Here is a 118553-nt window from a genome sequence, read left to right as displayed (position 1 = left end):
CTTCCCAGACCGGGGCACGAACCCGTATCCCCTGCATCGGCAGGCGGACTCTCAACCACTGCGCCACCAGGGAAGTCTGCAGCATGTCTAATACTTAAAATTCATTTTTGAGACCTCATTTCCCGAATAGACTTGAGCTCAAAAGGCTAATTCTTCAGAGGTTGTTTCCCCAAAATGAGTATTTTGCAATTTTGCCTGCTGCCCAAGTAAACACTGGTGTTGGGCTTGGAGTCACGTGGGAGTGGAAAAAAAAAAAAACAAAAAACACTTAACACATTTCACTCTTATTTTTTCTATAAAAATATAACTCTTTATTAAATAACATGCACAAATATCTAGTCATTTATTAAACAGATATGATTTAGAACAAGATTTAAAGAAATACAAATCCTCAGGTACAATTTAGTATCTTGTTCATGATATTTGAATAGTTAAAAAAAAAAAAATCACTGATTAAACTAACCATCCTTTATTTCTCTTTCAGAATCCTATATCTTTTTAGGCATATACCCCATTCCAAGTTTTTTTTCTAGCATTTTAGAGCTTCAGAATAATCTTTAATATCAAGAGCCCTTAACTTACTTACTTAAGTATAAATTCCCAAGGAGAAGGCATTCACTTCTTTTTTTTTTTTTAAGCTATCCGATTAGCTTCGAATGAGTCACTTTACAAAGGGAATCTGCAGAAGCAGCATCATGGCAGACAGGCTCCAGCAACTTGAGGTACCACTGAACAGGGTGAGAACTGTGGTTAGTACTAAAAAGCTGGGATGACTAAAATATGCCAGATTTCTGCTTGCTTGGTTTTTCTCTTCTGCAGCTTGTTCTGTTTGGCCAAACAGTGATTTTTTTTCCGCACCCCCTTCTCTGGTTGAACCATCAGAACAAACTGCTGTATAAACTTACCCTTCTCTTATTTTCTATGATTTCAATGCTCAATAATCTGTTTTTTTTTTATTTTTAGGCAAAAGTATAAACAAAATTTGCATTAAGTTTTTCATATTAAAAAGTATTGCTTTTATAAATTAGTTTTTAATGTTCCCAGCCTTAATAAACTTAACTTCAACAAAACCAGTGCTTCAAAATCTACCCTGCCTTTCTTGGCCCCATTTATCCAATAAAAAAGGCCAAAATCTTTCATCTAAATTTCTAAAGACTACTACATCCAATCTTTATAATAAAGTCCTTGCACTGTGTAGTTTTCACACGTGCTGCTTTATTGCGCATGCCAAGTACAGTATCAATTAAAATATAAACTGATGTAAAAATTCAAAAATCCCTAAGCTTAACATATACCTTTGCACTCAAAAACTTCAATTTTACATTCTTTCCCACTAGCTGGGATTTCCAACTTGCAAGCTGAATTTAAATAACTTTATTCCTCATATATTCTTTTCACTTTTCTCAATCAGAATAAAAAACACCCAGTATTATTTTATAATTCAAGAAAGTATTGTGGAAAGTTCTGTAAGTCTTATCTCATATACTTATGATCAATTTTACACATAACCTATCTTCTTTCCAAAAATGTTTAGTGAGTTTAACAGCAGGTTTCAGATCTGAAATATTCCTGAATATTTAATTTACATCATGTTACAGGAGAAACTGGACTTTTTCTAAGTATACTGCTAATTATTTTATTAAAAACAGCATACCAAATCTTATTTTAATTATAAAATTTTGAAAATTATATGTTTTGCATCTTGATACAAGGAAGAAATACAACATATTAATCAGTATTTCATAAACACTGCAGAGATCGATCAGAATATGCCCATTTCTTTTACCTATTTTGACTACCAAATATCTCTTTTTTGAGTACTCAGTTGTTATTTTAAAAGTGCAAAGGTTATTAAGCTTAGAACATTATATTTAAGCAATGTAAAAAAGTTTTACAATGATTTAACATGACCAATAAAATTTATTAAACATATTTACATATATTCACAGATTCTTTCATATTTGAGTATTAAAATAGACATTTACAATTTCAGAATTTTCATTCAAAGGCATTTTTGGGGGGAAGAGGAGAATAGGCTCTATCGTGAGATGAAAAAAGAGCTGTTTCTTTGCATGACTAATTCTAAATAAAATGTCCAACATAGTAAGTCATAGGTACTATCCTGGGAGACTGGTATGAAACACCTTACACTACCGTCAGGCATCGCTATGGAGAGAATTAAATTATAGGAAGCATGCAGTATGGCTAAGTCACAGTCTCTACAGTTCTGTGATGGAAACAAGCTAACTCAGACACGCATGCCTTATTTAAAAGTCCTGCTACCTCAACACACTATCACTACACTCCATACCATACAAACTACAACTTTGGTCCTTAAACATTAGACAAAACAGTTTTACAATTATTTCTTTGTATATGTTTTGACTACCGATCCCTTTGTATACATTTTGACCATTAATTACAAGATTTACATCTGCACAATATGTATAAAATAAGTTATTAAAAAGGAAGACAACATTAAAACTTTCAAAAAGAAAGCTGTACAATTAACTTACAGATAAAATAAACTGAAGAAATTTTGTGCCAAGTTTTCCTTCCACATTAGAAACTATTTGGTAGGAATTGAGCCTTTTAGTTTGCTGATCTGTTTTAGTAGAACTTGACAGAACCTCAACACCCGTGGTCACCTCGTACGTAGAGCACTAACAGCTTCCAGCGCCATTAGCAGATCCTCAGCTCCCTAAACATCTACCTCGTCTGCCAACGTGCTCCAACGCGATAGTCACCTTTCACCAATATAAATAATAGTTTTCAGTTAGAAACTGCTTGGATCTAAGATCCAAAATAATTCTTTTCATTTTTAATAAAATGACAGTGTTTACTACATCACCAACTTTAGTCGAACTTTACTAATAGCTGTGAAGGCGTAATACCATATTTTTGTCAAAAGGCAGTATTCCATAGTATAATACTCTTAAGCCTCACTCATTTAAAACACCACCACCAGGAAGTCACGGCTGCTATATAGGAGTCAATTCAAAGTCATCATTCACATCAACAAGGGGCACGTAAAACTCCTGGATTTCATAAATGCTGATAGATTTATAGGTGGCAGGATCGAGTTCCTGGAGTTTGAGCTGCCATTCTAACCTCTGGACGGCATTTAAAGCTGCAGCTTCATGTTGTTGCCTCATTAAAAGACAGGTCTATTTAAAAGAAGAGAAGAATTCAGTGATTATTTATTACAATTGCTTTGTTTAAAAATTAATCTCATGCATCGTTTCTTTAGGGTGTAAGATGGATATACTAGGGTATGTGAAGCTTCTGAGTTACACGTCCATTTCTGGTTTACCCTGTCTGTATCCATACACCAAATACTTATGGACCCACAACTTCACACTCATCTAACAGACTTTAATTTGAAACTGCTCTTTCAAGCAATAAAATTTCAAATTATCAGAAGAATCAAGAAAATCTAAGGAAAAGTGATTTTTGAAATGATTCAAACCAAATAATTTTCTTTACAGATTACTTGCAAAATACATTTCTTCTCTTCTTGTTCTCCCCTCTTTCACATGCTGGAACTATAACCAGACTCATACACTGGATAACAAATATGAAGATCTCCATTAGAAACTGCTTTTTCTCTGGTAGCTGCACCATGTATATGAAATTGGACCCGAAAAATGGGGGGGTCTTTATCTTCCTTTATCTTCCAAAGTGCTACCTCATGAGGATTCACCACTAACTGGTCTTTCCTTTCCTAACCATTCCTCTCTAACACAGCTACAGTTTCTGTTTATGAAGGGGAAGTATCCAGTTAAAGTGAACTTCTAAACATACATACCTTTAATTTGTCAAATTTATCGTCCACATCTTGTAACCAAGACATGAATTGTCTTGCATTAAAACGATCCCTCACAGAAGTTTTACTGTCATCAGACTGAAAGAAAACATTAAAATTGTTGGATATTATAAAATAAAATAACCTACTTTAAAATCTGTATGCCATTTTATCTTTTTATGGTATATTCTACTTTTAAAGGAATGATGAAAAGTATACTTCAAAGAAAGATAACATAATCTGAATATTTTGAAAATCTGATAAAGTATTTCCATACTGAGATTAGTTATTAGAATTATTAGGGTGCTAGGTTTAGTTATTAATTAAATAGAATCCTACCGATCTGTGTGTCAAAAGTGTCTCAGAAAGGCATGTCATATGAAGTGACATGCCTGTGACTTCTTATTAAAGCACAATTGATTAAGAAATTAATTTTAATGTTATCGTTTACCACATGTGGGGAGAAAAAAATGTTAAGGTGGGAGACAGGCCTTTGGGGCTGACATTTCTTCCAGGACCAGTCCTTTGGAGTGCTCACAAAGAAATTCTATACCAACTCTTAAGAATACCAGTTTTGGTATTCTTTTAAGATAGGCTATATTCAAACACCAGCTTTGTATCTTACTGTGTAATCTCAAACTAATTACATACTCTTTCAATTTTCTATTCTGTGAAATCGGGTAACAGCACCTCTTTTAATCTTGTTTGAGAATTGAGAGTCACTAAGCCCTTGTTCTAACGCTTGGGCAATGGGAAGCACTGGGTCTGATAAACAACCGCTGCTGTTACTGCCGCCAAAGCTCTGACCACCAACCAGCACCATCGAGGTGGCATCCAGGCAACGCAGTCACACTACTCACATTCTCGGCTGTTACCACCTCCTCCTTGGTCTTCAGGTAAGACCTTTGGACTGTTTTCAATTTTATTATTGAACCTTTTTTATTATTACAAGTTTATTTTGAAAAGGAAGAGGTCTGATATGAGAATGGCTAAAGGATGGCCCAAGCCCCTACCCAAGGAAGCGGACTTGTTCCTTAGTCCCTCAGCAGCTATGCTCACCTGAACAAGCCTGCTCCTCAGTGGAGAGACCGTTTACCAACTGTAAAGCCAGCCATACAAGGGTGGGTAACAGGCCCACAGTCATCCTCAAGACGATGACTAAGTTCTTCTGCCCTTCAACTATTAGGTGGCTTGTGGCCTGATCCTTTTTAGTCTCTGATTTGGGGATCATTCTGAGGGTTTACTAGGAAAATTCACTTCTTTTCAGAAATTCTGTTTATAACCCATCTGGGACTCCTGTTTTTTTTTTTTTTTCAGGTGAGAAAAGTAAAGTCCAGAGAGAACTAAGTAACTTTCTCTGTAATATACTGCATATACTTTGTACCTCTATAGTTTGTCTGATTTAAAACAGTATTTTCTAGTCTTTTTTGGTGATAATCCTTCACTGTCTGTGTTTATACTTTTATATTCTGTCTTATGACCAAAGAATTTCATTCTGGTTTATGAAGCACAAAAAAATTCTGAACAACTGATGTCTAGCTCTGAATTCACGTAATTTACATGTGGCAGTAAACTCTTTTCAAGCCGTAGCTACAGTTTTCCACAGTTGTGTTAATTTGTCCCAACAACATCCAAGATCCAAACAAAGCCTGGCCCTCTCTCAGCACTAGCACGACCTGAGCTCCACCTGTCGCCCTTTCTAGCTTCCAGCAGCTTCCACTTTAGAAGCAACTTACAAGTTATCTGTAAAAAGCACTTTAGTGTGCAAGAGTTGTTTTCTCCTTTGAGCTTTACTGATTGTTGAATTCACGTTTCTTCTGAGGACCCAGATTACCAAAGGTGCCTGCTATCCTAAGAGCACTAAAGGCCATGGCTAGTCCTTTACCTGGGCATCCAGGGGCACGCTGTACACTTCTGCATCCAGGAGAACAGTGCATGCGCTGAACGGCAGCGTCTGATTTGCCAGTGTTCTTGCAGCTCTGTAATGAACCCGAAGAACTTCCTGTTCATTGGATACAATGAGTTTTTCCTAGTTGAACAAAGAATTAAAAAAACAACAATTCTTCAACCACTTGTCCTCAAATAAAAATAAAATCACTTAGGGCTTCCCTGGTGGTGCAGTGGTTAGGAATCCGCCTGCCAACTCAGGGGACACAGGTTCGAGCCCTGCTCCGGGAGGATCCCACATGCTGTGGAGCAACCAAGCCCATGCGCCACAACTGCTGAGCCTGTGCTCTGGAGCCTGCGAGCCACAAATGCTGAGCCCGAGTGCCACAACTACTGAAGCCCATGCGCCTGGAGCCCGTGCTCTGCAGCAAGAGAGGCCACCCTCACACTGCAACGAAGAGTAGTCCCCGCTCGCCGCAACTAGAGAGAAGCCCGCGCACAGCAACAAAGGCCCAACACAGCCAAAAATAAAAATAAATAAATAAATTTAAGAAAATAAATAAATAAAATCACTTAAAGTGCTAAAGAACTTCAATCTCAGAGCAGTTTTTCTTTCACAGTAAGCTTGAGAAATTTGAGAACTCCAAGGGTTCCAAAAGTATAAGCAAATTTCCTTTCCAAAATCAGCAGTCTCTTTTTAAAAATCATCTTAAAATGTACAATGATGGCTTTTAGTATACAGTTGTCCCTTGGTATCTGCGGGGGATTGGTTCCAGGACCCCCACAGATACCAAAATCCATGGATGCTCAAGTCCCTTATATAAAATGGCATAATATATGCATATAAGCTACACACATACTCCCGTATACTTTAAATCATCTCTAGGTTACTTATGATACCTAATACAAGGTAAATGCTGTGTAAATTTGCCAGTGTGTGGCAAATTCAAGTTTCGCTTTTTGGAACTTTCTGGAATATTTTTTCTTGAGTATTCTGATCTGCGGTTAGTTGAAACCATGGATGCAGAACCTGCAGATATGGAGGGCCAACTGAATTCACCAAGATGTTCAACCATCATCACTAATTCCAGAACTTTTTCATCACCCCAAGAAGAAACCCCATGCCCATCAGCAGTCACTCTGCATTCCCCTACTTCCCCTGACAACAGCGACTCTACTTTCTGTTTCTATGGATTTACTTATGAACACGTCACACAGATGGAATCACATGGTAACCTGGTCTTTTGTGACTGGCTTCTTTCACATCACATGTTTTCAAGGTTCATCTGTGTTGCAGCATGTATCAGTACCTCATTCCTTTTTTTTTTTTTTTCCCCTCATTCCTTTTTACCACATTTTTTTTATCCATTCATCAGTTGATGGTCTTTTGGGCTGTTTCTTCCTTTGGGCTATCATGAATGAAGCTGCTACGAACACTCATGCTCAATTTTTGTTTGAATGTATATGTTTATTTCTCCTGGGTAAATAACTAGGAGTGGGACTGCTGGGTTATAATGGTAGTTTTATGCTTCACTTGCTGACAAACTGCCAAAATGTTTTCGACAGCAACTGTATCATTTTATGTTCTCCCCAGCAATGTACAGGGTTCCAGTGTTTTCACACCCTTGCCCATATATGTTTTTGTCTGTCTTTCTTATTATATCCATTCTAACTGTTCTGACGTGATACACCATTGTGGTGGCAGCTTCTCTTTTATAATGAATATTTCATAGCAACAAACACACTGTACTCTAATGCTAACTACAGTTGACCCTTGAACAACGTGGGTTTGAACCGAGCAGGTCCACTTATACATGAGTATTTTTCAATAAATACGTACGACAGTCCTACACAATCCATGGCTGGTTGAATCCATGGATGCAGAAATGTGGATACGGAGGGCTGACTCTAAAGTTATAAGTTAATTTTTGACTATGCGAAGGGTTGGTGCCCCTAACCCTCATGCTGTGCAAGAGTCAACTGTACTTGTAAACCTCTGACAATCACAGTACAATCCTGCCTTAATGTGTTAAGTGGGATCCAAAACTTCCACTTATGTAATACACAGTCACTCTTTTGTAAGGTTAATGCCAATATAGGCAATCCTCTGCATTTAGCAGATGGGAATTCCTGAGGGCCTGCTGCAGACCTTAGCCTGTCCGGAAGGCTGGGCTGGGAGAAGACTAAACACGTGGCTGGTCTTGTCCCCACCATGTTGCCTATTCACCCCTCAACTGACAAGAAATTTATCCTTCCCCCATTCTTAACCACTGTGCCACCAGGGAAGCCCTGACAGTCCTATTTAATCTGTTATAAATTGTTATGTGATAAATTACACTCAAAAGAGAAGAGTTAAGTCCAATACTTATAATTTATGAATTTAAGTGCAAGTTTAAGGTGGGATTTTAAGTGATAAATATCCAAACACGTGGTCAGATACTAAGAAAAAATAGCTAGAAGAAAAAATACTTTCTAAAAAGTTGGCTGGGGACTTCCCTGGTGGCACAGTGGTTAAGAATCGCCTGCCAATGCAGGGGACACAGGTTCGAGCCCTGGTCCAGGAATATCCCACATGCCGTGGACCAACTAAGCCTGGGTGCCACAACTACTGAGCCTGCATGCCACAACTACTGAGCCCACGTGCCACAACTACTGAAGCCTGCGCACCTGCGTGCCTAGAGCCCGTGCTCCACAACAAGAGAAGCCACCATAATGAGAAGCCTGTGCACCGCAAGGAAGAGTAGCCCCTGCTCGCTGCAACTAGAGAAAGCCTGCACGCAGCAACAAAGACCCAACACAGCCCCCCCCCAAAAAAAAAAAAAAAAAATGTTGGTTGTAGTCCTGCAGCGATAAAGAGCAATAACCAAAAATCTTTTTCACCATACAAGAAAGAAATACATTAAAAAAAATCCATTTAGTTTATTTATTTTTGGCTGCGCTGGGTCTTTTTTGCTGTGCGCGGGCTTTCTCTAGTTACGGTGAGCGGAGGCTACTCTTCGTTGCATTGCATGGGCTTCTCACTGCGGTGGCTTCTCTTGTTGAGGAGCACAGGCTCTAGGAGCACGGGCTTCAGTAGTTGTGGCACACGGGCTCAGTAGTTGTGGCTCGCAGGCTCTGGAGTGCAGGCTCAGTAGTTGTGGCACATGGGCTAGCTGCTCTGAGGCATGTGGGATCTTCCCAGACCAGGGATCAAACCCGTGTCCCCTGCATTAGCAGGTGGATTCTTAACCACTGTGCCACCAGGGAAGTCCCAGATACATTCGTTAAGTCAGACCCCCTCCCCTAAGATAATTAACAGAGATATGTGGCTTAACTGATAGCCTACATATTCCACTTTAGATCATCACTCTTAATGCTGTGTCTTTGAACTTCTAGAGCAGAGCCTCTCAAACAATGTCTTCTGAGAATGGGCTATGCCTCTCCCAAAGTACTGCCTTCCTCTTAGTTCCTGGGGAGGCAGGTAGGATGCGAGGTGGCTCTGAAGTCAGGGACTCTTGGGGAGGCAGGTAAGGGGCCAGGGGCTCTGGCTGCAAGATGTGTTCATTCATTTAGCACAGTATTCAAATGTTATCATATTCTATGGGAAAAATGCCCTCAGAACAGAGGTTCTTAAGCCTTCGGTCCTCATACTCCTAAGAAGCCTCTGGACAGAATGAGGGGAAGGTCATCTGTGAACCTGAATGGGAAAAATTACGTCTTTATCTTTGCTCACCTCCAACTGGCATTTCTTTCAATTATCAATGTAGGCCACAAACCACAGTGATTCCAGAAGTATTTGCAACTTTGTCATCCATAGAAATCACAACTATTTTCAATTCCTGTTATAGCTGTTGCAAGTATTGCCCCCAAGTTTTTATACTAATTTCTTCTTTGAAATTCCAATAGTCATTAGACCTGCTACGGTATGACATGTGATGGCAGCTCTTCCATGTAGAGACACCTGTGCTACACTACACAGCTGGCCAACTACCAACCAGCTCTTCCCACTGTAGAACCAAATGGCAGAGCTGTTTGTTCTCACACTGGTCAGACTTCTAAGCTGCTTTCTAGTTTTCTGTAATTCTAAATTGTTTGCTGGTGGATAAGTGGAAGGATGTGAGTCATTTTCACTATTAAAGTTCTGCAAATTACACAGTTCAAACGAGAATTCTAAACTGTCTGTAAGGCAGCACAGCTTTTGAAACATGGTTAGATGCATAGATGAATACATACCAGGTGACTTCACACATGCCTGATGGCTGAAACAGCTATTGATGTGGGTTATATGACCTAACTTCTTACTGCTAACAAATCGCACTGACGTGGGCCAGGCACAATGTTGTAAGTTCTGTTTCAGTGCTTCTTTTTTTTTTTATTGCTTTTCTCTCTGTAATGCTATAAATTAATTTTCTTCATTTAAAAAGATTATTCTGAGGAAAGGTTTTATATTTACCAGATTGTTACAGGAATCCATGGCACAAAAAAGGTTAAGAACCTCTACCCTAGGAAATCAATCATGTATGAAGGAATTGCATACAAGGTTTTGCTTGTATACGAATATGTGGGTATGTCTGTAAAGAAAGATCATAGCTTACATCACATTTGCAGAAAGTCCCTAACTCTCCCACAAAAAATTAAGGTGTTATTATTTTTGACAATCCAAGTTACTTTGATGATTTCTATAAATAATTAGATAGGTTTCTCCCCCTGTCATTTCATGCCAAAACTAACCACCAGAAACTGGAATACTAAAGCAGAACCTAAAAGGACCAATGAGCACAACCTTGGTAAGAGTCTGCACTACAGTAGCTGGTACCAAGCAACAATTCCAAAGCTTGGAAATCCAAATGTCCAAATAGGAATTCACTGCTACAGTTCTGCAAATTTGGCAAATGATAAGGAATTATTAGAGATTCTTATATCAATGTATCAAATATATACTGAACATGAATTGTAACATGGGAGCAGCTATCCTAAATCAGGCTTAAAAATTCTCCATCTTATTGCATGAGCACAAGATAAAATCAAACCATTTCCCAAAATGGCTTTAAATAAGGAAGAGTCACTAATAAAAAACTGTAGGCAATTATAATCTATTGTTAAAATACAGTTATCTTTGACATAAATGTAAATTTAAATATTTCTTACCCTTTCAATACTGTGTTGCAAACGAAGTTTCATCCTTACAACTTCCTGTTGTCGAAAAAGCTCTTTAAGCGGATCTGACAGGGAAGGCGGTGGTGTAATCTAAATAAAAAAAAAAAAAGTTGAAAACATTAGATTTTATTTACAATAATCAGCTATTCCTATAAAATTAAAACTTTTTAGTGTATAACTTAATGAAAACATAAATTCGAATGTTCTTTGAATTAAATAATATAGTAACAATTACACAACTGGTTGTTACTTCTCAATTTCAACTCTTTGAAACAAAGCAGAGCATTCCAGAAAACTTAGATGTTTTAATTCTGAGGCCACAGCGAATTCCAAAGAGCACATTAGGACTAAGGCAGTTATTTACCATACAGAGACACATTTTAGAGCATCAGTAAGTGATAGTTCAAAGACAGGGAGGAAGGAGTAACAAAAACACACAAAACACCAAGCAAACAGTCCTAAAGATGACAGCAGTCTGAGGGTATAGGAAGTGAAATCTCTCTGTAGACATGAAAAACTCCGAACACTAAAGTGCTGCATTTTACATTTAGTGAATTAACTCTTTTATAAAAATACATGAAATTGTCTTTAATACAGTTGTCATTTTCAAACTTTATTATGTGTGGTAACTCACTCTGTCTATCCATGCTCCAAAAAGCTTATGCTTAGTTCATCTCTAAACTGATCATTATAGTGAACTGTGCTTTCTGGTAGATGCTGGAGGTTAAGAAAGCTGACTCAGGGACTCCTCTGGTGGTCCAGTGGTAAAGAATCCGCCTTCCAATGTGGGTTCGATCCCTGGTCGGGGAACTAAGATCCCACATGCCACGGGGGCAACTAAGCCCGTGCACCGCAAACTACAGAGCCCACGTGCTCTGGAACCTGCGTGCCACAACTAGAAGCCCGTGCACCGCAACGAAAGATCCCGCATGCCTCTGCAAAGATCCTGCGTGCTGCAACTGAAACTCAATGCAACCAAAAACAAAAAAAACAAAAAACAAAAAAAAAGAAAGCTGACTCAGTCTATGCATACACTCAAGCGTTAATATAAAGAGACATCCAAGTATGGCAGTAACTGTCTGTGATGCCTGAATATTCTCCCTTTACCTCTTGGAGTATCTATATTCCCCCCCCCCGCAAGGTTTTAATTACTGCCAGCATATTAGAGTGAAGTCACAAAGGTTATCTCAGCACATTCTGGCACAGTTTAATAACTCTGGGGACTCTTCTGAAGGGGGAACAAGCAGATACTGTGTGCTTCCTGATGTGGTGCTACAGGGATTATGCAGTACTATACAGGAAATACTCTTGCCAAAGACACAAACCTGGATCCAATCAAGACTCTATTTATAAACAGTAAACGGTTTATAGGAATCATGGGGAATTAAAAACATGTCAAATAACGAGCAGTTGAATCAATGCAGAAAATTCTACAATACCAATAACTTACTGGGGCTGATCATTTTTCAGTTCTCTAATTGCAGTAATGCATTTGATTTCTGTGTCTGTAAACTTCTTTAAATTTCATAAGAAGAGGCAAGAGTAGAGTTTGGTGCTATTATTTTAGTTTTGCGAAGTCCTACGGGCATCCTTCAAGCAGCTCAGAGGACAAATATCTACTCCTTTGAGACCGGAGTGTCAAGAGAAAGCTTCTTTGAGAGGGTTATGCCTGAGCTCTATCTTAAAGGAAGAGCCAGAGCAAAGAGTTAAGAGAAATGAGTTGTGGGGAAGAAAGAAAGGGAAAGAAGGGAGGGAGATAATTCACACACGAGAGGACAGTACAATCACCTGCATGAGAACACTCTGGTATCAGGAGGCAACTGCAGGCTGTCCTGAGTTCCTGGGACATCAATGTGAGGGCAGGAAGGGTGGGATACAAGGGTGGAGAGGGCAGCAGGGCCCAGTAATAAAGCTTGTAGTCTGTTATGGAAACAGCGTTTCTTCAAGCATGACCCACAGAACACTGGGTGCATAGAGATGATTTACTGGAAACGGTTCCAAGAACAAGTAAGTCTGGGAAACACTGTATATATGTACTTATTTAGGTATCTTGTAATTAGCAAATTAAAGTTTAATAGTTCTCAGAAGTCCTACAGTGAAGAAATCTATTTATTTTTAGATAAATGGTGTTTCCCAAACTTATTTGATCATGGAAAACACCCCGCTCTCCCTACTGGAGAAGGTATTTAATTAACATACTGTGGAACACATATTATTTGTAACACATTAGGGTAAATTTTGTATGTAATAGGGAACCAGTGGAAGGTCTTAATAGCTCACTGCTATATTTGGAGAACAGATATTAGGGGGACAACACTGTAGGCAAGGAATTAAGGAAACACATCACTGTTACACTGGTGTTAGATGAGGAGGGAGTGGAAGAGATGGGGGTCTAAAACTGCGGGTAACTGACTGATTTAGGATAAAAAAGAGGGAGCAGGGCTTCCCTGGTGGCGCAGTGGTTCAGAGTCCGCCTGCCGATGCAGGGGACACGGGTTCATGCCCCGGTCCAGGAAGATCCCACATGCCGCGGAGCAGCTGGGCCCGTGAGCCATGGTCGCTGAGCCTGCACGTCCGGAGCCTGTGCTCCGCAACGGGAGAGGCCACAACAGTGAGAGGCCCGCGTACCACAAAAAAAAAAAAAAAAAGGGAGCAGCTGAGGACCTGTAGGTCCTTAGCACAAGGACTGGATGGCTAGTAATAGAGACCACAGGAGGGGACACAAGGAAAGAGAAGCAGGTTTGGGGGCAAGTTTAGTGCTGAAATGTTGAGTCTGTGGAGCTATCCAGTTAGCAAAAAAGAAGCCGAGGAGAGAGGTTTGGGCAAAATATATAAATTTGGGAATTCTCAACATATATCAATCTATAGAGAAGTCTCTATATGGAGACTTTTGAGAAAACTTTCCTTTTGCTGTTTTCCTCATCTACCTGTAAGTAAATCAGGCATGGAGATTTTGTCTTTTTTAGCATCTGTGAGTCCCAGGAGTCTCTAGAACAGAAGCTCTCTTGACAGCTTCCTCGGGACACCCTTTCTTCTCATCCCCCACACCTCCACCCCTCTGTAGGGTTTCTGTGTATACCAGCTTGTGACAAGCCTTTTTCTTTTTTTCCTCCCCCTGTTCATTTGAGTTTTGGGAACCTGACCTAAAGTTTTATTTTTCTTCCCTTTATTTCCTCCTCTGGAAAAACAGCAGCATTCTGGCTAAATTTTAAGAAAAGCATGTGATAGAAGAATGAACATGTAAGTGGACTCTGGAGACAACGTACCACGTTTATTAACAGGTTCTATAATCAGATTACATAGACAAAGTGAAGAAACCACTTTGACAAAAAGGCAATTAGCAGACTGAAAGGAAACAAATGGATAAAATATTAGTAAATACGAAAAGTAATGTAAAAAAACAATTTTTGTTATTCTGGTCTTTATTATTTTCCAAAAACTAAGTTTCAAATAAACTAGTTTTAGTCCAATAAACTCAAAAGTACAGCTTTTTACGAGCAAAAGGTGGCGGGTTCGCATATTAGCTCTAGTAAATGTGACCCTTAAAGTAATTTTGAGCTGGGTAAAATAATGGCAACCTCTTAAATATGTACAATGTTTTAAAGTTTTCAGTGGGCTGTGGCATATATTATTTCAACCTGCTTTGAGGTAGGGTAGACATTATTGTTTTACAGATATCAAAACTAAGGATCAGAGAAGTGAAGCTAATTCTTCAAGATCACACAGGTGGTTTGCAGCAAAATCTAGACAAATTCATGCATGCTACTTGAAAATCTACTAGTTTTTCTACTACATTGTACTGTGTGTTTCTCTACTTTAGTAATTCTCACTAAAAACAAAGAAAAAATTCCCTACTACATCCAGAAATAATTCTAAGTTCTGTTTATAACCCCTTTTGAAACAACACTTGATTATGACTAAATTCTAATTTAATTAAAGTTATATCCCCAGAACTGCTGCAAGGGGATTAAACTTGTATCACATCACCTTTGCAGGAATAAGCAAAGCTGATAGTAAACACAGGCATGCATAACATATACACAAATATGCATCACGCTATATACACGTGTATACATACATATACGTATCAGCAGGCAGACAGTGCTAAAAGGGCAACCTAACACGGTTTATTAGAAATTGTTTTTAGTGAAACAGTTTGTAAAAATTTCTAATTTAAATGTGTTCTTCATAGCTTTACCTATATTTCAACCCTATGATACAAACATAGTTCAGTTCAAAGTTCTTATCCTTTAAGGAGAAATAAAGGAAAAAGGAAATTATTAGCTTTATATTTTTTGAATAATTAACAAATTACCTTGCTGACAATTTGAAAGAATGACAAATTTATTTACAACTCTATTCTTTTAAATCTACTACTGTTTACTATTAGTAGAGTAATATCAAAATCTCTGTCCAAGATTTAAAAGGCACTAGCATCAGGTATATTCTGTGAAAGCGGGAATAAAGAATCACCATTCCTCTAACTGTCTGATCTCCTCTGAGCTGGGCTTTGAAAGACGGAACATGTGCAAAGGCAGGCTGTGAACCGGCAGGGAATGGCCTGGGGACCACCGAGTACAGCAGGGTAGTAGCCACAGCCAAGCCTGCATGGGAGGACCACGTATGCAGGAGTGGGGACTTAGCTTATAGAAAATTGAGTCTTCTTTAGAAGATGTTTAACCAGGTAGTCATGAATCAGATCTGAGTTTCAAATAAGGAATCCAGACAATAAGTAGACTGACTAGCCTAGAAGAGACTGGACTAGAACCTACGGCAGCTGCTCAGAACGTCTGTTTTGCTCATTTCTGATATCCAGTTAGCACTAACTATGCTTAGCACAGTTATGAATTATATGCATATGCAATTTTTGAATATCTGATTACGCTATATTCACATGTGTGATAATGCAGTAGTCTAAGGAGGTCATGAGGTCCCTGCATGACAGTGGTAAGAAAGAAGAGGGGAAAGGAAGTGAGATGAATCAATAGGACTTAGTGACTGATGTGACAGGAAGGAAGAGGGGAGGGTTGAGTTTTGGGTTCCCAGCCTGGGAAGTGAGATAACAGATAATGATGGTAACTGAAGCAGATGAAGCAAAAAGAGCACTTCTGAGATAAGATAAGCGTGTTTGGTATCGGACATAATGATTTTAAGGATATTGTGGGACATTCAGGAGACGTCCAGAAGCAGCTAGACACATGGTTATGGAAATCAGTAGTGTATTTGGGGCTGAAGATAGATGTAAGACTCATTCTACAAGAGATCGAAAGTGTTGTAACCCTTAATCGGATTATAGCTCAGAGGGAGAGGCAGACACGTAAACAGTTAACTGCAACGTAACAGGGGAGGTATAAGGAAGACACAAGCAATTCTGCTTTGACAAGACCTTGCATAGAGGTGATATCATAGTGGGTACAACCGATGGAAGAGGAGACAAAAGCGGGCCCGGCGAAAACAACATTTCGCATAGAAGGAAGAGCACTGCCAAAGAACCCAAGTAGTGAAACAAGAGATTACAAAGAAGAGTGAGTTCAGTTTGGCTGAAACACTAGGTGATTTGGATGAGTGGTGAGAAGATGAAGCAGGAGGGGAAGACTGGGGTCAGACTGTGAATGAATGATTGTGCTGGGCTTAGATATGGGTTTTATGTTGTGGGCAATGGGAAGCCAGCTAATCACAGCTGAGATACTTCAATAGGGAAACAGCTTTTTATTGCTTTTGAAGGGACATAAATTTAACAAGAGAGAATGCTCCAATAGAAAGAAACTAGGAGAAAAAAGAAGTGAAAAACTTGCTGCGACGTTGAGAGTGAGATAAAATGACGAGGGCCCTAAACGAAGGCAGTGGCAGAAGGTACAGATTCTGGAAGGTAGAATGGTCAGAATTTGGTTTCTGCTGTGGGTGTCCTCACTAATAAATACAAATTTGTTTTTAAGGGAGCGGGTCGTAACTCATTCCCTTTTGGTCTGTGTGAGGTCTGAAGTGGGAGTGGGCGCGTGGTTAGACCCGCCCCCAAAGAACGCGGGGAGCCCAAGGTCACATTCCTTCCCTGAGGGTAGACTCCCCGTTAGCAGCTCCCGCAGGTGCCCTGAGTCACTGTTGCACCTGCATTTATTTCAGTTCACCCGCTTGCTCTACCCGCTTCCGATTCCCTCACACACAGACAGGGATTGCTCAGAGTCTCAGAGTCAGCTTCCTGGGGAAGCAAGCCCATTACAGGTGCCTCAGGTCGTTTAGGTGATGATGCCCAGGACACACCTATATTTGAGTCTAGAGATCAACAGAGATGATATGGCTCAACAGAATTTTTTGGGACTAACTGGTGTGTGGAGACTGCTGAAACCACAGAAAGAGACAGGACCTCACTGAATGAAAGGCGACTGAAAATTTAATTCCTGGAGAACTCTGATGTTTAAGGAGTGGGTAGAGGAGCCATAAAAAGATAGAAAAAGATTAGTGAGGCGAGAGGACCAGAAGAGTGCACCATCATGAAGGACCGGGGAGTGGGGGCAGTTTTATGAACAAGATGGTCACGATATCAAATATGACAGAGATCAAGTAGAAAGAAAAAGGGAGAGGCCAAACAATCAGGCCATTACAAGCTCACTGGTGAGCTTTGTCAGTGCACATAACGGTGATGGGAGGAGCAGGAAGTGACAGAGAGGAGACGTCAGGCACACACCACTCTCCAAGCTGTGGCAGTGAGAGAGGCTGAGCTAGACAAACTGTGACAGGCAAGGGGCAACTTTTTTCTCCCTGGGATGAAGGAGACCCAAATATGTTCACAGTGGGTGGATAAAGGTCAGTGGAGAGAGAAAATTTTTAAATATATTAGCAAGAAGTGTTTTCATAGAGGAAGGTTCCAGAGAAGACTGGAGGGAATGGGATCAAAAGCACAGAGAAATAAAAGTATAACTCCTTAGGGTTGAAAGAAAAAGCAGGTAAGGAATAAAATACCATGGACCAGTGCTGTTCAATAAGGTAGCACAGCCTACACACGGCTACTGAGCACTGACTGACACGTGGATGGTCTGAACTGCGACATACTGCTAGCCCACTGGATTCCAAATACTCAGCACCAAAAAAAAAAAAAAAAAAAGATTACAGACTATCTCCATAACTTTTCTATATTGATTCTATTTTGACACTGAAATAGTAAAACTAATTTTGCCTGTTCCCTTTTACTTTTTAAAATGTGGCTACTAGAAAATTTAAAACTATACATGACTTTTGTCACATTCCTAGTGAACGGGTTGCAGGTGTGTATCAAGTGAGGTTACTTACTGTGGGGATGCAGATCTTGCTTAAAGGGTTTCCATCCAGGAGATACGATCCGTTAAATGTCACATATTCATCGTAATACTGAGGTGCTTGAGGGATAACACTACACAACAGTTTGCGTTTTTCTTCGATTTTTTTCCTTATGTGCAAGTATTCAAAATACGGATTTGCTCTCTCTGAACTGTACGGCTGGATCTCGTCTAGTTTCAGAGAGTCCACAATGGCTGCCAGAGACTGCTGAGTTTTCTCTTTTGCTTGCAGTAAAGAGGGACTTGCTTGCACAGGCTGAGGCACACGTGACACTTTCCTTTTCCGTGGGTGGTGAATCTGAGGATCATCCTCCTCAGTTAATCTTATTCTTCCTCTAGGAGATGAAGACTCAGTATCTTTGTCTGCTAATAGTGTACAGGTGGCAAGAATCTGTTTGCTTTGATTTGCTATTGTATTTGCTTTGTTTCTAGTCATCCTTTGAGGAATTTGGTTTTCAGTTTTATCATCTTCAGCACTTTCTTCTAATTCTACTTTAACTAAGTGTCCATATCTGTGCATTTCTGGTTGACCTGGTTGCTGTGAATGGTTTTCCAAACTCGATAAAGTACTCTGTTGTGATTCTTCATCTTCTATGGAAAGCAAACACTTTTCACTTTCAGGACAATGTTTTGGATTATCCTGTTCATTCAGGTTTCCTTTTGGCATCCCTGCATTCATTTCACATAAATCAGAATCACACTTATCATTCAAATGAGTCAAAACCAAACTCTCCAGTTTGTTTTCTTTTTCATGTGAAATAAGCTGAATATCAGAAGTGCTACTTTCAGCCTCATGGCCACTGGAAGACTTATACATCAGTTTGCTAAATGCATAATGTGTATTTGGCTGGGAAGAGGCATCACTTCCATTAAAGTCCTTTTCTGATGGTAATACAGGCAAAGTATTAGCTTTCTCAAAATTCGGTGCTGTTTCTTGAACAGTGCTTTCAGAGAACACTGGGACAAAGGCATCTGTCTTCTGAACATCTGTTAGGATAAAAGTATTCTCCATATCTTTTGGAGATTCATTATCAGTATCTAAAACAGAATTGATAATTTGAATTGCATTTTTCTGTTGTAAAATACCTGGCTCTTGATTGGCAACATATGACAAAGATCTATGCTTAGAAATAGATTCAGCATCTGAAAGTGATTGGCTGTGAAAAGAGCAAGGTTGCTGTGAAGGGAGAAAGGATGCTGGATCCTGAGCACAAGTGTTTCCTGGCAATTCAGTCTGGTGCAAGGATACAAAATCAATATTCTGTTCTTTCAATATTTTGTGTTCAGAGTTACAAAAACCCTGAACAGAGGAATCTTGATCAGATGTAGTAGAATTTGGGCAGATGAAGTCACTGGCGCTTAATGACTCCCGTCTATCAACAGGTATTTCCCATGATTTACTTTGGATCACACCAACCTGATTAGACGGCTCTAGATACACAGGACTGTCCATCAAAGTGCCCACTGCAGCAGTGCTCTTGATACCATTTGTATCAGCAGAAGTGTATTTGCTGTTTACAGATCTAGTTGGAGAGGCTGCAAAACTGGAATGTGTGTTAGATGCACTTGAAAGTTCTCTTTCAGGCACATCCGAGGGTACCTCAGGTTTGGGAGAAGGACAAGCATCTCTTGGCACAACTAAGCCATCTTGACTGCTTTCTTCTGATATTGTTTGGAAGTGTTTTGTATGTTCGCAAATGACAGATGGCATGCTACATCTTCGAACTTCTGCAGTTGGTCTCCCCTCATTTATAACTAGTTTAGCATCTTCTACCGAGGACGACCGGAGATGGGCTGTTGGAAGTCTGCTTGTATACGATGCTTTAATCCGCTCTGGTAGTTCAGTCAGGCTATCCGACTCCCTTTCATGAAGGGCAGGAGATTTGGCAATTGACAAAAACGGTGACTGGGAAAAGGACATTTGGGAATCTGAACCCTCTAACATAAAGTCTGAGTCATACTCCACTGGAAGCCTTGGGGTCGTCACTGTAGTATGGCAAGAATCTTCTGAGCTAGCCACCGAAATCATGGATACGGACCTGGAGCTGAGACCTGGCTTTTCACTTTCTGATCTAGGAGATCTGTTTAAGCTATTATCTGAAACAAAGGATGACTTGCCTAAATTCACTGTATTTTTGGTGTCGACAGATTGTGACCTGTTACTTACAGCATCTTTGCAACGTTTCTCCTTGGTATAAGCATCAGTCAACTCTGAACTCTTCGACCTAGTAAGTTCTTTATTTTTGGACTCAGCTGGTACATGCTTTGTTTTTTCTTTATCTTTTACTTTAAGTTCTAAACAATTACGATTTCTCAACCGTTCCTTTTCTTTTTGCTTAATCTTTTCCTTGTGTTTTCTGTGCCACTGCTCTATTTCTAGGTCTTTAAGGCTTAGCATCCGCTCAAAGCTGGTCTGCATTAAGTCATCATTCACTAGCCTCTTTTCTTTGGGTCGAGTATCTTTTGATGCTGGTGATGACTTAGGTTTAGGCTTATCTGCTTCGGGTTTTACTTTGAGTGAACTACTTAGTTGAACTTTATCCTTGTGTTTGTCTCGTTCTTTGTATCTGTCTATATCTTTATCTTTTTTGTCTTTTTCTTTTCCATCAGGAGTTCTCAAAGGCTCATCTTTTGTTTTTTCTTTAAGAGAGAAAGTTTTTTCATGTTGTGCTTTATTGCTATCTGCTATACTTGACCTCCTCTCTTCCTGGAACTGTTTGGAGTTAGTTATATTTACATTATCTCTAGATTTTTCCTTTTTATCTACCTCCCTATCTTTTTCTTTATTTTTGCTTTTTTCTGATTTAGTATACTCAGTATTATCTGATTGTTTTTTTTTTTCCATCAAGTGCTTCTCTTTGCTCTCTGCAGGATGTCTCTCTTTTTCAAGTTTTTCTTTGTCATGTTTCCTATCTATCTTTTCTCTACTTTTCTCTCTGTCATCAGTTTTTTTAATGGTAGTAATGCTTTTTATCTTCTCACCCTCTTTATGGCATTTTTCTGTGTGATGTGAATATAGCTTGTCTTTTTCTTTTATTCTGTCAACACATTCACTAGGATCTAACCTGTCTTTCTCTGACTTATGCTCATGTTTTATCTTCTTCTCTTTTTCAGAATTTTTTCTTTCAGCCTTCTCAACGTCCTTTTCTTTACTCTGAAACCGTTTCTCAGATTTTTCCTTACTTTCTTTCATATGCTTTTCTTGTTTTTCAATTTCTATTTCCTTTTCCACTGAATGTAACCCTACAGACTCTTCACTGGCACTTATACCTAAAGAACTGAATTCTGTTTCTTTATCAGTTGGTACATTCTCTCTCTCATCTTTCAAATCTCTTATTTTTTCCTCCCTAAAAGATTTCTCGCTTTCCTTTTTAATCTTTTCTCGTTCTTCTTTAAAGTTCCTCTCTTTGGAGACATGCTTTTCCTTGGTTGATTTATCATCTTTTATGTTTTTCTCCAACTTTGATTTTTTTTCTAATGTTAGGGACTCATGTTCCATACTTAAAAATAGATCTTCAGTTTCATCACTTTTAAAAAAATTCTCTTTCCAAAATTCTCTATCAAATTCCACACTCCGCTGAAGCTCTTTAGCACCATCCCTATTTTTGTATTTTTCCTTTTCACCTTCAATTTCTTTTTTATGCTTTTCTTTTTCCCTTTCTTTATGTTTTAATTTATGCTTTTTTAATGTTTTACCCTCTTTATCCATTTTTTTCAGCGTGCAATCTGAGTTTTCAAATGTTGGACTGTGATCTTCATCCTTTATTTTGGCATTTGACTTTTCACCAAATTCTAAGTGGAAATCTTTCTGATGTTTGTTTTTTTCTTTATGCTTACAAGATTTTACACTTGAACTTTCTGGCAAGAATTCAGATTCTATATTATCATACCGAACAAGATCAGGCTGTAATGACATTTCAGAACTTCCTGGTGATAAACATGTCTTAGAATGTTCTTGTTTTAGTGGTGTTGACTGCTTTTCACTGAGTCCACAAGAATGTTTGGGAGATTTACCAGTGGAAATATGAAATAAATGTAATGAAGTATCATCTTTTGGGCTAAAAGATTTCCTAAAATTCCCCTCCTCTCTGGTCTTTTCTGAACAATCTAGTGCAGTATTAACTGTCAAGTTTGTTACTCTGGTATTTTCTTTCCCCTCTTTTTCTTGCTTCAGCTCTTGGTTCTCTTTATTTTTGTTCTGGTTCTTTAATTTTCTTTTAACTTTGCCTTTCTGTTTGTGTTCATTTGAAACTCCATATTCCTTTCTGGTCTGTATATCAGAATTTGATGTTTCAGGGACAGAACATGGAGCAGAACACTTTTTGTTCTGAAGAATTTCTTCATCTGAACTTTCAGAACTTGAATACAAAACCCTAGATGGCTTTTGTTTTTTACTTTTAAATGATTTAGGATAGAAAGCTTTCTCCTGTTTTGCAAATAAGCTACTCTTTTCTACTTGAGTCTCGTTCTCTCTTCTCAGCTCTTTCCTAAGAATGCGCCTGCCATCGATCATCTTGTTTACTGCTTCCTCCTCGTCATCTTTGAACTCATACTCATCAAGGGCACATGGAAGAGCTGCTTTACTGGGAACTATTTGTTTACTTTCACAGATGAGAGAGTCTTTCTCTGTCTCAGAGTCAATATTTTCATCAACACTGGAAGGATTTACAGACCGAGCCTCTTCAGAATCTAGAATAAGAAAGGAAAATCTGCTGTCAGTCAAGAGACAACTGTCAGAAAAGTAAGACTGAGAGAAAAATATAGCATATACATCAAATATTTCAAACAATTCAGAGAAAAAAAATCATATTTATATGTAAATAATACAATAGCAATATGTAAGAACTCTGCTACAGTTTTGTGGAAAAGGCTTATAGAGAATCTGCTTCAGGGTGACACCCCGTGACACTTCTAAAAGCACACAATACACTGGATTTACAACACAGATACCAAAAAGATGTATCCAATATTAAAATGTATGTATAATATAATGAAGAGGCTCATAACTCAGGGGACTGGATTCAGGAAAACACTGGCTACTAATATAAAAAAAAAATTTTTTTTGGCTGTGCCATGCGGCATGTGGGATCTTAGTTCCCTGACCAGGGATGGAACCTGCCCGCGTCCCCTGAAGTGGAAGCACGGAGTCTTAATCACTGGACCACCAGGGAAGTCCCCTATAAAATTTTACATATATGTACATTTTCTTTTTTCCTGGAGAGAGAATATTTAAGTAGAATTCTTTGATGCAAAAAAGATTAACAATCACTAACTTAAAGGGTTTATAATTAAGTAAACATCACAGATGGTTTTATATGCTTCAGAATTTTATTAGTAAAAGCATAAGAGCAAATGATTCCCATAAAGGATAGAACTTGAATAAAGGTGAATGGTTTTAACTATACAAGATACATGACTATCTGCTTTACTATCCGTTAAAAAAAAAAAAAGAAGAAATATATCCCCCAATTACACAGTCAAGATTATAACAGATAAATTGAATAGATACATAATTAGAAAAAAACTATCTTATTCTTTAGTTTTTTTATTTATAGTTTATTTTCTTCCTAGTTGGGCATCTTTTCTTAGCTGAAATGTACATTGCATACATGGGGCCTCCAACTGAAAAGAAAACCCAGAGCTCTAATTAAAAGAAAACTGAGGCCTCTGACCAAAAGAGGAAAAAACCAAACTCATAAAAAGTAACTAGGGCTTCCCTGGTGGCGCAGTGGTTGAGAGTCCGCCTGCCGATGCAGGGGACGCGGGTTTGTGCCCCGGTCCGGGAAGATCCCACATGCCGCAGAGCGGCTGGGCCCGTGAGCCATGGCCGCTGAGCCTGCGCGTCCGGAGCCTGTGCTCCGCAAGGGGAGAGGCCACAACAGTGAGAGGCCCGCGTATGGCAAAAAACTAAAAAAAAAAAAAAAAAAAAAGTAACTAAACACTTTTTTGGCTAAGTATTTAATAATATTAAAGTTATAAATTTATTTTAATACATCAAGATTCCTCTAAAGTGATCTAGCTCCCAAATATTCTCTTTACATGGAAATTCAAATTCCAGAAGCATTTTAGAGTGTCTATAAGGTTTTGAGCACTGGATAGGAGCTATGGAGAGATCACAATCTTATTTTTGCAGAAGATGTGGTAATATTCTAAGACAATACTATTATTAAGTACCAATGAGTGACACGGTTATATTGACATGTGGTATAAAAAGGAACATTTTTGGAATTACAACTGCTTGTAAGCGTAACTCCATTCCCAGTTATCAATACTGCAATACAGAGTATCAAGCCATAGAACTTTTTGCTGCAAAAAAGGAACAGCTGTTTTGGAAGTAGTATTTATTCTGCTCCTTGATTAAATGAATACAAGAATAGGTACTGATATGACAGGTGTTATTTTGTCTTATTGGTGCCTTGTTTACAATTTGTTCTTGAGGACTGTTCTCCCCTTGCTGTTTTTAGGAACTTGACTTTTTAGGGTTTATATGTAAGTATTCTATTTATATTATTTCTCATTAGGTAAGTTTTACTGGAAATTGGGAATGGTTTTTTCCTTTGTATATCCCACAAAACCTTAATTCGACACTTAGAATCAATCTTAAGTAAATATTTATTATGCTCCTCCAGGCACAGAGTGCTAGGTGCTACGGGTGACATGATGAAAAGAACACAGTCCTGCGCTGTAACAGTTACACAACCTGATAGTTGCTAAAATGGCAGTGGGCACTAGGTCCAAAGGGTGCACTTGGGAAAGAGTCAGTATACTGGGAGAAGTGTAGGGAAGCAGGCTTCTCAAAGCAACAGCACTGAACTGAGGCAGGAAGGATGTATAGGAAGCTCAGGTAGGCTTTAACGGCATGAAAACAACTATTATGAAAATAAGGAGCTCAAACCACAGTATGTCCCATTTAATATATGGCTTTTTTTCATTGAACAGTTTTAGATATTTTCTTTTGAAGTTGCATTTTCTTTATTACTGTTTTTAAGGGCTGCATATTACATGGAGTTAATGTGTAATTATTTAAATGGATTCTCCTGAGGGGACATTCAGGTTGTCCTAATTATTTGATATTATACTTAATAATTTAGAAAAAACTTTTGTATAGCTTATCAGTTGAAAATAGCAGTATATAAATTTGTCTGTGTGTGTTTATGTAGGGAAAAAGAAATGAGAGAAATACATCAAAATAGTATCCATATTAAACTCTGGCCAGAGGAATTATGCCTTTTTATTTTTTTTCAAGTTTTGCTGTACTTTCCAAATTCCTAGCCTAACACATGTATTAGTTTTAACATCAGAAAAAATATTTTTAAAAACTACACTAATAGGTATAAAATGGTACCACTATTTGTTCGATTTTTTGATTACAGGTGTGGCTCATTTTTCCATGTGTTTGTATTTCTCCTGTGTTAACATCACTTTATAATTTCTTCATCCTATTTTCTTCTGGTCTTCTTCGCCTATGCATATTAATATATTACTTAAATTATACTACACACATACTCCTGTGTATGTTTCAATCACTATATCATAGTGCTTACCATTCTGAATATACATATTAAAGGTCAAATGCACATTCTCTGAGTTACACACATACGTGTACCTGAGAGATGTAAGGTTGTCATCTGTGCTCCTGATTCATCAACTGAAGGTAACTAAGCAATGCTCTCCAACACAGATATGTTTTTTTCCCCATAGTTCTTTTAAAGAGACTCCTACTTTTTTAAAAGGGAAAAATATAAGTTCTAAAGTGAATAAGTTAGCCTCATGGTACATGATATGTCCGTGATGAAGAGTGTGGAATTACCCCAGGGAAGGATAGCAGCCTGGCTCTGGTCACTGAGTTGCACCTGCCCAACAGGCTCACTCCTCTCTGCACGTGATTCTCAGCACCAGCAGCAACGACCCTGCATGGTTCTCATGAAGCTGGCTTAGTCTGTGACCCCAGCAAAGATACTACAATTCTGTGATGCCATTTCACTGTCAGACCAGGCTGAAACCCTTTTCTTCCCTAAGCAGTCCAAACCTTTTTGATGTACTTTACCCAGGACTATAGATCAAGCTGGTCTTGGAATTCTAGTGCAGTAGTAGCTTAAAAAAAAAAAGTTTGCTCTGCCTCCCTTAGGAGATGATTGCTTAGAGTAAGAAATTCACCTAGAATCCAAATCCTCAAATCCTTGTTCTCAAAATGGCCATGGTTATCATTATACTGCATTATTTTCTAATCTGTTGCAATCTTTTTAGTCTTTACTATCTATTTAGTCACTAAATTTGAACTCGTATTTAAAACATTTTACCAAATTATTTCTGATAAAAAGCTCCTTTAAAAAATGTTTATGTTTAGCCTCTCAACAATTTTATTTGGGAAACTAGGAAGAAAAGAGAAATAAGCAATCATTAAAACATTAAATTTTTCATTAAAACATTTTTCTTCTCCATGCGAAAATGCTAAATGAAACTTAATTGTTAAAAAACAAACACATTTGAAAGTTGCTCTGTACCTCTCAAGGCACTCTAAGATATTTGCAACTAACACTAGTGACATTTAAAGAATAGTTAAATGTTACTTGAGATCACAATTATCCTTAGGCTTGACTTTTCCCCTACTGAGGCTACCATAAATTTCCATCTTATCTTGTATGGAATCCAAAAGGAACAGATGTGACCAATGCAGGAAGATGACAGTATATAAAGTAAATCGCTTCTCCTTCAAAATCTCTCCAAAATAACCAGCATGCATTTGACGAAGCAATTATATTTCACATGCCTGACTAATAAGAAAATCAACAGATTCTGGGCTTTTAAAATAGTCTGATTATATTAATGATTACACATCTTCAGGAAACATAACTATATTCTACTAATGTCACATATACTTCGGGAGTGGGTGATGACAAAACAAAACTAAATACACCATGACCCTAAACTTAAAGAACTTATAGGCAAGTCCAAGTCTCTACTTTTCCTCTGAGATTCAACTGCCTAACCTGGAACTTCTTGGACTCCTTTCAACCACCCTAATTCAAGACTGAAAACATTCAACTCATTACTTTCTCTCCCACAACTGCTTCCTCTTGCTGCTAAAAGCCAATGTTTTCCCACCTGTGGCATGACAACAACCCACTTATGCAAAATAAAAACCTCAGAGTCTTTTGCAACTCTCTCAATTCCTCAGCTTCCAAATTCAACCATTCAAGTGTCACTCTCTGGACTATCTCTTACATCCATCTTCTCTCAATCCCCATGGCCACTGTCCCAGCTCAGGTCCTCACCAGTGCTTGCCTAGATCAGTTATCACCTGAAACCACAATGTGGCCAGCATTACAGATCATATCATGTTTCTTCCCATCTGAGGGTTCCTGCCTCTAGGATAAAAGACTTCCCCAAATCTGAAGCACTATCTCTTCTACTACTACCATCAACTATTAATACCATCAATTATCATCCCCATTTAAGAGACATGTAAACAGAGTAAGAGCTAATAAGTAGCTTGTCCAAGGTCACCTCACCATGAAGGGATATACCCTGGGGTGTCTTCATCCACCTTCAGAGCATGTTCTACACATAATCTCCCATCTTTCATTCCTTCTTGCTATACACATTTGCCATACCAGTGTATTACTTCCTATTCCCCAAACTTCTATGCACGTTTATGTAGATTCTCATCAGTTACTTTTTTAAAAAAACTGAAGTATAGTTGATTTACAATATTGTGTTAGTTTCAGGTAACTCAGTTTTATATATATATGTGTATATTTTTTTCCATCTTTTCCATTATAGGTAATTATAAGATACTGAATATAGTTCTGTGTGTAAATCCTTGTTGTTTATCTATTTTGAATATAGTAGTGTGTATCTGTTAATCTCAACCTCTAATCTACCCCACCCCCACTTTCCCCTTTGGTAACCATAAATTTGTGTTCTCTGTCTGTGAGTCTGTTTCTGTGTTGTAAATAAGCTCATTTGTATCATTTATTTTAGATTCCAAAGATTAAATATATTTGTCTTTACTCAGTTACTCTTTATTATTTTCCAACTACTTCACTAGAAGATATTTTAGATTATCGGTCAAGGAGAGGTGCAGTTCAAGAATTTATATTTTAGGAAGGGCATAGGGGTAGGAATCTGTTGTGGGGAGAAGGTTGGGTAGGAGACTTGTCTTGAGGCTACGTATTTACTTATGTTTATTTGGATTGATCTGGAAGGAGGTAAAGTTAACTTCTCACTTACCCTTGGGAACATCACTGGTTTGAAACCATTCCAAAAGATGTGTATATTTTATTGCTGCTGTTCTGATCACTGGGATTTGGGAGGTCAAAGATCGTTTCCCAGGAAAGTCAAGGGGCAAAGAGAAGGCTATCTGTTCTACAATATCCCCTATGCATTCCACCTATTCTAGATGAATACGTGCTTAAATACATGCACGCGCACGCACACACACACTTCAGCTTCTTGTAAACTTGTAAAAGTATACTACTTTATTAATAAGCACCTGTGTAAATTATAACACCTGGAGAATGAAAAACTTAGGTATTATCTATTTGTGGGACGGAGGATGGTAGGGATGGTAGTGCATTTACTGAGAATAAAAAGGCATGTTTATGGAATTTGGGAGTTCTTTGTGGGAAGGTAACCTCCAGTGAGGTAACTCTACTGTTCTGTTTTTCACTTATCCAACAGATACTTCAAATACAAGTCTGTGACTTATACTTAGGAACTTTTGTAATACCTAGCATGTGCAGATACTTAATCAATGTAGAATGAGTATACAACCAGAGGATTTCAGAACTGGATTAAGACGTCAAGAAATCAAGTTGGGGTGCTTATACTGGACAGACGGGAGGACTGTAGAAAGGAACAGAAACATGTAACACAAGTAGAAACTAACACACCACTGTAAAGCAATTATGCTCCACTGAAGACGTTAAAAAAAAAACCATGTAACACAAATTTATCCACTTTACAATTTTGTTTAACGTCCAAGTGCCACTGACTACTACCACTGTCTGACTCATTCATTGCTGACGTCTTCTTAAAGTCTGTACTTTGAAGAGGTGGCAACCACTTCACCCACACGGTATCAGTTCCCACAGCACTGGTCACGTGGAGATTAGGTCTGTCACTTGAACGGCTTTCAGCCACCCTTAGATTCTGTATAGCCTGCACTTTCACACCTTATGCACTAACACTTCCAATATTCTTCCTATACTGAGCTCATGCTTTTATACATCAGCTGCTGAACCTTTTTGAGTCAGCCAGAAATTTACTTTTAAACAATGGCACCATCTTTATATAGTGTGGTGTCTGTATAATTATTTGAGTACATATGTATTTTGTATTTTATGAAAATGGAAAAATTAGCCCCCTTCAGAAGCTGAAATAAAGACTGTTCAATTGTGAAGAAAAGGAAAATTAGAGAACCCATATAAATACTAGATATATATTAGAGTGTGTCACATTTTGAAAAGCAGTGATGAAAAATAAGGTTTAAAATTACGGGCAATATCAGCATGTAAAATATTTAGATAACTTATACAGAGTTTATGCCAATACTAAGTACTAGAAATTAGTTTCAAAAGGAGCCTAATGTTCACCTCTGTCTTGACAAAAATTAAGAAAATTGATCAGAACCATTAAAATAATCTCCTGCTCAACCTGTGGCTAAATCCCTTTGTAATCACCACAAGCAACTCTTCCTTTCCAGTATTAAAGTCAGTTTACCACTAAACTCATTGTAGGTTAACAAAGAAAATGTGAAATTGCGATAAGAAAAATACATGGAAAATAGTTTTCCTTAACTAAAATCATGGAGATGCAATGAGCAAAATCCAGACTTTGGGAAAAAATGCCAGGCACATGATTTTTTCAACAACAGAAGAATACAAGAACATAACAATGGAAGGGAATATTTACAGATTAAAAGATACTCAAACGTCTCACCCAACTGCAACATATGGACTTCATTTGGATTCAGACTTTGAAAAAGTTGAAAAAAACTTATGATTTTATGAGGCAATGAGAACTTGGAACAATAACCAAATATTTACTAGTAATCCAGTTTAGTTAGCTTAGGTATGATAATGATATTATGTTTTTTTTTTTAACTCCTATCTTTTAAGAGGTACCTACTAAAATATTTTCTAATAAAATGACTTCAAAGATGGGATAGGTAAGAATGGATAGAACAAAACAAGACTGGCCATAAGGTGGTAATGATTAAAAGTGGGTAATAAGTATACATGGGTTCGTAATACTACTCCTCTTTCTGCTCTGTACTTACACTATAGAGATTAAATATTAAAAATTTCTATATTGGGCTTCCCTGGTGGCGCAGTGGTTGAGAGTCTGCCTGCCGACGCAGGGGACACGGGTTCGTGCCCCGGTCCGGGAAGATCCCATGTGCCGCGGAGCAGCTAGGCCCATGAGCCATGGCCGCTGAGCCTGCGCTCCGCAACACGAGAGGCCACAACAGTGAGAGGCCCGCGTACCGCAAAAAAAAAAAAAAAAAAAATTCTATATTGAAACTAAAAACATTAATTTGCATACAATTAATCTATTTTAAAATGTTTTCAACAATGAATATATCATGCAATGTACAGAATTAACCCCCCCACCATAACATATATACTACACTTAGGGAGTTTTAAAATAAATAATTTTCTGAGTATAGAATCAGGTAATATGTAAGCACATTTTCAGGAATACATATGAAAAGATACTCTTTCATTAAAGACAGTAAATTAAAAAAAAAAGACAAAAAAAAAAAAGACAGTAAATTAGGTAACTGTAGGCTCTATGGCAAAAAAACAAAAAAATCATACCAGCAAGGTGACTACAGTTAACAATACTGTATTGTATACCTGAAAGTTGCTAAGGGTAGATTTTAAACGTTCTTACAACACACACACACACACACACACACACAAAATTGTAATCAGGTTAGGTGATGGATGTGTCAACTAACCTTACTGTGGTAATCACTTTGCAATATATACATATATCAAATAATTACACCTACACCTTAAACTTATACAATGTTATATGTCAATTATCTCAATAAAGCTAGAAAAAAAAATAAAGGAAAAAAGCCATCTTGACTACTTTAAATGATTATATAAACCAGTGAACTTGATTAGAGTTTTCATCTTTACAATGGTAAATAAAAATGACATTTTAAAGATTATAAGACTGCAATAATATATAAAGGATGGTCCTGAATGTTTCATTTTAAATAACTGGACATGACTAATATGATAACTTTATTTCAGGTTTTCACTGTTTTTAAAGGAAACATTAATCAAGTGCTTACTCTGTGCCAGTCAATAGTCTATGTGTCTTTGTATATTAACTCATTTAACCTTTATTTACCACACCACCATAAGTACTGTATGTACTCAGGAACTGTATGTACTATAATTCCTATTTTACAGATGTGGAACGTAAGCATGTACAGGTTAACTAACTTGCCCACAACTTGAGATCCAGGGCTGAAACCTAGATAATAGTAATAGGAGCACTAAAATAAGAGCTCTTATGATTAAATTAATACAGCACTCCAAACAGTGGGGAAAAAATGATGGTTTTGGCTTGATTTCCGTTGCCAAAAAGTCTACAATGTTGAAAGCCTTTTTTGTTTTTTTTGGTGTAATGTACTCAATCAGAATTATGAATTCTTTTAACAGGAATAGTACTTAAAAAAATTGGAATTGTGTTTATATATATCATTTTTATTCAGAGATGCGCTAATGCATAAAAAAGTCCTAACATAAACTTCTTTAGTGATCTTCATTTATTAACAGTTTTTGTTTCATTTTCAAATAGTATTTATTATTCTTTTATTACAAAAGTAAAAAACAGTTAATGTTAGAAAACCAGGAGAATATAGAGATGGGTAAAGAAAAGCCAACCATAATATAGCCCCATCACTCAAGAGAATCATCCTTCATAACTTAAAGTATTACATTTGATTTTATTTGAATTTAACTAACTTAGAAATAATAAAGTGAACAGAATTTCTGAACCTCAAGTCTGTCCTCTTGGCTCTTCTAAATTCCCTGACCAAGGCGGTTTACTATTGTCATTTCAGAAAGCACGCTTATACTCCATGAGCACCTCCAACTAAGACCACATTTTAGCTTGCTTTCTGTCAATATTTAGCCTGTGACTTATATATAGTTTATTTTCCCTTGAGGTTTTGCCTTCTGTCTTGTTCATCTTCATATTATCAATACCATGACACAGTGAATTCTCAGAATCTAATTCACACACTATGTATATTGTAATCTACTCTTTTCTTGATAACATTTTTCACAAAGCTCTCTGACATTTTGTCCTAAAATATGCCAGTTGCTCATTGCTGTCACTTGCAAATTTTTCATCAAAATCCGTAGTTAGTCTTCATATTTTCCTCTTAGACTTGTATTTTGTGTCACTGAAAAGTAATATATTTGAATAACTTTTTCAGAAAGAGAATAGAAAGTATGTCTAATGATGTTTTTCTTTAGCCCTTGCACTTGAGTGACAGGTTGAGAATGGAATTCTAGGTTCAAAATAATTTTCACAGAACGTTGTGACTGTAGCTACACAGTCTTCTCACAACATCTTTAAGAACAAGAAATCGGATTCCCTCTCCTTCTGTAGGTAACATGTTTACCTCTGAGTCTGGGTGTGGATACATCTAGATACATGTAAATGTATCCTTTCCTTGCTTTTTGTTTTGCTTTTGTTTTTAAGTAAAATTACCCTCTTTCTTCAGTTAAGGGACATCTTCTTCCATTAAAAAATAACTTTCTCCCAACATTTGCACTTTTTTGTAAAATGAATACTGCGTATCCTGGGTATGTTTGTACCATTTTTCTCATATTTCCAATGTATTTTTTTAATGTTTTATATGTTGTCCTTCTCATAGATCTCAAATTAGATCTGCAGCGATGTCCAGTCTATTCTTTAGTCCTATATGGAATATTTACTTTCAGTAATGATAAACATTTTGAATTTCAAGGACTTCCCTTGTCGACTTTTCCAGGGTGGCCTTTTGTTATGGTTAGTGGATCGACTGCCCCCCACCCCCAGTGTCTCCATGCATACTGAGAAGAACTTACCCTTCTGCTTCCTATGTAATTTACATTCTCCAAATCAGCTGTTGTGCTTGTTCATTTTGGCCCTTCTTGTTTTTATTCAGTTGATTTTCCTCAAATCTCTGGATTTCTTTTCATACTGATAAAGGGGAAAACTTGTTTCTTCAGCAGTTTTGTGGAGGACCTCTACAGCAGGTGTACCCCTGCAGGAGTGGTCCATGGTCCTCTCTAACTGCAGTCTTCTCTGAGTTTCATAGTCTCCGGGGCTCCACTGACAGGGGTAGTTCACAACTGAGGCAGGCTTCTCTTATGCCTATTTGGGTTGTTCCTCTGCTTTGCAATAGTCCACTAACCACAACTAATATATTTAAGAATTGATTATATAACTTATTTATGTTACCTAGCTAAGGAAGTAACATTAGAAAAAAACACCTGCATTTTAGGAAACAAATCTTTACAGCTTTTATATCCTTAAATTGACTGAGAAATGCAGCTTAAGAGACAGGAAAATAAAATATTGGGTAACTGTATACAGTTTCTTCTAAATTTCCATTTCTAAACCTCAATTTTCCTAAGTAAAGGTTAGACATTTTAATTCTACTATACAGGAGAAAAGTAGTCATACACTTATTTGGAAGTAAGTATGCCATATGAGAACATATTTTCCCTGTATTTCTAAAGTAACAGATATAGATAAGAGAGTTATAGCTAAGAACTTAGGGGTGAGCTGGAGAGGGAAGAGAATATAATCAATAATTGAAAATACTATGTCTAAAAGCAAAATTTACATAAAAAGTAAAATCAAGTATCACACCATTCTTTACACTCCCTCTATTAGTTATGCATGGCCTTTCTACCAACATGTCAGTAACACAGAAACAAATTCTATAAAGTATAAGTTAACCAAGATTTTCCCCCTCTGAAAAATATGATTGGTATCACTACAAAAATTTTGATGTCACTATAGGAAACTGACAAAAATCACCCAGTCTCGGCTATTCCATCTATATATATATAGATAGAGAGATAGAGAGAGAGAGAGATAAATAGATATTTATCTCTCTCTCTATCTATCTCTCTCTCTCTATATATATACACACACACATACATACATATATATATATTACATGGAGGTCCTTCAAACCATGACTAGATAAAACAGGATGATATAACTAAGGCTAAACTCATTTAACTGTATGCATATATATTTTAAAGTCAAAGGTCTTTTTTTAAGGGTTCTGCCCAAATGTACCCTTCATAGAGCTTTAAGTCTTAAATATTCAGCAATATCTCAAGGACCATAATTATGTGACAGACTCACTTTAAGTTGCTAGGCACTGGTACAAATTCAGTTTTTAAGGAAAACCATCAAGCTAAAATATTTTTAACAAAAAATCTATTAGTTTTGGTATTTGCAATAAGCAATTTTACATATTTTGGGCAAACACACTAAAAATTTCTTGACTACTATATTTACATAAAATTCAAAGAGAGATATTTAGAAGACTATTATTTTGTGTAACGTAAAAATTTAAAGACATATTCATTTGCATCCAAAGAGCATCCCAGCTGCAGTCACAATTTCCCATTTATTTTTCTGATACATGAACAAGGAAAAAATATAGAACTATGTAATTTTTATAGACACTACTAAAGAGTAAATGCTTATAGTATGGTAATTCAGGTATTCATAATTTATTTCCCTTTTTCTCTACTTAACAAAATTTGACATATAAAATTTTCTTAAAAAAAGCACTCAACTTTGAATTTAAAATTCTTAAGCTTTAGAATTAGGTTGATATAATGAATCTACATAAAACACACGATAAAATCTGTATTGATTTTAAAGTACTGATTTTCAAATAAGAGAACTGTAGGGGTTTTGGTTGTTTAAGTTTCAGGTAGAAGTAGCTGGTGATATTTAGAAAAAAGTTTGAAAAAGTAAAATCAGAACTCTGTGTATAAAGTGCACCATATATGTCACAAAGCAGAGGAGAAAAAGCAGAGTATGCAAAACACAGTGATAGAATTTCTTTTTCTTTTTTTTAAACTTATTTATTTGGTTGTACCAGGTCTTAGTTGCAGCTCGCAGGCTCCTTAGTTGTGGCATGTGAACTCTTAGTTGTGGCATGTGAACTCTTAGTTGTGGCATGAATGTGGGATCTAGTTCCCTGACCAGGGATCGAACCTGGGCCCCCTGCATTGGGAGTGTGGAGTCTTAACCACTGCGCCACCAGGGAAGTCCCAGAATTTCTTTTAATTGATCATTAAATTAAAGAATATCTCATTGCTTATCATGCTATATGCTCAGCCCTCTGCACATCATGGATATTTAAGTGCCTTTTCATTTCTTGTAAGCAACAATATTACAGTGACACACATGTGAAAAATAAAGGGTGCTGACACCAAATATGGTGCTTACGCTATGTAATTTCTACCTGTAGTGTTTATGCTTCCAAGGTTAAAAAGTTTGCTTTAAAACTTCCAAAGGTGATGCTTCTTCCTACTTATATTTAAACTGTTAACATCACATAATCCATTTAATAAAAATTTCTGGTATATTTTGACTTAAATAATTGTTTTTCGTACCTCTTGATTTATTAACTGTTATAATTCCATATGTGCATGTATCAACAGTCATATTTTCATAGCTCCTGAAATATAAAACTGAGGATATGAGTTTACCAAATATGACAATATATTTAGAATAGTTACAATCTACTGTTTTAACATAAGAAAATAAGACTTCAAAATACTGGTCATTTTGTGTATTTTATGACACAGAAATGCACTCAGTAAACACTAGAGGGTAACAACATATCACGGTCTTTTAAAAAGTTTCCTAATCTGTCTTATGGTAGACTCTAAATGTAGCTTGTCTATTTATTATGATGGAGCATTTCCTTGCTTAAGCTGAAGCATACAAGTGAGGAAAGTGTATAGCAGCTGCTTAATAAACATGGCCAGATTATTGGCAGTCAAAGTAAGATAAGAAAAGGATGAATAATTATTTTAACAATGCCTGGCATTTTCAACTTTGCCCACTGGGCACTGTGTTTAAGTAATAAAACCAGGGTCTGCAAACTTGCAGCAGAATCTCTACTTTGGCAATTAAGGAGTGTCAGAAAGTATCGGGGGAGGCACTGTGTGACACCTCTGTTACCATAATTATGGTGTATAAGCATGGTCTGGCTCTCTGAATATGACTGAGTTTTCAGCAGGGTAGCAAGAAGCAATTATTTGTAGCAAACACTATTATTAGATAGAATTCTGTCAGGAAGGTAATGTGGAATAAGGGCAGAGGTTGGGGCAAAACAACTAAAGAATTATGCAAATTTTAAAGTGCCACACATTTGTATACAAATAAGCTGTAGTAACCAGGACATGTATTTCCTGCAACAATATCATAAATGTCTGATATGCACAACATAAAATGGCTACTCAGTGTGGTCCATGAACTTAAGGCCACTCTGCCAATTGTTTATTACAAATCTGTGATGAAACGATGAAATAACAGGCTTGTGCCAGAGACGGAAATCAGTTATGTCACAAGCACACTTAGTTCAGCTGACATCTTTGTCACAGCACTTTTTCCTCTATGATGAAGGAAGCAGTGCACTGATGTACATTCTGGCACAAGCTCTGTATCCTGAGGAATAGTAACAGTTTGTAGAACAGCTACTCTCAGTAGCACTGTCACAAAGCACAATGACTAATGGAATAAACCATATTTTAAAATGTTACATGTAGAGTACCTTTTTATCTACTCCAAATTTATTAAGTTCTGAAATCCATAGTCATATTCACTAACTGTGCAACACTTAAAGTGTATCTGTCACATGGATGACATAACATACAAGATGGGTAACAATGCTATCAGGCTTTATATGTACAAATGTCTATGGGCAGTAAAATGAATACCTGATTAAATATTAACACATTCTGAATTTAGATTAGATGACGTTAAGTCTAACAAGGACCTCATGTAAATTAAGCAATAAATTTGGGTATTTTTATCAGTCTTTTTCAGCAACTTCAAAATCTTTGTATGATACTTACGGATGATTTTTACTGATGATTTTTGAATCATTCCTTGAGGGATTTTGATCAAGCAATAATTCAGGCACATTCACCATGAGGAAAATAAGTATGCTGAAAAATCAATACATAGCTGATGAACACATGAAACAATATCAGTGATAATCAAAAAAGATTCTAAAAGATGTGTTTCACTCTAATGAAACATGTAAGTTCAAATAAGATACCTAACTTCTTCCATGGGAAAAACTTACTGCAGTACTGCTTTCTCATAGAAAGATTTTTAACCAAAGCTGCTTTTCACAGCTACTGTTTTCTGAAGAGACCAAGATTGCAGAGTTTGTAGCCATAATAAATGGGAGTATTAACATACCATATGAAATGTTCCTATTTTTCAAATCTTATTTTCTTTCTTGAGGAAGCCTATGTAATTCAGCTATTATAATCCTGATTTCACATAGCACAAAGATGTTCAAATGACTTTCAGCTTGCAACTGGTAGATTGATTTACAAATATTTTGAAAATAAGAAGTGACAAGGGTTAGGGGATGATTATGTTAGTATCTCCACTTTCTTAATCAGCTAGATCTCCAGTGCTTAAAAACGCCTAACACATCATGGGTGCACAAACACAGTTGTAGACTATTTGACCTGAAGAAAAAGGAAGAAGACGAATTTAGGATGACTATCAAGTTTAGGACATACATATAGCTGAATGATGAGACAGGAAAAACAAGAAGAGGAGTGTACATGGGAAAAAAGTAGTTCATTCCAGGTACACTGGTTTCTGTGGTAATTCTAAGTGGTAACATCCGGAGAGCAGTTAAATATATACGCATGAAACGTAAGCGAAAGGTATGGAATAAAGAGATATTTAAAAGGCTTCACAACATAGATGGTAGTTAAAGCTGTAAGTGTGGGTGAACTTTATTTGGGAGATTATCTGGTATGAGAAGAGGGTTCCAGAAAGTAAATCTTTGGAAAAATAAACACAGGGGTGTACGGGAAGAGAATGAGGAAGAAACGAAGAGATGAGATCTGGAAGGAACCTGAGAAGGAACAGTCTGAGAAGCTGGAAGAGAATTATCTTCCAGGAGAAAAAGCCAGGAGAGAACTGCCTCTCTGAAACCAGGACCAGAGAATTTTAGGAAGAACACAGTCAACACTGTCAAATCCCACAGAGAGACCAAAAAGACAGCTAAGGGGTCTGTTGTTGGAAGATCATGTGCGATGTTAGTAAACACAGATTGGATGGAAGGTACTTCAAGTGCACCACAACGCACTTTAAGAAACTTAGTTGTGAAGGGAAGGGAATTGGGATTAAATAAACAGTGGTGCAGGGCAAGAGATTTTGTAGAGTCCTGTATATTTATGTGTACAAAAATATTATCACATGACTGTGTCCAGCTCTACCTCCTTTCCCTCCACCCAAGTTATCCCTTCCTCTGCCACTTGACCCCCAACACACGCCTCATTAGCAGCCTAAGATACATCCTTCCAGATTTTACTCCATGTTTATAAAATTTTACACAAATATATGTGCATATACATATAGATTTTTAAAACATTGCTCATTTTACAAAAATGAGATATTATGAGCCTTCATCTTGACTGTTCTGACTCAACAATATCTTATGAAAATCTCTCCAAGTAACTGGTACAGTGTTAAGATATACCTTTTCATGGCTGCACAATAGTCTGTGATGTGGCTGTACACCTTGATTTATGCAACTGATCCCCTGTATGACTACACATTTTTTCTTCTGCCACTGAAAACACTGCTGTAATAAACATGGGATACTCCCAGAAGTATGACTACTATATTAAGGAGCGTAAGTATTTTTAAAACTGTGTTTATAATGGTAAATTTTGACTTTACACAAAAGTAGACAGAATGTTATACTGATCCCCCATGTATTCATCACTCAGCTCCAGCAGCCATCAATCTCTGGCCAACCCATACCTCTATTCATCCTACTCCTGGATCATTTTGAAGCACATCCCATTCATGGTATCATTTCATCCAGAAATATTTCAGTGTATTTCTCTAAAAGGTAAGAGCCCTTGTATTTTGTTAGCTGTTGCCAGACTGTTCTTCAAAAAGACTAACAATTCACATGCCTTTCTTTTAACCCCTTCTCCTATTAGGTAACCACTTTTATAGGTTGTTGGTTTATTCTTCCATAACTTCTTTTTTTAAAAAGTAAGAAAATACATTGATATAGCTTTTAAACCCCTAAATTATCTTTCCTTTACCCTAACAGGTGAACAATACCTTGGCCAGGTACATAATTCTTATGCTGCAGTTCTTTTCTCTCAGTAGTCTATCTTCCACTGTTGTAAGTTAGAAGTCCAATGCCAATGCGACTGTATTTCCTTGTAACTTGCTACACTCAGAATTTACAAGGAGTTTGATCAAAATATGTCTAGGGGTATGTGTACATGCTTCTTCCATCAATCCACCTGGAGCTCACTAAGCTTTATAATTGATAGACTTGGGCTTGCTTCAGCTCAGGAACATTTTTTTCTATTTGTATAATTATGGACTATTCTCCACCTGTTTCTTTTTTTCCCTTTTAAATTCCCATAACTAGCTATCATTCATATGCTAAATCTGTTAGCGCTCCTACTATAGCCAGGACATGGAAGCAACCTAAATGTCCATCGACAGAGGAATGGATAAAGCTGTGGTACATATACACAATGGAATATTACTCAACCATAAAAAATAATGAAATAATGCCATTTGCAGAGATGTGGATGGACCTACAGATTGTCATACAAAGTGAAGTAAGTCAGAAAGAAAAAAACAAATGTATAATATTGCTTGCATGTGGAATCTAGAAAAATGGTACAGATGAACTTATTTGCAAAGCAGGAATAGAGTCACAGGTGTAGAGAACAAACTTACAGTTACCAAGCAGGGAAGCAGGGGTAGGATGAATTGGGATATTAGGATTGGCATACATACACTACTATGTATACAATAGGTAACTAACGAGAACCTACTGTGTAGCACAGGGAACTTACTCAGTGCTCTGTGGTGGCCTAAACGGGAAGGAAATCTAAAGAAGAGTGGATGTGTACATATGACTGATTCACTCTGCTGCACAGCAGAACTAACACAACATTGAAAAACAACTATACTCCAATTAAGAAAAAAAAAGATCTGCTAGAGCTCCTAGATCTATTCCCTAAGTCTTTTATCTTATCTCTTCTTGCAGGATTCTTTCTCTTTGTATTTTTGCTGTGTTGTGAGGATTTGTTTTACTTGATTTTATAGCCTAATCATTTAAGTCCCACTTCAGCTCATCTACTGTGTTGTCTGATTATATAATCATGTTTTTTATTAGCTCCAAAAAGCCTTTGCGCTGTCCTTGAATTTTCTTAAGTACTCCTTTTGTTGTCGCTGTTGAAGTAGTCCAAGAGGCAGCTCTTTGCAAGCAGTGGAAGGGAAAGTGGGCTCCCCCGGGACTGCCAGTCAGCACTGAAGCACCAGGAGGAGACCTCCCTGTTGCTGGACTAGGTCTTTCCCAACTTCCCCAGTCTCAGTAATGGACGAACTCAGCCCAGCTACTCCTTGGATCTGTGGGGGATGGAGGATTCTAGCATAGTCCCTTAGGGCCAGTTACCCCTCCCCCACAATTCAACAAATATTTATTAAGCAATGTCTACGTACCAAACACTTTAGTTTATATTTATTGGAGGCTGAAGGAGTGAAAATACATATAAAAGAAAAGCTGCCATCTTTACAATTTTGCCTATAGCTTTAGCTCCATCATTACCATTCCTACTACAATATACTGCTTATCAACCCTTTAACCAACATTACATTTTTCTCTCTTTATTCCCCTCTCCTCCCAGAGTACTGGCTCTAGGCGTGCAGGCTTCAGTAGCTGGGACACGCGGATTCAGTAATTGTGGCTCGCGGGCTCTAGAGCACAGGCTCAGCAGTTGTGGCGTATGGGCTTAGTTGCTCTGTGGCATGAGGGATCTTCCTGGACCAGGGCTCGAACCCGTGTGCCCTGCACTGGCAGGCAGATTCTTAACCACTGCGCCATCAGGCAAGCCCTTAACTGAGTTTTATACAAAATTCCCCTGAAGTATAAATTACCTGTTAAATACATGCTTAATATTTTAGTCTTGCCCATTTTTGAAATATGGGCATTTTTATTATTTTCTACAGGTTCTTCTTATTTTTGTACAATTTATCTGTTGGGAAACAATGCTGCTGTTGGGGTTTCCTACGGTCTGAATGTTGCTTGGTGCAGCTCAGCATGCTCCTCTGTCTGGGTATTTCCTGCAAATGGCAGCTGGATCCTGAGGACTGGGGAGTGGAGGAAGAGGGGCATTCCAGCAAGGGCAGGCAATGCTTTCTTTCTTTCTCTTTTTAATTTAATGTTAGCAACTGTTGATCCTCAATGCTCCCATACATTAACTAACAGGGGGTTGCAAAATGGTCAGTCTTTCTTTTCACTCTTTTAGTTGGATTAATCTAATAAAAAACATTTCTCCTCACCCATAATGAGGTTACCCAGTGACAAGAGTTCATATACGAATATGAAGGTGAAATAAATGACTGATTTTTTTCCTCTTTTTTGCCTTTTTTTTTTTTTTTTTTTTTTGGTATGCGGGCCTCTCACTGTTGTGGCCTCTCCCGTTGTGGAGCACAGGCTCCGGATGTGCAGGCTCAGCGGCCACGGCTCACGGGTCCAGCCACTCCGCGGCATGTGGGATCTTCCCGGACCGGGGCACGAACCCGTGTCCCCTGCACCGGCAGGCGGACTCTCAACCACTGCGCCACCAGGGAAGCCCCTTTTTTGCCTAATTTTTAAGATAACAAATTGGTTCTCTGATGACCATGGTAAATTTAAAAATTTATCATCATAGACTCATGGGTTTAAACATATTTGATGGGTTTCAAATCTTTGCAATTAACACCCTTAATGAAATTCCAACTATTGCATTTTTGGCCAGTGGGGAACTGTTCAAGTTGTCTCCTAAGGCCTCTGACAAGACCTGAAATCTGAAATGACAAGATGTTCCAAGCTCATCTTATATATTTCCTGCCCTAGACTTAGCATCACCCATTTTTTCCAAGAAACCTTGGTTTTCTTTTAGGAGAAAATATTTCCTGACTATAATCTGGGTACCAAGAATGATTACTGTTACTGTCTCAGTCAGTTTTAGATATTTTCAATGGACAAAGCAAAAAAACTTTATGTATTTGTATATTTTAGATTTTATTTGGAAATAATTTCAAACTCACAAAAAGTTAGAAAAATAAAAAATAATGAACACTATATATCCTTTATCCAGGCTTTCCTCCTGTTAACGTTTTGCTCCCTTGTGTTATAATTTACTTTCTCTCTATATATATACACATGTGTATAAATACATTTGTTTCCCTGAACTATATGAGGGTAAATTACATATATCGTGGCTCTTTATCCCTATATACTTTAGTATTTCCCAAGACATACAGATATTCTCTTGTTACCACAGCACAGCTGTCGACTTCATAGACTTACACTGATACAACACTAACCTACTGTCCATATTCCTTGCTAAATGATCTAATAATATCTTTTATAATCTTTCCCCCCCCTCCAGGACAGAAAACAGTCGTGGAGCAGGTATTGCCTTTAATTATTACCTCTTTGGATAGCCTGGAACATTTCTATTGCCTTTACTGGTTCATGACACTGACATTTCTTAATCTTTGGTGGCAGTGGCTTTTAAAAAGAAGCAGAACATTCCTCATGATTATACACTCTCAGCCAGAATGCTATAAGTGATGTTCTATCCTTCTCAGGGTACCACATGTAGAGGCACATGATATGCATCTGTGTCTCCTTTGATGATGTTAATTTTGATCACTCAGTCCAGGAGGTGCTGGATTTCTCTACCATATAATCATTGTTCTTTTTTCCTCTCTTGTAATGTGAAAAGGTCATGTAAATATCTGCTTTTATAAAAAAAGAATTCTCCCTAGATTTACCAGCCTTTAGTGATTCTTGTCTAGTCATCTTTACCATGAGGGTTGTAAATGATCAGGTAGGGGTGGGCACTGACTAGGAAGGGGCATAAGGAACTTCCTGAAGTATTGGAGATATGCTGTATCTTGATAAGGTTGGATTATACAAGGTCTATGCATTTCTTAAAAGCTCATAGAATGTTTTATTAAAGAATTATTAATTTCACAAATGTAAATATTACCTAAAAATCATATACAAAAACTGACCTCTAGTTATAATGAAATGCATGTTAAATTATTTAGAGATGTCCACAACTTATTCTGAAATGCAGCAAAAAAATAAGAATTGATGGGTAGATCAATAGATATGTGATAATGTAATAAACAGTTAACAACTGCAAAACACAGCTAGTGGGTACAGGGGGTTCACTGTACAATTCTCCAAATTTTGCTGTGTGTTTGAATATTTTCATAATAAAATACTGAGATTTTAACTTCTGCACAGCAAAGAAAATCATCAACAAAATGAAAATTCAGTAGGCAACCTACTGAATGGGAGGGAATCTTTGCAAATCATGTATCTGATAAGGGGTTAATATTCAAACTACATATAAAACTGGTATCATACAACTCAACAGCAAACAAACAATCCAATTTAAAAACTGGGCAGAGGATCTGAATAAACATTTTCCTAAAGAAGACGTATAGATGGCCAACAAACACATGAAAAGATGCTCAACATCACTAATCATCAGGGAAATGGAAATCAAAACCACAATGCAATATCACCTCATACCTGTCAGAATACCTATTATCAAAAAGACAAGAAATTTCAAGTGTTGGCTTGAGGATGTGGAGAAAAAGGAACCCTTGTGCACCATTGGTGGGAATGTAAATTGGTGTAGCCACTATAAAAAAATAGGATGGAGGTTCCTCAAAAAATGAAAAATAGAACTGCCATGTAATCCACTAATTCCACCTCTGGTTATTTATCCAAAGAAAATGAAAACAGCAATTCGAAAAACTATATGCACCTCCACGATCACTGCAGCATTATTTCCAATAGCCAAGATATGGAAACAACCTAAGTGTCCATCAATGGATAAATGGATAAAGAAGATGTGGTACATATACACAATGAGATATTATTCAGCCATAAAAAAAGAACACAATATTGTCATTTGAGACAATATGGATGGACCTTGAGGGCATTAAGCTAAGTGAAATAAGTCAGACAGGGAAAGACAAATACTCTATGATCTCACATGTGTAGTCTAAAAAACAAACAAAAACCAAGCTCATCAATACAGAGAACAGACTGGTGGTTGTCAGAGATGGGGGGTGGGTTAAATGGGTGAAGGGGGTCACAAGGTACAAACTTCCAGTTATAAAATAAATAAGTCATGAGGATGTACTGTACATGGTGACTGTACTTAATACCGCATTGCACATTTGAAAGCTGCTAAGAGAGTAGATCTTAAAAGTCCTCATTACAAGAAAGAAAGAAAAAACTTTGTAACTATGTATGGTGACCATTACTAACTAGAATTACTGTAGTGACCATGTTTCAGTGTATACAAATCATTATGCTGTACATGTGAAACTAATACAATATTATATGTCAATTATACCTCAAAAAAAAAAGTAAATGGTAGACCTTTCTCTTTTAAAAGTACAGATGTTGTCCTATTGCCCTCTGGCAATGGCTGAGATTAAATGAGTATGGTTTCATTTTATTTATAAATAATATAAAAGTAGTATTATTACCTAATTGCTTATAGGAATTGTTTATAATTTTGTAAAGATATGGCCAGTTACGAGACTTATTGAATTGTTTTCCATTGATTTTTGCCTGAAACATGGTGAAACCTTCCAATCTGTACACAAAAGACTTTCTTCAATACAGGAAAGTTTTTCTGTTATTTTTTTTTAATTGTTTATTTATTTTTTTAAACTCTGAGTATGCCAAAAGTTTCATGAAATATTCTTTTTGGGTCTTTCCTTTTTAAAACTGTGACTGTAAAATTGTGCCTCTATTTTACAACAATGACCAGAGTTCAACAACCTAAACTGCAAAAATAAAAATGCAAAGATGACTCATTAATGCCAGGGAGAGTTCGGTTAGTGGTGCTCAATTTATAGAAGAATTAAAAGAACTCAAGATGTGGGATAGCTAGTGGTGGTAGTGTATAGCAGTGGTGGTAGCTATTAATGGGGAGAGAGGCTGCAATAGGCTTGAATGTAACATCAGCAATCTGTGGGGAAAAGAAATCACAGAAATAGGGTGAGAGCATTGTGACTCCATTTACACAGAGGACATGTAGCAAACACCTAAATTTAGGTTACTAAATTCACCATTCTTAATAGCTAGATAGCATTACCTAAGGTACTCAACATTTTAGGTATTATAAAGCAGAAGTAGAATATTCTACTAAATATCGTGTCAAACAGGTGAATGCAGATTATGTGGAACAAACCTGTGTAACTCTCATCATCATCAGATAAAGGCACCTCTCTTTTTAGCAGCAATTCCAACTCCTCTGTTTCTGCTACATCCACTGGACGCTCCCCATGTTTATTAGCTTGAAATGGATTTCCACCATGACGAAGTAGCAGTTTCACTATCTGCAACATTAAACAGTAGGAAGACTCAGTCCTTTCGTAGACTGCATTATTTCAACCATTTTCCTCTTGATCACACTCATAATATCCTCCTGCTTCATCTCCTCCGCCTCCATTCCTCAGTGTTTATTCTAAATCATAATTACTCTCAAGTTCCATTTTCATCGCCATCCCCCTTCTGATCGTATCTACTACAAAGAAATTTGCTCCTCAAAATTTAAGCTGGGCTATTTTCGCACTGAATCTCATTATTTTTCTTCCTGTTTCATCATACACTTGACAAATATTTACTGAGTACCTATTGACAAGCACTGCTCCATCAGTGAACAAGAGTAAAAAGCTCCCTGGCCTCCTGGAATGTACAGGCTACAGGAAGTCTCAAAAGAAGTATCTCCCCTCTGTTTCAGGCTACCATCGCTACCAAGGCTCTTAATCACCTGTTCCCCATCACTCTGGGATTTAAACTATCGCTAACTGACATGGGTTTACTTAAAACTACTAAAGCTTAAACTTCAAGGCATCTCATTTTCATGGTCCCCTTATATGGCCCTATATCTAATTTTTTATTCATTTCTTAAAGAACCTTGCCCTCACAAATTTCATAAGCTTTGGGCTCCACAAACCAAGATGCGACTGGTTAGTCATCATTTCATTTGTTTGTTGCTCCTTATTCCTCTTCCTTTCTGTATTTCTTACCTCTTTTTCGATTGGCTCCTTTCTAGAAGCCAATCTTTCCAGTTCATGTCTCTTTTGCCTTAAAACAATAATGGCAATAAAGAAATGAAACACAGGTTAAAAAAAGCAACTGCTCAAACCTATACTCTCCTCCTCTAGCTAAATCTCTCTTCTTTCCTTTACAGTCAAGTTCCTGAAAAGATGTTTACCCTTGGGGCCTTGACTACTTTTTTCTTATTGGCCCTTCACTCTTCTACCTACAATTATGTTACCGTCAGTCCAATGAAATGAGTCTCCTAAGATCTGTAAATATCTGAGCCATACGTTGTTTCCCTAGGGCTCTGTCTTTGATTCACTTGATTCATGCTCTGGTCCACATCATCTCCCTGGAGAGCTCACCCACTCTGAATGCGACTACGATTATGCAATCCACTCATTCATTTTCATTCTCGTGCTTGTTCTTTCTCAGCCTTCTTCTTGACCTTCAACATCAAATACCCAAATATTCTTTGGATATACTGTATTTCAATGCAAAAGCTGAAACCAATAGGTCCCAGAGTTCATTAAAGGTGCACCCTTATCTTTTATTTGTTTCCATTCTCAGTGACTGGAACCAAAGTATACCCAGTCACTGAAACCAGAAAGTGGGGAGTCATCACATTCTCGTTTTTCACTCATACTCTACGTCAAGTAGGTGGCCAAGTATTATTAATTCTGCTTCCCTAACATCTCCTCTTGTTTTGAGCTTCGACTTCCAGTGACATGAGTGTATTCTATCATAGGTAAATCTATACTATAATTTATTAACACATTTCTCCCCTTGTCCTAGACCATAAACTTCATGTGAGATCTTTATTCGTCTCTGTATTCCTAACACGTAACTATGGTGTTTTCTGGTACTGAGGAAATGTATCATGTCTTTTTAAAGAAGCAATATTAAACAGGATGCTATAAATTAGGAACTTCTAACAAATGAAAGTATTTAAGAATAATAAAGATTCACAATGAATTAAATAATGAAAAATCTTTTCTAGACTATCAAAGAATAAACCATCAACACAGAATACTTGAAATGTAAGAATGTATAAAGAAAACAAATTACGCATGATCTCAACTGTTAATATTTAATTTCCCTTTTTGTTTACTAATTTTTATCAAATTACATGTTCATGATTTTAAAAGATCAAACAGCTTTTCAAGGCTGCTGGTGAAGAACAATCGTCCCTGATATTTATGTCCATATACTTAAGTAACATAGCGTGCTGCTTCCGTATTTTTCGGTTTTAGGCACTGCCTATTGTCTTACAATGGAAAACACAATTCAGCTCTCTTTTACCAACTCCATCCCTCTCCCATACACATCCACTTCCCCCTCCTCCTAACTTTCCAAGATGGACATATTATTTTTTGTGTGTCATTATGATTAATGTAAATGTTGAACCAAGTAGTACACCATGACAAAATTTCCATTCTTACACAAGTTTATTTTATCCCAGAGAGTTAATTATCTTGACTTTTCACTTCCTCGGTTTTCTACATACTCATCTTTAATTCATCCCCCATTCTGCTACAAGTACAGATCTCTTCAATTCAATATACCACCATTTTTTTGTTAAACTCCTTTCTCCAAGCCTTCTAACTTGCTCTAAAATGGACTAGTTGCTGTCTAGATTTGCTCCCCAGTTGTCATCTTGACATCTCCGTTTATCCTATCATCCTAGAAATAGCCTTCCCTCAATTCTGTGGATTCTTTAGACCTTTTATCTTCTTTTTTGGTTCACTTCCTCATTTTGTTGAAACACCACCTCCAGGAGATTCCTAAGAAACAGTAAATATTCTGAGATTTTTCCATGTCAGAAAATACCTTTATTCTATCCTCACTTGATTAATATTTACTCTTGATATAGAATAATTTTCCCTCCAGCTTTGAAGGCATCATCATTATCTTCTAGATTCTAGTGTTGTTATTGAAGTCTGATGCCATTCTGATTTTTTACCTTTATATGGAACTTGCTTTTTCTCTCTGTAAGCTTGAGGACATTCTTTGCCTCTATTGTTCTGAAATCCCAGGAGAATGAATTTTGATCTTGGCCTTTTAACATCCATTGTGCTGATGAGCATTCAACTGCTCTTTCAATCTGAAGATCCACGTTCCTTCAGTTCTGAGAAAATTCCTGGATTTATTTATTTGATAATGTCCTATGTTTTCACTGTTCTGTCTTCTAAGAACTCTTGTTAAGATAATACTGGATCTCCTGAATTAATCTTCTTTTTTCTCATTTCCCCTCCTCCACCTTTGTCTTTTGTTTCCTAGTCTCTGGGAGATTTCCTCAACTTTATCTTTAACCCTCCATACTCCCATTTTTCATTTCTGCTACCATATTATTAATTTCCAAGACCTTTTTTTGTTTTTATTTTTAAATTTGTTAACTGTTCCTTATTTAGCAATCCTTCAGTTTTTTGTTTCATGGCTACAAGAAACTCTCATCTCTTTGGGGAAGGTAATGTGTTTCTTTCATTTTTTTCTTTTTTTGAAGTTTCTCTTGGCCTTATCATGTCCTCCACGTTTCTACTTTTCTATTTGCTTGTTCTGCTCTTTGCCTTCCATATTAGAGACCTTTCTCAAAGGTCAGGTGATCACTGGGTGTCTATATTTAAGAGTAAGGTACTAGGGAATTCCCTGGTGGCACAGTGGTTGGGAGTTTGCCTGCCAATGCAGGGGACACAGGTTCAAGCCCTGGTCCGGGAAGATCCCACGTGCCGCGGAACAGCTAAGCCTGTGTGCCACAAGTACTGAGCCTGCGCTCTAGAGCACGTGAGCCACAAGTACTGAGCCCGTGCGCCTAGAGCCCATGTTCCACAACAAAGAAGCCACCGCAATGAGAAGCCCACTCACCGCAATGAAGTGTAGTCCCCACTCGCCGCAACTAGAGAAAGCCCATGCGCAGCAATGAAGACCCAACGCAGCCAAAAAATAAATTAAAAAAAAAAAAGAGTAAGGCACTAAAAGACTTCCTGAAAGTTTTTTAGGCATAGGTAGGATCTATTGACAGATGGACCTTGTGCTAGTGTGACTAGCACATTGTGCTTGTGCTAATATGACTAGGCCATTGTGCTAATATGACTAGGCCATTTCATCAGAACCCCCTCTTGGCTAGTTCACTTTTCTATTGAGAAATCTTTCAATTCCTGCCCTAGAACCATAAGCCTTACTGTCAGCATCCTGGTTGACTGAGGTCTTAATGTTCAGTACGTTTTACTTAATTAGCTTACATTTAATCCTTACTCCCAACTATTCTTGTGGTATGTCAGTCCAGACAATATGGTTTATACTTGTCAGGAAATACACCTCCAATCATCTGCCAGAGAAATGTGCCGTCATCTAGTTGTGAAGGGTTAGGAAGGGAATAAGGGTAAAAAACCAGTTTGATTCAATCCTCTTATTTTCAGTCTTATTCAATGGGCACCTCCAGATGAACCCAGCCATCAACTGCTGAGCTTCAGTTTTCCTGGGATTCTGTGTTGAAATGGCTTTGGTTTCAATTTTCTTGGATTTTTAAAATCAGGAGCTGGTAAATTTGGTCTGTAGGCCAGATCTGGTCTGCTGACTAAGAATAGTTTTTATATTCTTACAAAATACCTTAAAAAGAATTGATAAAGGAGAAATACATCGGAGGAAACAGGAAGCAGAGAGAGAGGGAGAAGGGAGGAGGGCCAGTGGAGGCGGCACGTGGCTGCGAAGCCCACAGTGTTTACTATCCGGCCCTCTACAGAAAGTCTGCCAAACCCTGTTCTATGCAGTCACCACTCACTCCTCAAATTTCTATCTCCCACAATATTGGTCTTCTTGTTTCTTCTGTTCTTTATCCTTGTGGGACTGTGTCCTTTAAAATCTCTCCTTTTAGGGGTTTGAGAAGGTAACTGAAGTTTAAGACTTTTAGTTATTATAAATAATGCTATAGTGAACACCTTTATAAGTTGAAAGTTTTTCCCCCATTTTTAGGCTTATTTCCTTCGGTTAGAGTCTTAGAATGAGAAAACGGAAGGATCTTGATACTACTGAACGCTTTCTATACCTGTCAGGAAATAATCAAAAAAATATTTATTCCTGGGACTTCCCTGGTGGTCCAGTTAAGGAGGTTAAGAATCCGCCTTCCAATGCAGGGGGTGAGGGTTCAATCCCTGGTCGGGGAACTAAGATCCCGTATGCCACAGGGCAACTAAGCCTGCATGCTGCAACAGAGCCCATATGCTCTGGAGCCCACACGCCACAACTAGAGAGCCCGTGTGCCGCAACTACTGAGCCCGCATGCCACAACTAGAGAGAAGCCCACGCGCCACAGTGAAAGATCCCGTGTGCTGCAACTAAGACCCGATGCAGCCAAAAATAAATAAATAAATATTTTTAAAAAATTTATTCCTGACTATGATTAGACAGTTCATTCATTCAAACATGCTACAATAACCCTAACCTAAATAACCAATACTTTACAGATCATTCTCATATGCAAAAAATTATTTATTCTAAAAAGAATTTAAAGTAACTTAAAGTTGCTTAAAACGAGCAGGCAGCAGGACTTCCCTGGTGGTCCAGTGGGTAAGACTCTGTGCTCCCAGTGCAGGGGGTCTGGGTTCAATCCCTGGTCAGGGAACTAGACACCACATGCATGCCACAACTACGAGTTCGTATGCTTCAACTAAGTCCTCATGCCACAACTAAAGATCCCACATGCCGCAACTAAACATGCCGCAATGAAGATCCTGTGTGCCTCAACTAAGACCCGGCACAGTCAAAATAAATAAATAAATTAATTAAAAAAAAAAAACCCAAAACATAGACAGCAAATTAGAAGTAAAAATGATGAGACAAGAAGAAAATAAACATAGGTAGTATCTAAAATAGAACTAAGAATAGGGCTATTATAAGAATGTATATTATGAAGTAATATACATTTGTGAAAGGTAGGCCAAAGACTAGGTTCTTAGTAAGCTATGTTAATCCTCTCTTACTCGAAACAATTTAGAACAGAACTTTTTCTCCCACCTTAGAAATGTTTTATGGATGGCTGAAGTTGTCATGAGTGTTACTGAGTGAAAGAAATCTAATTCTTTGGAGGAGACTCATAATATATGGTACAAATACATACCAATGGGTTTTGGTATATCTCATTTCCCTCCTCCTCCTTGAGGACAAGTAAAAGAACAAGGAGAAAATAACCCTCAACAGCTCTGAATTGTGACTCCTACTATCCTAGGCATGTTGGTAGGAGGAAAAGCAAAGATCTCTTGAAAATAGCATGTCAGTCTCCTTCTGGAAGGAGACTGGAAATAGTGTTTGAGTCTTTGTAAGTACATGAGCTCAAAGGTCAGCTTCTGGAAATATTTTGCAGCAATGTGCATATTTAGAAACTTGTATTCATAGAAACATGTCTTACTCATAAGGCACAGTTCTTTAACATTACATTTAGAAATCAGGAAATCTCTTTATGCAACATTTAAAGAAAAACTATTCATGCTTGATAAACTATCAATAATGCTTTTAAAAAAAGGGCAGTAAGTACAGTATTTAAAATAGCACAGCCAGAACATAAATCAGGTATGCATGGGACTCAAAATTCAATGAAGAAAACAGACATGCACATGAGTAAAAAATAATATAGTAAGTGCTATCACACAGGTATGTATGAATTGTCAAGGGAGCAAAAAAGACTGGAACGATGGTAAGCAAGGATCAGTTTAGGAAAAATAATGTTATAGGCTACATTTTTCTTCAAAATTGTAACTTGAGAATTATGAAAAATACCTTATAGAAAGATTTAAATGAGAAAAATGGCATCTTTAATTTCCGAAATATCTGAGTATATTTGAAAAATAGCAATATAAAAGTTGCCTTTTAATCTTTGACCTCTGACATTTCTATGACATTTTAGATTTCAAGGTATGTTTATGTGCACAGCGTTGTTTTTTTCCTTCAAAATATCCCTTTTAGACAGGTATTATTTATTATGTGATTTAAAGATGAGAAAATGGAAGTTGAGAGGAAAAAAGTAACTTGAGATCACTCATTTGGGAAACTGGCCAGGCCAGAATTGAATTCATATCTATCTTCACTCCAAATTCCGTTTTTTTTCTCAACTAAAGTGGCTTTTAAAAAACAGGCACCACGACACTGAAATTTTTGTGTCAAAAAAGAAAATAAGGCAGAGAAAAAAAAGGGAATTTTCCAGCACAAAGGTATGAGATGACCAAAATCCTTTTACGTTATTCACTAGAGAGGAGAGACAGTGTACTGAATAACAACTCTTCCAGATTAATGAATTATTACCTCACTTTGTCTTAAAAAACACTGATATTTATCCTTTTTAGTCCCTTAATTTGAACTCATATCAGTTTAATAAACTTGGGAGTGTCTTAGACCAGTGCGTCTTTGTCTTTGTGTCTCCTGTGTCTTTGTTTCTCCATGTTCTGGGAGAAGCTGAGGGTACTGGAATGCAATGGGTCATACAGTTTCAACAAGAAACACCAGAAGGTTATTCATTTACTGTGATGATTAAAATAATACTGGGACTTCCCTGGTGGTCCAGTGGGTAAGACTCTGTGCTCCCAGTGTAGGGGGCCTGGGTTTGATCCCTGGTGGGGGAACTAGATCCTGCATGCATGCCACAACTAATATGAGTTCTCATGCCACAACTAAGAAGCCCACACGCCGCAACTAAGAAGCCCGCATGCTGCAACTAAGAGTCTGCATGTCACAACTAAGAAGTCCACATGCCACAACGAAGATCTCCCGTGCTGCAACAAAGATCCTGCGTGCCGCAACTAAGACCCAGCACAGCCAACATAAATAAATATTTTTAAAAGATTAATACGTATAAAGAAAGCATTTACAACACTTCTTATCCCATAATGAAAACACACAAATATTGCTGTGAGAAGTTAATGTAATGTGGTTCACAACCACTCCTGCCAGAGACTGGAAATCTCATGAAGAGACTGAGAATCTCACATGAAATTAATGGCAAAAACAAATCCCTAGACAGCATCTATGCTACAGATCTAGAGAGAAGCTAGTCCCAATTAAAGTAGGATACAAGATATCTTGTATACAAGGATACTCTCAAACATAATAAACTGATCAATGTGTTTGACCTTACTCAGAGGCATTTTAGAGTTATGTCAGAGAGAGTAAGGAAGTACAGAAATAGATACATGGAAAACTAAATAAGAAAAATCAGAACAAGGCAGTGTAGTAACCAAGGTAATAAACAAAAATCCAAGAGAAAATACAATTATATTGTGCGTCTCTGAGCAGCAATATATATTAAAATCCTTTGCAGGGGGTCAATAACTAGTGACTAAAAAAATTAAAAAGCAAAATAGCTTCCATCTTGTTAGAAATAAAGAGATAACTACTAGGAGAAACACCTACAAGAGCTGCTTTTGGCTAAAGGTACTGGGAAGTGCGGAGGGATGGGAGGGAGCAGGTAGTCATCTTTATAAGCTAAGTAGTACTTTTCAACTTTCTAAACTATGTACAAGTATTCTTTGATAGAAGTTAAAATTAAGTGAAAAAGAAAAACTACTTATGTGATAAACAAAATCCTACTTTAGAACCATTGCTAATAGTGCCCCAGGTTGATCTGCTCTGGCTGTAAGCAGGTTATAGTGATGGAGCTAAGCATTAAGCACACTTAAAACATAAGCTACATTACAACAAAGACTGGTTAGGCTTCGATGTCAGCATGCCAGAGATTGAAAATGAAAATGGAATTTAAAACCCAGCATGGTTCATAATATTACATCAAAGCAAATTAAACATGCCATTAAATTTGCAAGCATATATAATCATGTTTGTTTAAATCATGTCTTATTATATACATAAGCATCTGAATGTCAGCTAAAATTCAGCAACAGATGTTATATATAGAGGAATCATTAATAAGTCTTAAAAAAAGGCTTCATGACAATGTAAAATTTTAAGTACAATCTGCTTTAACTGCTGCATCTAATTATCTGACAGTAGAATGGCCTTTTAACTAAATATTTGCCAAGTTGTTTAATTACCAAGTTAAATAGGTTTTATGAAAAGAAAATGCTAAATCTATGATAGGAATTAGCAATTAGAAGGTAGAAAAAATATAATATAGACAAGCTGATCATGCAATGAGTGAAATATGACACAAGATCGTATGACTAAGAAGTGAATTAAATGACTGGATTAAATTTATATTTTGAAGACGTATATTACTGCTCCTTCCATCATACTCACATCTCTGTGCCCACTACTAGCAGAATCATGGAGTGGAGTGTCGTCATCTAATCCTTGTGTGTTAACATCTGCTCCAGCTGCTATAAGTATCTTAGCAACATCATAATATCCAACATTGCAAGCTTCATGCAGTGGTGTCCAACCTAAAGTTACAATATTAATTGAACATATGGTTCACTTCTACTAATTCAACACATATGCTTTTTAGATACATAACCATGTGTGACATACTGATTCTACATGCACACAGTACAGAAGGAAAAAGGAGTGATGAACAAGTTACTGGAAATAAGTACCTAAGAAAACCACCAATTTTACAGAAAGTTCATCCACAATCATATTATTTCCACTGGGACTAAATTATTTGACAAAAGTACTAAACATTTAAGCTTATCCAATAACTTGCTATAATTTAGAACAATCATCTCAACTATGGAAAAAGAGTAGGAAAAGGCAAAATAAGCTTGTTAGGGTCTCTCAATATTATAAGATATTGAATATACTTTCCTGTGCTATACAGTAGGTCCTTGTTGTTTACCTATTTTATATATAGTAATGTGTATATGTTAATCCCAAACTCCTAATTTATCTCTTCCCCCCACCCAAGGCTCTTTCATATACTCTTGATGGGAATGTAAATTGATAAAAGATTTTTTGGAGGGTCATCTGTCTGATTTTCAAAAAATTTTAAATATTCATCTCCTCTGATTTAGCAGTTTCCTTTCTACTGAAATATCGTCCTTCCATAACTATACACAAATATATTTCTACAAGAGGGTTACTGAAGTACTGTCCACGGAATCTATTCTATACACTATTATGTGGCTGTTGAAATGAATGAAGTAGAACCACCTACATGTACCGACAGAAATATCTGTACGACACTAGTAAAAAGGAGAGATTGCAGAACTATAGGCTGACACAGATAGAGTGATTTGACTTTTTTTAAAAAAGTCTCTATATAACTAAATGTTCATTGTATATATGATCCTGCAAGTGCACAGAAAGGACAGCCTCCAAATTGTTAACCACAGTTCTGTGAAAAAGAAAGAACCTGGGGGATGGGAGGGTAGGGTACTGTAGTATGTGAAACTAAAGGGAATTTCTACATTGTTCCCCAATACTTTTACTGTGTGAAACAACACTGCCACTCTCTTACAGTCCTTGTGCTCAAGCTAATAAACGGTCTAAACATTATTTAACTGTGGTTCACCTAGAAGCTAAATTGGATAAAAAATTATATGGTAATATGCCAAATAAAATGCATATTTAATATTTAAGTATTTGAGTAATTACTGACAATGAATTGTAGCAGAGATCAGGGTTTTAGGTATACACTCCAAAATAGTTTTATGTTAAAGTATACTTTTAGAACTCTTTCATTTCAGAAAGAGGAATGAAGAATATAGATTAAATTGTAACCAGCATCTGTTTAGATGATAAACTCAGAATTTTAGTTCCTGAGTATTAGTCTTTAACTACAAGTCTTACCTGCAAAATCTTTCACATTCACATTTGCCCCTAAACTTATTAATTCTTTGACCTGTTTTACATCTCCTCGAATAGCTGCCATGTGTAAAGGAGTTTCACCACGTTCATTTCTTTTATTAACTTTATCTTTCTGTCGAGATGAAGAACTGGGAGTTTTCTTTTGGGCTGGTGTTGTTTGTGATGGATGATTTGGTGTGGAATCTATAAGAAAGAGAAAAGTTAACAAAAGTTCTAGACTAAATATTTTGTATATTCATTTAAAGGTTTTTATAGGTAATGTGCTAACAGGGGGAATATCTTCTCACTCAAACAACCTGAAACTTGACTTGGATGATACACTAATAATTTGACCCAATTACATGTAGTAGATCTTCCTTTAGGGTTATCAAATATTGCAGGAGCCAATTAAGAAAAAAATGTTTCATTCCGTCAATTTATAGAATTGGTTTAAAATGATAATAAAATATCAAGTATGTACCCCGAAAGTGTTTGCTTAATGAATAATTTGATAAACTGCAAAAAAACATGTTCTTCATGGCATGTTATGATACTATTTCAAGAACTAGATGAAATGACATTGAAGGCTAGAGTTTACACCTCTGACTCAAACTACTGGAGTTCTATTCTGTTATTAGGTGCAAATCAAGGTCACAGATGAGTTTAGTATGAAATGAAGCTTAATATCTATGAGAAATAAGGACAGTCTAGAAAAAGGCCTTTAAAAAGTGGGTGATAAAAGAGGGGAAAAAAAGTGCTTTGCTTTGATTCCTATCTTTTGATTTTTGTTCCAGTTTCTTTCTCAAAAACAAGAAAGTTAAACTGGATGACACCCAAAGTCCTCTACTCCCCATTTCAGAACTGGGGAAAAAACAAAACAAAAAACTAGTTTCTTAATCAATTAAGGATTCAAGACATATGTACAGTGTTAATAATTAACTGAAAATTTACAACTATTTAAAAGAAACAACAGCTCTAAGAGAAAAATGTCTATGGAAAATCATTTTCTGACATCATATAATAATTTCCCTGCAAACTGACATGATTAGAGCACTGAAGCATTATCATCCTTTTCTCAATAAGAAAAAGTTTAAAATTTACCTTTTGGATTTTAAAGTACATTCAGTTAGTAACAGTTTCCTATCTATGGATTTCTATAACGTATACTCCAGAAGAGCATGAACCTTGTCTAATCATCACTGTATCTCGGCTGCTTAGAAGACTTCTTGGTACACGGTGTACTCATGCAATATGTGTTGAATGAATACATGATTCTTATTATAATATTTATAGTCAAGTTATTTATTTAGAAAATTAGTGGTTGAACTTCTTAAAAACAAAAGGACATCTTAAAATTCAAACAACTTGAAAGGAATTAATTCATATAAAATTTTCTTAGCCATTCCAAAATAATATACACACAGACAAAATAACAGTAGTGCTATCCATAATGGCAATCAGAATAAACAAAAACATGGAAAACGAATCATGTAATGGATAAAGCAATGAACCCTAAACTCCAAGCATATCTATAAGATGGCAAACAGGTTATTTCAAAAGCTCTCCACTCTAGTTCTACATATATTAATAAAGATGACTGATGTACCCTTTAAATGAAAAGAACCAACTGCAGAACAGTATTACAGTATTAATCTTATTTATATTTAAAAATGAACAGCAACAAAAGATATATGTTTGCATGTTTATATCTAGAAATTTTCTAGAAAATAAACTGTTAATAGTGCTCGCCTCTCAAGGGGGGAGATCATTGGAAATGAGGGAGGACTTTAGCTTTTTTGCCTTACTGTATTAATTCTTTAATTTACTCTATGGATAGAGGTTCATAGTATTAAAAAAACAGTTTTAAAAAATAAGTCTTCCCGGGCTTCCCTGGTGGCGCAGTGGTTGAGAGTCCGCCTGCCGATGCAGGGGACGTGGGTTCGTGCCCCGGTCCGGGAAGATCCCACATGCCGCTGAGCGGCTGGGCCCGTGAGCCATGGCCGCCGAGCCTGCACGTCCGGAGCCTGTGCTCTGCAACGGGAGAGGCCACAACAGTGAGAGGCCCGCATACCGCAAAAAAAAAAAAAAAAAGTCTTCCCATCTAACTATTAAGTCCGACTCAAAGTCAACATTTTACAGAAACATTTAAAGTTTAACACTGTAAACAACTTTAATTTGGCCACACTCTTTCCCCAGTTGTGGGTGGAAAGGCAGAAGAATAACCAAAACAACATGCCCTACTTAAAAAAGCAGAAAGCCCTAAAGTGTTTTTATTAGTGAAAGATATAGATACACTCATGTTTAGTGGAAACTATGACATACAGAAACTCTAAGAATTTTACCAAGTTGTCCCATTTTTTAAAAAAAGAGCTAACACTGGAAAAGTTCACTAGAAAAACTGTGTCCTTTTTAATGCATTTCAACAGGCTGTTATGTTACCCAAAGTCTTATATAAAAAGACGCCTTGAAGTCAGAGCCAAAACAAAAAATTTTTTTTCTCTAGAGAAAAGTGATTTACTTTCTTCTTGTATTGGTCAATGAGAACTATACAACTTGAAATTTTTGTGTTGTGAGCTACCAGAATGCATAGCTAAATTCAATACTCAGTAGTAATAACTATCTCAGTCCAGCTGTCTGGGCTTTATCTACTTTTTAAACCCCTTTTAATAAGTCAGCAAGTTGGTTTGTTCCTTCTTCATTTTCATCCTGCTGGTGAGCCATCTTTAATCATTTCTGGAGGGCAAACTACTTGAATAAACACACACACACAAGTAGCACAACATCTTAACTGGAAGTGTGAAATGAAATATGAAATAAATTTACATAGTATACTGCAGATATTCTTCCTTTTAAAATAAATTTTAGCAGATCTTAAACACTAAAACATGAATTACACTCTTCTAAAAGTATGTGATAAGATTACCAGCTTACAGCAGTGTGCTAATGAACTGAAAAGTAAGCTATAAACCCAGAAGCAGCTTTACAGAAACTGGGGTAAAAATTTCTGCAGTAAGGTAAAAGCACACACAGTTTTGCAACAGATTTCTCATGTTGACTGACCCAATTCTAAATTACAGCTGACCCCAGAACAACTCGGGGATTAGAGGCACCCACCCTCCCCACATTTGAAAATCCGTGTGCAACCTACAGTTGGCCCTCCATATCCACGGTTCTGCATGTGCAAATTCAACCAACCACGGATTGTGCAGTAGTACAGTATTCACTATGGAAAAAAATCTGCATATATGTGGACCCACTCAGTTCAAACCTCTGTTGTTCAGGTGTCAACTGTACTCATTTTAGTTGACAAATATTCACTGAACGTCCACTAAGTGCAAAGGTCCCTGCCCGTGTATAGCTTTTCATCTAGTGGATGATACAGACATAAACAATTGTCACACAAGTAAATGTAAAATTGCAAACTTATGTTATAAGAAACTGATTAAATCCAAGAAAGGATAAACATTTAAAGTAGTTAAAAATAATTGTCAAGGACTTCCCTGGTGGCGCAGTGGTTAAGAATCTGCCTGCCAATGCAGGGGACATGGGTTCGATCCCTGGTCGGGGAAGATCCCACATGCCGTGGAGCAACTAAGCCCATGTGCCACAACTACTGAGCCTGCACTCTAGAGCCCGTGAGCCACAACTACTGAAGCCCGTGTGCGTAGAGCCCGTGCTCTGCAGCAAGATAAGCCACCACAATGAGAAGGCCACACATCACAACAAAGAGTAGCCTCCACTCGCTGCAACTAGAGAAAGCCTGCACACAGCAATGAAGACCCAACGCAGCCAAAAATCAATAAATAAATAAAGTAAAAATAAGTCCAAAGACAGTCATTATAAAAAACAAATTGTCAAGACAAAGCTACAGTGTGAGGAAAACTATGAACACACAAGAACTCGATGATGGTGTCACCTGGACTGTTGTCTCTTGCTGTCATCTGCATAAGAAGTGCCATCTGCTTTCGCTCTGAGAGTGGATAACCAAAAAGAATGCTAACTGGAGTGGACTTCTTATTTCCAGCTTCCTTTTTTGTTTTCTTCTTTTCTGGACCTTCTTTCTCTGGAATTATTAATAAATATGTAAGAATCTGAAACAAATGTAAGCACTCAAAAGTAAAACATAAGGAGACTTCTTAAAAATAGATGATACATGTTTATGAGAAACAAGGGTCACAGAGGAACTTGCAATAGGCAGACAAAAGGGCACTAGGCCTTTGTTATATAAGCAATTTTCTTCCTGAATGCTTTGAAAAAAAATAGTCTTGTGTAATTTTCAGAAAATTAATAACATTCGGAAATTTAGTACTAGTAAAATTTTTAATGATTTGTTCTATTAAATAACACTTCCAACATTCCTTAGTTTTACATCTTTGAAATGTCTCTTTCATTCATTATAATTTTATTCTATTATTGATAAGTTTATATAGCAACGTTCCTTCATATTACCTCCCTAATTCCACTAATAATCTGTACAATCTTCTAAGGAGGTGTTTAACACAAAGCACATCACACGGAGTAGTTATTGAAAAAAAAACACCAAATCACTTTATTTTAGTCATAGGACAGCTGAACATGGAACAGTATTAATGAGCTAAAACTGAGCAAATTAAAGATTCTATATGTGTGTGGTAAGGGGCCGGGGATGGTTAATAGAGATCCTGAAAAGATTCAAAAATGTCTAAGATTTTTCAAAGAGATTTGATCCATCATAAAGTCAGCTCTCAGATTTAGCTATTTGGCAAATCTCTGGCAATGGAGCCAGCATTCCCCATTAAGTGACAGAAAATTCAGATGGAACTGGATTCCACAGGTCAAAGAAATACAGGTGTCTGTTCCTTCCTTCCTTTAGGACTTTTCTGGGAAATTAATTCAAGTGGCCCTGTGAGATGAGCTGCCTATTAACTGTCTAGGCATTTATTTCTTGGGAAACCCTGTACCAATATCTGGGATTTACTGATCCAGGTTTGTTATATAAAGAGGGGCTACAAAATTAAATAAATTAGTAAAAATTTTAAATAAATGTAAAACAGCAAAAATGAGTGGAAGAAGAGAAGGCTTAGTGGTCAATATTGTGGTTTTTCTCAGGCAGATGTGGCCAGCAGCTAGACTACTCCAGGAGATAAGCATTTATTGATCTGGTAAAATTTTCAAGAAACTAATAAAATTTGATATTATTTAAATATTACCGTACTATAATTTAAGACATAAAAACTTGCAGTGTACCACTTAGTTAATTAGGATAAACTGGCATCCTAATGACCTAGAAAAATTAGAGGTCCTAATGTTTAAACTCTGCTGCCCACAAATCACTCAAAATTCAACAGCTCCTAAAATGTCCGTTTTGTTGATATTTGCAAAATTTTACATAACAGAAACAAAAAATTTCAAGATTTTTAATGTCAGCTTTTATTAATAGTTCTAATAGATTATTTTCTTATTTCTCATTTCATTGTCATTAATGATCCAATTCGTATAAAGCCAGTTTCAGCACAGTGTTTCACCCAATGTACTAAATGTATTATAAAGCCCTAAATATGTCTTTTGGAGAAGCCTGTTTTTTTCTGAAACATATACTCTCTCCTAATAACATTCTGTATGCTTTGGTTCTCTGATTTAATGAGAAACCACAATTGTTATTTCAATAGTTTTCCAACTGAATAACAAATCTTTAAATATAATGAATGTACTTCTCGTCCAAAATTAAAATATTTAACAGTGTGAAAGTTTTAAAGAAAGTAGAAAAGTTGTTTTAAGGAAAAAAAGTAGTTTAGTAACTGGAAGAAGTAAAATTAAAAATACACAGTATCTATCCTTAAAATACTTCCTAAAATTTTGTCTTTTATTTTCTCATTTGCAAAACTATTGATTTTTGATATTAACTGCATTTTAATACAATCTTTTAAGAAGAATATGCTCTAGGACTTCCCTGGCGGTCCAGTGGTTAAGACTCTGCACTTCCACTGCAGGGGGTGCAGGCTGGATACCTGGTCAGAGAACTAAGATCCTGCATGCTACGCAGGAGCAGCCAAAAAATTAAAAAAAAAAAAAAAGGAAATTCAGTGAGATTAAGATTAAAAGCAAAAATCAGTTGTGTTCCTCTACATCTGTAATGACCTCCTAAAAAGAAAAAAAAGAATATGCTCTAAAGTGATATACACTCAGTTTACTGAAGAAAGTGAGACACTTATGAATTCATTATTAAAATTCCATGCTGCCAAATGAGCAAACATATAATTACTACATTTTGGAAAAGAACAAACAAATTGGATATACTCCAAATATTCAAGCGAAAATTCAAATTAGATACTAGCATTCAATATGAACTCTATTTTTTCTGAGTTACCTTAGCCATTTGTCTGAGTTCATGCTTTACATGAGACTGGAAAAGAAGGTAACTGAACAGGAGCTGGTGCAAGATAGCTAGGTTAGAGATAACTATATACCATTCTTCAAAATCATAAATCTTAGATTAGTATGTCCCAAAGTGTGAGTTGAAAGCATTCAAATCTGACTATCTGGGATCTATCCTGTGAAGAACTTGTTTCCTCTGACCTGTCATAAGTAAAAAACGATCATATACGATAATATTAGAAAAAGTTAGGTACTTTTTCAAATTTCAGTATCTGAAATACGTACTTATTTGTTTGAATGACAGATCAGAATTTCAAAATTTAAACACAGGAATACTGACACATATACTCAATCTATACTAATAGATTTGAAATTCCACTCAGCCACCTTAAGAGATTTTTAAAGAAAAATCCAGGTGATTCACTTAAGACTAAAGGAAAACAGATATGGACTTTTCAACAATCCAATATTCTTTATTTCACGGTTCAGAGGATCTTTAGAATTATAGAGATGTCTCAGTCTTATAATCCTGAAAATCAGTGCTTTCTTTCCAGGTCTTGTCAGAATAAACAGAAAGCTCAACATTGTCACATCCCAATTAAGTATATTAAGGAGAAGAGACAAAATTGTTTTTCTTGGGGAACTAGCTCATAAGCCTATTAGTGTCTCAAAAACTAAATACGACATTTTCCCACAAAGCAGTCACTGTACAAGGCATGAAAGAATGGAAGCTACAATTCAAATACAGATGAACATAATTAAATCAATTACATTTAGAATGTATATATACTTCAATTCTGAGGGAAAACGTTGCCAATTACTCTCTGGTTGTGAAGTATCTACACAATCTTTGACAGGTGGGTGCTTACATCTTCTGATTTCCAGCAATGATCCTCAGACCATGGATGGCTTCACTACATACAGCTCTTTCAGGTGCACCTTGGTACTTAGGAGCCCCACTTTAGAAATGTACACCTAATTCCACAGAAAGTGTAGGTCTGTTCAATTTAAGGCAGATTGTAAACTTGCCTCCCACCCCAAAAATTTGATAACTAAGTATTACTGACTCATCAGCTCAATTAACAGCTTTCAGCATAATTTTAATAATAATTATTTGGTTCTATACCAACCCCACAAATTTTTTAAATGAATACAAGGTGTATCAGAAACAGAAATTTTATTTCAGCTTTTAGAGTTAAATGTCATATGCTAAAAACTGGACATTCAGGGACTGAACTATATTTTACATTTAAAAAGTTCAGACATAAGAATGTAAGCTCATTAAAAACTAAAAACAAAGATAATCAAAACACTTAACTAATTCAGTTTTCACATACTAGGGGATACATTTACTCTTTAATGGCATTTCTCCAGGAAACCTGGTGTTTTAATCTACTTTTAAATTCAACAGGGGCAGCAAAGTCAATACACTAAAGAGGTCAACTGAAAAAATTTACATGTGTTTTTAAAAAAACACTGCATGTTTGAAGAGGAAGATGACACTGTCTATCAAAATCACTACACATGGTAACACTGTGTGACGGGCATACAGCTAAGACACTAAGGACCCTGGGCACCTTCCCACAGGCGTTGCTGCACGGCACAACTCCAAGGCGGTGACTTTCACACTTTTCTACATGAATGGTGCCCCCAGGTTGCGTTGCACACCTGAGTGGCTGTGTGCAGGAGTCCTGCTTGTAACGTTCACACAGAGCATGTCTTGGACATGATGCACTGGAGATCTCAAATGAAGACTGGAAAATCTTGTGTCACTCATATAGTTCACTTATTCAACCACAGATACCTATATACTGGTTTGAAAATAAGTTACTTATAGTACAATAGTTAATTATAAATGTGACAGAAACCACTGGCTAAACAGGAGCCCCTGATAATCTAATTACCTGAGTATGTCCTGTAAGAAGACATAAGTCTCTCCCCCCAATTTTCACTTGTATGTCCTGGATCTGAATCTACAGAATAAGAAGAGACAGGAGAAAAGAAAAAAGCATACGAAGGGAAATGCAGAATTCAACAAACCAACATTTTTCAAAAGACCACAATGATGTATCATTGTTTTTCCAAAAGATAATTTTTAAGGTAAAGTCAAAAGTATATTTCAAACACAGATTTGGCCAATACCTAAGATTTCAGTTTCTTTGATCTTAAAGTTGAAAAAGTCAACCACGTAGTTTGCAATAATAGTTATTACTGAGGCTGCTTATTAAAACATATCATCTCTTTTGAGGATATATTTTTTCAATCTCTGAATAATGATAAAAGAGGCAGTACTCTTATCACGTTTTTCTGTTTAGAATTTGTCTTTAGAAAACTTGAATAGTGGACTTGCATCATTCTTTTTGTTCTATGAGTGCCAAAACTATTCAGAAGACAATAGAACATTTCGGACTACAGTATCGTTGTAGACCACGGACCTTTCTACAATTTATAAACATTTCAAATAACATGAATTATTACTGACCACTACAAAAGACATCTTAGAAAGAAAGTAGCTTAAATCAAAACAAAGTTTATCAGCTAATATGGAATGCTGCCTAACAACTCAATAAATTAGAGAACTGACTTCTGGCAGTATGGCCAGAGCAAATAACTTTACTTACAAACAATATGCTGTTTTAACTCAACATAATGTTATTCTGATCTTCACATTCTCAATTTATTGGCTTATGGTCTTCTTTCCAGGATGATCATTATAGACATTATTCATGAGTTGTTAGGTGTAAGGAAACAAAAGTGTTGGAAAAAAAACCAATTTAGAGAACAAGTAACTCCTAAACATAGTATTTGAAAAATTTAGAGATAAGCCTAAAAGTTTAGTGATGAGAAGTCTTACTCAATCAAAGGGGAAATCACTAATAAAATAATATTCAGACCAATTCTAGAGCAAGTGGGTAAATGGACTGAATTACAAGCCTTTCAATAAACACTTATATTTCAAAATTTAACCCATTAAGTTAGCAACTAGAAGAATTCTATGAAGAATATTTGTCATTTCATTTAAAGATAAGCAAACATTTTAAAAGGCCTCCATAGGTTGCAAAGCAAAGAAAAAGGGGCAACTAATAAGTTGCACCAACAGATCGAATTAAATTGATTATTGAAAGCAGATCATATGACTGTGACAGATGAAAGAATAGTGGATAAAATAAACTTTCAATTATATTCATTAATATAAGGAAGTAGTTTCTCCAAACCTTTCTTTGGAAGTAATTAATCCATCCAGACTCCACACACCCTTTTGGCTTTTACTCAAATAAGTATGTTTATTTTTGGGGCGTTTGCATGTGTATTCTTATAAAGATTTAATTAAGGAGCTAGAAAATTAAAAGCTTCCATATCCTGTCCTTTTACTCAACTACTTCTTCCTTCAGTGCTATACTGAGACTAGACCATAATGAGACTATTGTTATCTACGAGGTTTTTGTAAAACACTGAGTGCCAGGCAGAGCAATTCTCTCTCCCTGATATGTTCTTTGCAGCGAGGCAAGACAAGCAATACCTATATTTTAAAAGCCATCTTTTTTGTTTCAATTGAAGTATAGTTGATTTACAATACTGTGTTGGTTTCAGGTGTACAGCAAAGTGATTCATTATATATATATGTATTTTTCAGATTATTTCCATTATAGGTTATTACAAGATATTGAATATAGTTCCTGTACTATAAAGTAAATCCTTGTTGTACAAGCCATCTTTTTAAGTTAATATTCTGTTCTGGATTGCAAGAGAATAAGAAAAATATCAAGTATGATTTTAAGAGTGTGCACTACGTCTGAAAACTTTTATAATAAAATATCAGGGAAAGGGACGGAGTAAATCTATAATAAATAATCACCACGAAGAGCATCAAAAGAGGACTATCCTTATTAAGCAAAGCACTAATTTTATCTGCTACTTTAACACAGTTACCAGAAAAATTACATGTGTTTTCTTTTTTTAAAAATGTTTTCCTCTCCAAATTTGCTTGTGTCATTAAATAGGGTAAATCCTTTAATGGCATCCAAAGCCTCGGGAAAGTAGGCCTTCTACGGCTGGCTGGCAGAGATTTAGTTCAAAACATTTGAACATACTCTACAACTGCGACCACGGACTTTGGGAACAGATCATATTGTGTCTCTTTACATTTTCTCCTACCACATTTATTTACATATTACTTAATGCCACAAGAAAAAAAATCAGTAAGGAAATAAATAATGCCTATTAAGAAAAAACAAGTATTTTTTAAAAAGTAAAGAATGTTGTATTTTTTTTACTTATCTAAACATGCAAACTAAAATGAAGTACTACTGGTTTATCCCTATAGATACTTAGAGCTATCAAACCTAAAGAAAAACAAGTGCCATGATGTTATTTGAGATTAAAGAACATAAAAATGCTGGAGCCTTTATAACTATGTATAACTATTTTGAAGAAACGTTATAGAAATGTTTTACCCTTTTAACCCTGTAAACCTACCCTTGGGAATGAATAAGACAGAAAAAATTCAGAGTATAATAAAAATACAATCTGCAAAGACGCTCTATGGCATTACTCACAACAAAATAATTGCAAATTTACTTTGGAGGCTAAGAAGAGATTCACTCATGTGTAGCCTCAAGATAACTGCTCAGTACTTTCAAGTTAAGGGATTGTCATGGCATCCTTTGGATGCCATTAGTCTTGGAAAGAAAATAAGTACGATTTTATGACGGATAGTGTAGGAAAAAAGTTCCCTTAGGTAGAAACATTAATAACTTAAAGGTAATAGCAGTTATCAGTTATTAATTACTATGTCAAAAATTTTATATACAGTAACAGTATTATAAGGTGCCTACTCAATATTCATTCTCCCCTTACTAGGAATACTCCAATTTTGATCAGGGTGACAGTATGTCCAGCTCAAAAATATTTGACTTTTCAGACTCCCCAGCAACTAGGGGAGCCTAACCAGTTGAGGTGCAGGCAAAAGTTTCTAGGGAGGTTGTTTCATGAGTAAAAAGGCAAAAGTCTCTCTGGGAGAAAGATACCTCTGTCTTTGGTCCTTCCTCTCCTCTTTTCTGCCCAGGAAGGATATATCCTGTGACTATAAGGCAAAATGCTTAAGGACAAAGGCTACGTACGAGCTAAGGGTGGCAGAGCAGAAAGATGAAAAGAGCTCAGTCCCTGACGGTGTTACTGAACTGCTATACCAACTCTGGACTGCCTATGCCTGGTCTTAACCGCATTAGATGAAAAAAAATCTCTATCTATTTAAGCCAGTATTAGTCTTCTGTTTTAATTAATGTATCCCAAACTGATTTTACATGATATGTCACTTAGAGGTCACAATTTTCTGAAGTTGGTATTATATGCACTTTTATAGATGAGAAAATGGGAACTTACAAGGAACTCAACTAATCTGGCCAGGGCTAGTAGGTGGCTGAGCAAGGACTCAACAATGGTCGGTCAGACTCCAAAGCTTCTGATGATAAACACTATGCTATGATTTCCCTCTGTTATAACTACAATAACTTATCTGGTCAGGATTCTAGACTAGGAAAGATTAAAAGTAAAAGCTAAAAGTAGGTGACAAAGCAAGCTGATGCAGTAGCTGTAAGAAATAATTTGTCTTCTAGATAAGAAGTAGTTGCTTCCATAGGTTCAATGAGTCATTGTACAGATTGGCCTCAACATTTCATGGGACAAAATTTATAGGAATTCTCTAATAGGATAGGACAATGTGGGATTGACACTGGAATGATATAAGCAGATATGCTGGAGATTTGCTGAAATGAACAGTATTATGATACAGCTATAAGAACTCACTGGCATGACTTTGAATTATGCTGTAATTTTCCCCAAAACTTTATCTGAATTTCTTTTCTAGAAAGTGTTATCTTTTAAAAAATTAATAAACATTAAATAATTGAGAATTTGGAAAGTTTAAGACACACTAGGGTATCTCAAAACGAAGACTAGGAATGACTCAGCCGGTTGATGGCATTACTGCTGATTTTGAGGACCACTGAATCTTCCTTGGACAATATGAATGTCTTAAAAAAAAATGACCGTGTTTTATAAAAATAATGTATGCTTATTATTTTAAAAATGCAAGGCATAGAAAGAATACAAAGAAGAAAGTAACAAATCATCCCAAATCCTGGAAACAAAATGTTAACATCTCATGAACATCATGCCAAGCATCCTTCTAAATGTATATAAAGACAGAGGAACTAGTAGAGAGAGAGAGAGAGAGAGAGAGAGAGAGAGAGAGAGAGAAATCAACTTATGTAAGAATAAGAAAATATCATACATATGTGCTATATTTAAATAAAAATCTGAAAGATTAACTTTAGTTTAACCCAACATAAAAAGAAAATAAACTAAAGGAATTGCTCTTCTAAGAGATACCATATACTAAAGTATAAACACACACATATATAAACATATAGGTAAAATTTTAAATGAAAGATTAAAAGTTTGAAAGATTAAAAACATATTTCAGTTTCAGACTAATTAATTTCAGTTAATCCCTTGCTATGAGAGATGATGAGTTGAGTAGCACTCTTGGCATTTTCTCCTTATTCCCCACTCCCTATTCTTTTATTTTTCACCTAAGTCAGGGCTTATAATATTTACATTTTTGTTCAGGACCTTTAATAAACCCACTAGGTTTAGGCTTAGTTCTACAATGAAACAGTCTTTATATTTAAACAATCTTATCTTTCTGTATGTGTGTTAATGTATGTCCTGTGTGCATATGCATACAAATATAAAGAATATGACATAATGCAAACAGTACATATTATTTCATAACCTACATTTTTACTTTGTATACTGTGAACATATTTCCATACAGTTTATTCCTCTGCAATGTTATTTTTAAGAGTAAAAGATCATATTTCTTCATTGGATTTACCATAATTTAACAAATCCTATATTTCTTGACAATCTTTTCCTGTTTTGTTTTTTTCTATTATAAAGAAAGCTGAGAGAAATATACTTGAAGATAATTTTTACTCTCATCAATAATTATTTATACAGAATAAATGACAAAAGAATAAATCAAATGTTAACAAACTTTTAGTTTTTAACATATGCTGTTATATCTACCTTCAACAAGGTAGTTCCATAATTTAGACAAACTAAAGCAAGTTCCTATTTCAAACCAGTGACCAGTTTGTATGATTTAAGCCAACGACAGTTTTGTCAATCATTGTAAACTCTATTTCTTTGAGCACTATTAATACATTTCATATATTTCTTCACCAACCGTAATTCTGTTGTTCTGAACTACTTGCTTGTATCTTTTGTCCATTCTCCCATTTCTGTATTTTTCTCTTCACATTTAACAGAACTTTAATTACTAATTATATTAAGATAAGGGTTGTCATATATGTTATAAATATTTCTCCCTTTTATAGTTTATTCTATATGGTTTCAGCTAATGATTTAAAATTTTAAAAAGATCAATGTCAAATACGGGGTTTGGTGCTATAACTATCTTTCATATGGAAAATATCAGTTAATGGTACTCTGGACTCTTCTTTCAAAATTATGAAAATAAGACGTTTTGCCTTGGGCCTGGAGAAATTCTTCTTAATGCTTTGGATGTGTGTGTATGTGTGTGCGTGCAAAACTAAAGCCTTCACCTGTTATTTACTAAAATTTATAAATTCAGCCTACCAAAAATATAGATATACGTTTAAATCCATCAAAATCTCATTTAATGTTAGCCATGTGACCTTTTCAAAAAAAATAAAATAAAATAAGAGTTTGTTTTACAAAACAGTCTTAGAGAGGGCTGCAATGTCCCACTAAATTCAAATAGTGGAAAGACTGTAGCAGGGGATAAGCATATAATCCAATCAATAAAATATGAATTAGACTATGTTTATTCAGTGCCTAAAGTTCATGTCTTCCTAAGTCTTTCTTTTATTTTACACTAAATAAAAGACAAATAACCCACTGGATCTAATAACAAAGAAAGGTTCTCATGGGAAGTGTATTATTTTGAAACCTTATTTCTAAGTCCCTTCTTCAAACTACTAGTAGGATTATCACTGTCACTGGAAAACAAAACCTGGTTAATGTAAGTACTTTAAAAATGACTAGCAAAAGGGTTTCTAAGGAGAGAGTATGAGACAAGTTAAATCTTGTATATTCGAAGGCACAGAAGCACCTTCTTCTCAGCTAAGTGACCTAGTAATACCTTGAGAACAATTTGTAAAAATAAGGAGAGTCAAGGGCTTCCCTGATGGCGCAGTGGTTGAGAGTCCGCCTGCCAATGCAGGGGACATGGGTTCGTGCCCCGGTCCGGGAGGCTTGTGAGCCGTGGCCGCGGAGCCTGTGCTCCGCAACGGGAGAGGCCACAACAGTGAGAGGACCGCATACCGCAAAAAAAAAAAAAAAAAAAAAAAAAAGGAGAGTCAAGCTTCAAAAAAAAAGAAAGAAAGATTCTGAACCTCTAGAAGAAGACAGTGTGACTTAAAATGAACAAAAATTTCTTAATCACTCAAAAAAAGAGCAATCTTCAAAGTTTAAAACTGTCGTAAGCGTTTAAGAAAAATTTTTAGTTCAAGCAAAGAGAAACAGCCAAATATACAAAAGGAAACCTACTTACTAACAGTGTATACTAAAATTAAGTATTTTCTAAAGATTAGCACAAGGAGTTTCCAAAGTCTAGTCTTTTGAAAATAGTCTTTCAAAAAGTCTATTTTCACAGATTCTGGAGTCAAGATCATTCCCATACTGATGATTAAGATGGCTAGAAAGATAAAAGTAGGATATGATCTCTGTACATAAATTTAGCATGTAACACGGATTTTCTTTGAGTGAAACTAAAACATTCTTAAGAACAGTTCATTACCAATACTTCATTCAGGGGCTAAAATAATTATGATAAACATATAACGAACATTCAAGTTTATATTAGTTTCAAGAAACGATTAGTTCAGGGCTAAAATACAACCTAGTAATTTATTAGATAGTGGTAATAAGGTTTTAATCTATTACAAATAACTGGGATTTACTGATGTCAAGTATAATTCCTGACATAGCAAAAGTTTTGAGGAAAAAAGTACTATGAACTGGGCTTAGGAAGCCTCAATATTTTTCTTCTTTTTTTTGAAAGGGACATATTTCTGATTCATTTCTGAAACTAAAATGCCTAAACTTTTTTTCTTTGGTGGGTTCAATAATTTGTTCACAAAAACTCAACAGCTTTTTCTCAAATCTACCGTATCAATGCTCCATATTACTAAGTAAATTTTCATCACTGAAATGCTCCCCAAGAAATTAAGTTCTTAAAGTGGTAAGAAATTTGTGATAAACACTGAGACTGAGAAAAAAAGCTAATTGCTTTTATCTATGATAGAAATCAAATTTGAGTGAGGAATATATGAATTTCTGCCCCAATGATAAACCTGAAATTCTGAAATACAAATATTTCTCTCTAAAATGCAGTGAACAAGGAATGAGAAAGAAAATCACAGTGAAAGAAGGGTTATGATTTTACCAGAAAACAACAAAATTTCCTACCTGTGTCTGAATCTCGTTCTTCATTTCTTGATGGGCTGATGGTAAAAGGAAGTTTACGTTTCATGGACGATTTCTCTTTCATCTCCTTGCCCACATCACTCCGATCAATTTTTGGAGTTTTGCTATAGGATGCAATCTTGTCTTTACTCTATTAAAAAATTAAATATGAATAAACTTATAACAATATTAGCTGAGCAATACAGTATTAAAAATACTTTATATAAAGTAGAAAGAGTATTACTACAAACCATCGTTGTCCTCAATGTCCTTAAGGCCCACTTTCAACAATCATAATGTGTTTTCTAACTTATTTCATATTCCCTTTTACTTAGTAATATAATTTTAAAATAACAATAAAACAAAATATCTTGAATATAATGGAACTCTATGTCTAAGATAGACATCATCACCAATAAACAAATATATAAATCAGAAAAAGCAGTCTAGATTGAATTAAGCAGATTGTATTTTATTAATTCCATGTGTCCACTCATTTAGATAAAGTATCCTACCCTCATGCCTACAGCAATTACCAAGTTCACTCTTATGATCCAACATCTGAATTGGTACATACAGCACATCTAACTGGGCTATGAAAACTCCTTTGGAAAAACATGCTAGATACTAAGAACTAAGCCATATCACCTAGCAGGTGAGCATGAAACTATGATAATAAATGACAGACATCATAACCATAGAGATTTTCAGAAGAAAATGAGTAGACTCAGACTGCAGAAGACACGAGCTTTCGACCCAAGCCAGAAAATAAAGGAAGGAAGAGCGGGAAGAAGGGGCATAAAAAAAATACTTAATTTTTTTAAGAAGTAGAATTTATCAACAAAAAGATGATTCAAAAAGAGCAATATAGGGCTTCCCTGGTGGCGCAGTGGTTGAGAGTCCGCCTGCCTATGCAGGGGACACGGGTTCGTGCCCCGGTCAGGGAAGATCCCACATGCCGCGGAGTGGCTGGGCCCGTGAGCCATGGCGGCTGAGCCTGCGCGTTTGGAGCCTGTGCTCCGCGACGGGATAGGTCACAACAGTGAGAGGCCCGTGTACCACACACACAAAAAAGAGCAATATAATAAAGCTTTTAGTGAGTCTAATCATGAAAATATGAAGAGGGAAAAAAAAAAACAGGAAAAAAAAAAAGACTGGGATTGAGACCTAAAATACAATTCCAGAGGGGATATTAAAAAGTTACAAAAGAATACTGTATTCATTTTTATACAATTACAATTTTAAGGACTGGAAAAATGGATTATTTTCTTGGAAAACATGCATTACCAAACACTGGCTCATGAAAGAAACAGAAAACCTGAATAGACCAATGATCATAGAAAACAATAAATCTATAGCCAAAGAGTTTATGTCTAAAAAGGGTACCTATTCCAGAAGATTTTATGAGAGGTTTTAAATTAAAAATTCAGGGAAAATATATTTCCCATTTCATATAAACAATACTACAACACAGAAATAAGATTAGAAGATACCCAATCCATTTTACAAGTGTGAAATAAAACTAATACCTAAGAAGGGTTCAAGATAGAAATTATACCTAAATTGCTTATGAAATAAATGAAACAATAAACTATCCTAAATAAACTGTCCCATCAAAGTTAGTGCCTTAGAAAGATAATATATCATAATCAAGCAGGATTCACCCAAAGAATATAAGAATAGTTCATTATTAGAAAACCTCAAGACAATTCATTATATCAAAAGGAAAAATCTTATTGTGATGTTAATAGGTGACAATAACATCTAAATAGACCCTACATTCATTCTTGATAAACCTATTAGCAAATTAGGAAGAGAATGTGACTTCCTTATATCTTAACTGGTAAAGATTAGTGAAGAATAAAAGTATTTATTTCCCAGGTGTAAAGGAAAATCCTCTTAAGCTGTTTTCTTACTTCTGCTAATGAAATGGAGCTTCACAGGCATGCCTTTTGCTTATAAGGTTGTTTTAAAACGTCGATTTTATTATTATTCTGGTATAGTGAGGCCAACAGATCAAGAGATCGCTGCCACTGAAAAGAGAGTTTGTTACTCACAGCTCCCAAGAAGAGGAGGCATGCCGCACCATGAGGTGCCACCGGGGGAAGCACCTAGGAGGTTCAGGAAGCAGAGAGAGGGGAAGGAAATGTGAGTCAAAGCTTTTATTGCGGTTTCCACAGGAAGAAAAAGGCAAGGCAGAGCAAGCAGGTTTAGGGTTGGCTAGTTTGCCTAATTTCAGCAGACTCTAGGGTATAGGTGTTGTTTCTCTAGCTGTCTGGTACCTGGTTCCGGTGTGACTGTTATTAGGGCAGGGGGATAGTGGCCCAGAGTGTGAGAGCTGGATATAGTTGGTGGTTGGGGATGGACCCTGGATTAGTTGGTTTGCATATGAAAGGTGTGGTCACACATAAATTGTTTACTATCTCTGGGAACTGAGTAGCCCTGGGAAGGGCAGTCTCCCCAGGGTCCCTGAGGTCCCAGATGTCAAAGAATCAGAAACAAAAAGGCATGATTAGTAAAATGGTTAGCCAACAAAGTTCTAGAGATTTTCCTTAGAAATACAAATCTTTGTTATTAAAAAAAGAATTAAGAAAAACATTAGGATGTCCCTTCTCCCTTGCACTTGTGTGAGTAAAGATACTGTTCTGTGCCATAAAACAAGAAAAACCAATTTAATATGTTAAATGAAAAATGTTCCCACGAATTTATCAATCATACTCTCCTGTGCAATATGGTGATTAGTGTGAATATTCATTCCTGCTACCAACTTGTTCTGTTCTCTGTAAAATAAAATTGCCCTTAAAAGTGTTACTTGAACAAAGTGTTTTTGTGAGAATCTTAACAATAAAAATTATTTTCAGATATGGGGAAAGTAACTTTCAAAAGAAATAGCTATTTCTGATTGTCTTAAAATTTCTATATCATCAAATGGTATAAATACTCTTGTCAATTCAGGAGAGAATCACTGGCACATTCTTCTTTCATATCCATGACGTAATAAACCTAACAGAGTCAGACTTTTTTTATTTTAAAATAGTTTAAGTCTTTTTCATTTATATTAATGATTTTCTTTCAATAACCTACAACAGCTATCATACATAGCAATGAAAGTATTAATGGCAAGACAAGAATGATCCTCTATCACTGCTGATATTAAACAATGTGCTGGTAGCCTTTACCAACTCAAGATAGAAAAAAATAAGAGGTAAAAATTTACCTAGAAAAAAAGAAAAAAAACCAAAAAACGCTTGAAGTATATAAACCAAAATGTTAATGGCTATCTGTGGGTAATGGCATTACAGGTGTGCTGGGAGACAATTCTCTATAGCTCTCTTGCATTTCTGCACATCTTGCAAGCAGAAGCACTAAATCCCTTTATTCTATCTTTTCAAGGATATCTGTATAGAGAATAGCCTTGGAAGACAGAGAAAGTGTCTCCCTCTGGAGCAAAGGGTAGATCAGACCTGTTCACTGTTCAGTATAATAAATAATTTCTCCCTTTAGGGCAAAGGTCAGGTAGATTTATTGCCCATTAAAAAGATTTGGGATTCCTCTCCTATAATACAATCCACTGTATATGTAGTTGTCACCTGGCCTTCTTTGCATCCCTTTGTGAGAAACAGGGCTCAGAGAACAGGCACAAATGCTGATATATGGCTACAGCGATTGCTATGAGAAAAAATGCTTTCCTCTCTATCTGACCCAGGAGTCTCATGTCTTCTGCCATAATCCATGAAACTAATTAGCTTGCAAGTAGGGTAAAACCTCAGATGCTTCATCTCAGACAAGGCAATTTCTATTTTCATTATTCTTATATACATTTTCTAATTCCTCTGTAATGAACATTATTACATTACTTGAATAATAAAAGAAAAGTTCTCAGTTATCATGGGGATAGGAGATAATGAAGGTCTGAACTATATTGATGATGAAAAGGATAGGGCAGAGCTATTTAGAAAGGTAGACCATTAACATCCACTCTCTCACACTTTATGAATTTAACCCGGGTTTTAGCTTATCAGAAAATGATTGATGAAAGATTTTGTTTTGCAAATTATAGCTAATTTATAGCTAAAAATGTCAGTGGAAAAAATTTTAAACTAAAACCAATGGGGAAAAAAATCCCACAGATTAGCAGTGAAAGGATAAAATATTTGAAGAATTCTGAGGAGACATTTTTGATGAACCCCTGACTATTGTAATATTTAACATGGTAATAAAAGCACTTTATATAAAAAGCATATTGCTATAGAATGGGATTATTTAAAATTATTGTCTATTTAAATGCATTTAAAAATTAAACTTTGGTTCAGGTTATTTTTAAATTCAGAATCTTGTAACAGCAATGTCTGTGTCATATTAAGCTGTAAATACGGTCTGTATTTACATGAGAGAACAGCTATATAATATTCATTTCTAAAAATTTTATGGAAGGAAAAACTCAGCAGAAGCTAGAGGCTGGTTTCAAGGCCAATCACTCACCAAGAAAAGACAATCCTAAGAATATGCTTTACAAATCAATGAATAAGATGGTCATGCTGCCTTCTCTCCTTCCCTCTCTTCTAACTTTATTTTGTTCTAAGAAGCAGTAGTAACATGGTCTATAAGCAAGAAATTTGGAATGGAAGTTATGGCCCTTCCTCTCTTAAGGTGCAAATAAACAGTTCAAATATCTATTTAAAACTAAAGAAAATTACTTCTAACAACAGCTTTGGATGTCAAGCTGCTCAGAAATCCCAAAGCATGGCAGTAAGCACCACGCATACTGCCTCAGAAGGGCTTTTGACCATTACCCGAACAAACGTGTGATCTTGAGAAAAAACACTGAATGATTAAACTGAGACTGAGAACAGTTAAATATATCCCTTTAGGTAAGCCAACTGTTAATAATTAAGGAATTTAATAGTTTGTGTTTATTCTTCCTATTTATCTTATAAATCTAATGATTAATAAGTATTCTTAACTTACCTAAGCAATATTTTTAATAGAAATAATTAGTAAAAAGTGTTTGATTTTTGCTTGCCTCTATAGTTTTAAGAAATCACACCGTTATGAAGGCAATGGTCAGGACTACTGCATATTTAGTGGCAATCTTCAAAAAATAATACGAAGTACCTAGAAGAAAAAAAGCTTCAACAACCTTAGCCTTATAAATTCAAATCCAAAAACTGACATCAAGTAGCTCACATGTAATTTCACAAATGCAACCTTCACTATATTTAAGCATTTAGAAATAAAAGTTATAATTCTTTCCTCAAATCTCACATTGTACTCTGTCCCCACAACTCTACTGAGGTCCCCTTTACCCAGGTCACTGTAAGGTATCTCTACTGACAATGGCCTGGTCTTTCCTATTAACTGTTGCAGCATTTGTCATACAGACCCCCTCGCCACTCTTTGCCGTGTAACTTCTGCTTCTCTCTCTGTCCTCCTTGCTCCCCCTCTCCTGACTCCTAAAATATCTGAATTCCTCAGGGTATGCTCTCCTCCATTCTTGCCCCACTCTCTTTAGGTGACATCTCAATACCTATAGATCACTTTTCCACAAATCCTCATACATTTATTTCCAGTCTAGCTGTTCTTACCTCTAGACGCATATCTAACTAATACTATCTAACTGATACTTCTATTGAATGCTCCGATGATCAACTGAATTCAACAAGTACAAACCAAACACATTCTTCTTCAAACAACCTGTCCCTTTTCCTGAGTGCCCTCTCAGGGAACAGTCCAATCAACTTCAGAGTGGACCCAGACAACTTTTTCTATACATACACAAGTTTCAGTAATTCAATATCTTTTAGATCTGCCACTTCTATCCCCACAGCCACTGCCCACACTGCCTTCTGCTTGGATTTTTAAATAATACTCTAACTGGCTTCTGCCATGGCCCTTCCCTTCTGGCTCACTGGCTACAGGATAAATTTCAAGATCTTTAGCAAGGAACACAAGGCCATAATGAACTGGCCCCTGTCTAATGCTTATCTCCTACCCTCTACCCTTCACAGGCTACATCCTAACTCTGCATGCATTACTTTAACAGATTCTTGTCTTTTTTACATCTCCTGCTTAAGTCTACTCTTTACTCTCATTTTCCTGCTAGTCACATACTTGAGAATCCAGATTAGGTATCTTTTCCACTGTGAGACCACCCCTGAACATCCTAGAACTGACTGCTTCTCTCCTTTGCCCCATCATTGTACAAATACTTTCATTAGTGTGAACAAAGTATGGTCCCTGAGACCATTTCAGGGGAAATGCGAAGTCAGAAATATGCTCACAATAACACTAAGATGTTAGTGTATCTTTCTCTCTCATTCTCTAAAGAATGTGTATTTGAGCCTTGAGATTACGTGACAAGAGATATCTGAACATCCGGATTGCAGAAGGAGATGAGCATCTGGCTATCTTCCTGTTAAGCCACACATTAAAGATATTTGCAAAACCAATGACACTCTTTTCACCGATACTGTCTTGGAATATACAGTTGTGTTTCATAAAAATATATTATTAACATGTAACACTTATACTGTTTTTTAAAACCAATTAATAAATTTTAATTTTTTCTCAGTTTTAATTTCTGATTGTGTAAACGTCAACAGACATACCCACACACAGAAAAGCCCTTTAGCCTCCTCAGTTATGCTAAAAAGTATCAAGGGGTCCTGAGACCAAAACACTTCAGACACAGAGATAGAGCAATTACTTAAGAGTCTTCATAAAGATTTAGACCACGCCTTAACCACTGTTTTTTTTTTTTTTTTTTTTGCTGCACAGCACAGCATGCGGGATCTTAGTTCCCCGCACAGCAGGGATTATACACATGCCCCCTGAAGTGGAAGCGCAGAGTCTTAACCACTGGACCACCAGGGAAGTCCCACCAATCACTGTTTTATTTCAAGGGTCATAGGAGAGGCACACAACACAATAAGCATCCCATGTAAGGTTTGTTGAATAAAATGAATAAATTAGTGAACTCACGCTCCTTAAGATTTGGCACATTAAAATATATTTGGGGAAACTTCTGTCTATAGTACAATGAAGATACTGGCAACTTATCTCTCCAAGGAATAACTATAAACCTGGACAAACTGTCGAAAACCACCATTGCAAGGCTCTAGAAATCAAACAAAAACAACAAATTGAGAAGCATTTTCAATAAGAAAAACTGCTGAACTACGGATAAGAAGAGTGATTGTCTTCGGCATTCTTGCCTGGGGTTGTTCTCATTTCCTGGCTAATGCTTAGTTTGCATGAAGTAGTTCCAGGGTGGGGCTGGCAATGAAAACCAGCATCTTTGCTGCCAAAGAGTCAACTTGAATTGACACAGAAGGCCAAAACCCCACCACCCAGTCACTCCGTTGATAAAAATAGCAAGCAGGGTAGGAAAGGAATGGAGTGGAAAAAAACCCATAGTTCTATTAGCCTACGGCTGTGGTCCCACTGTGGGGGAGCAACAGCCAGTAGACAAACCAGAAATTTAACAGGGCGATTGCAGAAATCAGAGAGCCACGGGGGCACTAGATAAGACAGCCACTCATCCCTGGCACTCATCCCTGGCAGACAGGGTAAGTATGTGGGGAAGACCTGAGAAGGGCTAAGCTCTGCACAGACCCCTCACTCACTGACAGGGAGACTGTGTGCACACACTGGGGAGGTCTACAAGGGCCCAAGCTCTCTACACCATCCTTAGTCAACGAGGAGCCTGCACACATGAGGGAACTCCTGGGTGAGCCCGACAGAAAGTAAATGCTAGGGCTTACCTGAAAAATGCCTGAACATTGAGCACACTCCCCAACACACATGTATATCTATCAGTGGAAGGTGGAAGCCTTACTGGCTCATGGTAAGGCTTACTGGCTCACGTTTGAGCACAACGCCTGACCAACCAATGGTTGCTAACTAATCCACGTAGGTATGGGGCAACCCCTAGTAAAGCAAGACTAAACAAACAAACAAAACCCCCAAAAACCTAGACACCAGTGGTTGTGACAAAGTAACAAACACTGCAAAACCTGACATTTTACTAAAGGCAAACAAACAAAAAACTAGGAACAGTTACAACTGTTAGGTGGGAAATAATGAGAATCCAGAGCTGCTATATGACCTAAACTGTCCAGTTTTCAATAAAAATTACAGCAGCTGGGAAAGCAAGGAAAAAAGTATTCAAGAGAAACTTCTCTGAGTGGGCCAAGATAGGTTTGGCAAAGTCTATAAAGAGGAAGGAAGGGAGGGGAGAGAGGGAGGAAGAAAACAATGTTTAAAGAATTAAAGTATGACAACAACGACTTAAACAGAGAATATGAATAAAGAACAATTACAAAGAAATACTGGATTTGAAAAGTAAAGTGACTGAAAATGTATTAGGTATGCTCAACAGCAGATGTGAGATGGCAAAAACAAACAAAAAAATCAGTAAATTCAACACCCCAAATTTCATGAAAACTATTAATCTACAGATCCAAGTAACTCAAAAAACCCCAGGTAGAATAATTGCAAAGGGATCCTAAACACATTACAGTCAAACAAAAGAGAAAACAGCAACGAAAAAAAAAATTCATCACAATTAACGGCTGACTTCTCATCAGAAACACTTAAAGCAAGAAAGAAGTGGGATGACAATCTACTAAAAGGAAAAGTCAAATAAGAATTCTATACCCAACAAAATAAAGGCAAACAGTCATGAATGACCACATACTGTAGAATTCCATTTATATGAAATATCCAGAATAGGAAAATCTATAGAGACAAAAAGTAGATTTATTTGCTATCTAGGGCTGTGGGGTTTGGGGACAGAATGGGGAGTAACTGCTAATGGGTACATAGGGCTTCTTTTTCATGTGAAAATGTCCTAAAATTGACAGAGGTGGTGATTGCACAACTCTGTAAATATACTAAAAACTACGGAATTTTACATTTTAAATGAGTAAATTGTATGGTATGTGAATTATATCTCAAAAAACCTGTTTTTTAAAAATGGCAAAATCAAGATATTCTTAGATCAATGAACACTGAGAGAAATCACAGCTGAAGACCCGTCTTACAGTAAATACTAAGGAAAATTCTTATAGATTGTAAGGAAATGACACTAGACAGTAACCTGAATTCACAGGAAGAAATTAAGAGTGTCAAAATTGGTAAATCTGTAGGTAAAAACAAAGAACTGTATAAATATATATTTCTCTTTAATTCTCTTATTTCTTTAAAAATAAGACTGTATAAAATGATAATTGTAACATTCTGTTGTTGAGTTAATAACAAATGTAGATATAATCTATACTACACAGAGAACACAAAGGAAGGGAAGGTAACAGAGCTATACTGGAGCAAAGTTGCTGTATTATACTGGATTTAAGTCAATATTAACCTCTAGTAATTAGCATGCACATTAAAATCCCTAGATCAACATTTTAAGAATATAATTTAAGCAACATAGTTTTAAAAAATCATAGAAATTTAAATAGTACACTGAAAAATAGTTTTTAAAAAAAGGCAGCAAAGACGGGAGAGAAAAAAAGACCTGAAACATAAGAACAAAGTGCAAAATGGCAGATATAAATCTAACCTTGTCAATAATTACATGAAATGTGAGTGGATTAAACACTGCAATCAAAAGCAAAGACTGCCAGTGCAATCAGGCAAGAAAAGGAAATAAAAGTATTCATACTGGAAAAGAAGTTAAATTATGTCTATAAGCAGATGACATAATCCCATATGTAGAAAATCCTAAGGAGTCCACAAACTTTTAGAATAAATGAGTTCAGTAAGGTCACAGGATATAAGATCAGTATACAAAAATATGTGCATTTCTATATACCAGCAGTGAAAAATCCTAAATGAAATTATCTATAATGGCATCAGAAAGAATAAAATATTAATAATTTAACAATAAAAGTACAAGATTTGTACACTGAAAACTACAAAGCATTGGTCAGGGAAATTGAAAATCTAAATAAATGGAGAGATATTCTGTGGTGATGGACTGGAAGACATGTTAAGATGACATACTACTCAAAGTGATCTACTGATTCTATAAAATCCCTATAAAAATTTCAGCAGGCTTTTTTTTTGTGGAAACTGACAAGCTAATCCCAACATTTATATGGAAATGCAAATGACCCTTAATAGCCAAAAGAATTTTTGAAAAGAACAAAGTTAAAAACTTACGTGTTGATTTTGAAAGCAGATTTGGGGTTGCTTGGACTTTGGGGTGGGAACAGGGACACACTGCAAATGGGCATTTAAGGATCTTTTAACAATGATGGAAATGGTCTAAACTGTATTGTGATGATGGTTGCACAACTCTATAAACTTACTAAAAATCCCTGAATTTTACACTAAGTGGATGAATTTTATGGTATACAAATTACACCTCAATAAAGCTGTTCAAAAAAGATCCTACATGAATGTTCAGACTCTTTATTCATATTAGCCAAAAACTGGAAACATTTCAGATGTCCTTCAACAAGAAAATGGCTTATAGGAAGAAAAGAACGTAAAAGAAAAAAAAGAAAAATCCAAAGAAAGAAAAATTCAAAGATAATGTGTAAAACTAACTAGATAAAGCAGAGACTAGGGATAGTGAGACCACTTAGGAGACAACTACAGAAGTCTAAATAAAGGTTTTGAGGGTCTAAACTAAATAGTAATGAAGAAGGATAGATGTAAAAGGGCAGAATCATGGGTCATTGGCAATGACTAATAATAAACAACAAAAATGGCTAACATTTATTGAGCACTTACTATATACCAAGCATTGTATTAAGTATAATACTTAAGTCATTTCACTGTCACAATTCTATAAAGTACTGTTGTCCTCTATTACAGAGAGACATACTGAGTTTGGAAAAGTTATGTAAATTTATCCAAAGTTATAGACATGGAAAAGTGAATGGCTACTGTGTATGTGTGTTTCAGTACCAGGGGTCAGGGGGAAGAAATGACAAATGATTGTGAGGTCTTGGATCCCCAGCCTCATGATCATTTCTCAAGTAACTGTGTGATCTTGGTAATTTTGTTATTTTAGGGAATGAAAAACAATCTCACTCCCAGGATCTGGCATCCATACGGCTTTTTATTTTATGAGCAGTTACTAAAAATATGAAATCATGGGAATTCCCTGGTGGCCTAGTGGTTAGGACTCTGAATGTTCATTGCCAAGGGCCGGGTTCAATCCCTGGTCAAGGAACTAAGATCCCACAGCCACTGGGTGTTGGTAAAATAAAATAAAATAAAATAAAGTAAAACAAAATAAATAAAAGTTACAATTAGAAAAGTTTTTAATAAATAAATAAAAATACTAAATCAGGAGTCTTTTTCACAATTTCCAAAGAGTCAACAAATCTTTAGCATAATCATATACCTTTCTTCCATATGGTTTTTCTACCATATTGCTGTCACTGTCAGAATTTTCACTCTGCACTGGTTTTGTGAACCCAGATTTGGGCATCTTATAGCTGTTCAACTAGCTTCTTCTTTTATCAGTCTTCTCATCCTGGATCTGCAAAGAATGGATATATAAGGATTATTTGTATACGTATGCAATAAAATCTACTTAAAGTTTATGCACCACAATTAGTGCAATTTGGTTTCTTCCATGTCTCTGTAAGATAATTTATTTTCTCAGAGAGGCTATCCTAGCCTAAAGTAAGTTTTCATTTAACAATTTGAGCTTCTAATTAAAGTTCTCTTGCTCAAGTCCATTCAGCTTGTCACTGAAAAGGGAACTACTTTTATATTTCTTCCCATCTTCTCTAGACTAGTACCTAACCTCCAGCTTTCTGGGTAACCAGCAGCAGTCCAAGTGGAGGCAAAGTGTTTGTCACCCCACCCAGCATGGCTCCAGTGGCAGGAGCTCCTAACAGATTCTCTGGTAGTTCTGCATTGGTCTGGAAATTATTCCTAAAGACTCAACCAAGAACTTGATAGGTGTGATCAGTAATTTTACAACGAATTCTATTTTAAGTTAAATTAAGCCCTTACTACTTAAAATCCCCAGAGTGGTTTATTTTCATTCACTGAACCCCCAGACATCCCCAGGTATTCCGTCACTTTATCAACCTATTCACTGATTTAATCCTTATCATACTATACTGTAATTATCACTTTACATATCATTTTCTTTCCAACTTGTTTAGCTTTCTGTCTCCTCCTCTACAAGCTGATTTAATAGGTCAAAGAGCCTCTTACAAGCTCTTTTTTTTTCTTCTAGAAGTTTTTGCTTGAGAGATCCAGAAAAAATTCCAAAATGTGGGTTTTATATATAAAAGGGGTAGCCATGAGGCTAGACCTGTGTTGCTGTCTGATGACCTATTAGTCACACATGGTTGTTGAAAGTTAAATTAATTAAAGTTGGTACCACACTACATAGTGCATCTGTGTAGTCTGCACCATTATCTACTCTATGACCCCAGGAAGCTCTACTGCACAGCACTGGGCTAGACAGGCTGCTGGCCAACAGGAACAGGACCTGGGCCACAACAAGAAACACAATGACTGACAAGCCTAATTTTAACTACTTCATGCTATAAATTTCCTATAAATGGGTATCATAGATATAAGTAAGCTACATTCTAGGACCTATATGAATTATTAAAACTCAGACATCCTGAACAGAAAATTAGTAAAATCTATATTCTTCAAATTGTTCTACTGGTGCTTTAAAATCTGTTTGGTTTCAATAGAAACAAAACCAAAAAACCCTTAAATGAACTGAGATAATTGATAAATTATTAAAACTAGTTTATATTAATCTGAATGTAGCCAAATTAGAGTATACTGCAACACAAAAAAAAACTGCCACAGTTCAAATATTTCAAATCTTTCATTTTATAGAGGAGGAAACAAACTTGAAGAAACAAAGGAAAAATTTTGACACTACACCGAAGAGGCAAAGTTTCCCTTGGGGTCATTTAACTGTTTCTACTATTACCATATAAATGGAATCATTTAAACTTAGTACTGTCCTCAAAGCCAGCCCTATGCAAAGCTTACAGAGTTAGAGTTTCAAGTCATATATAAAGAGAAAAATTCTGACTCAGAAGCAAAACCGAGGTGCATAGTATCAACAGGCATTAACCCAGGTGACACTATGAAGATGAAGCAGTTATCTCCTTTTGTAGACCAAGCAAAACAAGTCACTGGTGAATGAAGAACTGTCATGAATATTTTTGGAGAAAATTAAATGTGGTAATAATATTATATTAATAGACTGTATGTTTAAAAAGCTTGTATTATTTTTCAATAACTGTACTTGGGGCTTCCCTGGTGGCGCAGTGGTTTAGAATCCGCCTGCCAATGCAGGGGACACGGGTTTGAGCCCTGGTCTGGGAAGATCCCACATGCTGTGGAGCAGCTAAGCCTGTGGGCCACAACTACTGAGCCTACGCTCTAGAGACCACAAGCCACAACTACTGAGCCTTCGTGTCTAGAGCCTGTGCTCCGCAACAAGAGAAGCCACTGCAGTGGGAAGCCTGTGCACCGCAAGAAAGAGTAGCCCTGGCTCGCAGCAACTAAAGAAAGCCTACACGCAGCAACAAAGACCCAACGCAGCCATTAATTAATTAATTTAAAAAAAATAATAACTGTACTTGGAAAATTTTAGCACTAACAAAACTCACAAATGGATTTTAAAAATATCACTTCATTCAACAACGTACTTAATAAATAATTAGGTCCTGGGCCCAAGATATATACTGTAATCCTTAGAACAATCAACACACAAAGAGATGATCAAAATCACATTGGTTAAATTAAACTTGAATATTTAAAAATGTACAAATAACCCAACAGAAGGCAGAAAAAGATACTGAGGAACGAAAAACAGAAGGAACAAACAAAACAATAATAAAATGATAAACCTAATCCAAACATAGCAATAATTATATAAAATGCAAATGTTAAACACACCAATTAAAAGACAGATTGTCAGAGGAGAGAAAAAAAATGACCAAACTATGCACTAACAAGAAATTCACTTCAAATATAATGGTATAAGTAGGTTAAAAGTAAAAGAATGGAAAAAGATATGCCATGCAAGCATAATCAAAGGAAAGCTGGAGTAACTGTATTACTATCAGACAAAACAGATCTCAAAGCAAAGAGGGACATTACATATTATATAGTGATAAAAGGCCCACTTCACTAAACAGGTATGTAACTAGCAACAGAGGTTCAAAGTACAGGAAGCAGAAACCAACAAAACTGACAGAAGAAATAAACAAATTGATAGTTACAGCTGGAGACTTCAACTACTCTCTCAGTAAGACAGAAAATCAACAAGGATATAAAAGAACTAAAAAAATGCCATCAATTTGAATTGACTGGATCTAACTGACATTTACAGAAAAATCTGCACAACAAACAGAATACTCATTCTTTTCAAGGACACACATAATATTCACCAGGCTAGGCCACATCATGGATCATAAACAGACATTAATAAATTTAAAATTAAAATCATACAAAGTTTGTTCTCACACAACAAAGAAATTAAACCAGAATCAGGGCTTCCCTGGTGGCGCAGTGGTTGAGAGTCAGCCTGACGATGCAGGGAACGCGGGTTCGTGCCCCGGTCCGGGAGGATCCCACATGCCGCGGAGCGGCTGCGCCCATGAGCCATGGCCGCTGAGCCTGCACGTCCGGAGCCTGTGCTCCGCAGCGGGAGAGGCCGTGGCGGTGAGAGGCCCGCGTACCGCCAAAAAAAAAACCAAAACAGAATCAATTATAGAAAGATAACAATAATATATCCAAATTAAAAAACAAAGAAAAATCAATGAGGCTAAAAACTGGTTTTCTAAAAAAAAAAAAAAATCAATAAAATTTATAAACCTCTTAGCCACACCTATTAGAAATAAGACAGAACACGTTACAAACTTTATACAAATAAATTCAACGAATTAAATGAAACAAATTCCTTGAAAGGCACACACTACCAAAGCTCACTGAAGAAAACAATCTCAATAACTCAATACTTATTAAAGAACTTGATTTCATATTTAGAAACAAAGAAAACCCAGATGGCATCAATGGTGAATTCTACAAAACACATACGCAGAAGAAATATTACCAATTCTACACAAACTCTCCTGAAAAGGAAAGAGAACATATTTTATGAGGCCATCAATACCCTGATAGCAAAACAGAATAGTCTTTTACAAGAAAACTACAGACCAATATACTTCATAATCATAACAAAATCGTCAACAAAATATTAGTAAATCAAATCCATCTTTATAAAAAAGGATAATACATCATGACCAAATGGGATTTATACCAGAAACTTGAGGTCAGTGTAATGTTTGAAAATCAATCTATGTAATTCACTGTATTAACAGACTAAGAGACATAAATAACCATTTCAACAGATATAGAAAAAGCATTTGATAAAATTTAATACCCGTTAATGACAAAACTCTCAGCAAACTAGTACTAGAACAGAACGTGAATGCTTTCTTTCTCTCCTAAGGTCAACAATGAGGCAAGGATGTTCGCTCTCATCTCTTCCCCCCCCACCCCAGCTTTACCGAGGTATAACTGACAAACAAAAATTGTATATAGTTAAGGTGTACAATGTACCAATTTGATAAATGGATACATTGTGAAAGGGTTAGCACAATCAAGTACCATCTCCTCACAGTTAGCATTTTGTGTGTTGAGACCGCTTAAAATCTACTCTCAGCAAATTTAAAGTATATAATATAGTATTAACCAGTCACCATGCCGTACACTAGGTCCCCAGAACTTACTCGTCTTATAACTGAAAGTTCATACCCTTTTACAGTGTCTCTGCATTTCCCCTACTCCCAAGGCTCTGGCAACCACCACTCTACTCCCTGCTTCTGTGAATTCAACATTTTTAGATTTCACATCTAAGTGAGATCACACAGTATTTATCTTTCCGTCTGGCTTATTTCACTTATTTAGCATGTCCTCCAGGTTCAACCCTTTTGTGACAAATGGCAGGATATTCTTTTTTTTTTAATGGTTAATATCCCATTGTAAATGTGTATACAGTTGACCATTGAACAACACAGGTTTGAACTGTGAGGGTCCATTTGTATGTGGATTTTTTTTTTCTTTTTAAATTTATTTTTTGGCCACACTGTGGGGCTTGTGGGATCTTAGTTCCCCGACCAGGGATTCAACCCAAGCGCCCTACAGTGAAATTGCCCAAGTCCTAACCACTGGACTGCCAGGGACTTCCCAAGGATTTTTCTTTTTTTTTCAATAAATACATACTACATTACTACATGATCTGTAGTTGGTTGAATCCGAGGACGTGGAACTGCAGACACAGAGGGCCAAATGTAAAGTTATATGCAGATTTTTGATTGCACACAGGATTGGCGTCCTTAACACCCATATTGTTCAAGGGTCAACATTTTCTTTAATCATTCATCCATCAACAGACACTGAGGTCGATACTATACTTTGGCTATTGCAAACAATGGTGCAATGAACATGGGAGTACAGCTAATTATAATTTTATTTGCTTTGGAGATATACCTGAAAGTGGGATTGTTGGGTCAGATGGCAGTTCTTTTAATTTTCTGAGGAACCTCCATACTGTTTTCCATAGTGGCTGCACCAATTTACATTCTTACCAACAGTGTGCAAGGGACCCTTTCTGCCACACCCTTACCAACTCTTACTATCGCTTTTTTTTTTTTTTTTTTTTTTTTTTGCGGTACGCGGGCCTCTCACTGTTGTGGCCTCTCCCGTTGCAGAGCACAGACTCCGGACGCAAAGCCTCAGCGGCTATGGCTCACACGCCCAGCCGCTGCGCGGCATGCGGGATCTTCCCAGATCAGGGCACGAACCCGTGTCCCCTGCATCGGCAGGCGGACTCTCAACCACTGCGCCACCAGGGAAGCCCTCGCCTGTCTTTTTGGTAACAGCCATCTTAAGAGGCATGAGGCATATCTCACTGTGGTTTTGACTTGCATTTCCCTTGTGATTAGTGATGTTGTACAACCTTTTAATATACTTAGCCCTCTGTATGTCTTCTTTGGAAAAACGTTCAGGTCTTTTGCCCATTTTTTAGTCCCTTTTTTCTTTTTTTTTTTGCCATTGACATGTATGGGCTCCATATATTTTTTGGATATTAACCCCTTATCAGATGTATGTTTTGCAAATATTTTTCTCCCATTCCATAGGTTGTTTTTCATTTTGTTTCCTTTGCTGTGCAAAATATTTTTTATTTGATGCAGTCCCACTTGTTTATTTTTGTTGCCTATGCTTTTGGTGTCACATCCATAAAATCACTGTTAAGACCAATGTCAAGGAGCTTTTCCCGATTTTTTTGGTAGGAATTTTATGGTTTCAAGCCTTGCATTTAAGTTTTTAATCTATTTCAAGTCAACTTTTGTGTATGATACGAGTCCAATTTCATTCTTTTGCATGTGGATATACACTTTTCCCAGCACCAATTACTGAAAAAACTATCCTTTCCCCATTTTGAGTTCTTGTCAAAGATTAGTTGACTGTATTACACATGGGTTTATTTCTGGGTTCTTTATTCTGTTCCACTGGTCTCTCTTTTTATGCCAGTACCATACTGTTTTGATTATCATTGCTTTGTAGTATAGTTTGAAACCTGGAAGTGTGATGCCTCTAGCTTTGCTATTCTTTCTCAAAACTGCTTTGGCTATTCAAAGTCTTTTGTGGTTCCACATGAATTTTAGGATTATTTTTCCTACTTCTGTGAAAAATACCATGAGAATTTTGATAGAGATTGCATTGAATCTGTAGATTGCTTTTGGTAGTATGGACACTTAATAATATTAACCCTTCCTGATCAATGAACACATTGGATTTCTATTTATTCATGTCTTTAATTTCTTTCATCAACATCTCATACTTTTCAGTGTACAAATCTTCTGCCTCCTTGGTTAAATTTATTCCTAGGTATTTTATTCTTTTTGATGCTATTATAAATGGGATTTTTTCCTTAATTTCTTTTTCAGAAAGTTCACTGTTAGTGTATATAAATGCAATTGCTTTTCATATGTTGATTTTATATCTGGCAACTTTGCTGAATTTATTATTAGCTCAATAATTTTTTTGGTGGAGTCTTCATGGCTTTTTATCATGTTATTTACAGAGGCAATTTAACTTCTTCCTTTTTGATTTGGATGTCTTTTCGTTTTCTCGCCTAACTGCTCTGGCTAGGACTTACAGTACTATATACTGAATAGAAGTGGTGAGAGTGGACAAGCTTGTATTGTTCCTGATTTTAGAGGAAAAGCTAAGTTTCTCACTGTTGACTGTGATGTTACCTGTGGGTCTGTTATATATGGCCTTTATTATATTACATTCCTTCTATACCTAACTTGTTAGGAGTTTTTATCATGAAAGGATGTTGAACTTTGTCAAAAACCTTTTCTGCATCTATTGAGGTGACTGCACCACTTCTATTCAAAACTGTACTTACTGATGGCCCTAACTAGTTCAATAAGGCAAGAAAAAAAAGGTATGTAGCTTAGAAAGGAAGAAGTAAAGCAGGTTTTATTTCTGGATGACATGATCATCAATGGAGACAAACGCAAGGTATCTATAAAGAGGCTACTAAAACTTATAAGTATAGAAAGGACAAAGGATACACAGTTGATACATGAAAATTTTGTTTCTATATACTAGCAACAAAAAGTTGGATACTGGGTTTCCCTGGTGGCACAGTGGTTGAAAGTCTGCTTGCCGATACAGGGGACACGGGTTCGTGCCGCGATCCGGGAAGACCCCACATGCCTCAGAGCGGCTGGGTCCATGAGCCATGGCCGCTGAGCCTGCGCATCCGGAGCCTGTGCTCCGTAACGGGAGAGGCCACAACAGTGAGAGGCCCACGGACCGCCAAAAAAAAAAAAAAAAAAAAAGTTGGATACTGAAATTAAAATATAACTCACAATAGTATCAAAAATACTAAATTTTTAGGGATAAATATAACAAAATTTAAGACTACATAGTGACAAAAAACACTGCTGAAAGAAATTAAAGACCTAAATAAATGGATACACTATGTTTATATGGATTAGAAGACTCAATAAGAGATCAGTTCTCCCCAAATTGATTCATTAATTCAATGTGATCCTAGTCAAAATCTCAGGATGCTTTTTTTTTTTTTTTTTTTTTTTTATGGTACGCGGGCCTCTCACTGTTGTGGCCTCTCCCGTTGCGGAGCATAGGCTCCGCATGCGCAGGCTCAGCGGCCATGGCTCACGGGCCCAGCCGCTCCGCGGCATGTGGGATCCTCGCGGACCAGGGCACAAACCCGTGTCCCCTGCATCGGCAGGCGGACTCTCAACCACTGCGCCACCAGGGAAGCCCCTCAGGATGCTTTTTTAATAGAAACTGACAAACTGTTTCTAGAATGTATATGAAAATGCTAAGGACCTAAAAAAGTCCAAATAATTTTGGGAAAAAAACAAATTCATGGACTTACATTACTTGATTTCACTATAAAGATACAGTAAGCAAGACAGTGTTTACTGGTATAAAGATAGATTTACAGATTAATGAGACAGAATGCAAAGTCTAGTCTAGAAATAAGACTTGTACATGTGTCCAACTAAGTTTCAAAAGTGCTGCCCATGCAGTTCACTGAGGAAATTCCTTTCAACAAATGGTGTTGGAACAACTGTATCTCCGTATGCAGAAAAAAACAAAAAACCAAAACTTTGACTCTTACCTCACTCCATACAGAAATATTACCTCAAAATGCATCATATACCTAAATGTATAAAGTGAAGTTATATGTTTTCTAGCAGAAAACATGGGAGAATATTTTAGTGATCTTGGGTTAGACAAAGATTTCTTAAATAGGCTATGAAAAACAGAAACTATAAAGGAAAGGTATGGATAAGTGGGACTTCACAATGCAAACTCTTGCTCTTTAAATGACATTGTTAAGCAAATGAAAATCAAGTCATACAGGGAGAAAATACTTGCAAATTATGGCTTTATAAAGGACTTATATCCAGAATATATAAATAAATCTTACAAATCAGTAAGAGGATAATCCAATTTTAAAAGGAACAAGAGATTTAAACAGTTCATCAAAGAATATTTAATAAATGGCAAATAAGCACAGAGAAAGATGCTCAACCTCCTTAGTCATCAGGAAAATAATGAGATGCCACTATACATACATGAGAATGGCTAAAATTAAAGAGAAGGAAGACCAAGTGTTGTTGAAGGTGTAGAGGAACTGGAACTCTCATATATCGCCAAGGGTTAGGAGGAAAGACAAAGTAGCACAGCCGCTTTACAAGTGAGAATAGTTGGTGGTATCTTCCCATGGCTAAGAAGAATTATTCTTTTCTTCCATCCTTTGTATGATAGTCTTGGTGACTACTACACTGCTTGTTTTTCAACCTCCTTGCCCTAAGACTGCACAGAGGCACCAATACTTGTTAAGGGCCAACCATCTGCAAGCTCTATGACAGACTTTGCTATCTAACAGCTAAAGGAAACAGTTAAAAGCTTTGATTCTGCCTTTTCAAAGGTGTTTCTTCCTTTACAATAAATACATTCTTGCTCCTTACAGATCAAGGACTCTATGTATTCATCTAACAGCAGCTCACTTCCAGGTTTGACAGTCCATGAATGTATGCTATTACATTCAAGGGTTTTTCACTCTTATTTAGCCACAGCAGTAAAATATATCTTCTTCTAAAACGAAGTAACCCAGCAATCTCTTGGTTTTTTTTGTTTTAAATGGCATTCCTGTTTGTGACCATTCAAGGGATACTAAAAAAAAATATTTTTAATAGTATTGCTATCTGAATAATTTTGTTTGTAATGAAGGTAAAATATTCTAGTTGCTATTCAGAGGTACCAAGTTAGCATACACAGGTACATCAAAAACTCTAGTGTATACCACATGTAAAGTAGATAGCTAAGGGGAAGCAGCTGCATAGCACAGGGAGATCAGCTCGGTGCTTTATGTCCACCTAGAGGGGTGGGATAGGGAGGGTGGGAGGGAGACACAAGAGGGAAGAGATATGGGGATGTATGTATATGTATAGCTGATTCACTTTGTTATACAACAGAAACTAAAGCAATTATACTCAAATAAAGACATTAAAAAAAACTCTAGTGTAAACTGAACATCATCTGGATAAAGAAGTTGCATATATACCATTTATATTTTTAGTAATATTTTTAGTAAAGCACGTTAAGAATTAAGAACCAAGGTGTCTTTTTTTTTTTAAATGTCGGTTCATTGGTTTGTTTGTTTATTTTTGGCTATGTTGGGTCTTCGTTTCTGTGCGAGGGCTTTCTCCAGTTGTGGCGAGCGGGGGCCACTCTTCATCGCGGTACATGGGCCTCTCACTATCGTGGCCTCTCTTGTTGCGGAGCACAGGCTCCAGACGCGCAGGCTCAGTAGTTGTGGCTCATGGGCCTAGTTACTCCACAGCATGTGGGATCTTCCCAGACCAGGGCTCGAATCCATGTCCCCTGCATCAGCAGGCAGATTCTCAACCACTGTGCCACCAGGGAAGCCCAAGGTGTCTTTTTAAACTCAGTCAAAATTACACCAAAAACTTACTAAATTTCTTTCACAGTGGGGAGTAACGGATGGGTGAATACTTCTGGTTGGTTATTGTCATTATCTTAAACCATCTATATATTCAGTGTCGTCTTCCACTGTTCCTCCTTCCTACATGCATGCTACTCTCAAAAACACACTTAAGAAATTTCACAGCTCTCTAATGGTCACAGAATCTGTACTTAATACCAGTTAACTCACATCATTTGATTATTAGTCAAAAAAATCGAACCCATAACAACTTAAACTTATCAAATAAACGCTAGTGGCCCCAAAAGTCCTCGATGATAAAAATTTTCCCACAGTGCTACACATTTAGTAGGCCTGAAACAGCCTCAAGAATCTGTACTTTCAATAAATAGCCCAGTGGTCTGTATCATTAGGAAAGCTTGAAAAACAAATTAAATGAGGGAGCAATTTTTTTTTTTTTTTTGCGGTACGCGGGCCTCTCACTGCTGTGGCCTCTCTTGTTGCGGAGCACAGGCTCCGGACGCACAGGCTCAGCGGCCATGGCTCACGGGCCTAGCTGCTCCGCGGCATGTGAGATCTTCCCGGACTGGGGCACGAACCCGTGTCCCCTGCATCGGCAGGCGGACTCTCAACCACTGCGCCACCAAGGAAGCCCGAGGGAGCATTTTTAATGATATAAAAGATCTCAAAAAATTTGCTTAGGCTAATTTAAAATAGGGGATTTCCCTACCATATTAAACACAATGTGCATGTATGTGGGTGTGTGGGGTACCATCCAATTTAAAAATAAGCACATTAGGCAGCCTGATAGTCTCATTAAAAACAAAAAACATTTTTACTACCATTTCCTTTTTTCATAGGATAACTCTTTGGGAGACTATCTTAACTTACAATGAAATGGATTCTAAAGAGCATTCAAACACCGTTATATTTATTTAGTTTGTTCCTCTACTGACTGTTAGCTATGCCATAAACACTCCATAGCTTTCTTCTCCTAGATTTATCTGTTTCCATTTTTTATGGCAAGTTTATAGAGCAACTATTAGTTTCTTGTCACTGCCTATGAATTATAACATTTAATACTGACTTCTCTGGAAGTCTATTTTCTCCTCTAATCTAGACAGAAAAATTTTTTTCTTAGTTATTGCCTTCTGTATGTTTTTAAGTTTGAAATAGTCTCAACAGAAGCTTAGAAACTGTAGTTAATATCTGTCCCTCTTTTAGATAAGTAGAAAATGATTTAAGTTTTACCCAATTCTTTACATTTAAATACAACTTTAAACAGTATTTTCTAAACTGATTTTTCAAAGCCTCCTTCACTGAGACCTCTAGAAACTGCTTTTGATGCTGGGGCAAGGGGTAAACATACAACTGGAAGAAAACTACTGTATCTCAAATCTCTTGACCTGTGTAAGGCGGTGAAAAAGATCTCACCATCCATTCACCTTACCAAATTCTTCTTTCTAGTATGAAAAAAAAAAATCGTTCTACAAGCAAATTCTCTTGGATTATACATGCATTTGCTTTAGCAAAAGAAGTCTGACCAATTCACTTCTGAGAAACAATGAACCATTCATTTTGGGGGGACACAATGCATGCATGCCCAGTAAGTCCAGCTATTGGAAATCTGCCAAATACTACTGTTGATAAAAATGTACATCACAACATAAAGTTTAACCAAACAAGTATAACAAATTTAACAAAAAACAGCAGACTCAAACACAACTAACTCAAGATAAGAATGGTGATACAAACAGATAAGCATCCTTCTTGAAAGCTGAGGTAACTGCAATGATGCCAAGTTTTGCTTGCAGGTCAGACTTCTTAGTATAGTAACTAACTTGACTCTTCAGTAAACATTAATAAGTTGTTCTTTTTTATTTATGAATTGCCCGTTATTCTAAGGCTAACGATTTGTAGAAAATTTTTTCTTCTTAGCATAGAGTACAAAATCACCCACAGGAAGAGGCCAAACTTTGTTAAGATACTTTGAAAAGCTACTCGAAATAAACCTTGGGACCATGTCTGTGGAGAAAAACTACCCAACATGTCAAAAGGAGGGAGGGTTAAGGGAAAAAAGGAAGAGAGAGGAGACTTGGTAGACTATAGGCAAGACAGGAATGAGAAAAAAAACACCTCTAGTTGGCAGTACAGCTGGAGGAGAACTTCGGAGAACAGAAACAGGTAACAGAATTTAAGAAGCTGTATGCTATGGTAAAAATCTATAGAAATGTTCCTCTAAGAATTAAAGAAAAGTCTGTATTTTGAGATCACTTCATAGCCTTTCAGCCTTCAGTGAGCACTAGACCCTCAGGATCAATGCTTTAAACACTACTTTATTCTGTTAGCTCTAATCACTCTATCTTCCAACTGTAAGTCTGACTTGAAAATTCTTTATAGGGGGATCACAATCCACTAAGTTTTTGTCTTTCGCTTCCATCTACAAAACAAGAAGGGATCAAACTCTAAGTGTGCCAACAAGTCTTTCCCAACTAAGCGATCAGATATACTCGGCTTTACCACAGCTCCGGAGTTACTTGACAATGAGTACTCCTCCTTTAAGAATGAATTTTTACCACGGGGGGGCAGGAAAAGAGATAACTTTCCTACAACTGAGCTAAAATAAGCAGAAGTTAAAAAAAAAAAAAACAGTAAACAAAGCAAAACAAAACCCCCAAGAGAAAACAAGCAGAACAAAGTCACTGACACCGTGCTGCCGGAGCACTTTTATGCCCCCCACCCCCATACTTCGCCTTGGCCTTTGGAAACGGGGGAAATCAGATTTAGGATTCCGTTTTAGAGGGGGCTTTTGGAGTTAGAGATGAACACAGGGGAAGAGTGGGTAGCGGAGGGAGCAACTCGCCTTCGCCCTGAAGTTTTCACTTGATGTTACAGATTAAAAACACATTAAAATTTACCTGAAATATAACACAGATGCAACAAACTGACAGTTTATAAAATGCTTTCTTTCCCTCACTTCAACCCCAAGTTGGCTTTTAAATTAAAGATGATCAATCTGTGTTGGCATTATTTGTACCTTTGACGAGGTGCTCCTTGATTGACATTACTCCTTCTACAACATTTCAATTTACTCAAAATATGCTGTTCTTTTAGGCTCATGCCACTTGGTAATTCAAACTTGCTTGATTATCAGAAGCAAAGCAGAACACTTTTTTAAAGATACAGACTCTAGGGCTTCCCTGGTGGCACAGTGGTTGAGAGTCCGCCCGCCGATGCAGGGAACACGGGTTTGTGCCCCAGTCCGGGAAGATCCCACATGCCGCGGAGCGGCTGGGCCCGTGAGCCATGGCCGCTGAGCCTGCGCTCCGCAACGGGAGAGGCCACAACACTGAGAGGCTACGTACCACAAAAAAAAAAAAACAGACTCTAGCTTCATCTTTAGAGCTACTGAATCACAGTACCTCAGAGGGGAGATAAACACCACTTTTTAAAATGTACAGGGACTTCCCTGATGGCGCAGTGGTTAAGAATCTGCCTGCCAATGCAGGGTACATGGGTTCAATCCCTGGTCCGGGAAGATCCTACATGCCACACAGCAACTAATGCCATGTGCCGCAACTACCAAGCCTGCACTTGAGACCGCGAGCCACAAATACAGAGCCCACGTGCCACAACTACTGAAGCCCACGCGCCTAGAGCCCATGCTCTGCAACGAGAAACCACCGCAATAAGTCTGTGCACCACAACGAAGAGGAGCCCCCGCTCACCGGAACTAGAGAAAGGCCGTGCACAGCAACAATAACCCCATGCAGCCAAAAAGAAATAATTAAAAAATAAAATGTACAATCAAGTATACATTTTATGCCTGTATTTTCTTTATGAATCCTTTCTTCTTTTAGGCTTACACCATCTCAACTCCAATATCAGAAAATATATTCACTTTTATTCCCTTTAATTCCTTTTTTTTTTTCTTTTGCAGTACACGGGCCTGTGCAGGCCCAGCTGCTCCACAGCATGTGGGATCTTCCCGGACCAGGGCACGAACCCGTGTCCCCTGCATCGGCAGGTGGACTCTTCAACCACTGTGCCACCAGGGAAGCCCCCTTTAATTCCTTTTTTAACATTTAACTCTTCCTATCTATCTGTAATGCCAGTGTTTGGTTTTTTTAATTTTTATTGGAGTATAGTTGATTTACAATGTTGTGTTAGTTTCAGGTGTACAGCAGAGTGAATCAGTTATAGATATACATATATCCAATCTATTTTTTTTTTTTTTTAGATTATTTTCCCATATAGGCCATTACAGAGCATTGAGTAGAGTTCCCTGTGCTATACAGGTTCTTTTTTTGTTGTTGTTGTTAATTTATTTTGGCTGTGCTGGGTCTTGTTTGCAGCACACGGGATCCTAGCTGCAGCAAGGCGGGATCTTCAGTTGCAGCATGAAGGATCTAGTTCCCTGATCAGGGATCGACCTCAGGCCCCCTACATTGAGAGCATGGAGTCTTAGCCACTGGACCACGAGGGAAGTCCCTGTAATGCTAGTTTTTAATAACAATCTTATTCCTTTATATACCCAAATCTGTTTCTGTGCTTTCTAGTCTGTTTCACTACTCTCATTTTTCTTTTTCAATATTATCCTGCCAGTTCTCACCAAACAAATTTTAGATTTGACAAGTTAAAAATGTTGGCATCTGGGTCAAAGAAATAAACATAAAAATCAAATTACAGGAATACTAAAAAAAAATCTTTAAAATAGGGTAAATCTTCCTAAAACATAATATAAAAGCCAAAAGTCATTTTTTATTAGTCCTAAATAAAAATTTTAGACTAGAAATGCAAGTGCCATAAACAGGAATCAGATGACAAGTGAAAACATCTGCAACACATATGAAAAAGAACTAGCAGTCAAAGAGTTAAAAACAAATCAATAAAAAAATGAGAAGATGACTTGAGGAGGCAAAGAACAAGAAATACAAACGTTGAGTAAACATATAGAAGTATTCAAATTCACTCATAATTTTAAAACTGTAAAATAATGGATGACTTTTCATTTAGAAGACGGCCAAGGATTAAGGCTGTGTTGGCAAGGATTAAGGAAAACAGAATATTCATACATAATTATTATTATTATTTTTTTTCCGTTACGCGGGCCTCTCACTGTTGTGGCCTCTCTCGTTGCGGAGCACAGGCTCCGGATGCGCAGGCTCAGTGGCCATGGCTCACGGGCCCAGCCGCTCCGTGGCATGTGGGATCTTCCTGGACTGAGGCACGAACCTGTGTCCCCTGAATCGGCAGGCAGACTCTCAACCAGTGCGCCACCAGGGAAGCCCTCATACATTATTGATGGCGATGAAACTGGGATAACCTCTTTGGAGAAGAATCTGGCAAAACTATTAAAATACAAATGCACGGACTTTTGTCCTGATAATTCAATTTTAGTATTTGCCCTACAGGTGTACTATATAAATATGCAAAGATAATATACAAAGGCATCCACTAAAACGTTACGTGTATCCAAAACACTGGAGAAAAAAATCTAAATATTCATTTGTAAAAATGTGGCTAAACAAAGTATAGTACCTTTTTACAGTAAAAGTTATGCAAAAATCCTTTTTTCTTGACCTCTCCTCTTCTGCAGAAACTCTAAATGTTGGGAGTATCTCAGGACTTGATCCTGGATCCCTTTCTACTCTCTAACACACTCTCTAAATAACCTAATCCCATTGTTTTAAATGCCATTGAAGTGCTACTCACTTCCAAATCCATAACTCTCGTCCTCATTTAAAACTCTGTATTTGTATATCCAACTGCCTACTTGACATCTTCACATGGATGTCTAACAGGCATACCAAACCAAAATAATACTATAGAGAATTCTTAATTTTCTGTCAAACTTCCTCACCTACCCATCATCTCCATTTCAAATGGCACCACCCTCCATCCATCACTTAAGCCAAAAATTCAGAAATGTTGACTCCATCTCTAAAGCGCATCTCAAATTAAATCCATGTCTTTCCACATCAATTGCTACCCACCCCAAGCCACCAAGATCACCTGAATAGGCTAGTGCAAAAACTCTTCAAATTATCCCCCTGCTTCCATTCTTACCCTACTCCTCCCTTCCTCCTTCTCTTAAACACACACACACACACACACACACACACACACACATACCCCTTCTACAAGCAGTGATCAGATCTCTTAAAACTAAAAACCAGATGCTACCACTGACCTGCTTAATTTTTTTGTCGGTTTCCCACTGAAAAAAATCTCAACTCAAACTGAACCATCTATACTATATGAAGCTGAATTAATGGAACAGACGTCTGAAGAAATTTTTAAACCATTTAAAATCCTCAAAGAAATAAGAGAAGACTGATAATATGCAGAAAGACTAAACAGAACCAAGAAAAAATACAGAGTATGAAAGTACAATGATTGAAATAAACAACTCTACAGGTTACATAAACAATAGAAAGAAAAACCCGAAGAATGAGTAAGTAAGCTAGAAGATCAGGCAGAGGACAGTTGCAGAAGGCATCAGAGAGGGATTTTTTTTAAAGGAAAATATTAAAGAAGAGACATTAGAAGTAACAGAATCCATATAATAGAATTCCCAGAAGAAAAAAAAAATGAAGAAAAGATATTTGAAAAAATTACCAATAATTTTCCAAAACTGAGGAAAGATCAAAGATCTCAGATTAAAGTGTGTGGAATACAACCTGGCACACAGTAGACTTCCAATAAATATTTGCTGAATGAAAGAATGAATCAGTGAATATGAATTCAAGGGCCAAACAAGACAGGAAAGGAACTACACCCAGAGACACTATAAACTAAAAAAGATAAACAAAAATTTCAAAATCTTCTAGAGGGGAACTGCAGGTCACACACCCAGGAAATCAAACTGACATCAGAAGTTATGAAAAGCAACATCAGAGGCAAGACAACAATGCAGTAACATTTCAAAATGTTAAGGGAAAAAATTTCAAACCAAAAATCTTTAATCACACTAAGCTATCATTTAAAAGTGAGAGTTCAATAAAGATGTTAAAAAAATAATAAAAATTAAAAAAAATAAAAGTGAGGGTTAACGAATGATATTTTCAGGCATAAAAAGGCCTTATAATGTATATATACGAACACCCTGCTTGAAAATTGCTTTTAAGTAGGCACTCAAAAAATAACTGAAATAAACCTATGAGAACTACTGTGTGATGTATGGGAATTAGAGTAAATAACCTAATAAACCTAATATTTCACACAAAAACAAAAATGACAGACAGATGGATGCTTGAAGAATACCCCTAACAATCCAGAAATAAAATTCTACAAAACATCAACATGGCTGCTGGGACGTTGTGGGGTAGGAGGTGGGGTGGAGGAGACTAGAGGAAGTGAGAAAGTGGTTACAGTACTTCTCTTGTTTGGAGGAAAGAAAACATTAAAATATATTTTAAAATATATTTATAAGATTAAGAAACTGTAGAAGATGAATAAAGATAGTCAATAGAATGTAAATAATTTCCAATATTTGTGTTATTACAATAAATTTATTACATTTATTACAATAAATGAAAATGGATTAAACTCATTAATTAAAAGATATGAGTCTCTGGGCTTCCCTGGTGGCGCAGCGGCTGAGAGTCCGCCTGCCGATGCAGGGGACACTGGTTCATGCCCCGGTTCAGGAGGATCCCACATGCCGCGGAGTGGCTGGGCCCGTGAGCCATGGCCGCTGAGCCTGCGCTCCGCAACGGGAGAGGCCACAGCAGTGAGAGGCCCGCGTACCACAAAAAAAAAGAAAAAAAAAAAAAATACGAGTCTCTGAGATTGGATAAAAATAAGATTCAGCAACATACTTTGTAAAAGAGACCAAAAAAGGATACTAAAATGGTTGACGATAAAAGGATAAGAAGACACACCAGGAAATATAACCCTAGGCTGGTAGACTTTTCTTCAGGCCCCATTCATAAATAATTCAGACCCTTCCTGGTCTGGGCACAGCTCCCTGCCACTCCTGGGCCTGTGGGTTGCAGGGCTGCATTAAAGCTCACACACTAAGAAGGTACCTGTCTATTTTCTTTATAGGACAGGGCTTCAATTTCTGCTTCCTATTATGACTTTGAGTTCTTTTTCCATTTCAGGCACCTGCAGATTCCTCTTTCTTGCTTTCAAGCTCAGCTGTGTTTTTTAAATATTTTATTTTTATCTAGCTTTCTGTATACATTACTAAAATAGAAGGGAGCATCCCCAGTCTGCCTCATAGTCCAGAAGTCCCCAGAAGATGCACTTAATTTCTTAATCTTTTTATTTTTACTTAAAAATTTTTAATCTTAATTTCTTCATCTATATTATGCAATGGTAATGCTCAAATAATAAGGCTATGAGAAGTAAATAAAATATCTTAGCATACATAGTCCTTGGTGCATATAAAATATTCAAATGCTGCCCTCTAAATTTACCAGCAATTTTACATCCTACCTAAAGAAAGTAAAGCTAAAACCGTAAGCATGGAATGGAAATTGCTAACTTTTTTCCTGCTCCAGCTTCCACTGGGCTGCAGCTATGCTGAGGGTAAAAATGATTCCTCCAAAATTGTTTTGAGAAAAAAAAGGTAACCAGTAAAGGACCAGCAACAGAATTCAATGACCCTTAAGAGTCATTCAGTAGGGACTTCCCTGGTGGTCCAGTGGTTAAGACTCTGCACTTCCACAGCAGGGGTCATGGGTTCGATCCCTCGAGGAACTAAGATCCCGCATGCAACACAGTGCAGCCAAAATAAAATGGTTACTTTAAAAAATAATAAATAAATAAAGGTCATGGAGCTCGTCCTTTAAAAAAGAAAAAAAAAAAAGAGTCATTCAGTTAGGAAAGTGACTATTATTTTCTCTGATTTGATCTGGGAGCCTGAAGTCCAAGATTCTACGCTGAGATCTACCACTGACTTTTTGGTTGACCTTCATCACTTCTCAGTATCTGTTTCTTCTTGAAAGTTAGGCTAGATAACATTGAAGATCTCCTATTTTTCCAAAATTCTGATTCCAGAATAAGATATTTAGAACAGTTTCACTCCATTCTATTTTTCTATGAATACAAAAATGATAGCTTAAAGTATTAAACAATGACATCCTTATTGCTGTGTTCCCCCATGCAAAAAAAGTAAACCATTAGACATAAATACTAAACATTTCCTATTTGCACAAAGACCAAAAGCTTAATTCCCTCACACTTAAAAAGTGGTCTTAAAAAATAATGGAAAAGGCCTCATGGTAAATGGTCATGCTTCTGGGATATTAACTGTACCTCCCTAACACCTCAACTACTTAAACAATTCACGTGAGAATTCAGTGTATGAAAAGGGTTTGTGCTTGCTTTATCACACCTTCTCAAAGTAAGGCATGGTTGATTTTCACCACGATGTTTTCTGGCAGCTATTCCGTAACATTTTTCCCACAAGAATAATATGGCTGTATTCCAGACCAAGACATTAGTATCATCAAAATCACAAATTTAACCAACAGCATGAAAAAGATGAAAACATCCACATCCTTTAAAATAAACTGTCCTCAACACTACCCTTAAGACGATATTTTTTAAAGTCCTTAAGGAATGTTTATGGTCTATTTTATACAGTTCTATATTAACTTTTTTAAAAATAAATTTTTTTATTTTTATTTTTGGTTGTGTTGGGTCTTCGTTGCTGTGCGCAAGCTTTCTCTAGTTGTGGCGAGCGGGGGCTACTCTTCGTTTTGTTGCGCAAGCTTCTCATTGCGGTGCCTTCTCTTGTTGCGGAGCACAGGCTCTAGGCGTGCAGGCTTCAGTAGTTGCAGCACGCAGGCTCAGTAGCTGTGGCTTGCGGGCTCTAGAGCGCAGGCTCAGTAGTTGTGGCCCACGGGCTTAGTTGCTCCGTGGCATGTGGGATCTTCCCAGACCAGGGCTTGAACCCGTGTCCCCTGCATTAGCAGGCGGATTCTTAACCACTGCGTCACCAGGGAAGCCCTATACAGTTCTATATGAACTTTTATAATGAGCATGTACTCCTTGTATAATCTACAAATAAAAATTTTAAAAATAATAAAATAGGTCGACTTACACTTGGTTTGCTCTGGAGAACTACAGTGTTCTGGTTAGAACCCACGGGGAAAAAATAATGAGATGGCAGGTGAGAGAACTACTTTAGAGAGAGGAAGAGGGAAAGAGGTAAAAGGTACTTTCATGTGTTTTATGTTTTCTAACCCAGCCATGAGAATAGGAAAGGAAGCAAAAGATTCAGGACAGAAGCTCAATCCAGTAAATATAGGCTGCACTTTGGGTTGGTGTTGCTATATATTATCTCCTTTGGAAAGCTGAGCATGGCAGTTAATTTAGAAGACTATACCAAGTAAATGCACTGTAAATAGTCTATCTGGTTTAGCTCTATGTGTGTATTACCTTCAAAATTCCACAAAGGTAACCAACAGTATGAAACAGAGTAAGATTTAGGCAACCAAACTGCTTGAAATGTAAACAACCAAGGGTTCATGCTTGCTATATCATACCTTCCCAAAGTAAGCCATGGTTGATTTTTAGCACAATGTTTTCTGGCAGCTATTCCATAACATTTTCCCACAAGAAAATGACTGTATTCCAGACCAAGAAATTACACACGCCCACGCAAGATAGCAGACCACATTGAAGGGACAGCAAAAACTGAAACACAAGAGGGTAGAAAATGAGGCTAAAGAGGAGGAAGGGAGCAACATGAAGCACCTCGTCATTGTGTTGTTTGATCTTTATGATGACAAAAGCAATTTAAGGCTTTAAAAAAAGGCAGTGACACAATTCAAGCAGCATGTTTAAAAAGGTGCCATGGGGGGAAAAAAAGTGCCATTGGTGAAACTCTGGAAAACACACTAAAGAGGAATTACAAGAGAGACACGGAGACCACTTCAATTGTAACGACCAGACTGTGAGGTGGGAAGGAATAGTCAGCAAGAGCAAGGAGGCTAGAACGACATCAGCAACAAGAAGTAAAAATGTTCTGAAAATAATTTAAAAGAAACAATTAGCATTTATCTGTTATATTTATCTTCCAATAGTAATGACTAAACAATACCTCAAATTTTTAAAAAATAAAATTCTCATTACTTCATTAGATAATATTTACAAAAGAGATTAGTGGTAAAAAGATTTTTTGGGCACTGTCAAACAGTGGACCATAAAGGATCACGTTCTAACAATGCATTTAGAATTTTTAAAGAAAGTAATACAGGCAGCTGGGTTTACAATGATCTATTTGCCCTCGCTATGTACATATATTTATATATACATTCATTTCCAGATGTAAAGGTCGACATATAAAATACTCATCTGCAATGGGGAGTTGACATAAATGACTTCTAAGGTTCTAAGATTCTAAAAAAATGAGTTGCTGGGTTTACTGACCTCTTTCTAGCCCTACAGGGCTCTAAATGTGCAACTTCCGTAGACCAGCAGAGGGCTGCAACAGCCCAGAGAAAATGGTGAGGCAGCTTGACTTGCATCTCTGGCACTGGGCGGTGGAAAAATTACAATACTGAAAGTAGAGAACTAACAACCACTACGTATTCACTTCACTGTCAACAGATTCTAAAAGGGGGCAAGAGCAACCCCCCAAAGCCTGAAAACTAGAAGCACTCAAAATTAAGCATTTTGCCACCAGCTCCTTTCTCTTCCTGCAAAATAGCAGTGTTTGGAAGCAGAACAAAATCTCACTAACATAGGGTAATTAGAAGGGAAAAAAGCCAGTCAAAATGAGTTAGCAACTCACACTTCCTTTCAGACCACGGCTCCACACCACTGCTACCAGATTAAACTTCCTAAAATGATAATGTCATTAGGTTACTCTCACATCTACTTTGCCAATCTGTTCTGCATACAGTGCAGTGAAGTCTTTACTTTGCCTAGATTTTAAGGTAGATTTCTACCTCATGTATACAAATCTTATTTTCAACTCCTCTAGTGAGACTGCTCTTACTGTTTTACACAATATGCAACAGAGAGACTTCCCTGGTGGTCCTGGTGGTCCAGTGGTCCCCTTCCAATGCAGGGGATGCGGGTTTGATCCCTAGTCGGGGAACTAAGACTCCACATGCCATGGGGCAACTGAGCCCTCGCACCACAACTACTGAGCCCACACGCCTGAACTAGAACGCCCGCGTGCCGCAAACCACAGCCCACACGCTCTGGAGCCCGCACGCCACAACTAGAGAGAAGCCTGAGTGCCGCAACAAAAGATCCCGTGTGCCGCAACTAAGACCCGACGCAGCCAAAAATATAAATTAATGAATACATAAATAAGTACATAAATAAATAAAAATGGGCAGGGAATGAAAAAATATGTAATAGAATTGAAACGGAAAAGGTCACTGTGGTGAACTTTGTATAAAGAAACAAATCTACATAGGTCTAGGGAAAGGGCAGATCCACTGTTAGGAAAAGTTTGTGCAAAGAGGGAGATAGGAATTTGCCTGGGGAAGTGAGGAAATGGCTCAAGGAAAGGTATACAGGGGGGTTCAACTGAATTGTAATTCTTAAGGTTGGTGATAGGTAGAAGGTTCTCACTATGCTATCTTCTGTACCTTTTAAATTATTTGAACTATTTCAAAATTTAAAAAAGTTTTTGGTATTTTACTTTGCCCCTCAAAAGACAAGCAGCCCATCTACTCAAAAGATCATACGCCTGGTGGCATTCTCAGTACTACTCACACTTTAATCCCAAATAATGCCCTCATTTTTACGGCTATTTTTTTAAATATTTATTTATTTATTTTTGGCTGCACTGGGTCTTCGCTGCTGTGCGCGGACTTTCTCTAGTTGCGGCGAGCGGGGGTTACTCTTTGTTGTGGTGCGCAGGTTTCTCATTGCGGTGGCTTCTCTTGCTGCGGAGCACGGGCTCTAGGCGCGCGGGCTTCAGTAGTTGTGGCTCGCGGTCTCTAGAGCGCAGGCTCAGTAATTGTGGCGCACGGCTTAGTTGATCCGCGGCGTGTGGGATCTTCCTGGACCAGGGTTCAAACCTGTGTCCCCTGCATTGGCAGGCAGATTCTTAACCACTGTGCCACCAGGAAAGTCCCAACGGCTTTCTTTATAAATGATAGGTACATACTTCAGCCTTAAATGAAAGGAAAAAGACTTCTAATTGCTTAGATAATTGGGTGCAGTTTGAATAGTGGCACATTAAAAAAATAGAGATTTGAGATAAAGGATATGGCATAAAAAACCAGAATCGTTTATGATAATCATGGCTTCTGCAGTGTAAGTCTGAGATCCTGAAAATCATCTTTATCTACACCCAAACTCTCTATGCAGTTAGAGGTACTGAAATCAGTACCCCGCCCAAGAGAGCAAAACTTATGGAAGTATTAAGTTATTTCTAATCCACATACCACATCATTCCCACCCTGACCCAACAATAAGGTGGGTTATTAGCACTACTTCAACTAAAGCCAAAGTTGTAGCTTCCATACAACTTCACACCAGGGCTGAACTGTCTGGGCCTTTAGTCCTGACCTGCTACCTCCGTCTTCTGTACACTCTCCAACATAAACCCACTTGCTATACTCCACACAAGAATTCAGGACAACTGCCAAATTTAAATGAAGTATAATCTACAAATATATGAATCACTATGTTGTACACCTGAAACTAATATGATTGATATTGTAAATCAACCAGACCTCAATAAAAAAAAGAATTCAGGATAACTGCATATAGGGCATTTAAGAGAAAACATGCTCTAAACTGACTTAGGGTAGTAGTATTATTGGTTGCTCTTTTAGTCAGGGCAATTTAGGATTATAAACTGTTTCCCTGCCAAAGTATGCTGAGGAGAAGAATAAGAAATATGGTACGGAGGGACCAAAGCATGGTAAATTCACTGTCTTTTAACAGCTGTAAAAGTAAGTAACAAGAAAAGTGTGGCACTATGGAAACTCCAACCCCAGTGACAAACAATATGTATGTATTTGGTTTTATTTTTAAAATAAAACATTTCCTGAAATATAATCATGTAAATGTTATGAACTGTGGATAAAAAAGGCAAATCTCACTGATGATACTGATGTTAAACAACTTTATCTATGAAAAGAAATATACTATAAAAAATAAATGCATAAAAACACAAATTAGGACTATTTAAGAATGTAACAGTTCTACATCAAAAATTCAACTTAAATTTCCAAGTCAGTGATTCTTAGTCTTTTTTGGACAGACCCATCTCAGAACCTGAAAGCCATAGGTTCTTTCACTAAAAAATTTGCAGTGTAACTTCCAAATGTTTACAGAACCTCTCTGTAATTATGGGTCCTTGTTTTAAGTAATTATCTCTTGCAGCTAGATTTTAAGCTCCATACAAGAAGTCTTCTTCAGATATGTGCTTAGCATTGGCACCTAAAACCTTAAAACCTAAGCACCTTTTCAATGATCTCTTTGTCTCCTACATGAATTCTATACGACCTCGAATTCTTTTCTAAGAAAATCTGTATTACATTACTCCCCATCTTGGAAATTAATTTTTATTAAGCTCTTCTTCCTAGCAATCATGGCCTTTTTCATCTGCTACCCATCTTTTCTCCCTTAGTCCCAGTTCATCCTCTTCTGCCAGTCAGACCATCCTCCTGTCATTAGCATCGGGGTGATCCTTTACAGTGTGATGGAATCTATGGTACAACAATGAACAAGACAGACATGATCCATGTCCTCGAGGGCTCACCACGTTCCTTTCTACGCCAACTAGAAAGCAATTTGAATGACTAAACAATAATACTGTTCGCCTATTCCACATGTCTATGTTTTGTTCACTGAGTGTAAATCCTTTAAAAAAAAACAACCTACGATATTGTCTTCGCTTATATTTTTCTAAACTCCTGCCTCAACGCTAAATGCAATAGCGTTCATAGAAACATTTATTTAAAATTTGTTAACTAAACGTGCAGTGTTTAAAACCTTCTTGATTATATCCATAATACTAGCTCATTGTGGCAAAACTTGAAAATACAGAAAAATAAAAGAAATTCTGGTTACTTTCATATTCAATATCCAGAGATAATCTGTCACACTGTCAGACTGGATCATTCAAGAACTTTCACTCCTTGTAAAAATCCATAATACAAAACAATTATTTTCCCCATAAAGGCTCATATTTTATCTATCATTTTACCTTTTTTTCTCTTAATAATATCAGCTTCTTTGAATGTGCAGTTTTGTAAAGGAGCAATACAGACACTAATTTAAACTCATCTGTATAATGGCAACAAGATAAACTTCACAAGGTAATGGTAAAGAGTGAATCAAAAGTTATGTGGAGAATCCATTATCAATCACAGGACATTTGTAATTATGCCTCTGACCAAAGGATATGAAGTATCAATTCACAGAAGAGAAAATGCAAATGATTATTTCTCCATGTATTAGCTAATGATCCAAATTCCTGTAGCTAAAATCAAACCCTTCATACCGCAATTAAAGATGAAAGCCTTGGATGTAAAATGACAGCGGTAATATAACTTAAATGTAATGACACAAATTTTAATTGGTAACCAACAATTGTTTACTTTCAACAGCTTGAGCACAAATAGAAGGCAAAGAGGTATTTTTTTGTCCTGTTGGACTGCAGCTTAAAGAGAACACTCATCTTCATTCTTGGGATGTTTTTATGAATTCTGGAAGACAGGGATAATTTCTGAAGGTTGAAGAACCACTACTGGGTGATCACCTCAGCTATCAATCTACAAACGAATTGGGTTGATCTTAAGAAAAAATTTTTCTCAAAGTAATAAAATTACATTTATATAACACTTACAAATTTTAAGTTAGTTCTTGAGTAATAGCACCTAGAGTTGGAGACATTCCAGTAACAACTTTTTGAAGTTTCTTCATAACTAGGTATGTAAAATATCTATTCTCATCATATATTAAAATAACACATATGTAAGTATCTAACAGTACCTAGAATACTAAAGCTCAATAAAAGGTCTTTTCTTTGATCACCAAGTAACTTCCAAATAGTCAAAATTAAACTCTGGTAAAAAGAACTTATTTTAACTCAGAGGTTGCAAAACTTTAGTACATAATATTAAAATATAAGCCAAGGCTTTATTCCTAGTTACAATATTTTTGTGCAAATTACGGTAGGAAACATTCTGTAAATTTAAAATTTTCTCATCTAAGTGACATCATTAACCACCAGCACTAATTAGTAAAGTGGTATAAAGAATGTTTTTAGTATTTACTCCCACCCTGCTTGTTAAAGTTTCAGAAGTGGTAGAACAGAATGGAAGAAAGCTGTGTACAATGCGGCTTTGGTGGAAGAGAGAATAAAAGTAGGTGTTTCTTTCCTCTTCCTTCAGATTTGCTAATGCTTCTCTTTCACGAGTGCATTTCAAAGGAGTCTAGCATTACTCCAGAGAATTTTAACCTGGATCCTATCCATGGTTCAATATCATTAGATTAGCGGATTTTTTGCTCAACTCAGAGTAGCTGTGAAATTCAAGAGATCGGATATAAAATGTACTTCATGAACTACAGAACACCGTAATTTTTTACATACTATTATCTTTTATCGTGAGTTACTACAGCTATTTCTAGAAAGAGAGAGCCACACACACATGGTTTTTGTTCTCCATTAGAAGTCAGAATGCCAAAAAAACTCCTATGTAGGAAGAACAACAATCTGAAATGTAAGAAGCTACAGGACTCTCCCAACTCTTTCAAGCAATAAGGTAGTTTAACAACATAGTATTTATCACAAGTATTTGTGGTATCTCCCCCAATTGTGGCCCAAATACAAACTGATAAACAGAAATGTAAACTACTACATATTTTGAAACAATTTTAGTGCAATAAACAAATATTAAGGGACTGGCCAAAAAAAGACACAATTTTTAAAAGCCGAAGAAAAATGATTTTGCAGCTTCGTAATTTACCTCTTCTATTTACCTCAATTTGGAAGCATTTCTGTATTTAAACCTAATTCTCTAAGAACTTAAATTTGAATTTGAATTTCTTAGAATTGTGGAGGTTCCACTAATCAGAAAACCTAGTTTTGGTTGCTATTTTCTAACCTGGACAAACTCATATTTACTCTTGCTGGATCTATTCCTTTATAAAAGTCCCAAATGAATTTGGTTAGTTATCTTTTTCCTTCAGTCACTCTGTTTAAAGTATGTTTCCTTAGAACAATGAACATCAATATCAAGGTGGAGTCTGTTAGAACAGCCTCTTAGTACTAACAACTGTAGTCCTTCTGTTGCTGGCGAGACTAATTTGCTTCTGACAACACAAAAAAACCCAACTACATCAGCATCTCATTAAAAGGCTTGCTGGACTGTTTTCCACAATTCTCATAAGGTATTTTCTTTTCTTTTTGTTTTTTAACCAACATAGTAGAAGGTAGAATGCTGCCCCCCACCTCACCAAATTTTTCACCAAGTCAGAAACTTAAAAACTGCCCTAAAACTTCTCAAAATCAGCTGAACACTCTTAGAGGTAGAATACAGAGAAATGGTTAAGAATGGGGACGGCAGAGTCTGTCACTTTTTTAGGTCTGTGAATATCTGTACACCACTTAACAGTTCAAAGCCTCATTTTCCTCAGCCACAGTATCTGTTTTACAGGGTTATTATGAAAATTATCTGAAATATTTCACTTAAAACTTTGAACACAGATACGTGCAGATTCTACATGCTCAACAAATGTTTATCATAACCTTTAGCTTCAAGGTTACAAATAATCCATGTATGTAACACTACAATACTACAATGATGTTCCCAGTATTATCGATTTAAAGCGCTAAAAGAAAAAGGTCTTTAAACCTAACAGCAAAAGTCAACAGTGTCTTAACATTTCTGCACTTATATTTTAGATCTACAACATAACCTTAACATGAACTACTAAAAAGCTGAGTTTATAAAGGAAATTACCTCCTGTTATTGCCATTATCTAGAAACTAGCAACAAATTAACATTGCTACTAAGATACTTTCACTATTACTTTTAAAATGCCACTGCCTGTTAAAGAAACAGATTATGCATGCATGAGTGTATATGAGAATGTTTTCAAATGCTATACGAAGAAACTTCATATTCTCCAGAGGAAGTCAGGCTCTAACAACCGCAATATTTAAAATGTTCATAAGAGGCTTTACTAAGATTAGAACTAAGTAGGGATCAGAAAATGTTATCTACAGGGAGTTATAATCTATAAAACAGCAGGTGCTCAAAACAATGACGCTAAGGCTAAGCAAAAACCTAGGGATCTAGACACCTTAGATAATACAGTAGAAAACTGTTATTTATTTTAAAAATAATGTCAACACTTTTTATATAGATGAAAGCTTATATTATATAATGTGCTTTCCATACGTAATCACATTTGTTCCATCAAACAATCCTGTAAATTGTGTACGAAAATTATTTTTTTCAGATTACAAAGGCAAGGTTCTGAAAGTATGATTTGTCAAAAACCACAGTTAGGAAGTGACAAATCAAGAATGTAAACCCTGGCCTTCTCACTTTTATTTGCCTGTTCTGTCCACTACTCCATAAAGCTACTTCTTCAAGAAAGAAGCAAATTAGCGTCTTCAGAAAAAAAAATCTCTAGGCCAAACCACAGACTGTTTTAATTAGCTGTGCTGACTTGGGTAAGTCATTCCCCCTTACCAGGCCTTTATTTTCTCATCTGTAAAATGAGGGAAACGGATTAGAAAATCTGAGGTCTCTTCCAGTTCTAAGGATAAATCTCTAAACTACAACCTTTACAGAGTACAAGCATTTTACAAATACATGTTGATGTCAGCTTCCACAACAAGTTCCAAGTCAGAAAGTGGTGTCATTAGCTATTAAGCAACCTACTGCAATTACTGGATAAATTCTTCATGTCTGATAGATGTTGCTTCAGTAGCATCAAGTTTATATACAGAAAGCTGTCTAAACCTTTTATGGACTACGATGAACATGATTAATCTCACTATTCATTCTCCTTTTAGCCTGAAACAATGCTCTTAAAACATAAGAATGGCTTACAGAAAATTTAACTACTCATCAACTCATACCAAGAAACTGAACATTTTTACTATTATTTTTATTCTATAGAATAAAAACCTCTTTTCCAATGAAGAGCTTTCCAAATATCCCTATTTCTCCAGTCTACCTCGAAGATTTATCAGTTACCTTTTACAGCAACTTCTATAGCAAAAAAAAAAAAAAAAGTAACATAAACAATTTGATAAAAACATCTTCCCTTTAAATTCATTCCACCAGTTGGGCGCTCGTCTCCAAACAAAATTCAAGCTTTTTTCCCCCTTCCTGGTATTAAAGAACTAAAATCAAAGACCGCACAATGTATTTCCACCTACTAAGTTCTTTCCTCATCTGAATACTTTATTTTCTTTACTCTGCCTCAAATAGTCTTCAAGGAATACACACCCAGAGATTTCCACTTTCCCAGCTCTGCTTGTTCATAAAACCATCCTAACAACGACTATGGAAACCAGAGAGATTAAGAACATTACAGGCATCCTGCTCTTTTCCTTCCATGAATACTACTTAGGTTTTACTTCATTTTAACACCTTGCCTGTCCCTAAAATAGAACACATACCCCGAATAGTTAGGCTTGACCTTACTCAGTCAACCGTCTGCAGACCTTTAGAAATTTGGTTACTGCTTGTGTCGACTATAAAAGATCTTTCAGTAAAGCCTTCCCCCCCTTGCCTATGAAACATTTCGAATGTTTACATGTTTTTGCGTTTAGCCCAAATTAAAGACTTTTCCCAACAAGCTTAGCTAATATAACGACTTGATCTTACACAGTCGACACTATCTCATTTTGTTTTTTAAGCCACTTGGCACCAATATAGCACATGTTCTGCCAGTTCTGAGCTAATCTCCAGGAAAGCCTTTGTATAACGACTGAAGAAACTGAAACAGATCAGTGCCCAAGATTTTTAAGAGCCTATATAATCATGTTTTTAATCAACAGTCAATTTATTTTAAAATAGCTATTTCACCAGTTCGCCTTCTTTTATAATTTACATAAACCGTTTTAAAATAAAAAAGGACACATGACTGAGAACTCAGGTTCACTTCAACTTCAGGATTAGAGCCAATTCCGAAGTGTTAAGGATCTCTGGGTCTGCGACCCTTTTCACTGCGTCCGCAGGGTGGAAATTACACTCTCGACCGCTAACACCGCTTAAAATGTTTCCTACGGTTTCTACGGGTGCAAGAGTGTCAACTTCCCGTCCTAAACTGTTTCTTACTGTTATGATTAAAACAGCTGTCAGCTGGGCTTCGGTAACCTCTTTGTACAACCGTTTATTCAACGCTTTGGGAACCTCGAGGCTGCGTCACACCGTGTTACCCTCGAACTAGCTCCAAGAACCCGGCGGCCCGAGGGTCCGAAAACGCCGGGGCCCGGCTCGCCCGCGCCGCGAAGCTGCCTACCCGCGGCCCCGGGCTGGGGGCGCCCCGCCCCGCCCCCACCCCGCCCGGCTCCCGGCGGCGCCCCCCCGGCCGCGCACACTCGCTCCCTCGTTCCCTCGCACGCACACGCGCCGCGGCCCCGCCATGTTCCGGGAGCGGCGCGGCCGCCCGCGGAGCCCCCGCCCCCCGCTCGGGCAGCTCCCGCCGCGCCGCGACCACTGCGCTCCCAGCGGGGCAGCCGTACTGTCAGCGCGGCGCCGCAGGGCGGGGCGAGTCCCTACCTCGCTCGGGGGAGGGGACGGGAGCGGGCGCAACTGAGGGGCTCCTCCCGGGCTCCGGGGCCGGGGCTTGAAACCGCGCCCCTCCTTCCTTCTCGCCTGTCGCCACGCCCCCCTCGCCCGCACGGACCCGAGGCACGGCCGGCGCGGGAGGGTCTACCCCCGGAACGAGGGCCTCGGCGCCGCCGTCGCTGTCGTGGTCTTCGCCGCCGCCGCGAACGCCGCCAAGGCCGGGCTCGAAAACATCTCCGGTCTCCGCCGCCCCTCACCACAGCCTGCTCGCTCCCAGGACGGCGCCGTCCGGCGATTGGCCGCGGCGCGGGCACGTGACGCGCCGGGCACGGGACGGGCGGCGTGAGCGCTCCGCCCCCGGCCCCGCCGCCCCTTCCGCCCGCCTCCCCGCGCCGCGGCCCGCCGCTCTGCCTGGGCCGGGAGAAGCTTCCCGAGCCGGGGGCGGGGGTCGGGGCGTACCAAGTGGACGCGGGGGTGCGGACCCCACCCGCCTCGCCGCCTCCCCTCCGCCGGCACCAGCCCCAGAAGGGAGGGGCCTAGGGGAGCGAGGGAGCCGCGCAGGCGCCGCCGACGTGCCGGGCCGGCGGGTGCCGCTTCGCGCTCTGCGGCGACCATGGCCGTGGCAGTGACTGGAAACTTCTGGAAATGGCGGCGGCGAGGAAGAGGAGGCTCTGTCTACGTTGGGTATTCACATGTTATTTTTGCGGGGGCGGGCGGACGAGTTTGCGAGCTGGGACCCGGGAGAACAACGCTGCTGCCCCGGCTGGCGGTGGAGGCGGGTGTCCGCCCCGGCTCGCGGTGGACTGCGGGCCAGGGGGCGTTGGGAAAGGCGGTGCGCCCTGGGTCCGCGCACTGCGCCTGCGCGCCGACGGCCGCACCTGCGGAAGCACGGGGCTGGCCAGGCCGCAACGCGCCCCTCACCTGAGCCATGTGGGCCCCGGGCCCATCCCTAAAGCACGTTCGCGTGCACCTGTCGCGGGGACTGCATGGACTCTGCAATACGCCCTCTCACAGTCACACCTTCGGATGACCTTTTCAGACAAATTTAAGTGCATTTTCCCCCATCCGAGATAGTACTTCTCAGGGCACTGCCAGCTGGAGGACAGTGCAGGAGGGAAATTTACCGCCTCGGCGGTCCAGCTGCTGGCACTCTGACTTGCTCTGGAGGGTTATCCGCGACAGTTTGTACTTGCCCTTATTTAACCACCAAAGGGATTACATAATCGGAGGGAAACCATTTTATTGCGTTCCATTTGGACGCTTTTTATTTACATTGAGGTTAATCCGCGACAATTTGTGCATGCCTTTATTTAACCATAAAAGAGCTTGCGTAATTGGAGGGAAACCATCTTCCTCCTCATCGTTGTGTCCTCCAAACTACAGCACGCACTTGTGACTTAATGAGTGAAGTTACGAATTTATGTCATTAATCAGATGATATATTTCAGACTTGACAGAGAAAGATAAATCCCAGCATTTAACCATATAAAGCATAAACTTGCATTAAACATCACTATTTTTTACTTTCCTAGGTTCCTGATTTCTCCTACCTTTAAAAATATTAGGTTCAATATGAATTGTAAGAGAGCACCTTGTGGCTAGAAGTGGATCACTGTTACGTATAATTTGGATATTTATGGCATGAAATACAAAGAAAAATCCACTAAAAATTTAACCAACTCTTGTCTGACTTCAAGTCGTTGAGTTGGTTCTCATTTAGCTCGCTGTCATAGGGAGAATGGATGGCAGTGGCAATAGCTATTTCTACAGCAGTACGAGCCTCAGTTCAAAACTGAAAGGTAGCTAATCTTGAATTTGCTGAAATCAATTAACCATAATTCATGCCATAATTATCTGCACAATCTTATTACTTAAAAGTCACTGAATACATGAAAGACTCAAGGCAATTGTGATCCAAGGCACTGTACTGACTACACTTGAATAGGACACTATCTGTAAAAGAAAAGTTCATTGTAGAATCAGTCAAGTTGCAAAAAAAATTTTATTGAAGCTCCTATTAAGATTATACGCGACAAATTATAAGTCAGCCACAGTTTGTTATTGGAAAGGTTCAAAATCAAGGGAAGAGGAGCTAATTTTCCTTTTCAGTGTGAAACTAGAAGTATAAATCAAGAAGTTAATTCTTATTATGGATAGAGACCTCAAAAGAAGCTGGAGCTAGTAGACTAGTAAGTTGCTAAGGCTGTTAATTATAGAGCCTGTCTTTCATTGGCTCAAATCCTGGAATCCATCTTCAGCAAGTGGGCAAAATATCTTCTATCTCAAAAGAAGCTGGAGCTAGTAGACTAGTAAGTTGCTAAGGCTGTTAATTATAGAGCCTGTCTTTCATTGGCTCAAATCCTGGAATCCATCTTCAGCAAGTGGGCAAAATATCTGTTTTCTTAATAGTACCAGGAGATCAAGGAACCCAAGCATTAAACATCACTCTTAGCCAAGGTTAAGTTTTATTACATTTATTTAGGGTTATTACTAGCAGACACTTAAAATGTGTGTATTTGATATCTAGAAGCCATCTGCAAAATTTACTTTCTTTCCAACTTCTTACCTTTAGAATCAACTACTGTTACGTTTTGCTACATGATGTACAGTTAGATCATTCAAAAAAATCCTGCCATATTTCAGGAAGGTGAATATAATAAAATAAAAATACAATCTCAATCATGGCTTATCATATGACAGTCTATACAGATGTAATGCTTTAATACTCTTATGACTATCATCATGTTGTAGGACTTATTAGGGCAATGGCTCCATCCAGTCACAGCAAGTAATTCTGAGGAATTGGTAGCTTTCCCTAGCTACCCTCAGTAGCCGCTCCAAAAACCACCAAAAAAGCCAGACATTAGATTCTTTGCCCAGTAGGAAAAATGACAAGTTGATTTGTTGGTTCATTTTTGTAATAAAAAAATTTAAATAGCAATAAGAACATTTCCTCCCTAAATATCTTTTTTGTAAAAAACAGCACAGAGCTAGGAACTGAGAAGAGGAAATAAGGGAGCAAGTGGTGTTAGACACATCAACACTGCCAACTTCTCCTTACGGGTTTCAAAAATAGGCTGGGATATAGCTTCATCTCAGGCAACCGAAAACTGGCAAGAAAATTTTAATCAGTGTGTTCATATACATTTGGAACCATCTTGGATTACTGTAATGAAATTTTACTTGCCAGGTGTTTTTAAAAGCCTATCTGTAGTTATTAAAACCAGTGCTCTTGTGTTAAAAATTGATAGGATTTTCAAGAAAAATGGACAAAAAGATTAAGCAAGATTCAACTCAAAATCGTAATATGTACTACTGCAGTACAATGTAAGTGATGATCTAAGAACTATAGAATATGTTTTGATAATGATATAACAGTATGGCTATAATTATAACGACCTAAAATCAATATTCTGCTTCTAAAGTAGTACATAAGTTAATAATCAGTGCATATCCTTAATACATGACTTGTTTTTTCACCCAGTATCTGAAACCTTCCCACTCCTAAAATTTCGTCTAGTGGGGAAAAAAAAAAAATTATGTCAAAGTGTAAGGCATTTTTTACAATAGTAACTTTAATTTAAAGGAATACCTGTAATTTTTCATACTTTTAAATAAAAAGCTTAACAGCTAACAGAAGATAGACTTTTTTTTTTTGAAGAGGGAAAAATAATAGTAAAAGTAGTTGCCTGTGGGAAGAAGGTCTGAGGGCTCTAGGGTAGAAGGGAGCATTTTCACTGTGTTACCTTTTTGTGCCACTTGAAAAATTACTGTCGTTGTTACCTTCCTAGGTAAAAAACAAAAACTAGTTAGTTTTTTTAACATCTTTATTGGAGTGTAATTGCTTTACAGTGTTGTTAGTTTCTGCTGTATAACAAAATGAATCAGCTATATGTATACATATATCCCCATATCCCCTCCCTCTTGCATCTCCCTCCCACCCTCCTTATCCCATCCCTCTAGGTGGTCACAACGCACTGGGCTGATCTCCCTGTGCCATGCAGCTGCTTCCCACTAACTATCTTTTACATCTGGTAGTGTATATATGTCCATGCCACTCTCTCACTTCGTTCCAGCTTACCCTTCCCCCTCCCCATGTCCTCAAGTCCATTCTCTACATCTCTACATCTGTATCTTTATTCCTGTCCTAGGTTCATCAGAACCATTTTTTTTTTTAAGATTCCATATA

At 37.2% G+C, this 118553-nt stretch overlaps 1 protein-coding gene across 8 annotated transcripts; it reads right to left on the bottom strand.

Annotated features, from left to right (window-relative positions):
• Positions 1 to 282: 282 nt before the first annotated feature.
• Positions 283 to 114666, bottom strand: ANKRD12 (ankyrin repeat domain 12). 8 transcript variants are annotated; one of them, XM_032603248.1, is made up of 13 exons: positions 114356 to 114666; positions 83520 to 83657; positions 72161 to 72308; positions 64546 to 64614; positions 60204 to 60350; positions 56291 to 56491; positions 54800 to 54942; positions 45711 to 45858; positions 18113 to 22827; positions 10820 to 10918; positions 5691 to 5834; positions 3809 to 3904; positions 283 to 3167 (listed from the first exon to the last, which is right to left on the bottom strand). In XM_032603248.1, exons 2-13 carry the CDS (start codon positions 83604 to 83606, stop codon positions 2982 to 2984), a joined length of 6183 nt encoding a protein of 2060 aa, XP_032459139.1. In that variant the 5' UTR covers positions 83607 to 83657; positions 114356 to 114666; the 3' UTR covers positions 283 to 2981. The 8 variants fall into 8 exon arrangements, 7 of the variants coding, with proteins under 7 accessions (XP_032459139.1, XP_032459140.1, XP_032459143.1 ...); XM_032603249.1 differs by having other exon boundaries at positions 114483 to 114654; XR_004345466.1 differs by having other exon boundaries at positions 3123 to 3167; positions 5691 to 5784.
• Between the last annotated feature and the right edge of the window lie 3887 nt (positions 114667 to 118553).

This window comes from Phocoena sinus, chromosome 14 (assembly GCF_008692025.1).
Source record: "Phocoena sinus isolate mPhoSin1 chromosome 14, mPhoSin1.pri, whole genome shotgun sequence".
Lineage (NCBI taxonomy): Eukaryota > Metazoa > Chordata > Mammalia > Artiodactyla > Phocoenidae > Phocoena > Phocoena sinus.
Note: the sequence above shows the minus strand (reverse complement) of the source record. Positions and strands in the feature narration are given on the sequence as shown.

What these genes read in the sequence shown, in the direction of transcription:
- ANKRD12 (XM_032603248.1), bottom strand. Translation starts at nt 83,606, where the DNA reads ATGCCCAAATCTGGGTTCACAAAACCAGTGCAGAGTGAAAATTCTGAC. An exon ending in TGCAACACAGTATTGAAAGG is followed by an intron (nt 5,835 to 10,819) that starts GTAAGAAATATT and finishes TTGTTCAACTAG; the next exon opens with GAAAAACTCATTGTATCCAA. An exon ending in ATAAATTTGACAAATTAAAG is followed by an intron (nt 3,168 to 3,808) that starts GTATGTATGTTT and finishes TCTTTTAAATAG; the next exon opens with ACCTGTCTTTTAATGAGGCA.